Genomic DNA, 107,306 nt, shown 5'->3' with positions numbered 1-107,306 from the left:
GTAGAGAAGCTGCCATGAAGAGCAGAAAACAGGGCAGCTCCCAGAGACTGCCAGCGGGACACATGCCACAAGGAAAGCAGTGCAACACAGACCCTTAGCACAGAGCAATAGCATAAAAGCCCTACTGTAAGAAAAGCGTAAACAGTCGCTGAAAACTCCTTGGAAAGAGATATTTAGGAATCCTGGTGTGGAAAAAACAGTAGGGTTACATAGCTAATACAGAGCTAGCATAAGGCTATTTGGGGGCTAGGGGACACACAAAACCCAGAAGAAGGGGTGATCACCCAGCATACGGGGTGATGAGGGGGTCGGAGAAGAGAATGGCGAAGAGTCCCTGGTATGCGCTGTAACCTCGGCTTTATGGAAGCCAAGAAGTATGAGACCCCCTGGTTATGGAAAAATTTAGATAATCCTCAAATATGTAAATGCTTTAAGGCTTATCTGAATTCCAAATCAGTTGAAGTTCATCTCTGAAGAATTAGAATTAATGCCCATTTTTAATGAAAGCATGTTCCCTGCTTGAAAGCATTACAGTGTTCAGGTCAAGAACAAACATGTCCCCCTAATACTCTTGTTTATGTCAAGAATTTTTCCAACTGTGCTACAGTATTTTTCTCTCTCTTCCATGCAGTCTCACACACTTATGCTTGTTTTGTATAGATAAACTCCTTATTAGCTACTGCATTCCCTTCTATTTGATTTTACTTAGAAAGCCAACTGCTTCTACATGACAAAATGCTCAGACAGGCTGGAATATCTGACTTTGATCATAAAAACCTGTAAGCTTCTGCTATGACACTGGAGTGAAAGGGGCTGATAGACGATAAGCCATTCAGTTAATCTGGATAGATTTCCCTAGCACTTTCCAAAGAATTAATGCATTCCTGAGCTCTGAAAAAAATCCTTTCTATAGTAGAAAGACCTGAATGTGATACCTTCTTTCACTTTTCTAGAGTAACATTCCACAGTGATTTAGGGGAAGAGACCTGAGATTTACCTCTCAAAGAAGTTTTCCTGAATTTTCTGAACTAAAATCAAGAACTCTTTGAGTTTTACTCCAGGTGTCTGCCACTGAGCTGCTGTGGCAGAGCTCTGGCACGTCACCGAGTGCTCAATGCAATAACTGCTGAAGCCAGGGAGAGATTTTCCGTTGATTTCACTATTTGCTAATTATGTAACATTTTCCTTCTCTGAAAAGCCAGGGGTAATACTTTTCTAATTAAAAAATGTGCTCAGGGCAGTTCATGTTTGAGCTTGAATTTCAATTTGTAAAGAATTGCATTAAAACGAAGGGCATTTCAGGTGTGTGTGGTGTGTGTGTGTTTGTCAGCCTGCTGCCCACTTTGGTTTTCTATCAGGAGTATGTTTGTATTTAGAGTTTTAATGATCATTCTCAAATTTCTTTGTTCATAGGACTAACACTGGCTATGTTAATGGGAAGTCAGGATACACTACTGGTCTTGAACAGAAAAATAAGGAAATCATCCTTATCTTGCATCCTATATCAAATCCAGTTAATATGAAAACAAGTAAGTGCAAACGGTTAACAAACAATTTAGAAAACCGATGGGTTGGGTTGGGCTTCAGGTATAAAATCACAGTTTTTGATCACTTCAAGGTTATTTTATGTCCAAGGAGCATCCTGGGACATAGCCCAAAGTCCAAAAAAAGAAACATCTAAATAGATGATTGTTGCTTTGGGGCATTTGTAATGTATGAATTCACCTGGCACCTGCTCATCTCAGCAGGCTTTTGCTCTGAACTGTTTAAACTCCAAGGTCATTGGACACTGATCACTACGAGATACTACTTCATTAGCTACCCCTATAGTACCTGTGATCCCCCTAAAACAAACTTCTCCTCTTCAACTTTAATATGTATTCATGTCTACATGCTAATCCACCGGTCTAGACAAGTGATTGCAAAAAACCACAAACACCCAAATCAATTAATACTCAAAGCTAACTGAATAACCTTGTGCCAGCCCTGATGCCTTAACCTTTCCTATTGCTGAAAGATGCTTGGAACTTGCCGTGAGATCAATGTTTTTAAAGGTCAATTTCTTCGTTAGCAAAACGATTAGATGGTTTAGGTAATACATTTATTTTTTGTCCCCTTCTTACAGTAGGAGGTACACAGTAAGTCTACAACACGATGCAAATGTTTCTGATAGTAAAAAACATTAACAGAGGCCGTTACATTCATAGGGTCTTGGATAGGTTCTTTTGGGAGTGTATAACATTTTTTAAGGGAATCTCCACAAATTCTCAATTTATTCTCTGTGAACTGCGGAAGTCAAATGGATAGTTAGATCAGACATGACAATGAAAATCTTCCCCTAGCTATTATGACCATTAAAAAGATTCTGTAGGGTTAAATTACAATCTTTCCCTAGGTTATATATATATTTGCTAAAGCTATTGCAGCAATGTACTTTGCTCAGCATCTTGCTGTTGAAGATTGTAAAATGCTGAGTCTAAGGCACTTCATCCTGGTACCTGAATACAAATAGGTGTGTGGAAATGCCTGTTTTTCCAGCATGCAGGGCCACCTGGGTAGTCTCTTCAAAAGCTTCTTCATATTTGCACAGGGCCAAATTAGCCATTGGTTAATGGCTAATCATCCTATAATGTCAATTAAATTACTCGGTTCTTTAGTGGCGATCACCACATGGCTGGGGTGCCTGTGAGTGCCTTTATGCTCTGCCATGTGTCCTGGGCTTCCCAGCCCCTATATCCCTCCTTCCCATCCGCCCCACCTCGGAATAACAACCCCATCTGCCCTGGAATAAAATCCACTGGCCATACTGATGAGTGGGAAGCCACCAAGTTACAGTGGCAGTCACGCATCTATGCCTTTCTTTTTATGAATTGAACCATTGCCTGCTTCCTGCCAAAAGCTCAGAGGAAATGCTGTACTAATCATTTTATCTCTCTGTTTATGAGATACAGAAGGCCTGTACCACAGCCTTCACTGAACTTTTGCATCAGCTTCCAAGTACATTTACCAGTGTCACTGGTCTGGCAAAAACAAAGGCGTGCCACATGAAAATGGATCTGAAAGGAAACAACCTTGTACCTTTTGAGGGACAGAAAGAGAAAGGTATCTCAGAAGGGCAGGAACAGGGCAGATTATGACCCCTATGTACAATACAGTAAAAGCATCTGGATTTCCTTTTATTTTTCTTTTTGCTCTTCCTCAACTTTTAAGAAGGAGAATAAAGCATACTACATTTCAAGGGGAAAAACTGCTGAAGAAGGGCTAGACAATTCTATGCTGCGGAACCAGCAAACAGTGATGCATCAGCAGAAGGGAAGAGTTAATAGCTACTGTAGACCAGCCACTGCTCTTACCTGAGCCAAAAGCTGTTGTTGGTTATACCTGTAGCAGATGTGAAAGCTAACTCCGTGAGCAAGGTAGGAAATACATGGTGAAGGCATACTATAAAAAGTGTGAGTAGCTCTGAGATTCCTAGGGCTTCACACCACATTGCCAGTAAATTGAGCTAGTTTTGTACTACATGGATCAAAAATCATACGTACGCTCTGAAATGCTGGGGAGAGTAATTGGAAGTCATGACTTCTTATATGGTAAAAGAAAATCTAGCTTGTTTATGTTTTCATATATGTAAATGCACAAACTCTCCAGTATGCATTCTGTATGAAGTGCTGTCCGCTTTACATAATTGCAAACACATATTATGGCTTTAGATGGATGAATAGAGGCAATATGTATATATTTTTTTCTGATTAAGCCTCTGGGGTTATAACCTCCTTTACCTACTGCCAGCCAAGCTGGGAGACGGAATTCTAATCACGTAACAGGTACATGCTCAGGTTTATAGAGTGCAAACTTGTGAACAGTTCAGTGCAACACTTGCTGAGGATAAAAATAGCAGTGTCTTTGCTCGCTGTCTCTGAACTAGGTTCAGAACACCTCTTGTAGCACAAAAATAAAATACACAGTGGCTGAGGCTACAACTTCACTCTACGTATGGCCTTTGTGCCACTGTTCTAGATCTATAATCACAGTTGTTATAAAATCTGCTTTTTGCAGTTGGGGTATGCATTTTATCCCTGCTCTGTGTACATTCTTCCTGGGGAGTGTATATCTTTTTTTCTTGGGAAAAGGGGTGCTTTATTAATAACAATAATGAAGAAGAGGCCTGCTGTGTGTTTAGGTCAAACTCAAGCAGAACAACAGCCACCTTATCCAGCGCACCCTTCTATATGTCATACAGTATGTGTCCAAGGGTGAGACAGTAGCTGGCTTACAGCAGCCACTTAGATCTCTGCTATAGTTAGGAAAAGAGACGTACTCAAGACCTGTACTCAAGTCAGAGAGGCAGGAAGTTTGAGTTCCTGACTCCAACAACTTGTTTTGTAACCCTGGAGTCCACGTAGGGATTTTAAACGTTGTGTAAAAAAGCACTGTGCAGGTGGAGTGATCCACAGTGCTGGATGAGCATGGGGCTATCTCGGGGAATTGTTCCCACTGCCCATGGGATGCGGAGGTCTCAAGCAACCTTCTACAAAGACTGATTTTCCTTGCGTGCAGCAATTTGAGTTAGTAGCAGAGCTGCCCAAAGGATCACTTGATGCAGAATGTTTGCCCACTGAACGCTTTATATCAAGGATTTAACTTCGATATAAGCCCACAGGTCTTTCATATTCAGGCAATCAGTCTAAACCCGAGAAGGGTTTTGTTCTAAAATCTATAAATTCTATAATGCAGTTTATGCTGTAGAACCTATCAGTGAAACATGCCCAGGTTGTGTTTTACATTTTGGGACATATTTTCCTTCAGAAGTTGAGTTTGGTCTTTTTTTTTGAAATCTCTGAGGAGATTCAGTGCGACTTGGCTGAATTAATACAACCTGGAATCCTTACAGCATGAACTGTGGCCGTTGTTCTTGCCCTTCTAACAGCGGTTCCCAGACCACAGCTCGGGGACCACTCCTGCTCCTCATCGCCCCAGAATTCGTGCAGAGATGAACTGGAGGACGCATGAGGCCTCCTGCCCAAAGGTATGAAGCTGCGGCAAGGGAGGTTTAGATTAGCTATTAGGAAGAATTACTTTACTGAAAGAGTGGTCAGGCACTGGAACAGCCTGCCCAGGGAGGTGGTGGAGTCACCATCCCTGGAGGTATTCAAGAAACGTGTAGACATGGCTCTTCAGGGCATGCTCTAGTGCCCAAGATTATTGTTTGTGGTGGGGTGTTGTGTGTGGGGTTGTGGGTGTGCAGTTTAGTTGGTGGGTGGTTTTTTTTTTTGTGTGTTTTTTTGTTTTTTTTTGTTTTTTTGTTTTTATGTGGTTGGACTCGATGATCTCAAAGGTCCCTTCCAACCACTAAGATTCTGTGATTCTGTAATTCTGTGATCTTCCAGGTAGTGCCCTCCCTGTTTGTAGGGCAGCACTAGGGTCCCTCTGCTACTGCACAGCACCCCACATCTTCCTGAAACGGCATCTCAGCCCATAATATTGGAGCCACTGGAAAACAGCTTAGGGAAATATGTACTGGTAAACTAAATTTGTTTAATCCTCTTCATCTATGTGATTTTTCCCCTCTAAGCGTGTTTCAAAGGAATTTTAATCCCCTTTCATGCAGGCTGGAAAAGGCACTGAGGCTAGAATCTTGTCCACACCTAGCAGAATATTTACCAAACTTTATGTTTCCATACTGCCATAACTAACTGTCAAGTGTGGCCAAATGGACAAGTCCTTAGGATTGCTTGGATGCCTCAAAATGCTTTGAAATGTCAGATGGAAATCCTTATCCACCCTTCCTAATTAGCATTCTCCCTCAACAGAGGACAGAAGACTTACGCACTCTGAATGATTTTCTTTATTCTGCTTTCCCTCATGCAATCTAAAAGATTTCCCGTATCCTCAGTATTAGACTTATCTACAGTATCAAGTACTACTTTGTAGTGATGATTTCCCATGAGCTTGACATTGTTAGCTATTGGGCTCCTGGTGACAGAGAAAAAGTGAATTTTCACTTTTTCTTTAAAGATGATACTCAGCAAGTGTTTTAGTCTTTGAAAAATGATGAAAGAAGCATAGCCTGAGACGGACAAAACGAGCAAATAACTCCAGCCCACAACTGTTATCTGGGGAATATTTGACTACAGACAGAATTGTAGATCTTTTATTAGTATCAGCTTGATGAGTCTATTGAAGTTCCTCCACGAAGTACAAAGAGTCACATAAAAAGAGGAACACATTCTAATTTCGCTCCTTCTTTGTACCATTATGTGAGGAAGGCTGTAAATAGCAGGGAAAGCGTGTAATTGCTCGTCACACTCCTTTCTGTTGAGCAATTTGTCTTCTTTTTTAAACCCAGGGTTGGCATGCAGAAGTCGGGAAGAACTCGGTGCACGAAAGCACTAAGCTATACATGGCTTATAAGACTTTCCCCCCGGCTCTGCCTGAAGTGGCGTGCACAACTGCATGCTGCATACATGCAACTCGCTTGTGGGTGGTGGGTTTATTTCCTGCAGATGTCCATAAGTACTCTAGTAACACCTACCAACACAGGTGTAATTGCTTTGAGAATCCACCCCCCGGGGACTTTTGAAAGCCAGAACTCCTCTGGCTGTTCCTTTCACCCAACCACCCAAAAAAGTAGAGGTAGCAGAGTGCCTTGTTCTGCTCTTCCCATTCCTCTCTCAGCTCCTTCCCGAGGGGAGCCTGTCCTGTGGCTGTGGCAGGAGGGCACCCAGCAGTCATGGAGCTCTGCAGTCCCCTTGGCCAGACCCATGACACTGCCCCTAGTTTGGCTTGGGAATAAACGGCTCCAGCAACGTGGAGCAGTGTTGTGTCGTGGTACAAAGAGACTCTGTTAAACAGGGTTCATGGGTCTGGCATAGGCAGGTCTTGGCTGCTCGGGTTCACAGCAAAACACGACTGTAAAAATGAAAAAAAGCCGTGTCCTTGACTGAAGATAAACAAACCCAGCAAAACAAAGTTAATCCTTTTAAAATGTAAATATTAAATTAAACTTTCATTTTAACAGCACTCTTGTGTGTGTTGGCCTTTGGCTGGAATACCTCCCCTCTCTCCTCTGCTGCTGGGCAGCACCACTGGGATGGGAGCCCAACCCTTCCACAGTACGGGGAACAAATTGCTCAAGGTGGGAGGAAGCTGTTGTTGCTGGAGCCTGGTCCCTGAGGATCGCAACACATGCAAAGAAAAAGGCATCCGAGCTGGACTATGGGGGGAGAATCTGGTGACGGTTTGAATGACAAGCAGGGTGTGCACTCTTAGCGGCTGCTCTGAGATGCGGCTGAGCCTGGCTGTCAAGCAGCTTATAGCATGTCTTTTAACTGCCTCTCTGCCCCCAGATTCATAGCAAGACTTCAAAAGATGACGGCTTGTCTGGAGGAGACAGAAATCACAGAAGAAGAAAAAAAGGTAATAAAAAGAAGAACAGAAAAAAGGTAAGAACGAGACGGAAAAAAAGAGGCTGAGATGTAAAAATGGTGGTGGTAGGCACCTAAATCTAAGTCTTTTTGTGATGTTCATGAAAATAGCTAAACCTAGGAGAGGGCTGAGGTAGGCTGGTCCTCTGTCCAGTGCAGAGCATCTCCCTAGGATAGGACAATGGGGGCCAGTGGCCCTGGGTTGTCATGGTTGCAATAGGATAACACCCTCTTGCACCACTCTCTGAGCATCTCTGTGACATTGCGGATCCCCAAAAAGGTGTGATGACTGTCGTTTATACCCATCAGTTAGGAGTAATTTGCAGTGCAGCAGTTTTGGCCCACCGGTACCTTCTTCCACATTCCTCCTGCTTACACCATATGATCTTAATGCAGTGGATGCATTTGTTTGGATTAATCCTGTGTTTCTGTGAATAAAGTTTCCTAATTCTTATAAACAATTGTATTTGCCCAGCTAAGCTGGACTTTGGGCAACTTGAAATTCAGGTGTCTGCATAATAGTGCTGAAAGGCACAATATAGGCAGTACCTGGAAAACCTGTTGTGCCTGCCCAGAGAGGGACCTTTTCTCCTCTCTGTTCACACAAATAGAGGAATTTTAAGTCAACCTGGCTTTCCATCCTCAGTTTGTAATTCTGTTGCTAAGTGGCAACGAAAGAAGATTATTGGATCATAGATTAACAGAAACCTCTATTCAGTGCTCTTGTGTAATTATGCATTTCAGTTACTTATTTCAGAACTGATTTTTAGCTGCTGTACTTCTCTACCCCACCCTCACCCCTCCATAGATCTGCTATCCTCAGGGGCTCATCAGGATCCTCAGGGGCTGGTCAGCATCCTCAGGGAGACACTGGCCCTTCCTTTCCATGCTCAGCCTCTGCGCCTTGGGGTGGCTCTGCCTACTAGAGGACCCCAAGGGTCTCTGCTCTTAGAGTGGTCTCAGAAACTGAAGTCCTACTCTAGTCCTTCTGAATGGTTTATTTTGGGAGAAAGCGGGAATGACTGTATAGAACAGTTTAGAGAATTCAGATCTTTCAGAAGTCACCCATTTGCTTCCTTCATCAAGAATTTTCCCTTTTCTAGTTCTCTTTTCCCAGCCAACGTAGTTCCACTCTCTCAAGCAAAAGTGGTCAAGCAGCTTCAGAAAGCAGACAAAGAAACAAACCCGAGTGGCCAAGGTAATTACTAAATGTGTAATTCTTACCAATAAGGCCCAGGTAATTATTAAAACCTCTGGCAGAAATTGCTTAGAGTGTGCTTTGAGAGAGAACCAGTGAAAAGGGCACAGAAAAATAAGGAAAAAGCTCAGGTGGCCGGTGTCAGGGATGCAGACAGAAAAGGACTCTGGGAAGGAGATGTAATTTGTCAGCTGGGAGAAGGGGATGGTCATGCATAGCACATGCAGTCACAGAAGCACGAGGAGCAAGGGCTTCCTCATGTAGGAAAGCAGTTTACATTATTTTAAGTAGAAAAGCTGCACTGAGAACCATGTGAGGAAGAGGAGACAGAAAGAAGGGCAGAGCTCTGCGAGGACACATCCTCGGGTGGGTGGGACTGAGGGGGAGGAAGGAATGTGAGCCCACCATTAAGTAAGAGCTGGGAAGGGGAGGAGAAGAATTGCCTGGCTAAAATGGAAGTAAAAGGTAGCATTGGCATGAGGGGATGGTGAGAAACAAGAGCTGCAAAAACAACAGAACAGAAGGATGTGTGGAGCGAGAGAGGTAAACAAAAGGATACACTTTCAGGAGGTGATGGACACAGACTGTCATGCAAATAAAATACAAGAACAGAAAGTAGCAATGTATAGAAAAGCAATTTTGTGGGCAGTTCGATACATCTGCTTTCCAGGGGACTGGTATTTTCAATGTCTTTTATGCTTGAGTCTGCCAGGGAAGCAGTAACTCAAGAAAAAATAAGGCTGAAATAATATTTTCTGTGACAGTCTTTGTGCTTTGAGCTGTAGCAGACATTAAGCATATGTTGTCCGTGTGCAAGCTGCAGGAGGTGTTCGCTGCCCTTGAGGCTCTTTTGTTTTGGCACAGCACCCTGGATGAGGGCAGGAGGGTGCTCCTTTTCTACCCTTCTCTTCCGAGTCCATCCAGATCTTCAGCTCTGAGAGTTTTTTGGGATTTCAGTCTGAATGGGTAGCATCAGCTTCATCACGGTAGTGCCCAGGGACAACTACAGAAAGTAGGGGCCTGGGATAGCTTGCAATGTGGAAATGGTAGAAAGCAGACAAGTGAGCAGGCAGAGGGACCAGTGTGTACTTGTGAACAGCAATATGCACAGCCTTGGCTTTTGACTGCTGTTCCCATGAGCAGTCTGCTTTTCTGGAAAAAAAAAGGTTTTGCCTAAGACTAGGTAGGGACCTTCATCTGAAGTCATTCTGGAAGGAGGAAAAATACCCTTAAAAAATAGAGAGCATTCTCTTTCACTCCTACTGTCTTCGTGATTAGTTATTTGTGGTCTAAATTCCATCTTTGACCAGGGTTGTCAAAAACTAAATTCCTTGCACCCATGAAAACTAAACGACTAGGACCATGGAAGCCTCAATATTTGTCAGAATATCCAGTTATGACAGGGTGAGTAATTTGTCCCCAACCTTGCAATTACGTACATTTCCCTGGATGCCTACTGTGATTAACTTAGCAACTCCCATTAGAATTCCACTTGCCTCTTATCCCAGGCTGAGCTGTGCTCAGAAGGAAAAGGAATTGCTGGACTCTCTTGTGGTGCTCTTGCCTAGATGGTGAGGAAAATATCAAGTGAACCCTGAAGAAGCAGACATAGTAGTGCCCTCATGGCTCATAGGCTCTAGTCTTGACCCTAGGTCAAATCTAGTCTCTTCTTATGACTCTTCCAGCATAGTGGGATGGAACAGATGGACTACGTAAAGCAGCTTTCTGCAGAAAACCTACAAAGCAAGGAGAGAGAAAAGGGGTGAAAAACATACTGTGTTGCATAAGACATAAAAAGACCAACAGTTTTCTGAAGGAGGGAACCTCCTGTGCTGCTTTGTGTAATTTTTTGCTCTGATCCCTTCTTAATTTTTGCTATTAAAAAAAATTACATCCATAATAGGTTTTTCTTTTTCTAAAGGTGTCACTGATCGGTTGTTCCCTTTAAGTTAGTGTGACAGTCACGCAGAAACCATCACACAGTAAATTGGGATGCTGGGATGCCTTTTTTCTTTTTCCCCCTGTAGCTTGACTGATCCTGTATAAGCCCGCTGGTAGAGCTGCCTCAGGTTAAAACCATGCAAAGTTGAGAGGAAGAAGAGTGAAGGAAAGGCGGATGCAGAAGTGCTGCTAGGGACTTTGCTCTGGCATTGCTCGATGATAAGACCAATAAGGAAACTTACTGCTCTCCAAGGGCACCTTTTGTTTGCTGCAGTTCTATTAATCAGGTTGATTATCTTTTCATTACAAAAAGTATCAAAACTTCAAAAGAAAAATGCCATAAGTGCTTCCTAAGGGATTCATCCTTTGAGAACAGGAAAGTGTTGGTATGTTGCCAGAGTACAGCTTATTTAAGAGATCGATGACAAAGCTGGAAAATAATTATTCTTTGGAAGGGATTTGTTACCCACATGAAACACTAGAAAAGAGAGGCTGTATTGCATGCACTACAGGATCTTGTTCTTTATTCCCATGGGCTTTACTGAGCACATCTGGTTACATTTTAACGCCAAGAAAGATTTTTTTCTAACCAAACCAAAAATCTTTCAGACGCAGTGATGCTGGGAACAGCCTTGCTGGCGGTACCATCCCGCTGCTGGGTGTGAAGGCACTTTTGCCAGCTGCACTGCTGCCCACCCCTTGCAGGGGTGTCTGTAACACCGCTTTTCCGGGTACCACTGTGTGACCTGGCCCACACCCCGGCTTTAGCTGAGCCTCTCTCAGCATCCCTAATGTCTGTGGGGACTTCTGCTGGCCGGGAGGCAGGGGACAGGTTCAGTAGAGGGCCACGAAGATGATCAGAGGGCTGGAACAGCTATGCTATGAGGACAGGCTGAGAGAGTTGCAGTTGTTCAGTCTGTGGATGAGAAGGCTCCGGGGAGACCTTATAGCAGCCTCCCAGTACCTAAAGGGGGCCTACAGGAAAGATGGGGAGGGACTCCTTGTCAGGGAGTGTAATGGTAGGGTGAGGGGTAATGGTTTCAAACTGAAGGAGGGTAGATTTACATTGGATATCAGGAAGAAATTCTTTCCTGTGAGGGCGGTGAGGCACTGGAACAGGTTGCCCAGGGAAGCTGTGGATGCCCCATCCCTGGAAGTGTTCAAGGCCAGGCTGGATGGGGCTTTGAGCAGCCTGGTCTAGCGGGAGGTGTCCCTGCCCATGGCAGGGGGTTGGAACTGTATGATCTTTAAGGTCCCTTCCAACCCAAACCATTCTATGATTCTATATGACACGCGCGATCGCAGGCTGCCACCTGGTGGCCTCAGTCACTCTCATGCCTCCACCTCCCACCCCCGTGTTGTTGGTTTTTTTTTTTTTTTTTTCTTCCCACAAGCTTCGGGAAAGTCCCTTTGTTCCAAGGCGGGAGGCGCTGGGGCGGCTGCCTGCGGGCCGCCCCGTCGGGCGGGGAAGGGAGCGTCCTGCTGGCCTATACGGAAGGAAAGATCTAATGGTTCTGCTTCAAGAAACGCGCTACACCCTAGGGAAGTAGCTGGTGATCTATTGGTAATAAAGATGATAAACCAGTTCTCTTTTCAACGACACCAGGGAAAATGCCGGCCATTCCTCTGCCGCTGTGATTCAGAAGCTTATCTGTTGTGGCACACAGAGCCAGCCATAAAAAACTAAAAATCGTTCTGTCACCAAGGTAAACAAAGGAAAAAAAAATGCTGAAGGCAGATTTCCCTTCCCTTTGAAAGCCTGGATTTCTTTTCTAATGCTCTGCAAACAAACTTAGTGCACTCAGATAGGTCAGATGTTGTAAAACTCCAATTCCTCTCCACAAAACAGCACGGAGCCTGCTGGATGAGTAGGCAGCACAGCGGAGTATTTCGATTCCTGTTGATCCCTTCATCTGGCTACAGAGCACAGCAGGAAAAGGTAGATGTGGGAGAGAAACAAAGAGGGGTTATCTGAGGGGCAGGGCTTTTCAAAGGAGGCTCTCTCGGAAATAAACCCTGGTGGTACCAACTGCTAATTTATTTGTGGTACAAATTCCTTCCAGCGCAGCAAACATTCCTCATAGATTATTTCGTTCTAACACACAGCAGATAATTTTGTAAATTCAGACTGAGCAGTACATTCAGCACATTCTCTTCCAGAAACAATTTTTAAAATAACAGCTTCTCTCCTCCTTCCATGCCATCACATATTGTGCCACATTGTCCTTTTCTGCTAATCCCAAACTTCAGCTGATGCAATAAAGCAGCTTTCAGGAGCCTTAAATTGTGTTTACAGCAGAACCTCACTGCTCTGGAGGTTTCTGCCTCAAATTATTTTCTTGCTCCTCACATCAGATCACATAAAAAACGTTTCTGTTCCATTTGTATGCTTCAAAAGTATTCTTCTTTTTGTTTTATCATAGGGCAGGATACTCCTTCTCAGTGGAAAACCTGAAAAGGATAGATGAAAAATAACTGCAGACACTTTGGGACAGCACCACGTTCTGCCCTTCCTTCTGGATTTTGCGCTGTGGGTGTAGTGTCCCAGCTGCGTCCCCTCCCAACTTCTTGCCCAACCCCAGCCTACTTTCCGGCCGGGCAATGTGAGAAGCAGAAAAGGCCTTGATGCTGTGCAAGCGCTGCTCATCAAGACCTAACGCATCCCTGTGTTAGCAACACTGTTTTGGTCATAAATCCAAATTGTAGCACCATAGGAGCTACTATGAAGAAAACTAACTCTATTCCAAGCCAAAACCAGTACAGTGGGATGCAAGACTGCACTAGAAGTTACCAGTGGGATTTGTAGGAAGGGGATCACAATAAAATTAAATCTTTTGTAAATTACACGTTGAAATATCTTTACAAGTGGGTTAGTGGGGGCCTTGAATGCTCAGGATTTTTTAGCAGAATATTTGCTTAAATATCTCCTTTAAAAGACTTCCTTAATCCTCAAACAGCTAACTATATTTCTATACTGACCTGGTTAAATTTACAAGTCCAATTTTACTGTGGTTGCTTTCCCAGCTCCTAATACTGTGTTATGTTCAACAGCTGCAAGGTAGTTATGTCTTCTTTTAGTTCTAAACCTGCTTGCAGGAATTTTCTTGGATTTGAAAGGAGGAGAACGCAACAGGAAGGGATGAGGATTTAAAGGCAGCTAAGATTTTTTTTTCCTAACTGTATGTTTCAAAAAAATTTGGTTCTGAACATCTCACAAGTATTTTGAACTGATTTTATAAAGTAACATGAGCAGAGTGAGCCAGAAAATTTAGCAGAATTTATAATTGTGGTTGCCTCTATTCAAGCTGAAAGGGAAATTTTCATGTCAGAGAAGACCTGTGTTCTGTTCCATCCTATCTTCCCTTTTCTTGATAAGGGCATCCAAACTAACAGCTTCAAGGATGCTGTAAGGTCACTCTGCTTGGACTTGTTTCACAGGGTATCAAATATTTAAATGCTTATTAATTTGAAGAACAGGGGTGTGAGAGGGATCCTCCACCCCTTGTTCGGGACACGTCCTTGAGATCTGCTCCAGCTGTTTGCTCTAGTCTGGGCTTCATCTGCCCCAGCTGACAGCCATTTATCCAAAGTGCAGTAAACTCAACTACTAATTCCACTAGCACCACCCATTAGGGTGGTATTTAACACGGAAAAGGGTATTTGAGGCCTTTAGGGGGCAACCACAATTTTCTCCAGCTGACACCAAGTCTAATTTGCTTGTTCGTTTTAAGAGATGCCTGAAAAACCTCACGCAGAACTCTGAATGGATATGGTTTGGTTTGGTTCGTTTGTGTTAGGGAAAAATATTTTATGCCAGTGAGGCAGAGTGCAGGGAGGAGGAATAGCCCCTCTTCAAGTTACCGGGACTATGGAAAATTAAATATTTGTATGGATCTGTATTTCAGCTCTCCCACCTCCTGCTTACAGGAATAAAACAAAGGCAGGATGGATGACAAAGCAGCTTTTCTTTGACAGATCTTTTATTTTGGCAGTACCTCTCTGGGTTCCCGATTCAAAAGGGGTGTGAGAGGCTTTCTGTCTTTCCTGCTGCTGCAAACGTCAAGCTGGCTGGCTATGGGACAAAAGCGTTGGGTGTATCACAGGGTGATAAATGGCAAAACAGCGAGCATCCTTGCCCAGAGAGCAAGTCTCTCCCTGCCAGCACTAGCTGTGTGGTCAGACGTGAGTTACATCAGGTGCAATGCATCATCTGGGAGACCTGACCTGGGTCCATGTAAAAGCTGATGCCCTAAGTACATAATGCCTTCTACTTGGAAGCTCTGCTTTATTTTTATTTTCAAGAAAGGAGTAATGGGTAATGCTTGTAGATTAAAAAAAAGATATAAAAATCTGCCTTAATTTACAGTGGAGTTTTTCACAAGGTGAAGAAATCAAGGGCAGTGAGGAAGGCACCAACTTGACCAGAGTGGGTGGCAGGAGAAGGCAGCAAAGGCAACCAGCCAGGCTGGATGTTGCCCAGGGAGGGAACCAGCCAGGCTGCAGCCCATGCCCTCCTGCTGCCCAGTGCCGTGTCACTGCCACCGAGCTACTCCCAGCAGCTCGGTGTCTGCCACCACCCTGTGTCCCACAGCGGCTCCCAGATACCCCGTCCCCAGCAGGAGAAGGGTAGTTGGCTGCTTCAGGAGGCTGGATTCCAGGCCTGAGGGAGACCGGCACTGTCCCCTCAAACTCCTGCGCTCCCCCAGGGCTTAAACTTTAGCCACGCTCCAAAGACCTTGGATAATCATTAACCAGCGAATCAACGCAGTTTGTTGCTTAATCACTGGGAGGTGGTTTCTCATCTCTGAGTTTTATTTGTTAGAGATAACAGATCTAAGAGAAATACTCTGATGAAACATTTGAATTGTAGGTCAGAAACCAGCTTGGAGCTGCAGCAGGAGGGCTATAACCCCTCCCGTCCCCGGCGCCCTGCAGAACAAACTGTTTGCCATGAGGTTTTCCCCCAGTGCTTCCACAGCACCTTCTGGTTCGGCTGAAGACACTTTCTGTCACAGATTTCAAGGAAAAGGGTTTTCAGCGCAATTTTAAAACCAGTGTTATCACTTTGTACTCATATTTCAGTAACTAAAAGAAAATAATGCAGTAACTACAGGGAACACCTGCACAGCATGAATCCCTCTCTCCCTGGGCTTCCCTGGCTAATACAAGGTAATGATGGAAGTTTCCCTCACTATTTGGCACATAAAAAATTGCTTAGTATTGACTAAACCCACAGTTTTTCAGCTGTGACTCCTATCCTCACGCCCCCTTTCATTACAGCCTCAGTGGCTGCATGAATGGGGAGCTGTAAAAATGAGGATGACATCCCTGCCACCCCTGCCACCCCATGCAATAGGGAAAGAGGTACCCAGCCCTGCTCTGCCACAGAAGTACATCTGCAGCTTTGCCTGCTTTGGTGTTTTTTTCCAGCTGTGGAAATAAAGACGTGGTGCAGTGAGGAGGATGGCATGGGCCACGGGTACCGACTACTGGAAAAACTTCTTTGTCCGTATCCTCTCGGACTGCAAAACCCAAGACCCTCTGGCACTAGGTACTGCCCGGGGAGTTGTCTATCATGGCAGGCAGTCAGCAGAGAGTCGTGGACACGGCCACGCTCTGCGCGGCAGCACCGGCAGTTAAATAAGGTGCCCATTTTGGGAGCAGCTTTAAGTGTCTGTTCTGCATAGACTATATTGCCATCTACCTCCCTCTTGGGGTGGCGGTCCCAAGTTTGATTTTCAGCTGCCGGGGTGCTGAGCAATAGGGCGTGCTGGGGAGACTTGACCACCTGCAGTGCCGGCTCCTGAGGTGAGGCCACCCAGAGAAACTAGGAGCTGGAGACTGCAGCTCTGCTTTGTGTGGTTCAAGGGCCACAATGGCTATGTTCGCGCTGTGGTTTATCGGCGGAGACTCTCACCAGAGGGCTGGGGCACTGGGCATGGCTTATCTGGCAATCAGGGCCCTGCCCTGCATTAGTTTTTTATTCAGCAATTGCTGTCTCTGCAGGGAGAGCAAAACGCCCTGTTTCTCCTCATCCAGTCACCTCCCTCATCTGCTGTCCTTTTGCCTCTGGTGACTGCTGTCCTTTTCTCCCTTGACATCAAGCCACTCCTGGATCATGCCAAGAGCCCTTCCAGTCCGGTATTCCATCACCAGCAGTCACCATAAGGGGATGCCTAGGAAAGAGGGTCTTCCCACCAGGACTCTCGCCTATCGGCTTTTTCCAGCGCAGGAAGACATTTCTGTGTATTCAGTAACCCTCAATGGCTTCCTTTTCCATGCACTTGTGCCTTGAATGTGCACAAACTCTGTCATTCACGGCAGCTTTTGTAACGGAGCATGTGCTTCAGCTGCAGGTGCAGACTGTGGGGGCAGGAGATGGGACATCCCAGGCTGTGAGAGGAGTGGATTCATGTCCCTCAAGGAACCGCCAAAAATCCTCAGTCCTTGGATTGATCCTCAGCTCTGCCCCCCACCACCCCCAGCAACGACACACGGCCCAGTGCCGGCCCCACCACCGGGCTCCAGCCGAGGTTGGTGTGGGCAGGGTTGGATATGCGTGCTTGGAAGCTGCTGTCCTTCAGCCACCTCCGTGCACGGCCTCTGGGCCGAAGCCTAACCAGGCCCAGGTGGACAGGAGCCATTTTGCCTGCTGTGCCAACAGAACCAGATCCCATAGAGGGGCCTGCCCTCTGCAGCTCGGGGTGCGCGATGCACACTGGGCACCTTCAGGACCTCAGGCACCGAGGGGCTCACCTTCCAAGCTTGTGTGCTTCAAGATGGGCTCACAAATGGCACCTGACTGGCACCGAGTCCCCAGGGGCCCTGTTCAGCCCAGCCTCACGTCCTCACACGCAAAAGGAGTTTGACACCAATATTTCCCCCCTTCCCGATTTTCAGCTAAGTTGGTTCAGATGGAGGAACGCATCTGAAAGCCTGCAGGGTGCCAGGCAGAGGGCAGCTTTCCTACCCACAAGGCAGGAAGAACAGATGGTTGTCACTACCTTTGGAGCTTAAAGGCCACCAGGAGGGAGAAGGGGCCAGTAGAGGAGACAGCCAGAGCCACCAGCTCCACTACCACAGGGCAAGTAGAGGGAGTGATGCATTTTTGGGATGCCTCAAGGCCATAAACACTTACCATCACTCTCCTGGGGAGAGCAGCTGATTCACTTAACTTTTTAAAAACTGGTTTACTGCTGATAACCCCAACAAGCTTTAAGCCTTTGATGGTGGATGAGATGGTCAAATTCCCAGGAAAGAATGGAGCCTGGAAGAGATTGTCCTGTCTAGCAAAGTCTAGCTAGGCTCCAAGTATGTGCCAAGGCACGATGGAGGAAATAAATACTTTCTGGTGGGTGCCCAGGACAGGCGCTCCGCTCGCCCTTCTGCTGGGGATGGCTGCACCCGTGTTGTGGCATGCTAGTTCATACTTTTGGAGTCTTGACATACTCAGCGAGGATTCACAGGAAACATAAATCACACAAAAGCAGCACGGATACAGTCCCTGCCATGCTGGTATTTCAGGAAAATGCGCTTTGTTATTTTTAGATAAGAAAATGACAAACTTTTACTTTTGAAGTCAGAATGATAAGTGTCTAGGGCTAGTCCCTGTGTCAGGGTTATCTAGTGGTCAGATGCTAACCAGGCGTTTCCATTAGTTTGGGTCTGCACATTCCACCCACCAGCCCCCATTATTTACAAAACACAGCTCCATTAGAAGCTACATATTTAATCCGATGGCTGTTCTGCCAGCATTAGCACATGCTGATAGCATCTGAAGTCTTGATATAAGACTAGGCCAAATAATGGAGATATTCACTCTTAACGAATCTATTCAAATAGACTCTTCCGAGCACTAGCAAATCTGTGATAAAAGTTGTATATAAACAATGCACGGGGAAGTCAGGATGTCTTTGACACAGTCCTGACTCTTACATCCTCTTCTGGGTCTCAGTTTTAACAACTATAAAACTGAGACAGTATTTTATGCCCTGTGGTTTGTAATGAGCTCCAGAAGCGTGGAGAGGATGCTGTTGTCTTGCATCAAGTTTTTACAAAATTTAGTGTGCTTAACCAACACTCCGAATTCACATTTTTTTCAGAATCTTTAAGTCAGCAGGACACCAACTTTTATTACACCTGTATCTTTCAGATATTCCCTCAGGCTGTTTGGGAAATCCCAAACCTCATTCTACCTTTAAGTTTTTTATTTGCAGTAGGAAAATCAGTGTTTTCACCAGAGTAGCTGTGAAAAATGAAGAATAAAAAAACCCAAAAAAGAGTAGAGTTCTTTATTTTAAGATTGCATAAAACAACAGAAATACTCCATTAAAAGGTCAGAAATAAGTTCACTCCCTCTTACTGCATGCTTGCTTAAAAGTAAATACATGTACTTTAAAAATGAAGTTTAAGAGAGAAATAACCAACAGGTCCAAGCAAGTGAGTAGTTTGATTTGCTTGGTAGTACTCCTCCACTCAATGTAAGGACCCATCTGTCAAGATGCACCCTACTGAGCATAGCCATAGCACCTACTTTTTCTTTATGTTTTTGAATCAACTTTTACATCCTTATGACTCAAATCAAATACACTGAAAACATGTCTAGTCAAAGGCAAAACGTATCAGTGGAAAAATGTAACATTGCAGCTGCAGGAAAACTCCAAGAGAGATGGAGACAACCAGAAAGCTCTGCAGGTGCATTGGCTTTGCATTCACTTATAACCAGCTTGCTAAAAAATACAGTACCGATACCTCGTCTAAAATACGTCCTTCTACCCTGAAAAAAAAAGAGGAGTGCATGGCAGTTTTTACTCTATAAAATTAACTTTAAAATATTTCAAACTGCATACAAATAAATATTTACATATGCGTATCTACATGGTGCCAAACAGTGCAGTACTGTCTTCTGCTATTACCACATAAATTTCATGGAAAGAAAAGTAATTTTAAGTGTTGCTCAAGTACAGGTAGCTTTCTCTTGTCTTGTTAAGAGCTAAGGAAAGCTGCCATTATAGGGCAGCACACAGCCCACCCAGGCTCTGGTACTGCAGCCTGCAGAACCTCACACACACCCCAGGCTGCTTTTCTGTGCTTGTATCTGTGAGTTCACAGACACAACTGAAATCACTTAGTTAACTGCACTTGTAAATCAGATCCTACAAATGTCTAAGGGCCATAAACCTCGCTAGCAAAGCCACTGACTGAATCTCTGGCTCTACAGCTAAGGTGAGTTTCGCCTGTTTCTCATACATTATTAAAGGACCAATGAGGAGCCAGTGAAAAATCTATATGATGCAAATGCTTACTTGGTCATGTCAGCCTAGACCCACACCAAGTAATGGAATTGTTACATCAAGGTACCAAACAAAATTGCGGTCCTCAGCTTTTTTGCTGCTTGCTCTCTTTAACCCCTGTGCTAACGTGCAAGTATCGATTGCTTAAGGTACAAACACTGATAACCCGAAATTGTGACATCCCTCCAGGAGATCAACACACTGCTGCCCTGAGGATGTACTGGCTCTGGTGGCTTGGGCTTCTCAGACAGGAGATTTCTTATCAATTCACCAAGGTGCAGAGATCTGCAGCTCAGAGGAGTTGCCCTGGCCCACAAATAATAGACGGCAAACATGCCATGAGAAACTGATGCCCCTTATGGGGGACTTCAGCAGACACACTGAGCAGCTCTTCAGAAAACTGAACTTGTGCTTTGTATGCTACTATCCATCACTACATTTTAATATTTTTTTTTCTGCTTTCCCATAATTATGCAGCTGTGCTTATGTGGTATTATTACACTAACTGAATAATAAAAAGCAATTACAAAAACAGCAAACAAGGAACAAAAATGAATGTATTTCCCCCCAGCTTTCCACTTCAAAAGCATCGCTGCCAATGTTATGTAAGAACTGCAGCAGACTTCCTTACTCACTCCGTGGTCACAATACATATTTATAAAAACTACCACAAGCGAGTCCATGTCATTCTGAAAGCTCCAGCAAGTTCATGTCTCAAGAACAAGCCCGAGGCGAGACACATGCAGACGCAAGGGTGCCAGACACAGTCACCCCTGCAAGGAGCCAGGCTATGAGCAAGTGTACTGCACCGTGCTGTACTTGGTGACCCTGGAAGACTTGCTCAGTGTGGTGCTGGCAGGAGGCGGCCCCTCTAAGATGGAGCCTGCCTGGTTAAGCACGGAGTCTGCGATCAACACATGCTCTTGCCTTCTCGAGCCGGCACTCGCTGCCTGTTCGGCTCTGCTCTGCATCCCCGAGGCTGTCACCACCCTTTCGTTCACCACCATGTTGTGCCCCTCTGCCAAAGTGGGGGAGCTGAGAGAGCCCTGCTCTGCAGCAGGCACAAGCACTCTCTCCCGCTCCCTCACCACGACGTACTGGGAGTCGGGGAGATCCTGAACCATCAGGGCTCCTGCTCCAGTGCCCTCCGACTTCACCATCCTCTCCGTAACCACCACGTTACTTCTGTGTGGCAAATCGGGGACTTCCACCATCCCCTGCAAGCTTGACGCAGGTGCCAGCACTCTCTCTGTCACCACTATGTTCTCCTTAAACTGGGGGTCTAGAAAGACAGCTGTCGAGCAGGCAGGAGCCCCCGCTGAGTAAGATGTTTCTGTCATGGTGAAATTAGTCTCTGCACGGGCTGTGGGAAGGTGCTGGGTGTCACGCTGCCCAGAGTGGGATGCAAAGGTTGTTTCCGTGATCACCTCCTTGGACATAGTGGCTTCTCCTGCGCCACCACCCACGTGCACCGTTGAGGTGGGCTGGAAGCAGCTGCCCGAGGCAAAGGCTTGTTCCGAGCTGGAAACATTTTGCTCATCTAAGAACCGCGACTTTGCTTCATTAAGACCAAAACCCAATTCATTTCTGGAGCTACTGTCTTTCATGCTGATGTGTCTCCCTATGCATATTTCTGCTAGAGTCTTAAATTTGTCTCCTAAATCATCAAGAAAGTGGTCGTCAAGATCACCCTCAATAAAGCTGCAGCAGCCGATGGAGCCGTGGGGAGAGCCTGACTCTCCCTGGGAATAAACCAGGAGACAGTCGTTTGCAGCTTGGGCTTCATCTTCACCCGCAAAAGAGACAGCTTTCTACAGACAGAAAACAAAAAAAGCAAGCAACATTTCATTAATGTCAGCTCTAAACTTAATGAATCTGAAAATAAGGAACACTTGGTCAAAAAGGTCAAAATGAAAAAAAAAAAAAAACCTTAACTGAACCCACAGAAACCATCAACTAACCAAGGGCAGTACCTAAAAGTGCTTTTTGCTTTTTTGAATTTAGTCTGAACTCGACAGCACACTTGATGAGAAGAAAAACATGAAATTAAATTGAAAACGCTGACTACTATCACCCCCTGCTACTACTCCTACCAGGAACTGTGCCATTTGTGATACTGCTTCATCCTTACAATCAGATTGCTTTTATTTTGGGGTTCAACTGAATGGCCTTCAACTGTAACTAGGCATTTGTGGGAGAGTGCCAAAACCATGCCCGAGAGTACCCTAACATTTAAACATACGTTTAATGAGTACATGCTGACATGTCATCACCTGCCGCAGCCCTTTTCACTAGCATAACCTGCAGGATCACACCCAAGGAGCCCAACAGCAAACAAATCACCAAGTTAAACGGCTTGATAAGTATGGGAACATAGTCCAGTATATAAATTTTTAGGCTGTATGCAGGCCGCTTTGCAACAAGGAGGGCTCACGGCATCTGACTACTGTGCTTCCGGGACCAGCTCAGTTTGAAAGCAGCACCTGCAATGGAGTTGCTGCCAGTGCCAGCACAAGTATCTGTGTACATGCTTGTACCAGCTCCAGTTCCAGCAGTGAAGACAGACGAATCCTCTGGGCCTGCTGAACCAGCTTTACCCAATACGGTTGATGGCTTGTGCTCAGAACCACTTTTCTGCCACATTTGAAGTTCTGGAGCGCTTATTAGCTCAGGCAGCTGTGTAGTGTGGTATATATCCAGACCCAAATTGACTCTGTATGTTTATCTGCATTTGATCCTGGAAGTAGGCACATTACCTGAAATGCTTCTACAAAAATTAGCACACATCTGAAACTATGTTGTTTGGTTACTTGTCTGTGTTGGGTTTTTTTGTTTGTTTGTTTGTTTTCCCTTCCTATAATCTGAGATAGTCTGGCCTCTCAGAAGTTGCAAAGGTTACTCTAGTATGACTTTACAAAGCCCTCCTGCAGGACTTCAGCAGGCAGCTATGCTTAAAGTATGTCTTTAATATTAGGAAGCGCAAAGAGCAGAAGGACAGTAGAATTGCTACTGTTACATCTGTTCACACAGAAGAGCAGTAGTTAAAGTACTCAGGAGACATACAAGTGTCTTAAGCTCAAATCCTTCCCTGGCCTGCGGTGGTGATTCAAAGCTGTACAGCTACTCCCCTGCAGAACCCCATCATCTGCCAGCTGTAGGGCGTGAAGATGTTTTATTTGTACGGGTAATGGACAATCCGTAACTCTCTGCCATATGGAAGTGAAAATTCCGCTATAAGGAGCTCACCAGCATACAGACTAATGATGTGCATTATGCAAAGAGGAATAGCTGCAATGGGTAGGAATAGCTTATTAGTCAATGGTTAGGTCAGCAAAAAAAAAAAAAAAAAAATCAGAAAGGGGATTGCAACATGTGCCTCACACTTCTGATAAGCAGCTCTTTACCCAGGCTATTGGGCGAAGAGACAAGTCCAGCACCGCTTATTTCATCAGCTACTTTGAAAATGCAGACCCACCCTCTACCGTTTGACATCTATGGCTTATCTTTCACAAACCTGCTCCATCACAAAGTCTGTAGCTGTGACTCATGATGAGTCATAGGTACCTCCCTTCAGGCCAGTTTAATGTGCTTAAATCCCTGAGATTTATATCACGCAGTCTTTCTCATGGCTCCTTCCTGGGCAAGTGGCTCCCTGGTCATTGCTGAATATTCTGGATCCCATTCCCAAGTACCTCCTTCGAGAGAAGGGTCTCATTGTGGGAGACCTTGTAAGCACCCAGTGGTACAAGACTGAGCATTGTGATGCTCTAAGTCCTACACATGAGCCTAATCCAAAAATCCTTAATGCCCTCAACTCCACATGCACACAACACTGGCCATTGTATCAGGACTGCTCATATATACGCATCTGCCCATCTGTGTTTGTAGTAACATGAATAGCATTTCACAACGCTAAGTGTAAATATCAAAATACTGTTATTCGCGGGTCATATGCTTACATCATTGAAGTAGTCTCTTAAAAACTCTTCATTCATGGCTCCTGCTGCTCCCACCGCGACTCCTCCTCCAGCCACCACTGTCTTGCCTTCTACACCCGCCATGCCTCCAGCCACTCCAGCTGCCATGGCTCCATATTCAGCACCAGAAAGGAGATGTCTTTGCTCTTCCCACCTTTCCCTGCTAATCGTGTTGCGATGCTCTCCTACGTGAGAGGCCAAGCTGCCTCCTCCTGCCGCAGTTTCCTCTCCACTCATTCCTGCTGCTGCTGCTGCTGCTGTTGCCGCTCCTGCTGCTGCTGCTCCTGCTCCACTGGTTGCTCCTCTCAAGTTCCCCAATGCAGTGGATGGGATGAGGCTTAGCACCGGCTACATGAATAACACAAATTACGATGTGACATGAAAGCTGCGCTGTCTAGCACACTGAACTCACCAAACCAGCAGCGGGGCTGGGTGGGACCTGGGAGTGTGCTGTCTTATGACTTGTTTGAATTCGCACTTAATACATGTTGCTGCAAACAGCCTCCTGAAACAGGGTGCAGCTTCCACAACTGTGTTCCCAAGGAGGATCATGGAAATGTTTCTATAGATCATTGTTTTCTTGAAGCTGAACGGGTTGGGACAAAGCAGGGGGAAAAAAAAAAAAAACACCACCAAAAAAACCCCAAACCACTACCAAAAAAAAGGGCTTGCAAAACTCCAGGGAGCTCAGCTATTCCAAGACAGACTCTGTCCAGCTTTCCCCAGACACAAAGTTGGCGAGTGTGCACTGCCTGCTGCTTCTATGGTGCTGCCTGGCCCTTTCTTCTTTTCTAACAGTCTGGCTTCCCTGTTAATTGTCTTTTATCAAGAATTTGGTGTAAGCATTGGCCCTATATCAAAGTCTTTTACCTTACTTCCGTTTCCTTGTTATTATGCAAAAGCATGCCAGTGTGATGCCCTTTTTTTTTTAAAAAAAAAAAAAAAAAACCAAAACCCTGGGTTTTGTAGCATAACAAGAAAAGGCAAACTTGTCTTCACATTCACTGTTTCCCCTACAGATTTGCAATTTTTTCTGCTTTAAAAAAAAAAAAAAGAAAAAAAAAGAATTTACTTTCAGGCAGCAAACACACAGGGAAGTAATTTAAAATGCAACCTAAAACTTTAAACTAGAAGCTAAACTTTATAATCTATTATGTTGCTGCTTTACCATGCTCCCAAAGGGGCACAGAACATTCCAGGCTTGCAAATGCTTCACTCTTTACAGCATCAATGCTTTCCCCACACTCCTATCTCCTACTCAGATAGCATCAACATTTGCTTGATTTCTTCCCCTTACTTTGGGACTTAAAACATGATGGCTGGTGTTTCTAGAGCTGCAGGTGGAATTCACCTTCCATTAATCCTTCACTGAGCCTCACAGGGTTAATTTTAATTAATGTTTGTGTGTTGTTTCACAGCCCTGAAACACCAGCCGTAATGTGGAACAGATGCCAAGTGCCCAACTGAACACTTGGATAGAAAGGAAAAGTGAATGCTATTAGGGATACATGCCTTCTCCTCGGGAGCTGCCCCTTCGCTGTTCCACTGACGCAACATCGCTTCGCTGTAGTCTGGTATCGCAGCAAATCCCTTCGCTCCTGAGCCGCAGGGACACAGCAGCAGTAACAGCGGAAGAACTACAGGGAAGTATAAGTTTGCCATTAACTATATGATGATTAGTGTCAAAGCATGCTAACAGCCAGTATCCAAGTGTGGTCAGCTCTCATATCGAAATGTATCTTTAGTGACCTAGTGATCAGCATAAGAGTTGATAAAGACTGAATACACTCCCAAATATTCAAGGTATTTCCTAGAAACATAGGCCAGGATGGTTTCCTAGACAGTGAACTGACAATTAACCTGTCAGGGCCTCAATCCTGCAGATGACCATGCATATACCACATATATAGGTACACTTCTATCAAAGATCTCATATATCAAAACCAAGCCCTAAATATCACCATACCACCTCAGCATTTCCAACCCTTCCTGTTCTTTTACTACTAGGTAACGACATGGCATCATGTAAATTCCACCTCACCACTCCTGTGACATGTCTAGAGCGTTGCCTGGGGAACTCAAAACAATACAGTTTCAGGAACAGAGTGTATTCACGTGGCATGAACTTTGTAGCTAGACTGCTACTAGTACAAGCAATAAACTATTGCTATTTAAATGCAGCACTGGCACACATGGCCATGCCCTGACTACAACCATTCTTCTCTTATTTTCAAGTTTCTATTTTGTCTTACCAAAGAACAACGTCATGTGCTGCTCAGAGCAAGGCACCAAGACCTGGGTCTGCAGTGAGGGAGAAGAGCGTGGAGACCGTGCTGCGGTTTGAGTGGGAGGAGTTAGGGTTCACATGGGGAGGCGTGGGAAGGACCGAAAGGATTCCTTACCACTTCCCCACCTGTTATTTACAGCGCCATAAACAAATATTAAAGTTGTGCGTATTAATTTTAAAATGCACAGCTTGAAATCCTTTGAGGGTGAAATGCTAATGTTACCAAAACTAGTTGGGGATCTGCCATGACTTCACACAGACCACGAGTTTACACAGAATATATCAGGATGATAAAACCTGGGAACCGGACTGTTTCTTTCCTGATGCCTTGCAGACCATAGTTACTGTGCTTCTGAGATAATATGAAACAATTACTTACGCAGCAAAAGTAAAAATGCCAAGATGATCAGTGCAACTGCTCCTGGTCCCAGACCCACTGAGTTAGCGCCGGTAATTTTCTCTCTGCATACACCGTCATCCGCACACTTACAAACAGTCAGTTGCAGAGACTGTGGCTGAGCACAGCTGAACCCTTGGTAATCCTTTATTAGGATGGGAACTTCAGTTCTGCCCAGCTTCAGGTTTTGTGGTACCAGCTGTACACTGGTGCCTGAGGCAGAAGCGGGAGGTTAAAGAAAAAGAAGAGACAAACATGAAATGAGTGGAGATAAAGTTGACTCCTGTAAACTAAGGGAAATTAAAACTTCACAGGCTCCCAACAAGCCCCCTCCAGTTAAATCCAGCCAATGCAATGGAATTAAGTTTAATTACCTGCTGCTGCAGCATTACTTTTATCAATTAATTCATGCTGGTAACAAAGCAGCCATGCTCACTTGCAGCCTCAGATAACCATGAAGAGTTTCACACCAGCAGAGACTTATCATGGAAGACAGCCCAATCACCTATATAACATTAACCTTCATGTCATCCAGATAGCCAAAGGCCAAATTCACCATCTTCAGTCTTTAGGAGATTAATCTGTTGTAGACCACAGGCAGAGACTGAGGAGCCAACATACCACCTGCTCCTGTGGCCATGTCATGTCAAGGACAAAGCTAGGCAAGAGATGCTCAGATGACATTTCCAGCTGGGGAAGGCCACCCTATTTGGAAAAGCTGTGATCTCTACAATTACTGCTAGTCTAGCTGCAAGCAGGGCAAGGAAAACTAAGAAGATTCCTTCTTGGTCCTAATCCTGGCCATTAGGAAGACTCTGCTGAACGCTTTGCTGCAGGATGACGGAGGACAGAATATTTTGTCTGAGAAGAAAAAAAGTGTTTACTGGTGCCTTCAATCTACCAGATCTACCTTCAATCTAATGCCTCTACCAGAAGCATTTCCTTCAAGCACTTCCCCAGCTTATATGAACAGAAACATAAGAAGATAATGCTCATCTCATTTTTAAATACTCATTAAAATTATTTATGATTTCTGACCTATTTTTGTTCCTACTGTGCCGGACAATCTTAGACAGGCTACACTGAATTTCCCCTCTTCAAGGTCCGCTGTGCAGACAGATTTATTTATTTATTTATTTGTAAATTAGAGCAACTGAAGCCAATAACACAACCGCATCTCCAAGCTCAGTTTTAACAAAAAGCATCCTCCATTACTGCATGCTTGTTGTGGGAAGATGAGAATGGCTTGATCCCAGCATTACCCATGGAATCCTGGTCACCACATACAGGTCATCAAGCTAGGAAAAGATGGTACAACTGAGGGAAAGCGACAGGCTCCAGAAGACACGACTATGCTTTTACAGCCATTAGAGAGAAGGGAGCAGAATGTGAGTGATGTGTCTTCATGCCTGACTCCATATATATGAGTTTTTTGGTCTGGATCAGCCAAACTGTCAGTTTGACTGAAATCAACAAATTACAGCACTAGGACTCCAAAGAACTGAAAGTAATTAAAAACATATTTTCTTACCATTTCTGGATGCAATCATCCATTTTTTCGCTGTTCCTTCTGGCTCATCAATAACAGTAAAGCTGAAGGGATCACTGTTTGGGTAACCATCCAGATCATTGGCTGTAATATCAACTAATTTTGCATCTGAACACACAGTCTGCACAGGGTTCACAATAACTGGGCAGTTATCATTCTCATCTTTAACTTGAATAACGACTGTGCCAGTGACCGTTTTCTTAGGAAAATCTAAGATTTTAAAACATGACAAGTTAAATTAATTTGAAAAATGAAAAAATTTTGTCTTAAAATAAAAAAACTTAATGTTTTCCAAAACACAAACATTGCTGAAATAAGTTAAAAGAGCTCTCCTTGGAGCTTATGAAAGCAGTATTTCATTCCTAATGTTAATAAACGTATTAACAAAGTTCTTCTGAAGGCAAGCTGGTTTACTATTTTAACTTAAAAAAATAACATTTCCTGTGTATGGTTACACAGTAACACATACACAGATTATAAAAGGAGAATTCTAATTGGATAGACAAGAAGTTCAAGGAGTCTTTCTTGCTTAGCATTCAAGAAAACTCAGGATTCTGAAGTCTGTCAATTAGCATACTGAGATACTGGCAATTTCCACCTTGATAAGGGATGCTCACATCAGACTTGGTCTTTGCAAAACCTTTACAAAAACTTCACCTCCATCTAGTCAAAGAAGAGAAACGGGCACCTTGGGAACCCATTCCAAGGTTCATCCTATTTCAATGAGTTGCCTGCGTCTCTCCTCCAAATACAGAGCCTATGGGAAACGGCACTAACTTTTAGGCAGTTAAAGACAGGGAGGTTATACCAACTATAGCTGCAGGAAGGCAGACTAAACCCTAAACAAACCAATTAGCATGAAAACAAAACCCTCTCAACTTACCAGTAGTTACGCCCAACATGGTGATAGTGTAGGTACCGTTTACTACGTGAGCCGATTCGTAATCGAGGTTTTTGGCAAGTCGGATTTCACCTGTGACTGAGTCTATTGTGATCCAGTTTGCTGGGTCTCTTCCTTTCACATATCTGATTAAAATTACATATCAAGACGTACACACTTATAATGAGGAAAACAACCATTAGCAGAAAAAGCAGCTTGACAGTATGTTTACTCTTCATTTAAAGCAGAGGCCAAATCCCTAGGTCTGACGCTCCTGCCATTGGAAGTGGTTTCAGCTATAAACCTAGCATTATAAACCCAACCTGAATGTTCAAACTTGCTTTTCCCTCTAGAGCCAGGACTGAGGGGTGAAGCATTATTAAAAACAGACTTGGGGAGCTAGACTGGAGCAGGAGAGGGAGCTGTGATGCCAGTCATCGTCCTCTTCCCCTCCATCCCTGCTCCCAGCCAAAGCTGAGCAGCAGCCACACAGGAAAGACTGTATTACAGGTGTCGGGGAGAGGGGTCCACCACTGGGTATGGACCTCTGTTGGTATGCACCATTTGTAAAAGCCACGGTGGTGGATCAACAACATTTTAGCTGAAGAGCTAGGATTCAAAAGCTAAACACACATACGCACATGCAGACGTTATCTACTTTACACCCTTTCTGTCCAATTGATAGATGTTTCTGCAGATGATGAAGTCAGACGAGTAAGTCTACTCTCAAAAGTAGACAGGCATGACAGTGTGCAAGCAGAGACAATGTCAGCACAAACACTCACGTCTCGCCGCATATGACCAAACAAGTAGGATTTGCAAGTCTGCTATTTTCTGCATAATAGAATATTGGAGATGATGAGGTTGTTTTAGGTGTGAACTATGTGCCTCTGAGTATTTCAGTTCAGTATACACATTTTTACAGTAAGATGTGATTTCTGACTTATTCAGTTATGATGTTATAAAAAGATTCTTACATAATGCGCTCTGCTGTTTTTCCAGTGTCTTCATCATAGGCTTGATACTGTCCAATAACCTGTTTTATCTGCAGTTTCTCACTTGCTTCAATAATTTTTGTGCCTCCGGGGAATACAGGACCTTCCCGCACATTAATCACTTTAATTTTGATTGGAATTGTTTGTGCTTTATAACTGTATTTAATTGACTTGTGGAACTCTGCTTTGTTTGTAACAACAATGCCCAAGTTTAGGCTTTGCATTTGTTCATAATCCAGTTCCTAGAGTAATTAAAAAAAAAAAACCACTCAAAATTTGACAGAATCTGTATCTAGAGAATATTCATAGAGTTAATATTTAAATAATACTGTAGCATCCTTATTTAAATAATAAGGATGCTCCAGTGCAAAGAAGAACTGTTGGTTAACATGTTACTCTCAACACATAATGCTTCAATACTTTAAGAGTAAGGAAGATTACTCTTCTTATTTTTAATGGATGGCACCATATATATGTCTTCATAGTACTGAATTTAAACTAATTTAAGGTAGGTGGCAATCAGCCCTACCCATATATTCTGCCTTTACTTTTAGTGAATCAGTGCTCAGTATTACTTGGCCCAATTTTATTTTAAGACCAATTCATTTACTTAATAATGCTTATCAATTTTTTACAGTTATCAGTTTTCAGATAAGGAAACCAAAGCAAGAGAAAAAAAAAAAGATACTTAGGGCACTATGCATCATCAGTTCTTGTGGACTAAAGGAGAGTGACATTCATAAGATAGGAATCTCAATTTATGGAAATATTTTTACAGTTTTGAAATAGTCTGTAGCCCATGGCTCATGGAGTAGGTGTTGCCTGCAATGTTATCTGTGGCCATGGGAAATAAAGAAATTTAAACTGAGACCAGCAAGGAGAGCAAAAATATGGGAAAGTTTGCAGCAAATATGTTAACACTGTTGCCCAATGACAAGGAAAGTCTGGGGACTTCTGCCCCACTAGATATATTTGAGATCACACAGAATGTAAATGTCAAACCTGGACAAAGTTATTTTGCACAGAATTATTGAATACACCAAAGGAAAAGTGTCCACCATATAAATTTACAGTTTACATACTGATGAATATAAATAATTTGTATGTCAACTTAAAAGGCATAAATTATTCTAATATTTTAAAAAGGACTCTAAATAATATACTAACCTTCACAAGAGTCAAAATGCCTTCATTTGTTTGGTTATCTGTTACTATACGAAAAAACCCATCTTCATTACCAGAAACAAATGAAAAGTTTGCCAGCCAGTTATCAGAAAACTGTTCATCTTTGTCAAACACTTTTATTCGCAGAATTTCCACATTTGCTCTGTTTTCTTCAATGCTTCCTTCAAACTGCAATCAAAAAATACCCTTCTTTAAAAAGATATCATGATTTACCTCATTTCACCAGTGCAAGAAAGTTTGCACAACCTTGTATTAAGCAAAAGAATACTGGCAGGTGTAGGAATATGCCAAATATTGTGATAAATGTACTTACTGAACTGCTTTCAACCACCGGCAGATTGTCATTGACATCCAAAATCTTGATTTCTAAAGAACATGTTGCAGCATTCCCACCTAATTCACCATCACGGTCTTTTGCTTCCACCACCAATGAATAACTACTTTGTGTCTGTCATGGTAAGAAAAAATGTTTAAACTGGGCTAAATTTTCTTTCTTTGCTGTATTATCTCTATTACATTTTGGTAATCCCTCTTGTGGTCAATTATAACTTCTCTTCTCTTTAGCTAGTAGTAAATTTCACACACAGCTACCTTGACTGGCTCTGAGTAGAACCGAGGCTTTGAAAAGGATTTGGGACTTTTGCATCTCCCTGACAGAGTTAGACTGTACTTACATGGCAAATCAAAAACTTTCAGTGGCCATAAACAGGGAACAGGACCAGCAACACCTGCATGTCAGGACAGGGCTAGAGGCAGAGGTGTTGCCCTCAGCCACAGAGCTAACATCCAGATCACCATCTGCTGGCCAGGGAAAATTCATGCAAGCACAGGTAAAGTTGCTAGTAATCCGTGGCTTTCAAAGCTGTTTCACGGCAGCACCCACCCTAACTTTTTGCACTGTGATTTGCGCAGCAGGCTACAAAAATCTAGATGCAGTCAGCAGCTTCGCAGATGGTGATCTGGGCTGCCTTTGCCACATGCTCTCCAACACAGAGAAATGATCCCTCACTTCATGTAACTGCTGCCCTGGCTGCATGGGAGGGACTGAAAGCAACAGCTGGTGCTGTGCTAGAAAGGTGACAGGGGGAACACAGCCTTGATCCCACCACACCCCGCTCCCTCAGTTCCTGAAAAACACACATCAACCAGACAAGGCTTTAATCCTAAGGGAGGGGAAGGAAGAGGGCGAGCTCTCCAGCACCGCAGGTAGAGCTGAAAGTGACACAACCAGCATCAGAAGACCACTGTTAACAGATAAAAAACAGGAGGGTTTTTTTTTTACCTCTCTGTCAAGGTTTATTTTTGCTACTCGAACCTCGCCAGTACCCTTATCCATACTGAATGCAGCACTAGGGCTCTGGGAAACGATCCTGAAAGCAATTTTGGAATTTAGGTTATTTGGCTCATCTGCATCTGTTGCATTTATCCTCATTACAATTGTACCTGGAAAAAAGCAAACAAAATATAGTATGTTTACACTGCCACGCACTGCCAGGTATTTTTACTGCATGTAATGTCACAAACTAAGAGACTGTTGTCAGATGCACTGCACAATTTTTTGATGCTCTTGTGTTTTTTTTTTTTAATGAACAGAGCTGAATAAGAACTCCTAAGATCCAACTACTTGTTAACAGTATATCCTCTAGCAAACAAAAAGATTGTATCTGCACACCTGTAACTCATAGAATTCAATGCACCAGAATCACAGAGCAGGCTGAATTCGCTCAAAAATTCTGACAGAAAACTAAGTATCATACAGAGAAGAAAGAAAAAGTTTTTGAACAACAAGCTGCATTTCCCTTGCAACATTATTCCAAAGGGAGCACTACTAACTCCTCTACTTGAGCGTTATTAAAATAATTGCTCTGTATTGACGCCCTCCAACAGCTTCACTCAAAATCCATGGTGGTCCTCATGGTGCAACCCCCTTATAACTCACGGCACAGGATTTTGTCCTCTGGAAAGGGGTGTACCTGAGCACCCAGTGCCCAAGTTTGAACATTAGCTGGAATTCAGGCAAAGAAGCCATTAACCATATGGCTGCTACTGACTTGAAAGAGAGCTGAAGGAACTCAATACCTCAACTGAAGCAGATGGTCAGTAAGTTCCATAGAGGAAGTGTTGTCCTCTGTTGCCTTTATGTGGCTGCTTTCCCTTCATCACACCACACAACTTAGCCCTGAATAAAAATTTGCATTCACACATGGGTAACCTGGCCTATGCAAGCAAGAGAATGCTGCATATATGCTCCTGCAAAGAGTATATTCACTTGTGCCCTCGCACGTGTGGGGAAAAGCTAAATGAAAAAAAAAATTAAAAATAATGTTACCTGTTTCACTTAATTCTTCAATTGAACCAACAAAAACTTCATGTGAAAACACCGGAGAATTGTCATTTATATCCACAATTTTAATTGGGAGGTCTATTGGTTCTTCCACTTTTGCTCCAGACTTATCTAGTGCATGACCTCTGAGCTGAAATAATACAGAGAGAAACAACAAGCAAATACAATAAGTGACTGTAATATATATATAAATGCATATGCAAAATAGAAATATACAGAAATATAAATAATAAATTAACAAAATATAAGATATTTATAAGCACATATAATATACATAAAACATATATAATAGACTTATAAATATAAGCATACATACACACACCAATACCCAGAAACTGGATTAAAACTAATTGAGGCAAACACATTTGAACAAAATAAAAAATGGATAGGAGGGCACCTATAAGGAAAAAGTTATGATTCAACTTACAAGTAGCATTGGAGTCTTTTCTCTGTCAACCCTTCCTGTTATGTTCAGGTCTCCAGTCCTTCCATTGATAACAAATAATCCATAAGGGGGTTCTGTTACTCCTTGACCAGATATAGTATAAGTTACCACTACCCCTGCAGCTTCAAGATCAGAATGTATCTAGCAGGAATATAACAGATTGAATAGCGTTTGGTAAATAAAACCACATTTTAAAAATGCATAGAAAATATTTTTGCTATTTTTGTAATTAACAAACAAAAAGAAATATTAAAAGTATTTTCCCGCACTCCTTTGAGCATGGAGATGTTGACAGGAATGCAGGAAAACCTGCATGTTCTGTTTGAGGATCTGCTGCAGGGAGGTAAGTAACACAACGGGCAGTGCAACAGTTGGGATCTGTGGAGCGGAGAGGTCCGTGGGAGAAGAAAATTGGGAATGCTTGGAGGAAGACAGTGGGATAGGATACAAATGCAAGGAAAGGCTGGAGAACCACTGCGACAAGGTGAAAAGCTGGAGTGAGGGAAGAAGAAGGAAACTGGCTGATCAAACACACGGGGGTAAATAAAACGCGGAGAAAGACCAAGGGGTGGGGGGGTGGGGGGAGAGAGTCTGGAACGAGTTGAGTGGGAGAGGTTGAAGTTAATTGAGTAAAGCCTGGAAATAAAATATGACAACTTTTTAAGGGAGATTAGACCTAAGCAAGCGAGTGTGACCAGGACTGAGGAAGTGACAAGGTGCAGGAAAAAAGGTCAGACCTGGAGAGGAACAGGTAGAAGAGGCTGCATAGACTAGAAATCATACCCTTCCTCTGCTGTCAGCAAATATGTGAAACATCTGGAAAAACACATGTGTTACGCCAACATCACCAGACGGTAACAGCCTGCTATCATCTACAATTACTTTATAGGCTGAAGTGACAGGTGTGGTGAATTCAGGTTTCAACACCAGTGCTGAACCAAATGCATGTAATTCTTGCACAAAGGATAGCACCTTGGTTATTTTTAGCTCTGTTTCCTAAAAAAAGTAGGCATACATAATCATGCTTCATGTACACCCTTCTGCCCAATCACCACCAGCGGTTTTGGGACCCGCTTGCCAAGTTCAACCACAGCTGCCTAGGGGTGGTGGAGTGAAAAAACTCAAAGATACTGCATTCACAACAATTTTATGAAAACTGGTGGCTGGGTAAAGGTGAAAGACTGAGGCAAATCAGTCTGCAAGAGCAACCCATCTGCTGAAGGAAGGAAACAGAAGGATATCTGTTTCTTCAATCTTCAACCGACATTCAACAGCCCTTTAAAATTCAAGAAATGTTTGTGCATGCATTTAGGGCAGCCACATCCTTATTTTACATTTTCATCTCTATTTTAATGTGAATTCTGTATTTTTCTCTTGTCTGGGCTTACTCTAGCGATTGGATTCTTATAGGAATTATCCTCCTCTTCCCGTATGAAAGCTGGAGGGACCGTCCATTCTCGCTTCTGCCTGAACAGGCTGTTGGGGTGAGCCAGCACACCACTCCTGCCATTTCGATTATAAACCTGTGAAAAAAGAAGGCTGGATGTCAGCACTATATTTAGCCATTTCATATGTACGCTATATTGCTGTTGTAGACCAGACTTCTGCATCACTTCTGCTCTTTCAGTAGCTAGTAACTTTGGAATCATGGAGCAGTGTTAACTTTCCAAGCCACAATCTAAGAGCTATACATTCCTCAAGCTGTTTGAAGAGGAAAACTACACCAGTCTTTTCATCAAGACAGTAAGACAGCACCACTATTTTTGCCATGTTACCCTGTTAGCCATCCCACCAACACTGCCTCATACTCAACCTTCTCTCTGAAACTCAACACATGAAGCAGGAGGCCTCTAATCAACCCATCCACTGTCTCTACCATTCTTGCTCAACCACCCCTTGTTCTCGCTCTGCATGAGACCCTTCATCCTTCTGTCCGGCTTGGTCCCTACTGTGTCTCCTGGCTTCTAGCTTAACATCTGGAAATGTTTCCACAATTAACATCTCCCATAAAATAGCAGTTGATTTCATTCACAGAGAGTTAAAAAAAAAACCAACAAAACATATCTACAAGATTAATATTTTAGAAGAAGTTTCTCAAAGTTGAGCATCACTCAGTTTGATGGATGTAGGAATCTATTCACTTCATCTTTCATTTCATTATTCATTACTCAGCTTTCACGTTTCAGAAAACGGTAAAACAAGGTATTTATCCACTGATGTAAAGCACGCCTTTGACACTTGCTCTTTGCTCAGAGAACCCTTCTTCAGGCACTGATAAAGAAAAGTTGTTTTACATTATTTCCTACCTTCACGTAGAGTCCATTTCCATAATTCAAACAGATCTGCAATGGAATTTACGATAATCATTATTAATTTTCTGTCACTTCAGCAGTACTAAAATCTAACTGACATAACCTTCCCCATAAGAACAGCAAAGACATAAGGAAGAGGGCATCTGACCTCTATCAATTAATATTTACTGTTTACCCATAACAGCTTCTGAAAAATTTACCCATAACCATTCACATAAAAGATACACACTATAATTATATAGTTTTGCAATTTTCTCCCAGCAGGAAACAGATAATAAGCAATTAATCATTTTTTCCCCAATATATGATGACTTTATTGTCATTTTTAAACAACCATTTTTTAGTGCTGAATAATGCTTCAGTATTCCGAAACAATAGGATTTTTCCATTGATTGAAGGTAAGTCTCGGTTGCCAGCAGCATCCTGGAGAAGCTCCCCCTTCTGGCTAAATCATGCATTATACAGGCTGTGGTGGGTTACCAACCACAACACGAGAATAAAAAAGGTTAAATAACGTTTAAAAGCAAGGACTATTCAAAACATCTGCTGAAGTGTACAGGGCAGAAGCAGCTCTTTACTTAGCGCCTTGCTGGGAGGATAAATGGCATACATGCATACCTTACTTACAAAAGGCTGAGACACATGCATGCCAACAAGCAAACCATGCTTGCTCTGACAAAACCTTACATGCCAACATCCAGCATTGGGACTGCCCACCTCTTCATGCACCAGCATAGCCCGGGACAGCTACACATGCCCTTAAACACCTCAGTTAGGTGCCTCATCCCAGCTGGAAGCAACTGGAGCCTCAGCCAAATTACCAGAGACCCTGTGTTCACACCCACTCTCCAGGCACCAAAGACTCCGCAGGTAACAAAAACCCTCAAACAGTGCAACAACGTACGCATTGGGAAAAAAACAGTAACAAGAAGTAGGTTATTACAACATGTGAAACCAACAAATAGAGCTTTTGAGCTTTGTATAGGCAGAGAAGAGAATACTTTTATTGTTCTCAGAACTATTACATCTACCTACCTGTTGCATCTTAAGTGATTTTTTTTTTTTTTTTTTTTTTTAATACACCAATGCCTAAGGGAAAGCAGGCACAGAAAAGGTGATTTCCTACTGAAATAAATCAGGGAGTATTTCTTTATATGCTCTTTGACTCTCTTCTAGACTGCTGACTGGGCTCTCCCTATTCATACCTCTGACTCAGCCTTGATTGCTGTATCGATGACAGCTTTTTTTTTTTTTAAAAAAGAAAAAAAAGATGTTATCTCTTTCCCACACAATACAACAATGAGGTGGACGATGTTGAGCAATGCAGCAGACTGCTGTTTCGACTTGCACAACAAAACTGTCTTTCAAATGGCAATTTTTGAAATGTATATATTCTGAAGACAAAAATCAGCAAGCACTAAATTCCCTAATGGACATGCGTTGTGAGGGCTACAGGATCTTACACCTTAGACCAAGTTGTTTTCATGAAGATTCTTAATTTTATTTATTAGTTAGATGGATTTTTAAAATTTATTTTTATGATTAATGAGATTGTACCAGCAAGAGTGGCAGGGGAATTTTGGTTTTCCAACAACAGTCAAGGTTTTCCAACAGAAGCTGCAACCCTTTTGGAAGGTGAATAGCTGTCAAGATGCCATCGTGAACATCCTTGTTTGTTATTACTGGTAAACTGAAGGGAAAGTGTTTCTGTCTCAATACTGAATGGAACTAAGAGGCACAAGGTCAGAAGTTTCCTTGTATTGGAAACCTGACAACCGCAGTATAAACAAAAGCATCTGAAGTTCAAGAATAAGCAGGTCTGTCACTGAGATGCATATCAAGAAGGTGGAGAAAATTACATCAGTCATTAAGATAAAGAAAAGTAAAAATCTTTTTGTTTGCTTAGTAGCAAAGCAGCCTCAAAACACTGTTTTATTGCTAAAACAATAAAAAATATTTCTGCTTTTGTATTTTTCAATCTATAGTCTACAGGGAATCCCTTAAGGGACTTCTAAGATATCTACAAAAGGTGTTGAAGAATGCCATTTTATTTATGAGATGCATAAATAGGTATGGAACAAATATATAAAGGGATCCTGCACTTCACTGGAAATTTGTAAAGGATCCAAATATTTTAGAAAGGAGAAAAGCAGTTTTCTATGATTTTTTCTTCAAGAAAAAGTGAAAAATCACATATCCAAAAGGTGTTGAGTTCTTAATTCCACCCACCCCCCCCGCCTTTTTTTTTTAGTATCCTAGAGCTGCCTTCTATTAAACAGCTTAATAAGAGTAGGAAAGCCCTGCCTGTCATTTGATGTGGCTCATGGCCTTGGCACAAAACCCAGACATTTACTGATGACATCTGTTGATGACACAGAGCTGAGAAGGCATTTTCAGAAGATAACTGTATGGTTACAGAAAATGAGGTGGAAAATCTGAGGCCTGAAGTAATAGAAATGGAATGAAAGACTACAGAAAAGTAGCAGGAGTAGGCAAGAGGGCAGGGGAAAGAAGGGAGTGACTGCCATGTATAGGGAGCACAAGGCTGCTCTTGCCCAAGTCCATGTTCATGTGGATCAGGAAGCGACTAAAGGACCTTGCACCTCCTGTGAGTCAGTTTGCTGTCCAAGATGACAGACAAGTGAAGATCTTCCACAGTTAGAGAAGCAGGCTGAAGGGACCATCCAAGGTTATCCAACAGTTCATCTCCCAGCCCTGGGGCAGGATGAGCTGCTCCTACGTGCTTCCTGACAACTGTTTAACCTGTTCTTAAAAATGAGTGATGGAGGTCCCACAGCCTCGCTAGCTAACCTAAGGTGGTGCCTAGATAGGCTTACAGATGGGAAGTCTTTGATAATTTTTATCCTCATTTTATCATCCTAATTTTTAGCTCTTTGCAAGTTGATCATATTGCTGTTTGGATAAGATTCAGTTTCAGATTAAGGCGTGCAAATTTACGTGTCTAAATGAATGCTAAGTGCCTAAACTTCCGTTATAATCAACAGAAATATAGCCAATACAGACAAAGACATCAGAGAACAGTTCAACTTGCCGCAAAGCCAGCTCACATCTATTTCTCTCTGGGCTCCACTGACTGTAGCTACGTCTAGTTTGTAAACCCAATACGAGAGGATCTGCAGAGCAAAGCAGTCGTTGCTGAGAACCCAGCGCTACACAACCCACGCTTTGTGGTTTTTCAGAATAGAATTAGCCTGGTCCCGCAGACCAAACACCCATGAGCAGACGGATGCATCTCCCAATGCAGTTTCACCCAGGAGGGATCAGATTCACACACTCTGGAGATTTGCTTCGAAAGCACAATTTGATCCAACCAAATAGGTGCACTCTGCATCCACTGCATCTCCACTTACCGTAACAGAAACTCAAACACCTGTATTGAGATCTCTTAACCTCAAACCAAATCTCCCTCTTTGCCATGCTGATAATGCTCTCATCGTACAGTGGAATTCCCTTTTCTTCACAATTATCCTTCATACATCTGAAAACTTACCCTGCATCTTACCCACTTTCTTTTCTCAGTTCCCAGTTCTGAAAGCTCACTTCGAGAATCATAAAAAAGGATTTCCTGAATTTAGACAGCATTTTTTGCTTTCCTCTAGTATCTCCTGGGTGGATTCACTTTATTCTGAAGTATGGTGTCCCAAGTAATACACCCCTTTAATTCAATAGGATTAAATAGATTTAATTCAATACTAGATCTTATTTATTTCTCACCTGCCTGCTTTCATATCTCACCATAGTGCTGGTTTTTCCTGCCTTTTTTGAAACAATATTAAGTTACTGAATCAATGAACAGATGCTTATAAATATTTTTACCGTATTTCAGCATGTTACTGGCAATGGAAGCTAGGCTGCTTTGAATTACCTCACCTGTGTTCTTTCTAAAACTAAGCATCATGTTTGGTTTTTTTTTTTTTTTAATTTAACTTGTTTCTATGAATTTTGAAAAGCAATTGCTACCAGCTCTCACATTACAATAGTGATCTAATGTATTTTGGACTGAATTTCAGTATACCCAGTTTGAGTCTGACATCTCAAACATCAAGGAAGTACAATGTGAGAAGACATTCAGAGAAAAATAAGTTTTGTTACTCGCGTGGTAAGATTCATGCATCTCTGTCGACTCTTCTTTCACTCAAATGTAGGAAGTGTTTTAAGACTTCCTCTTTTGAAGATGTGATGTCCACCCCCTTCAGAAATGACCGAGAAACCTCCCAAGCTAATAATCCTCACCAGCCGTGCCCGCCTGGCAGGCCCACGGCTCTGGGTGTGTGTCCTGGACACACGCCCACGTCGAGCCCAACCCCACAGGTGCACTACCATCCGGCATGCCTGGACATCCCTGGAAAAGGGTTGGAGGCAGGGACATAGGGAAAGCTGCTGTGACCTCTGCCAGGTACCCAGGGATGACCATACAGGGATGCAGCCCGCAGGCAGGGAGCGAGTGCATACAATCAAGAGGTACTTCCAGGAAAAACAGGGAGAGGAAGAACTTATAGTTCTCGATGCTTCCAAGGTAGAAGACACCTTGGGAAAACACTACTTTTAGACTGGTTTTGTTTTTCAGTAGTTTCTTAAAGTTTTTAAGTTATTAGTGCCATTCTTACATGTCATAAGATATAAATGACCCTAATCTGATGCTCTCAAACAAGCAACTACACTTCCTGCCACATGAATGGCTTTGTCCAGATAGGGGAAAAAACCCAAACCAAAACCCTAAAGAGACAAAAAAAGGCAAAACCCAGCAGTGCCTCTCTCTCTTCTGACAGTAACCAACTATAAAGCAGCTTCACTTGCTCTAATATTCTATCTGACGAGGCATTTAGGAACTGAACTGAGTTAATAGACCATACCCTACCCCAGCTTTAGCTGAGACTAAGAAAAACAATTTTCCTCTTTTCTTCACACAAAACCAACAGCATGCTGAGCCAGTGCAAGCCCACCAAAACAGACAGCAGCGTGGCTTCAGCTATTACAGAAAGAATTGGTGAAAACTTTTGTACAAGTAGCACTCTGCGTGTTTTATATTGCTCTTTTGGGCAAAACAAGGATAAAACATTTTCCAACTAAACCATAACTCCCAGCTTGCTCCAAAGAACAGGGTTAACCGTTGCTGGCTGATTTATGGCCACCCACAAGTAAAAGTTCTCAGGCAACAGGTCACCAGTCAACAAACCTGATTTTGCAGGATCTAAAGCTTGGGGACCAAGGTGACAATTGACAGCACCTGCCAGCCTGACCCTGCAACAAGCCATTCCTGAACCCTGTCCGGCTCCTTGGCAGCTCCCCTGCGCAGCCCATGGCCTGGCCTCCACCCTTGCCTTTGTCTGGGCGGCGGCAGCGGCAGCCACCCGGCTTCCGCAGGCATTTTGCCAGCCTGGAAAGGTGAAAAGCTAAAGAGCAACACCGCAGATATGAAGGAGAGCTTCCTGTAAAACCTCTCGAAACGGCTAGAAAGCATCGGTCCAAATCAAACAAACCTGGCACTCTGGTCTCGGTTTGTCTTGGAATACTCCATGCTTTTAAGTCTGGAATGGTATTTCATAGGGTGGAAGGTCTTAAAGGTTGAATGTAAAAAAGGTTGAGTAAAAAAAGAGTGAGGGCAGGGAAAGAGAAAGCCTGGAGTGTTGTGGATTGTTGAGAATTTGGTATCACTTCTCTATGGCAATATGGATCTCCATTGAATCATACTTTACAATCCACGCTCCCTCCTGGCACTATTCCTTCGAAAAGGTAATACAATTCATTAATACAGATAATATGTTGAACACGAAGCCGGCAGCAATGTGAACCCCACCCATTCGAGATACCGTTCTTACCGGGTTTTTCTCCCTCCACCCGCTTTCAGGCGGCAGACGGCGATTGCTTTTACCTGTTTTCCAAGGAAAGGGAGAACCCCCGTCCCCAGCCAGGGGCAGCCGGCGGCGGGTGGGCAGCCCAGCCCCGACGGGGACCGCTCTCCTCCGCGGGGCTCATCCGCGGCTCCCTCAGCTCTCCTCGGCCGAGCAGCGCCTTCCCCCCGACACCCGGTACCGGGAGACCCTCCCCCCCTCAGTCGGGGCCCGGACTCACCAGCAGCACCAGCAGCCGCCCCGCCGCGGTGGGGCCCCTCGACATGGCCGCCGTCTCAACCGGGGTCACCTCCTCGGGCCTCCCGCCGGGAGAAATGGAGGCGGCCCGCCGAGAGGGGGAAAAGTAGCCGCGGGTGGGTGGAGTGTGGCGGGCGGGGAGCCGCGCCGGGAAGGGAAGGGGCAGGTGGCGGCTGGCCCGCCCTGGCCCTGGCCCGGCCCGGCCCGGCCCAGCCCAGCCCAGCCCAGCCCGCGGCTGGGAGTCCCGGCCACCGCCCCGCCGAGCCCCGCCCGCGGGAGCCCGCCGAGGGCCCGTCGGGCGCCCACCGCCGCCATTTCACCCAGAGCTTTCAAAGTTTGGTTTTTATTCCCCTCTTCCCCGCTCCGGAAAGCGAGCTGGAACGTGTAGGAGGCGTGCAAAGCTACTGCCACAACAAAACGATTAATTTACAGATTGATGGGGGGGGGGGGGGGGAATACAGTCTCGAAGGGAAAATAGAATTGTGAGTTATTTTACCCTAACTTTCCCCGTAATCTTTTTAAGGCGCTCCGAGCCATATCCTTCCTGCCGTTATCTGGCAGAGATGTCTCCTGGATACACCTGATTAATTGATGCTTACGAAGGCATAACTGATTCTTCACGATGGCGAAACAATTAAATACACTTCCCATACCTCCTCTCATCTTTGAGGCACTTACCTAATTAATCTTTCTAAGATTATGCTCAATTGTCGTAAATAATTTCTGAAGCGGCTGGTTAGGATACTGTGGGTGACACTATTGGGGCTCGGCGAGGGAACCTGCCGTATGGGAGTCTTTCCAATTAAATTATGTCCCCTTGTTTCTGTTGTAACAGTGCACGATAAATAATTTCACATTGCACCTGACATCAGTTGCGACAATTATAATATACATGGGGATCACAAGGGAAACAGTTTTACCTCACATTTTATTCTGAAGTTATGTATAGCTATTTGTGTTATTTACTTAGAATTTCACAATATACAGTTTGCCGATACCCTTTGCATTAATATAATTTTCCTCAGTTAAAGAAAACAAAAGGCAGAAACAAAGAAGCCAATATGCATGAAACGCATGGCAGTAAGGGCTTCCGTATTCTTTCTTGGTTCTGTCACTGAGTCACTGCGCTGGACTGATCGCTTTGTAACCAAACAGAAATGTGTACCTTTGCACGAGAATACACCCCAAGATCCTCTGAGGATCTTCTTCAGGGTCTCAAGAAGAAAAGACCCTTCTTGAGAAGTTTAATAACCGATGCAGCTAGTACAGCTAATGTCAGTAAAAGTAAAAATGTTAGTAAAAAATTCTCCTTTAGTAATTCCTGTAATTCTGAAAAAGTTTTTGGTTGCCCATCCAACACACTGTTAATGAAGTGTTGGTAAATATATATATTTATAACTATTTGCCAATTTTTTATTGCTGATAAGATAGAGTAAAAATCTAACTTAGTTTCCTTTGAAAAATCCTTAGCACTGATTTCCCTTTGAAATTACCTATCTGTTTATGGAAGGAATGAGTAGAATGATCTCTTCTTCACAGAGCTCAATAACCACAGAGAGACAGAAGCTGTTCTGCAAATTATATTGCCAGAATTTAGATGTCTGTTCTTATGTTGCTTGTAACTTTCATGCGGGTCGGCTACATGTCCTGCACATCCTACAAGACCCTCAGTTATCATAAAAAAGTTTGGGGCTTTTTTTTACTTAGTTCCCTTGCATGGGAAACGTCTATTGTTCATAATTTACAGAGAGAATTTGCCTGATGTTCTGAAATAAATCTCAAACAGTATCAATTTGTTTCTAACACAGCTAGTAGCCGTGTCACCGACCACTGAAGTACAATTTCTTTTTGCCTTTCCTCCACTTTAACCTGGCAGTTGCGAAACCCTCCTCCTCCCACAACCAAGCCGCAATTCCCATAATCAGTTTGCATGGGAAGACCCACGGAGCATTTGATCTTTGTTTTCCCACTGGAGATGGCAGCACTTCAGAGTCACAACACCGCGGAACGAAGAGGAAGGTCATATTTGTTTTTCAAACCATAAAAGCATCTGAGCCCTTCTTCGGTGCCTGGTGAGGGAAGGGGCACACTCCAAGGTATGAGGGCTGCAACAGGTTGCTCTTTTCTCAAAGCACAAACATCTGCCTGAATTCTCTTGATAAACTTTTACCAGCAAATAAATCATCGTCTAAGACAACCTGGCTTTTCTCGGGAGAGTGCTTGCTCTCAGGGATAATTTTTGTCAGCACAAGTATTCTAGCGAGTTGCGATCACGCCAAGTGGCCTCGGTATAAGGGACAGAGAAGCCAGTGTAAGCCCTGGGTGACTCCCCCGAAACCTTGCCTTGTCCCCAGCTCTGCTCACCACTCCCTTCTCATGACGAGTAACGCTTTATACACCAGCGCCAGGCAACTGCTGGCTTCCCTGGGGTGGAGGACAAGGACATGCTTTAGATCAGACCAGCAGAATCCACCTCTGCTTCGTACAAAAGCAAAGGTAACTTTACTGCATCTCTGTGGGTTTTTTTTTCTTTCTAGAAAAGTACAGTTTCTTCTTTTAGACAAGTGATTCAATCAAATGAGACAAGTAAAGTATCTGGCAAATGGTGTTAAGGTGGAAAATCCAGTGTATGTTCTCAGTAAGGAAATGTTGAAATTCATTTATGATTCATACGAAGCTATTATGAAAATATTTCACATTGTTTGAAATTAATGTCATTAATCTTTTCTGCATTGTTTAAAGATTCTTTGCTGCACTGTGGCCCTGGCTGCCACTCGGCTTTTGGGAGGAGATCCCAGTAGAAAGCAGTGTATTGAGGCTGCGCATGAATATATCAAAATTCCATTTAGTTATTCAAAATAAATAATGGATAATGCATATTCTGTGAAAAAATATGCACATCACAGAGAGGGTTCCTAACCCCCAGACAGCTCTTGGGACCGCAGCGGTTGTGTTGGGTACAGTTGCCAGCTTCGAAGGGCTTGCAGGGCCAGGGCCATTGGGGTGAAAAAATGAACGGACTGAGGAGAGAAGTACCTTAGTGACAGGGTGTGATACTGTAAGTAAACAGTTGGCACTCTCAGAACAGAGACATTGTTTTTCCCGTGTGTGTTAACTGTGTTTTTGATTCTCCATGCCTCCTGTCACGCTCCTTAAAGAAATTCAAGCTATTTAGTCCTTTATAACCACCAGGAAAAATCCCCTCCTTTCTTTTGTTTTACCTCCTCTCTCTCACTCAGCTGCTTTCTCCTCCTTATCTGTGCCTCTTCAGCTCTCTCCCCTGTATCCACTCTCCTGTTTGCTGCCTGCCTGTTTTTTCTTTTCTGGTGTGTCTGGGTTGTTTAACTTTCAAGGTGCCAGTTGCGGCCGTAAAAAAGAATCTGCCTGCCGAGCTGCAAGCTGTGGGATTGGCAGAGCTGTAAAAAAGCCAGACCAGATCCTTTCCCCTAACACAGGCATTTTGTTACTGTCCGACAGCATGAAATAGAGTCTTTCATGTGTACAAAACAAGGAGTGGCAGAGCAACTCTTTTGTTGTTTTCCTCTGCGTAGCAACCGAGGCCGCTCTGAAGTTGCCTGTAGGCTGTTTTTTCAGGGTAACGTGTCAGTCTTTCTGGGAAGACTTACATGACAGAGAGCGTTTAGGTAGGTACAGAAAAATGATTGCTCTGCTGTGCAGCTGGTAGAATAGAGCAGAATAGAATAGAATAGACCAGAATAGAATAGAATAGAATAGAATAGAATAGGACAGAACAGAACAGAACAGAACAGAACAAAATAGATGAGTTCAGTTAGAAGGGACCTACAAGGATCATCCAGTCCAGCTGCCTGACCACTCCAGGGCTGAGCAAAAGCTAAGGCATGCTGTTAAGGGCATTGTCCAAATGCCTCTTAAACACTGACAGGCTTGGGGCATTGACCACCTCCCTAGGAAGCCCGTTCCAGTGTTTGACCACGCTGTTGGTAAAGAAATGTCACTAATGTCCAGTCTAAACCTCCCTTGGCGCAGCTTTGAGTCATTCCTACATGTCCTATCGCTGGATACCAGGGAGAAGAGACGAGCACCTCCTTGTCCACTTCCCCTCCTCAGGAAGATGTAGAGAGCAATGAGCAATGTCTTAGTCTCCTTGTCTCCCGACTAGACAAGCCCGAAGTCCTTAGCTGCTCCTCTTGGGCCATGCCTTCCAGCTCTTTCACCAGCTTTGTTGCCCTCCTGTGGACTCACTCAAAGCCCTTCACATCCTTCTTAAATTGTAAGGCCCAGAACTGCACACACAGTACTCAAGGTGATGCTGCACCAACGCTGAATACAGCAGGATAATCACCTCTCTTGACCAGCTGGCCATGCTGTGTTTGGTGCACCCCAGGATGCGGATTGACCCTCTTGGCTGCCAGGGCACACTGCTGGCTCATATTGAGCCTGCTGTTGACCAGCACCCCCAGATCCCTTTCTGCAGGGCTGCTCTACAGCCACTTCTCTCCCAGTTTATACTTGTGTTTGGCATAAATAGAAATATTAGCCTTGGTTTGGTCCATGAATCTTCATCAATGCTGGACAACTGAACTATATTCAACAGGAAGATTATTTTGATAAGTTGCGGCTTGGGCTATGGAAGTAATCTCTGCTGTTCTTATTGTAATTTGTCAAGTCCAGCATCAGCTGCAATGGTGCAGTGCAGTATAAGTTTTCAGGGGCCGTAGATACAGGAATGTGGCATTCCCTGTCTCAGGAGAAAAAGAGTATTATTCTGTGGGTTTTTTTCCTGTCACAATTGAGGAACCTGAACTAATATACTCAAAATTATTGTGTATGCTTCTATACCAAGTCAACATGTAACCTTAGAAGGGATTGGCTTAGCGAAAAAAGAGGTCTCCATTTTAACGGTGAAGATCAACGCAGGCACAAAACCAGATATAAGCTGATTTGAAGTTTAGGCTGTAAATTAGAAGAGTGAACCCTCAGATTGGTGGGGTTTGGGGTGGTTTTCAGTTGGAAATGCAGGGACAAGAACTCAGCTGTTTTTTTCAGCAGATTTCAGTCAAGTCATAAAAGAGATCCTGTACTGCGTTGCCAGTTATCAATGGACCGGATGTGGTAACAGAAAGTTCCTTCAAATTTTGATAGAATCATAGAATGGTTCGGGTTGGAAGGGACATTTAAAGGTCATCTGGTCCAAGCTCCCTGCCATAAGCAGGGACATCTGCAACTAGATCAGGTTTCTCAGAGCTCCATCCAACCTGACCTCGAATGTTTCCAGGAATGGTACATCTACTGCCTCTCTGGGCAACCTGCACCAGTGTTTCACTGGTGACAAATTTCTTCCATATATCTAGACTGAATCTACCTTCTTTTAGTTTAAAACCATTACCCCTTGTCCTATCGCAACAGGCCCAGCTAAAAAGGCCTTTACTTCTTAAAAGGCTATTTGAAAGTTACATAGGTGTGCAACATATACATCTGAATGCTAACTCAAACCTCACCCTTGGTTGTTTCACCACAGATTACCTTATTGAAAAACACACTCTTTACAAGTGTTGGCTAGCTTGTTGGAGACTGCATGTCTGTCATATCAATAATCGTAGCAGCTGGCTGATTTGTTAGGATATGTTTTCACTACATTTAACTCATGTTCTTAGTTGAAAGTCCCCACAACACCATCCAAGTGCAAAAACCTCTCATTAAATTATGTTAATGATGGTATAGCAGAGAGGGTACTTCGACCTCTGGCTCTGCTTTTAGTTGCCCTGGTAATTTGTCTGCACTGCAGTGAGGTTACAGGCTGACCGGTTTGGAGCTGATGCTCTTCTAATGCCTGCCCTGAATTCGTTGCATGAGTCCACAAGTCAAGTCACAGTCCCCCAGGAAGAAAAATTCCTAACATAACTCAGTGCATGCCAGCTGCAATGAGCCATCTAAGACCACCTGAAAAGCCTTGGCAAAAACAACTGCTCTCACCTTGCACATGGACATTACCTCATATATATCTACAGTGGTGTTCATCGTATAAAAGCAAAATATTTAGGAGAGAGAAATCTATTAAAGTGATACAAAATACCCAAGGCTGAAAAAATGAATGGAGTTGAAATTTGTTCTATCATTGTTTGTAAGATTTCCTAGAGGACTGTTGTCGCAGAACTTTATGAATTGGCTTTTATATTACTTGTTCTTCTGAAGTTAGCTGGGTTGTTCTTTTCATTGAGTTACTTTGCATAGCTAAACTATCAAAAGAAATGTTTGATTTTGGAATACAGTGCAATTAGTTGTGTTTACACTAAAAAATTACTAGTGTTCTCTAAAAGTTTTATGCAGGATAAATGAGAATGCATATTGGGCTAAGCAATTATAGTAGTTAATAATAAAATAATAATAATAGATTAATAAAAATAATTCCAAGTTAACTGGAAAAGCAAAAAAGCCTCAGCACACAATCTATACATATATTCTTAAATTTTCTAAGTCTTTGATTTATAAAGTGAGAATGGTGCTCAGGAGGAATCACATGAAATCAAACTAATAAAGATGAACTGATCAATCTGAATATAAAAGGAAATCTTGTTTCCCATGTCCTCACAGATTCCAAGAAACTTCAGTAAGTCAGGGTGAATCACAAGCCCAGAGGGCTGGAGCCACACCATTCTATGATTCCATGATATTTAAAAGGTACATTAAAAAGGGCTTATGCCTCTCTGCATTTACAGAGGATGAGAAACTGCAAAAAGGGAGCTTTAAGTAAGCTATCAGTTGAAATTTCCAGTAGTAATTAAAGGACTCGTATCAGCTGGGAGGCTGTTGAATCCTCATTACTGGAAGATCTCAGGGTTAGGATGTCAGGAAAGATAGCAGTAGAGTTGATCCTGTGTTGAGTCCCGTCTCTTCCCATTTTCATTAACAAAAGACAAATTGACTGAATAAAACACAAAGAAATGAGATGGGACTACAAGGTCCGGTCCTTTAAACCACTGAGCTTTCCTGTTCAGCATCTCCTGGTGATCTGAGAGGGGCTGCTGATGTAGGCAGATGCTGTTCACTTGTGATTGGGGATGTAGAATCTGACCCTATAACTTTGTGCGCGCTTGGTTTTTCTTGTAATGACTTGAATGGATGGTACTGAGGTCTAAAGCCCTTCCCAGAATGAGGCTTTTCTTTTTTTTCCTCTCTTTTCCCTTCTCGTCCCCTCACACCACACCCACCAAGGAGAAGGTCTAGATGCTCTTTCACCTTCTCTTTCTCTTTCCACCTACAAATCAAATCAAGAATATATATTGCCAAGAATTTGCCATATTGCCTAATTTTGCATGAACTTCGCACCTCAGCCCCTGTTCTCTTGAAATATTGCTTGTGGGGTTTACTGTGAATCCTAGATTCACTCTTCTTTATGTTCATACTGTAGGGGTTTCACATGGCCAGCCCTCTTTAAAAGTACTTACTGATGACAAAAGAGGAAAGAAGTAATGCTGTGAAGACGACTCACACCTGTCATCAAATATTAGTGTCAGAGGCCTGTCACAAGTGAAAATGCTTTAATCTTAGCTAAATTTAATCAAGGAAATTATTTTAAGGATAACTGAGGAAGTAACAAGCTTTAGTTTCAGGAGCTTAAAGTATCAAGTGAGTCAATCCAGTCACAACTGATTTCAACAGAGAGCTCAATTGAATGTGAAGTTAAAAATCAGCAGCAGTTTCCTTTGTGGGGAAGAAAGGTCTGCTCTTGACATAGTTACATTTTATGGTACCTCAGTATGAGGGAAATAGGAACATATTGTATTCAGGTATTTCGTTATATATGCTAACTTTATTCTGCAAGCTCTTAATTCATAGTGTGTGTAATGAAGCCAGTGGAAATTTTGCAATGAAACCTATGCTGACAATTTTGTCTGTGACGTTTATGGTGTGTGACGTGGCACAGCTTGTGATATATTACACTGAAATGCACACATCTGAAGTACTGCAAGGCTGCCATATGTTGGACCTGTTGTTTTTATTCCCCAGTGGGCTTGTGCAACTATTAAAATGCAACCATTCTACATGGGATTTCCTTAGATAAATGAAATGTTAAGGATGATGACCAAGTAGTTTTCACACACTTACCCTAATAATATTTCCTTTTTTAAAGTATAAAATCATATTGATAAAAACGATTACAGAGTTACACTATGAATCACAAATGGTGACAGTGCAAAATAAGAGCTGGCTCTGATGAGACTTCTGTCAGAGCGGGCCATGGACACACGCGTTTCTGTGTGGGATGGTTACAGGATGTGTATCCCCACCGCCTTGAGACCACTCATATTCTGTGGAATCAAAATATTTTCTGATTTTGATTGCAAAAGGCAAAATATTCCAAATGCCCCAAAGGCTGCATTCATTTTTTTCCTAATGGTTACAGAGCTATGAACGGAAGAAAGTGCAAACCATGTTGGCTAACATCAGTGTTAAGATTGACAACTTTCCATTAAGACTTGCTTATTTCAGATGCTTTCAGATGATTCCTCTGTAAAAAGTGTAAATCCCAGACAACCTCCTAGAACTGAGACTAGGCAACTTTTCAAAGGTGAAAAAGAAAGCTATTTGCAGTCACTGGCAATACTCCTGCTGAATTTTTGGATTAGACTCTGAACTTGGGCGTAATGAAATTGAAAGCACCCCCCCGCATGGCGGTGGAGCTTAACTGATAAGACTTAAAAGAAAAATGGGTGTATTGCTTTTCATTCTGTCTCTGACAATGGCAATGGGAGACGCCGTTTAGAAAGCGTGTGCAAGCCTGGTTGTTGTTTGCAGTCCATCCCCTAGGAGTCACCCAGGCGAGGCTATTTAGTGTTTATTTATAGACTTGTTACACATGAATTTCTCTAGTCCCTTTCTAAGCCTCTTCATGGTGTGCCTACAGCCTAACGTGGTCATTTTTATTCAGTAATATATTAAGTAAGGAAATCAAGGAGATAAAAGTCAGAGTTACATACCCAGATACAACATTAAAGCATTACTTTCCTGCTATTATTAATATATTTTGCATGTCCAATAGCTGTTATTTTGCTATTTATATACAAATAATTGATCTAGAGTAGATTTTACAGTCAAATGGCATTCATTTTAATAGACATTCAGCATCAGAGGCTCAAGAAGTGTCCTGTGCATGCATGCTACAGGCACATTGCTGGCAATGTATTTATATATATTACCAAAACACCTTAACACCTGAGCATCTTACAAAAGTTGATGAATTTATAATCGTATTCCTGAGGGGAAGAGATGAAGTTGCCATTCCCCTTTTCAAAGGCAACTTGTCGAAAATTCAGAAAAATTAAACAACTTACCGAGGTCCTATAAGGAGTCCTGGGGAGAGCATTCTCTCTCGAGCCCCGGTCCGGTGTGGCAAGATGATTCGCCTCCCTGACAACCTGAGCCTGCATTGACTGGCACATGGACAGACCCTCGCCCGGAGCTTTGGTACCGCATCACTGTAAGATCAAAGCCCGCAGGTACAAGATTACTATTTATTTTACCTAGATTTTGACTGGCTTGAATCAAATCTTTCATGAATGAGTTGGAAAAAAGCCTGTAAGTAATATAAGTATTTTCGTGCGTTTTTTAGAGCTTTCCTAAAAAATAGTAAAAATAAAAAGGCTAAACAGCTAAACTAACTGAATCTGCAGGTAGGCCCAGTGGTGTATGATGAATATCAAAGGTCAGGGTACATGATGGATGTCAGTTAGGCACTTTTGTTTCCTAAACTGGCTTTTCATGACTGTTACATTTCATACCTTGTTGTGCTGTGTCCTGAAATACAAGATGCTGTTTAACGACTGGTTGCGACAGGAAAATATGACAGAAGTGCATCCAAAATTGTCACCAATTGTAATTTTGTCATAGTTCTCCTTTTTGTAAAATTTCAGTGCACTTGGAATAGGAAAGAATTTTATGTCTATTGATCCATTTTTGACTTGTACATGCACTCCTGTAGATTTCAACAAAAGTTACTTGGGCGTAACAGGTGGTTTTGTTTAACAGAATTTTGCTCTATTCCACTTAAGCAGGTTCTAAATATGCAGAAGAGAAATGATAAATTATCTTTGTTGCACTGGAGTTAGCAGTGTCATCAGACTGATAGCAATATCGTTGCTCTAAATTGGAAGAAGGACAATGATTTTTTTCTGACTTAACTTCCTGAAAAGATATTTAAATCATCCGAGATATGTGTGAGTGCCAAAGATTACGCTTAGGAAATACTGAGAAAAAAGATGTCAAAATGTTAAGGCATAATAAAATGATACATTAGACTTGGAAGTAAATATATTATTTTCTTTTTAAAAGCAATATTTTACTGCATTCAAATAAACCCTTTTGAAAAAAAACCTCTGTACAAAAAATCATTATTATCATGAATACTGGCCTGGAACATTAGAAAGAAATTTGATTCGGAAATGGCAAAATGTACTCTTTTTACTTTTAGAACCAAAGTGTTTTTGCTTGGCTCAACTCAGCTTGACTTGTATGCAATGGATGTACCTGTGATGCCTGTGCTGACCAAATACTGTGATTCAAGTCTTTTTTGCTCTTTTTGTTCTCTGTGCCTTGTACTCCAGTGTTAATCTATAGCTCCTCTGAAGCACTCAGAGTTGCAGGACAGAAGAGTATCACAGAAAAGGCCGTCTAAAGAGAGAGAACAACGCAGAGAATGATAGCTTGAGGAAATTGTACTGTACTTCTTGTGAGACCTGACACAAGTTTCTGCTTGAAAACATAAACCAAAGTATCTTAGTCAATTTAATATATGAAATAGTTTCATCCTGGGATGCCCTAACTTTCTAAATCAACACCTTTTGTTTCTTTTTCTTTTTTTTTTTTTTTTTCTGAAAGAAAATTAAAACTAGAGTTATCCTGCGCAAAGCAGCAGTTTTAAGGAAACTATATTTTCCATTGTAATAGGAAAAAAATATCCTGAGCCACTCTACTTAAAACATGATGTTTCAAATGATCATTTATTGTGTTTCTTCAGTGCCATTCAGAAATTATTACAAACAAATCTCCAAAGTTTTTATTTATGAAAACACAATAACACTGTAATATTAATTATATTTTAAATAGAATGAAAATGATCCATTTGGTTACTCAATAGTGAGGAGCATTTGAATTATGCAGTTATGTTAATTCAAGCAAAACAATAGACTTTTTTTAATTTTTGCTCAAATTGAATGGTCTTTTCATATTACAAGTAGTAGGTGCTGCTCACAACTTATTTATTACCACAAAATCAGGACTCCGTAAAGAGAATCGAAACCTGCAGTTTGAATTCAGACAGTGTTCCCAAGATAGAAATCTAATGAGACCCTCAACTTGCGGCTCTATTTTCTTCCATGGCGGTATAGTTTTCATGCTGCCAAGATCTCAGTGAGCCTGCGTAAAATTGTAGGATCCTTCCCTACAAAACCCAAGTAAAAAAAGAAAGCCATAGACTTGGTGTTGCACATTGCTGACACTTTAATAAGTGTTTTTTGCTTGAACGGTTTAGAGCAGGGTTAATATCACTACTCAAAGTTGCCTTTCTTTCCTGAAACCCATTCATTCTTCATTATTAAACAACACGATTAAAGGCAGACAGCAAGTGGGCTTCTAAATTACAACAGAAGTAAAAGAAACAAAACTAATGTCTGTTAGTCAGGATTAAACTATATGCTATTTTTTAAGAATAAAGCTAGAAAAAGAATTTGCACAGAATTTTTCATGAACCAAGTATTTGTTCACACCTTCAGATACATTTTGCTTCCACAATTGCAGGAACCTAAAAATGTCCACATCTCACTAAGAAAAAAATGCTAAGAAAGTTTGTAAAAATTAGACAGCAATAGAAATTAATATTCAGAAACGCACTAGAAAAGTGCTGAGGGATAACATTGTTATTGCTGTTTGATATGAGACACTGACATTAAAAAATGCTAGAAATCTTTCAAGAAATTGTATTAAATAATACGCTATTTATCTTTATTTATCTAAAGTTGGTAAAAGATAATACTAGAAGTAGACAACCACTACATAACCAAAAGCTGTACTTTCTCTATTAATTCTTCCCATTTCTATTTCTAAACATGCAAGAAACCGTAGTTAGTTTAGAGACTCATACATCACACAGCATTCCTGTTCAAGAGGGTCACAAAGTACTCCACATGTGCTTCTGAAAACTAGATATTACTTTGAAGCACAATTAGGAAAAAAAAATCTGATTTGCATAAGATGATTATGGAAATATTTACACAAGACTTCATTTTTTTTACATTAAAAAATATCTCTAATGGGCTTTGGCTATATTGCATAGGCTTTCTAAATGTCCAGAGTCATACATATTTCAAATATTTGCTTTTTTATGTAAATAGGTGGTTAGCAAAATGAAAGAGAGCTTGTCAGCGTTTTAGTGAATTTCAGCACAAATCCTCCAGATATAAAAGGATACAGCTTTATATATTAGTACCTATTTTCCTTCTTCATAGAATGGTTCCAGAAACCATACTTAGAGTTGGTACATAATGTATAGGAGAGACTTATCCCACTGAAGGCAATGCAATTTTAGTGATATTTAGGATAATCAAGGCTACAGGATGAAGTAAAAATATCAGTACTTCAGATATTATGAGGAGAGCATCTAGCACACTCAGATGCTTCAGAAAAAACCTTGAAGCCATGGAAGGGACCCGTTCTCGAGGTAGTCTTGGATTTGGTCATGACTCCTGGGGCTTACTGGTGTTAATGGCTGTGGCATTGACTCAGAGGGCACTGCAGGTTGTCTTTGGCAGTGGATCTAGTCACATTTCCAAAAGCATCTTTTAAAAAGCCTTTTCCTGATATCGGACTCAGAAATTTGTCATCCAGTTCTTCTGAGATGAGTTAATCTGGATATGCAACTGAAAGTTTCATCTCTGTTTTAGAGAGTGGGAGGTTCACAGACAACTCCTAAACTTTTCACTAACCAATCCATCAAAGCTGAAGAAGCAAAATTTGAGGGAAAACTGCTGAATTGGTGCTCTAGCAAAAAAAGCTAGTCCCTCTATATAACTCTATTGTATTTACACTGAAGCGATGTTGCGTACACTATGGTTATTATACATATGATACAGAAGTAAAATGAGATAGATACTATATTTCAGTATTTTGCTCCTTCAGATCATATTCTAAGCCATGTTAAGGTATTATTAGAATAACAGAGTCCAGTAGAGCTGTTTTTGTGGGAAAATAAAAGCCAGATTTAATTAAGTTTATAGAGTTATAAAGACTTTTTCAGTTAACACATTAAAATAAACTTTCAAAATATCAATGCAAAATACATTGACATATGAAATAACAATTCTCCGCACTGCTTATTAGTAAATTTGTATTGCTCCCAAGTGTTTTTTTCTTTTCATGAAGGACTTCAGCTACCAGTGTCAGTTATACAATACTTGCTATTGCCTCCCCCCATCACAAAGCTTCTAAAACTCTATTTTCTTGTCAGTACGAGAAAAAAGAACTGGCATAGTATGTTATAGCCCTCTTAATTTAACCTGACATTGGAGACTTAAATGGTAGCCATAGTTTGGCATAAAAATCTGCCTAAGAGCTCCTGGTTGTCACTGAAGTCCTTTCAGATTTAAGTAAAGCTGTAATGGTAATGGAGAAAAGATGAAGCCAACATCTTCCTGGGTGACAGTGTCAATGTGGCAGCACTGTCTGCGGCGAATTGCTGGTCACGTTCCTCACCGTGAGAGTAACAACATGGCAGGCCGTGGCAGAGGGTTTCTTTTACTGAGAACTTCAGAAGGCGATGAAAATGTATTCTGTTTATGTGATTATTATTTATAACTATTGCTGGTCATGGGAGAAATGATTGAAAGTGCCATTTTGTAGCGCTCCTTGAATTACATGCAAAGTAAAGTGATGCATTTGAAAGTGCTTATTTAGTCTTGAGTTGACTAATTATTAATTACATTCTTTTCCTGTCTTGTCAGTGAGGGGCTAGTAACCCAAATCTACTTATTGTGGGAGATCACTCAACAATACAGTATCTTAGCTCTTTTTTATATGACATTAATTGATGCTGATACTGTTTGCACACAAGGATCCCCTCTCACTGCTCCACTCGGTAACCAGATCTCCCTCCAAAAACATTTGTATCTGTTTGTACACTTGCAGTGCTACGTAGAGAAAAAGAAATAAATTTAAAGCTAACTTCAACTTTCCCTTCACTGACGAAGTCCTGCATTTGACCTTGAAACGGGGCACCCTTCAGAGGTCCTCACAAAAGTAGGAATCCCTGAAACTTTAGCGCTATTTCCTAGTTATAAATAATAACAATATTCTTGGTGGGTGGCAGCTGACGAGTGTTGGTGCAAATGGCAATTTCAGCAGGAAGGGGTGCTGGCGCAGGCCTTACTGACTGGAATACTGCACAGTGCTGTACTTTGTCACTCTTCTCCGCGAGGTGCCGGGGGACGCTGTGCCAATTGCCTGGCCAAGGTGACAGTCAGCGCCGAGCATCTGACCTGTGCTGCTCAGGGCCCCCAGATTTGTCCCCCCGAGGCTTGTCCCTCCCAGGCTGCTCATCCCAGACCCTGACACTACCCTCTCAGTGACCACCACGTTGTGGGTGTTTGATAACTCCGAGGGAATATTTATTAAGCTGCCTGGCATGCCGGAGGCAGGCCTGAACACCCTTTCTGTCACCACCACATTCGACCCATCTACCAAATCGGGAATACTCAGAGAGGTTGGGAGCCGGGAGTTAGGTGCAATTACTCTTTCCGTGACGATAACATTGGACCCATCTGTGAGATCGGGGATATCTAGCATGCCACGCAAATCAGAGGCAGATGCAGGACCGACAACCCTTTCTGTTACAACAACGTTGGATGCACGCAGAGGGTCAACGCAAAGAGAGGGGGAGCCGGAGGTGTAGGTCTCAGTCACCGTCATGTTACCATGGAGCAAAGGATCCGGCATCGGCCTTGGGGGCTGTATAGTTGATCCAGATGTGTAGGTGTTTTCAGTAACAACCGTTGTAGTACCAACTGGGGGAGGCATAGGTGCACATCCGTTGACAACGATGGTGGTTCCAGGTGGCGGGAGGTTTAGATCACTTTCAGGGTTGGGAAAGTTGATGTTAACACATGGCCAGGTTGGGTTGGCATCAGGGAAAGGTTCGATCTCTTTGCCCAGGCAGATCTCTGCCAGGGTCTTGAATTTTGGTCCTAATGTATCCAAATACGTTTCGTCTGTATCTTCTCCAATAAAGCTGCAGCAACCCACAGAGCCAACAGGAGTACCGACTCCTTCATGATCATATATTAATAGGCAGTCATTTGCCGGCCGACCTTCATCTTCATCTGCATACACAAATGCTTTCTGCAGTTTGCAAAAACACACAGAAAAAAAGAGAAAGGAAGAGCAGAGTGACTTTTCATCAGGTTTTTAACCATGAAGACTCAAACCACAGTAAGGTTTCCCTAACTACAGTAAGACCCATCTGACTTGAAAAACAGGACATCAACTGGACAAATTATACCATCAACATTTTTGTAACCTTGAAATAAGTTTTATTCAAACATTATTGATGTTTTATTCTTGTTTTTGCCAACACTTTGCATCTCAAATTTGGTCTGTTGTCAGTGGGTCTGACTGTGGGGTGAAGGGAGAGAACAAAAGGGACAGGGGAACAAATGTACTCTTGGAGCAGCAAATTCCAAATGAAGTAGTAGGAAGAGGAGCAAAGCAGGATGGCGCGGGGAGCAGTGGAGAGGCCAGGACAGAGGGTTGGCCACTGTGGGGAAGGCTTGGTGAGCCCAGAGGGGAATCCATTTTGAGCAGGATGGAGATCACTGATTTGGGTTGGAGTTGGGGGTGGTGGGGTGGTCAGTGCAGGGGGATTGGGCAGGAAAGAGGAGAATGTAAAGTGAGTGTGGGGTGAGGTAGGACAAAGCAGGGAAGGACAGAAGGGGAGATCTGGGAGGGAGAGGCAGAGGGTTTGGAGATTGAGGTGGTCAGTAGGAGGAGTAATCTGTGGAGGCCTATGGCTTGCAGACGACTGATACACAGTGCTCCCAGACCAGCCAGAACGATTGTGGTCTGGGAAAAGTCCATGCTCAGGACTTCAGGACTGCTCTATCCTCTCCTCCAATGAATCTTGTTTAGATTTTGAAATACAGCAATCCTTATATATTAATTGATATTTTAGTGCCATACACAGTTATAGTATTTATGCCTCACAGTTCATGCTAATTATGAAAATGTATCCCATTAATCCATTAATCGTGTAAACTCCATAGCTAATTAGTATGTTGCCAATTAAAAAACTACATATTTGTGTCACTTGCAGTTCACAAGTCTTTTAGGGAATAGAAATGGCAATAAAAATAAGGAAGAAAGCGAACTGGTGTTCACAGTTCATTAAGGGTCAAAGTTACTTCATTAAACAAGTTGTACAGGAAGTAGGTGTGAACAATTTCACAAAGTTACTGTCTATTTATACATTGGAAAAGGTAGCAAATATATACATTTTGTGGTCACTTACAAAGCTGAAATAATTTCATTGCTTGCTACCCATACCTTCAGTGTGCCCGCCACTTTTACAAAAAGGCTGTTGAGCAATCAATCAAATCCACTGTGGCAGCACCTCAAAAGCAGTACTACTAGTGTCGTAGTTTTTCCTACTAATATGATCAGTTTTGCTCTCACACCAGTCTTATATCATGGAAGTTTCAATTTGAGTGAAGTTATTTTGGATTCCCACCATGTAACTTGGGGAGGAGAATCAAACAGTAGGCTCGTAGCTATAACACAAAGAAGATCAGGTAATTACCTCAGAGAAGTAGTTGTCTAGGAAGGCCATATTCACCCCTCCTTCTCGATACTCTTTTATTGTTCCTCCGATTGACCCTTTTACTTCCCCTGTTCCAGAAATTCCTCCAGCTGTTCCATAACCAGTACCAGTGCCGTAGCCAACCCCTGTAGTTTCTTCAACACCAGAAGCTACTACTCCTCCACCTCCATATGTGTTTGTATATATGTCTGAAAACAGAAAAAGTTATTCTTCTGTGTTCTGTGAAAATTTACACAGAATTTTTCCAGTTGTTTTTACAAATAGCACAATGACACTATTGAGTTTCTAAAGGTATTTTAGACTAGTTTAAGTCACAGATCCGTGCACAGGTGCCAAACATTGAAACTGCAACAAAAATGAAGTGCATACTAGCAGACATCTAAGACTTTGATTTTATTCCTGAGGCCAGGCAGCATGTGCATATATGCTTTCGAAAATCAATGATTTACTTGTGTAATTGACTGGAGAGCTTCCTCTGTCTGGTGTACATAAATGCTGTCATGCATTTGCATTCAAAAATTAGATAATGCCTATGGATATTTATGCAAATACATAAATGTATAGTTATGATCACATCAGGGTTAGAATTGTTTTGCCTAAAACTCATTTCTAAAAGAAATAGCTTTCATAGCTGCTTTCAAATTTTCTAGTCGTTAGATTGTTAAGGGAGTGTTAATAATGCAGAATGAAAATGACCTTTACAATAAATTATAAAGTTATACTTACAGGATTTTATTTTCTCCAGATTTTTCATATATGATAACAAGGAATGGGTGGTCTTAAATATCAGCATGTCATATAATAAACCAGTTACATACAGTAGTCTTGACTATGATTACATTAAGAAACATATGCTATATTATATTGTTTTTTTTAATTTAATCTCATTAGTCTCAGTTTATAGAATTTGAACCAAGGGCTTTCACCATAATGGTACTGAACAGTGGAAATAAAGGAAATCACATATGTTAGTCTTAAACTTTTCAATTGTCATGGCAGCAGAACTTCTTAATTCACGTATGTGCCCCAAAATGTTCTCTTCTGATTTTACCTTAAGGATGAGAACATTTTGGAATAATCAATTGTCATCAGAGAAGCTGTCTTGAAGAGTGACAATTTCTTCCTGTCAGAACCTAGTGAAAATGGATCTGTGCCAGCATCCTTCCTTCCTGTTGTGAAGTGAGGAATGGAGAAAAAGAGAAAGTGGCACTGCACACCTTGACTTACTCTCTGTGGCCATTGTATTCCTGGGAGAACCTTATCTCAGAAGCATATATTTATTGTGCTATGTACCAGCTTTCTGTCTAGGCTAGTCCACTAGGTCAGCAATTAACTGCCTACTTGATAGGTCCTACTCTCCTTTGTGGGAAGCAGAGCCTGGAAACTGGGAAGAACTGAACCTCTCACCACTGAGTTATGAAGGAAAATTTCCTTATTCTGGCCTCAAGATCGATTTCTGCTAAAACTGGTGTCTTGAAAAGACCCTCCATTCACTATCTGGAATGATAAAGAAAAATTGCCTGAGATTTGAAAGCCTTGGCAGATATTTCAAAATAGATGTAATTTGTAGAAATGAATCTGCTCAAAGGCTCAAACCTCAGATCTTTTATTCATACTGGAAGTCCTAAAGCATCAGTTTGACTATCTGCAGGTGTAAGATTGTAAGGGTTAGGTTATAGTTGTGAAACCAAAGTTCTCCTTGAATCAGAAGACATGAGGATCTGAAAGACAGCTTTATGACAGCACACATAGAAAATTTTAGGATATGCTTACCAGAGGGTTCACCAAAATCACCTCCTGCAGCTGTTGTTGGGGCAAGAATGTGTGATACATCCTGGAAAACAATATTTTGACTCCTTGAATGGTGACTTTGAAATTCCCATATGAAGACCAAGACTTTGTGAATCATGTTAAGGAATTAGCAGTTTTAAACTGTTAATGTTTAAACATTAAAAAAAAAAGAGAAGAATCCATTCAAGTTTTTTTCATTGTCAACATAAAAGGTGATCAGTGAAAAAGGTTTGTGCTACCTTACTTTGCACTGAAAAAGCTTGCTAGTAATTGTGTTTCAGCTGAAAGGATAGTAACACCAAACCGTTGGGCCAAGCTAACTGAACACAACTGAAAACACACAAACTCCATCTGCAAATGTTAATTAAGAATCACCCCTCATATCTGCCTGGCAGTTGTTGTCAGTGCCAGGCTTCTTTTAGAAGATGACACAGTTCTACAGTCACTTTTAATGCAGCCTTTTCTGTAAATATGAGCTACTGCGGGTTTCAGAAACACGGGATGTACTGACCCTGTCTTCAGGCTGGGCACCTTCTATTCCCCACGGATGAATTGCCCCTTCTGTGCATTCAGGTACGGGTTCAAATCCAGTTCCAACTCCACCTGCAGCGCCAGGTCCGCAGCCACAACAGTCACTCATTGACATCAAAATTGGAATCACTTAACAGGAAAGAAACAGGAAACAGGGATTTAGGACATCTCTTCCTCCCAGGAATAGCTGCTTTTCCCAGAGGGCAGGTGCTCAAGAACTTTTGAAAATATGCCTTTTAAAATGTTTCAAACCAAGCAGCCGGAAAGTCTGGCTGTCGGAATCATTAGCTGCTTTTGGAAACGTATGTATTTGGAGATTCTGAATAATTTGTACTTTTAGTTATAACAGAGCAAAGTGGGTGTGGAGTAGGGCTGTTACTCCAAATTTATGCCCATACACCTGGGAACAGACTTTGATCTATCTCAGCTGAATGAATATAAGTTGCACGTATGAAAATTAAACAAACAGAACCAGTCTTGCTATGTATAGCGTTCAGTGATATTCATTCTTGATATATAAGCATACATTTGTCTCTTCAGATATTTTAATTGAAAAGAAATACACATTAGTAATAATAGACATATGAGAATCAGTGGAGAGATATCCATCTGGCTACAGTGATCTTTGGCTAAGTCTCCAGTTGCATTTTTCACATCGCATATACATAATGCTTGATTTGAAAAAACAGTAGAGGCAAACACCACCAAACAAATGATTACATCGAGTGAGTTGGGTTTCCCAGTGTGCTGTATTGCACTTAGCTGTTTCAAGAACTGTGTTGGAAATTGCTGAATGCTTTAAATGTCAACATTGAAAACACTGCTCATTTTAGAAAGGCACTGCGATATTAATTCTGGCTGTCTTTAGGTCCTTAACGCAGATGGCTAAGCTAGCAACCTCATTATCTAGGGAGTGGAGGGAGACAGTTGCCTACACCAGACTAAGCAGAGCATCTAAAAGTCTCAGCTTAACATCGAACTGAGGAGAAGAGGGGAAAGGGCTGCACAGTGTACAAAGTGCTACCTCACACAGCATGACTAAGGGCAGATTTACTCCGGACCGCCAACTAGGAGAGGAGATTTCCAAAGGCAGAAAAGCAGTCTGTCCTGTAACCATTAACCACCTGGGAACTAGAAACAAAACAGCTGTTTGCAGCTTCAAAATTTTGTGTTTGTTCATTCCTAGTAATCAAAGGTCCAAACCTAAACCAAATTCCCCCTCCACAAAAAATCAGGGGAAAATTCTATTTCCTCTGGTTTTGTGGTCAGTATTTCTGCATTGTGAAATTTTAGATGCTGATTGCTTCATGCCCAGGCCATGAAAGAAAGATGATCACATCTGATTGTGGTGGTCTGAGAAGTAATTTCTTGCATAAAGTCTAACTTGAGTCATTCTTAATCCTGAAACTCGTATTTCTTCAAAAATACTAGGACATATGAATGAGTGATCTGTTTTGATCCTGTTATCTCAAAAGCTACTTGTTTTTAATAGATGTAATGATTGGCAGCCATAGCCAAAGCGTTCAAAATTTAAGATGATTAAATTTGTTGTTCTACAACTGAAATCTGGCTTTGAGTTCAAAGTAGGCTTATTCTTTACATCTTTTCATACCCAACTTGGAGCTGATATTTGTCCATTTCTTTTAGTAACGTAACAGAAGTACGAATTGCAAGGTGTAAGTTGTAAGTGACAGGGACATCTCTTGCCCAAAATCTTCTGAATCTTCTGCTAAATATTTTTGCCCTGTCTGATGGTCTAGGAACTGGATAACACCTTAGGAAAAAAAACCCTAAGTCTTAGGAAGGAAATAGTTATTTCTAAATGAAATGTTTATTATAAATGTAGACATATTTATATTCTATATAAATATGTAGAATATTAAATATATTGAAATTATTATAATTTAAAAGACAATTTTTTCTCTGTCAAATGTCCCATGGGAGACAACAGTTTAACAACCAACAAGGAAAACCACCTTATTTTAGAAGAATTAAAAAAGTACATTTAGAAAACTAATAGAATTGTTTTCTTAATTTTATACTTACAAACAAATATTAATCCACCAAGAAACATCAGGCCAATGGCAGCACCACTCAGTGTGGTAGCAGGTTGGATATCTCTGCCGTAATTTCCATTTCCATAATAATCATCAGTGACTGCAGTATATACTCCACCACCTTCACTGTATCCACTCGTGTAAACTTGCCCGTCTGTGTAGTCCTCAGTTCCTTCTCCAGGCCCAGGCTCACCCTTATCACCGTCATCTGGTCCTGGTCCTCCACCGTCCTTGCCTCCAGTATCGCCACCGTCGCCACCAATGCCACCACCACTGCCACCACCACCGATGATAATTACTTTTGTGGCCCCACTGGTGCAGTAATTACGACTATCACACTGACAAGCTTGCACAGGAATTATATGTGGTCTAGAGCAGCGTCGGCCTTGGTTATCGCTTACACTGATATAGATCCTATAAAGGTAAAAGTCCATGTTCTGACTCACTAGTTCTGCAGAGGAAGCTTTGGGAAAAATAAAAAGGGAAAAATATTTATATTGAAGTATTGACCATAAATACTGTGCAAATCTATAGTTTGTGTGAGTAATGTTAATAGAACAGAATGAAAACTAAGTTTTCCCATTCTAAGATCTTCAGTTACTTATGTGTCTGCAGTACTTATTCAAAACTGAAATTTATGATATACATCTATGCTGCTTCTTTCTTTTGGAAAACCTGAGACAGAACAGTCTAGTCATCACTTTTTAACCTGAGAAATATAAAAAGAGCAAATGCACTTTTTAATATCTACTGCTGCTTTTCCTGATTTTTATTTGCGTAATGGTGAACATAAAAATTGCAAGTTTTGTCAGTATTTTTATTCCCTCACAAGGAATTTACATGTATTTTTCAAAAGTTTTTCAGTAGTTTTAAAATGTTTAAAGTTACACATTTGCATCTGTTTAGGAAAAATAGGGGAGACAAGAATAGCTGCAATTGTGATATTTACAATTTAATATAGTCTTCTATGTGTACAATAAGTTATGGAAATTCTGTCATTTAGTAATGTATGAGATTTGATTAATTCATTAGTTTGTTATGTCCTAGTGAAGGAAACTGGAAAAGCTCCACTGGGCACTGACTGAAATGTTTTTCTTAGAAATAGAAGTACAATTTGTACAATAAATTGCAAAAGCTGTAATCTTTATTTGCCATTTTCATATGAGTCTCATAAAAGACTGCCAAATAATATTTATACTCTAATAAATAAATTTGAGATTTTTGTCATATGCTTAGAATTTTTTAGATAATATAGAAATAAAAAAGCATCAAATTACTCCATTTGGTTTACGTCATTAGGTTTAGATCAATAGAAGTGATTATCATAGCTACACTCAAGTAAAGTACAGTTGTGTTGCTCTATTTTTTTGATAAAACACATGTAACGATTCTGATTCTAGTTCTCCTATGTTTAAATATATGTATATATTTATATATATATATTTATATATACATACACACACGTAAATCCAGATCAGCTTCTTGGATTCACATGAGCATAAAATCAAATTTAAGTGAGATTAGAATAGATTCTAATAACTGTTTTGTTTGTTATTAAAAGGTTATCCTAATCTGTTATCTTAGCTGAAAACTTATTACTATGGTTTATTCTGTTACAATATGTAGATGAATTTACCATTTATTGATCTGATAATCCATGTAGTTTGAGGTTCACCATGTATGCTGAACGTAAAGGGGAAACCGTACGAATCACCATCCAGACCCTTGGCTGTGATAATCACTGATGGAGAATGCATACATACTTTCCTTAATTCAGTATTAATAGTTGGGCAATTGTAGTTGGTGTCTTGTATTGAAAGCACAATGGTGCCAGTAGCGGTATATCGAGGAACCCCTGTAAAAAGAAGGTATTTGTGGTCAGGAGGGAATATTGGTACTATAAATAATGCAGTTCAGGTGGGAAAACTAGAAACAGGAAAAAAACATTGAGAGAAATCTGGAAAAAACAGAGTTTTGTTTCAGAAAACTTAATCTCTCTTCTTACCTCTGGTGATAGCCAGAACCTCTGCTTTGTACTGCCCATTGATTACATAGATTGATTCCCGGTTAATAACTTTGTTCAGTGTGATTTGACCAGTGTTTTGATTGATTCTGAACCAGGCAGCTGGATCACGTCCTATACTATATCTGTATTTGGTGAAGTAAAAATACTCAGCATTATGTTATGAATATATGTATTAAATATTAATTTTGCAAATAATATTTGTCAATTCAGAATGTATTTCTTTAGGCTGTGCTAGGTCCTATTGCGTTTCACCCTGTTCAAGGAAAATTCCTTTAGACTTCAAAAGATGTAGACCAGAAAAATAATTAGGAATAAAGTAAATCTGTAGACGTTCATTATATTTTGAAAGTGGTATCATAGTCTAAAAGTAAAGTCTTTCTGGACCCTCCAAACCTTAACTAGAACTCTTGTTGGTATCAGTAGTTAAATCCACAGCTCTTCCTCTAACATCCTACAGTTGTATTTGCTAACATATTTCTCTGTTTTACGAAAACTTTTCAGACATTTGTAAAATTGATGTATTTATTTTACATACATTAAAAAGCAAATTACTGTCCCATGAATCATCATTAATTTCAGCAGAAATAAATATAATTTTTTTTAATTATATTTTTTACTTCTGAATGAGCTGGTAGTGGCCTCTTCTGATTGTATAATATTGCCCATTATTGGGGGTTTCTGCTTTTTTTTTTTAGAGGTGCTAACAAATACGCTATTTGTAGCAAACATTTCAAGAAAAAATATTCTTAGGTTGGGTTAGAAAAAAAAGTCTGTTCTTATTTATTTAAGTTACAGCCTATTAAAAAAATGATATTTTCTTTGTCTTTGCACAAAGCTAAAGAAAGAAGGTCATATATGCATATATATGCGATTGTATCATAAAAATGGGCTGAAGAATATACTATTCTCTTGCTATTATTCTATTGCTAATCTCTTAATATTTTCAAAGTTGTTTTTTAAAGCACCCTTTAAAATACCTACTCCTTATCCCATTGAAATCTCAATTCAAAGAATTATTCAATCCAGGGAGTTAAGCAGAGGAGAGCTTACACAACATTTGATGCAATAGCTCCAGTGTCCTCATCGATGGCTGTGTATGTTCCCACAACATAATTCACTCTTGTGTTTTGTGATATAGAAAACACGACTGAAGATGGTTGAAATCTGGGTGGTTCAATCACATTTTTTACTTCTATTGTGAGGGGTGTTCCAGACATTCGGTACTCATGTGCAACGGAGTGGTGGAAGGCAGCTACGTTCCTGACACCAATAATCAGTGAGTGAGTTTGGAGATATTCGTAATTCAATTCCTAAAAGACAAAGCACAGAGAACCAGATAATAAATAAAAGTTCATTTAATTTTATTTACATATTTTCTATTTTAAATCGCTGAGTGACAGTGTTTTTACTGCTTGCTTAATTTTGTTAACAATTAATTAAAACTATTTTAAGATGGTTATTTCAACAGCTGAATCATGATATTTATCCATACCTTAATCACTCTAAGGATTCCTTGATTTGTAGCTCGATCTGTAACAATTTCAAACCAGTTATCTTCATTACCGGATATAAAGAAAAACTCTGCTAACCAATTGTCTGTAAACTCTTCATCAGCATCCAGAGCTTGTATTCGTAGCAGTTCTGAACTGAGTGAATTTTCTGAAATACTTGCTGAAAACTGGAATGACAGATAAATACCTATTAGCAAACACTAAAATATATAACGTGAGGAAAACACAGCTGACTGTAGGGATTCTTTTGAAGGATGTCCTGCCCAATCCATGCCAATTTAATAAAAATCATGTGTTCTGGGAAAATTGTGATTATCATAGAATCATAGCATGGCCAGAGCTGGAACAGACCTTAAAGATCATCTAGTTCCAATCGCCCTGCCATGGCCAGGGACACCTCCCGCTAGACCAGGCTGCTCAAAACCCCATCCAACCTGGCCTTGAACACTTCCAGGGATGGGGCATCCACAACTTCTCTGGACAACCTGTTCCAGAGTCTCACTGCCCTCAGATTCCAGTTCCAGATCTGAAGACCTGTGTCACCTCAAGTGTTTGCAGAGGCAGTTTAGAGGAAATGGATTTGTGCTTTCTGTAAGAAAAGATCGTACAACAACTGGGTTGTACGCAATCTGGCCATATAGGTAAGCTTAGGAAGTGTGGGTTAGTGAGGTAGATTGAGAACTGGCTGAATGGCAGAGCTCAGAGGGTTGTGATCAGCGGTGCAGAGTCCAGTTGGAGGCCTGTGACTAGCGATGCTCCCCAGGGGTCAGTACTGGGTCCAGTCTTGTTCAGTATATTCATCAATGACCTGGATGAGGGGACAGAATGTACCCTCAGCAAGTTTGCTGATGATACAAAACTGGGAGGAGTGACTGACACACCAGAAGGCTGTGCTGCCGTTCAGTGAGACCTAGACAGGCTTGAAAGTTGGGTGGTGAGGAACCTAAAGAAATTCAACAAAGGCGAGTGTAGGGTCCTGCACCTAGGAAGGAATAACCCCATGCACCAGTATAGGTTAGGGGCTGACCTGCTGGAAAGCAGCTCTGTAGAGAGAGACCTGGGAATCCTGGTAGCCAAGTTGACCATGAGGCAGCAGAGTGCCCTTATGGCCAAGAAGGCCAATGGTCTCCTGGGGTACATTAAAAAGAGTGTGGTCAGCAGGCCAAGGGAGGTCATCCTCCCCCTCTACTCTGCCCTGGTGAGGCTGCACCTGAAGTACTGTGTCCAGTTCTGGGCTCCCCAGTTCAAGAGAGACAGGGAACTATTGGATAGAGTCCAGCAGAGGGCTACAAAGGTGATCAAGGGACTGGAGCACCTCTCTTATGTGGAAAGGCTGAGAGACCTGGCTTTATTTAGCCTGGAGAAGAGAAGGCTGAGAGGAGATCTCATCAATGCTTATAAATATCTAAAGGGCGGGTGTCAAGAGGATGGGGTCAGGCTTTTCTTAGTGGTGACTGGGGACATGACAAGGGGCAACAGACACAAGCTGGAACACAGGCAGTTCCATCTCAACATGAGGAAAAACAACTTTACTTTGAGGGTGTCAGAGCACTGGAAAAGGCTGCCTGGAGAGGTTGTGGAGTCTCCTTCTCTGGAGAGATTCAAAACCCGCCTGGATGCATTCCTGTCCGGTCTGCTGTAGGTGAACCTGCTTTCGCAGGGGGCTGTGACTAGATGATCTCCAAAGGCCCCTTCCAACCCCTACAATTCTGTGATTTCGTATTGCATGGGTCTGGACACCTGAATGACTGGATTTATCTGAATACAGAGAATTCAGTGCTGGATTGGATTCTCTGAATACAAAAATAATCCAGGTGCCTTTTATCAGAAGCGTTACGCAAGCAGCGGATTGGATTTTGAGCACACTTCAAGGAAACAACCCCGTTAATCCAGTGGAGCATTCAAACCTGAAAACACTCTACAGGCTAGTAAGGGGTTTTGAACAGGGTTCTAAAACAGTGATGTTGCTTTTGGTATTAAAAACTTACAGAGCTTTGAGCAAGAGTTGGGAAGTTGTCATTGACATCAATAACTTTAACGTTACAGCTACAAAGGGATGATATTCCATCTGCAGCTCCATCCCGGTCTGAGGCCTTCACAACAAGAGTGTAGCTACTATGTTGCTATCACAGAAAGAGAAATAAGTGTGTTAGAAGGGCCACTTGTACATGTTAAACATTATAAATACTCACATCTCGCTACTATTTCCTAATGCAGGGATTTGCCTTAGACATTTGATTGTAACACAGAAAAAATGCATTTCTCCCTTAGTTTTTGTAAAAACCACAACTTCTCTCTTTTTTTTTTCACCCACTCTCATAACACATGTACACCACAACATTGCATTATTTAACTTTGTAAAGGAAAATGTTACCTCTCTGTCAAGATAATTTGCAAGATGGAGTTCTCCAGTATATTTATTCATAATAAACATGGGTGGACCTGAAGGTTCTTGACTCTCTATCTTGAAGGCAATTTTAGAATTCAAATGATTAGGTTCATCTGCATCTGTTGCAATTATTTTCATCACCAGTGTGTCTAAAAATAAAAAATAATAATGAAAAAAAAAAAGAATCAGAAAATCTGTTTTGTTCCTGCAAACAACTCATCAAGACAATGCTAAATTTTGGTGTATAAAAATGATAGAATGCTATCTATGCATTGACATTTATAAAAAATTTTGATTTCGTAGTACTGATTCTGACTGAAGGTTAATGATTTGAAAATACATTTAAAATTAACGTAAGATGGAGTAATGCAGATTTTCACTGAACTTCTTTAAGTCACCATAGGGGTTATGTAAAAGCAGTAAGTATTGGGCTTGTAGATATTCATGTAAGAAATCTCCACAGCTTTAAATGAGAATTTCTAGAAAGTAGAAAATGAGTGTTAGGCACCATTGCATCGGTGCTATTTGCATGTCTAACGTTGATTGCTGTACTTTTGGTAAAAAAAAACCACATTTTTGTGCTTTAAGTAAGGGTCTATTTGGTAATATTCTACCGCAACTGCAATACTCAGGCTACAAATGCAAATATTTGAAATAGAAAAAATGGGAAAAACTATATTTTATATACCCTTAAAGGAAATAAGTGTAGGTGTAATGTTAATTTTTTTAATAAGAAGGAATTAACTGATTTATTTTAAATTTTCAGATCTGAAAAAATTTGCATGATGGTATGGTTAGAAACTGGAACACTCAGTGTTCATGAGTGGGAGGAAAGGGGGAAGGAAGAATCGCTGCTTAATTTTAGGCAATGAGTTTGGGCCCCGGCTGGAATAGCAATTGGAGAAGCATCTGCTGCTCCTTCCTCTGCAGTAACCCTGGCCAATATGTGTCACTGCCAAAGAAAAAGTAGAATGAGCATCCCAGGTTTATTATTAACTGTATTCTGTGAGCTTCATTTGCTATACTGTTATAGGCATAACATAGTTACTTACTGTCCATACTGCTTTCTTCAATAGATCCTGTAAATACAGTTTGTGCAAATATAGGAGGGTTATCATTTATATCCAGAACTCTGACTCGAAGTTCAAGAGGTGGTTCCAAATCTACACCAGTCACTGAGTGTTTAGCAAAGCAACGTATCTGGATAAAGAGATTTACATGTTTTAAAACCAAAAGTGAAGTAAGCAAAGTAACAATCTGAAACAAATGGATTTGTCTCCTTCTGCTCTCCCTGCCCCACCCGGGATCCATCATTACAAAGGTCAGGAAAATAGGGGAGTACTTACAACAAATACTGGGGTTACTTCCCTATCCACTATTGATGTTATATTAATTTCTCCTGTTCTCGGGTTAACAACAAATATTCCAAAGGGGGCACGATCAATTCCAACTCCAGAGATGCTGTATGTGATCGGATGGTTTTCTTCACAATCTGATCGGATCTATAATAATAGATAACAATAATTTATGCCAGTTTACTGAGGACACCTGCATGTCTTTTCCTGTAAAAACATTCCATGTAATTTCAGTTTCTCAACCACATATCACAAGGTTCAACTGACAGAACCAATGGAAGGCTCTTCTACAAACCAGTCAGCCTAGAGATCCATCTCTCCTTAAGTGCTGGCCAGGTTTTCTATTTCTCTTAAATATTCTGGCAGGGAAGCAGAGAGAGAAACTTCCAAGACTATCACACTGTGGCTGGAGATCAGTAAGGGTAACAGTCATGGTGAGAGGATAGGAAGACATCTTCTTTGCTCTGTTGCCCACAGAAGTCATGCACTATCCTTGAACTTCTGCTCAGGGATTTCTCAGGGTGAGAGAGAAAAGAAAAATATGGCAATCTAGTACACAGATGCTGCACACAAAGAGGCTACGGTTGGAGTTGTCCAGGAAGTAGACTGATGGCAAAGTTCTAGGAAGCCTTTGGTCACTTCTCAGCTGCCACATGGGTTCACCTTATGAGACTGTCTCAGCAGAGCTGAAAATATTGCATTATCTTTCTTTTATTCTACATTCCTTGCTTTGACTACTCTAAACAAATATACTTTTAAATCTGTCTGTTTTTATCAGCCTGTCTTTAGAAAAACTTGTCAGTGAAACCCTTTTTTTTTTTCTTTCTACTTACTTTGGCAATTGGATTCCTCTTAGAATTATCTTCTCCTTCTCTACAGGCTGCAGCAAATTTGATCCATTCACGTTTTTGTCTTCTGAAGGTTTTCCATCTTGCCATTCCATTTTCATCCCATTCTTTTACCTTTGACATAGAGTTCCAGTATCATTTGACCATTAACCTCCAACCATTTTAAATTAACACATTTAGAATTTCCAACAATAAGGAGAAAAGGGATTTTTATAGATCATATTTTTTTTATATGTCTGTGCGTCCCAAACTCTAAGCCTGTACATGTTTACTTTTAAATTATTCCTGTGTATGAGACACTCATTTAGGTTCAAGAGAAGTTCTTTGGAGAGGGTGAGCAGGTTATTACCTGCAACTTTTTAATATTTAAATATGTTTTCAATCTTCAAGTTCAGAAATGTTTTAGTTCAGTATTTTCCATTTCATTTTTGCATTGGTTGCATTTCATTTGATCAGAAAATCAGCTCCTAAAGAAATGTATATTACCTCTACATGAAATCCTGTGCTGAAATCCAAGAGTACCTGCAAGAACAAGAAGAAGATTGGCATATAAAATGCAGGACAAAATGCAGTAAGCAAAATCCAACTGCCATGCATTGCTATACTGCAGGACTGGAGCAGCACTTTTTTTGAAGACTATTGCAATAGCCTGTCTAGGCAGTAGCTACAGGATTTTCATAAATGACTTTGTGCAATTCATTTTTTTTTCTATATCCATCACTTGAATTCCTTGACAGCTAACGCCTTAAAAATTAATTCTGTCTTTCAAGGTAGAACTTTGTGTTTGAATGGATGTGCCTTAACAAAGTTATACCTACATCAAAATAGAGCTTTCACAAAGATTTTTAGGTTGCAGCACCTTAGCTGAAGCGAGAAGTTGTTGCAAGAGTTGTTATTAAAAAGTGTGTCTAGGAAACTAGGAAAGGAGTATTTATTTATTCTAAAGAATTTTTTCTTTATTCTTTATTTTTTCTGATTTAGAAAATCCACAGTAGATCTGGCATACTTAACTATGTAGTTTAAACAAAAAGAACAAAAATGCTTTCTTGAAACTTCCCACTGAGGTTGAAGAGATTCAATGTAAGATGGGAAGCCAACTGCAGTCATGAGGCAGATTTCCCTGGAGTGCAGTGGGCTTTGATTTGAGGTGTAGCTGTGCAACCAAAGTCTTGAGTAAATAAAGGTGGCAGGATCAGATGCAATACGCAATTACTTTAAAATTAAAATTAAAATAAAAGAGAATCCTTAATTTCTTGATTAACACAACTTAAAAGCAGGCACAGTTTAATTAACCTTGTTCCTACGTAAGGTGTAAAAATGAAGCTCACTTGGTGAATGTACCTCTTCAGAGCATCTCTTTTGGATTTAGGAGCTGCCTTTGCTCTCTTCAGATGATTAAGGGTGAAGAATATGGGATTTACAGGAAGGGATGGTTGCTTCGTTCATCATTGGCAGAAATAAAATATCCAGGTGACTCAAAAAGTGTTGCAGAGTTTCTCTTTTCTCACCAAATGTGATTAACAGCTGTAGTTATTAATTTTCCACTTTCCTTATAATTTCCCACTTCAATGGCTTTTTTTTTTTGTCTGACGTGTTTTATCTGGTGGGTTTTATGTCAGTTATACTTGCATAAAATCTGTGATAAACTTTCTCTCTATGGTAGCTTTGCCTCATGGGACTTTCCTCACTTCAAATTTATTGCATTGTTCTGTCAAGGCTGGAAGAAGGGCACAGACTTCTTTCAGCTTTCTTCAAGTTCAAACAATCTCTTACATGCAACAGATTAATGAACGGCAGCTTCACCCTCCTTCCTCTCTCTTCCCCCTTTTCCCTATTTACCTGTATGCCATAAGAGGTCCACCATCTGTCGTTTACAAAGCAATGTCTGCAATGATCTGATTTTGCCCAGAATATTCCCTGAGACCTCAACACATAATGTCTGCCCTAATCTGCTTCTGAATGAGGGAAGTTAGACTGTGGATTTGCCCATTTGCTGTGCATATGCCTTGACATTTATCAGACTATTCATGGAGTAAACCTTTTTTTTTCTTGCTTCTTTGAGCAAGTTATTGACATAAATGATTAAGAAAGGTACTCTTGCAGGAAATTCTTTACAGTATTTTCTTGTTGTGCTAGAAGCATCAATGCATCTTTAATCTATTTTATGTCTTGGTGACTATTTATATCTTCAGCTGCAGAATGGTGTTCAAATTCACGAGCAGCCCTTATTCATCTCAGAGAAGGGACAATATCAGACTCCATTTAAACTGCGGGTTTTTTTCAATCCAGTGGGAGCTGAGGCCTGTCCTTTTGTAATCCCTCTTGGAGCTTGGAGAAACACGGGAGAGTACAAGGGGCAGATTCCACCCTCACCACAGACTCTGAGTGACGAAGTCCACCAGAAATAGCACTGATTCGATGTTTCTTATCAGTTGATCCCACCAGCAGAGCAGAGACTCCTTTGGGGAGTACAGTGAAATCCTCTCCACCCTTAGGCTGAAATCCCTTCTGGCATGCAAGCAATTGCCTTGACCCAGAACAGTATGGGTGTACACCTCCCAGTGCAACGTTAGAGAATCTTGTCTGCTGTCCGCATCCTGTGGCCTGTGCTGTTATTTGACAGTGAAACCAATATCTCATATCCAGCCACATCACTCTCCTGCTCAGCACGCCTAACTGAAAAAATGTGTTGAGTGTCTCTGAAATAGGAATCGTGCCTGTAAAGAATGCTGTTCTTTAAGGACATGAATATTCCTAAACCACTTGATTTCAGCCTATAGGGAGTTCTATTTTCAAGTAGTGAAAAGCATACATTTTACACTGGAGTTTCACCCTTTGTTCTTGAGAAGCAATAATGGGAATGTCAGGAATTTGTTCAGTAATGCTGGGGATAGTAAATTTAGGCCCTGTATTTCCACACTTGTCCCATGCTAACTAAGGAAAAACGCATTCTGCCACATGTTGCTAATGGAAAATCTTGAAAGAAGTCTTGATGGTTCTGAATCCAGAGTCCTTAGTACAGCTTGTGGTATTATTTGAAAAGATCTATCTGATTAACTTGATGTCTGCATTTGGTATGTCTCTCTCAGTTGCTGCTGTGTTATAGGAATGGAGGGCAGGCAAACACCAAAGTTGTCTACTTCACCAGCTAAACCTCAACAATTCTGCAATGACATCTATCCAACTTGATCCAGGGGTGGAGGCTCCTCTGCCTCCCTAGCTAATGTTTGTTTTCCAGTTCTCCACTCTCACCAGCAGTTAGAAGACTCCCCCCACCCCAGCTGGCTATCCCTAATATCTCTCCGATGCAAACCTTTTCTCTAGTGCTATTTCAAGCAGAGAGGTACTGTCTCCTAGTAGCTAACTCCAGCACACTTCCAGGTAACAAACAAATTTCCCTTCTAAACTAGTATCCCAGTGCAGTACTTTCCATAGATTCAGTGATAAACAATAATTAAAGCAATTGGAGCCACTGGAATGTGTGGGATGCATCCTGAGGACCTTGGGTCTCTAAGAGGCTGTGAAAAAATGGAAACTCTGCAGAGAAGCTAGAGGCTCATTGCACAAGCTCTTTCTGGTTTGGGATGGGAGAGGTGCAGGCAGGAAACATGTTTATGGTGACTGTCATTTGCACAGTGGAATGTCTGAAAGCTTGTCTTTTATTGTAATGATATAGAGACTGAACCTTGTGTCCAAAATGACGCCTTAGAGATACACTGGAGTAATTCTGGATTTATTCTGATGTAACTGGCAACAGAATTAGGCCCATAGGATGTGTACGGTTCTTTGCACCTTCAAAGCAATTTACAAACAAGAATTAACTAATCATTAATTGACTGCCAAGCAATATTATACGCAATTATGGAATCCTCCCTCCTCCACCTACTCAAATCTAAATGACTGAACACGCCTTTAACATCTTCCCAGCATTATTCATACTGGATCTGCTTCTCTTTCTTTGAAGTCAACAGCGGTATTGTTATTGGCCTGGATGGGAGGAGTGCTGAGAACTCACACGTATTATATTAGTCATCAGGGTGCCATGGTAGCTCTGGTTGTGTCAGCGTTTTGGGACTTTTACGTCTTTCTTACTCAGCCAAAGCTCTTACTAGTAAAGGGTGGAAATAACGAACCCTTCTCTTTATTCATTCTGCATCTCTTTAAAAAAATATAAATCAGTGCGTATGGAATAAGCAGAGTTGAAACATAAGACAAACCCTCATATTTTAAAAAGAAGCCATTTAATCACTTTTAAATCAAAACATTAATGTGTTTTTGTCTATACTTTTCATTTTCTTAGGTCACTAATGAATGCACTTCTTCCAGTTTAAACGGGAAGTTTTTCAGGATGATTTTTCTGGCACTTTGTTTTCTAATTCTGGGGAAGTCAGGTGTTTCTATCGCTTCCTGAGTTAGCAACTGACGTCAATATTTTGTGTTGCACCAAGGATGGAAGAATCCATTGCTATTTCAGCAGAAGTGTGACAATGCTCATGTCAGTCAGAAGAATGTATTCCAAAGTTTTATTTATTTAAAAATATGTTTATTCAAAGAACTGACCACTTTGGGAAAGTTTCCACTGAGATTGTTTCTATTCTGCTGAGTCATACAGATATAATGAATTTCCATACAGTAACTGAGCTTAACCATTAGAAAAATGAACAGAAAAGCAATTTCAAAGAAGGTGTTTGTCATTATCATTCAAATTAGGGTTTTTCAAATTAGTCATGCTAAGTCTCCTCAACAAATCTCCTCAATAAAACCTCAATTCTAATATGGCTTAGAGTACTCTAGCTGCAAATGCACGTTTGCTTAGGGGCCATTTTTACTTAAAAATGTAAAACTGCAAATTTAAGAACCTAATTTTAGGTGATAATTCCTGGATGCGGAATTGCTTTAATTTCTATTTCAACAACAAAATCCTTTGGCAGAAGAGCCTGCAGGTTCCTGGCTATATGCTGGCAGATGTTTTGGATGCGTATGCAAGGAGAGGATTTGGCCCCTTAATATTTTTATGTGCAACCAAGTTATGGGTAGGAGGTCTAGCCATAGCCCAACAACTGGAAAAAAAAAAGAAGCGTAGATAACACATGGGAAAATGTAGCCAGACAAAAGTGCATATATGAGATGTGGTGAATTTAAAATTATTAGCTGTCACATGATAGCTGGCAGGAGAAGAGTCATACCTGATCAAACAGGTTATTTCCATAAAACGTGTCTGTGCAAGTATCACAAACAGAACTCCCTTACTCATGAGAATAACGCCTTTGAAGTCACGTGAGCAAGGGTTGCAGAATCAGTCACACCAATGGTGAAATGCATATAGAAAATTATTAGTTTCAGGGTTGGTAAGTTTTCTTTTTTTGAAAGCGTAGTAGTGTACTAAAATATGTACAACTCCACGGCAATTTTATTTGATACAACTTATTAACAATATACTAAGCAGACAGAAGATTTTCATGAAAAGTTACTCAAGCTGAAAACCAAGGCTGTTTCTCAGAATACGCTAAAATTGGCCACACAATTTATAATTTATTTAATCTGTACAGTTTGTCTGTCAGCTTTCTATAAAGCGCTGAAAGATGCTATTAAACCGTACAGGCCACCATGAACACTGCTGTGCAGAAGAACGCACAGCAAGAACAACAATTGTTTCCTCTGGGTAGGAAAAGTTCAAATATTCGATAGCCATCAAAACATAATGCAAGTTTTCACAATTGCTCCATTTTCCTGACCCAGTGCATTTCCTTCCATCAGTCACAGCTGTAATGATAATATACCGAAAGAATGAAAACGGCTCCAGAGTTGCCGAGAGAAGTAAAGCAATAAAATCTCTTTTGAATGGACAGATATTAGATACAGTACAGTTGACTTTTTTTTTTTGAACTTCGACACATCAGGAGTACACATCACCAGGTAACTGAGTAAAATGAATAGTCGCTAATGCTACACGAACATCCAGAAGGGTGAGTGTGATGTGCAACGTGCCAATCTCGGAGACCTCTGCGCTGCGTTAAACAAGCAGAAACTCATCCGAACCGTAACTTGCTTTTGCCAAGTTTTGTCGTTGTTTGCTTGGCAGCTGCCCTGCGTTGGTTAGTTCTACTTTACTGACTGCAGACCTGTCACCTCAAATTAATGGATCATCTTTTCAAATTAAGTTTTAGGATTTCATATCCTATAACAACAAGCACTTTTTCCCTGACTGTAACATTTCTAGGGGGATTAGTAACAAGAAGTTCACAAACATTTACACTTACTAATACATTGTGGAAAACGAAAGTCACAGCAGCCCATAACTGTAATAGAAATCCTATTCTTTCCAATATTCAGGGCTTTAAACCTCTACCTAATTTTAGAAAAGCAGCACAGATGAGTAAAAATAATCCGCACAAAAATCAGATTGCAGGAGTAGAAGGGCCTCCATAACTTTTTTAAGTCCTTTCTGGATAATTTCCGTGCCTTGATGAACACATGGTACAACTATGCCACTTGACCATAGCAACAACTTTCCTTTTACAGTGAGAAAAACAAACCCAAAGCGCAACACTTTCATCATGCATTCACTTGCTCGGCACATGGCGGCTCAGACGTTAATGCACTGCAAGACAGGAATTCTTTGTAATGTAAAATAATAGGCCAAGTCTTGATTTTTACTCAGCTAAGGTCTGCAATAAATTTCACGTTTTTCTCTTAAATATAGCCATAGGAATTGACCAGCTCTGAAGAGCACTTGCTCTCCTATTCAGAAAAAGAGATTTGCTCTTCATATTTCCTCAATTCATAAAAAAAATAGACATAGAACCAAATAATATCCAATCAAGTTATTAGGATTTTTATAATGATAACTTTTTTATTAATGGCAGTGACTACTTAAATAGTAGCCACAGACAACATTCACCTGAAAAGTCATGCATTAAACATAGGAAGTCACATATTGAACATCAACAGACTGCAGAAAGTCATAATTAAAAGAAACATTTGTCAGCATTTAATGAAAAACTAAATTATTTGTATAGAACCTTCATAAGTGCAGTTTAAAATAAGCACAGATTTATTCTTTAAACTAAATTTCACAAGATCTTTTTTTTTGGGGGGGGGCTACTTGACACTGTAAAATGTAATGGTCTTCTGAGGAAGATTCAACTGGCCTAATCACAGAGTTTACAAATATAATTTCAAAATCTGACTTACCAATAAAAGGAACAGAAAAGCAGCAGTTCGGTGAGGGAGCCAATCCATGGCATCTGACTTCTCGGATACAAGTCCAACTGAGTTATGGTTACAAGCCTGTTCCTTTTCCCCTCCCCCCCCAACTCTGGTGTCTATTTAAAAAGACACTCGGTAGATGTCCTTATACTCAGCCCTTCACGGTGTCTCTGCCTCCCTCTGAGGGAAGCACTGAAGATGCTGTATAACAGAGTGTCTTTCCCCACCCCAAAATCCTGGGCTGGTCTCACCTGAAACGCTTGACAACATCATTATTGCTTGCAGGTAAAAGCTGAGAGACACACCTTAATTCTTATTGCACTGAAACCCTTTGTTGGATACGAAAGGGTACGTTTTGAAAAACAGAAGGCAAGCTTTGCTGAGAAGATACCGAGTGATTTATAAATTACTCACAACATAAGGAATCATTAAAATGGTAACTTATCGTTGCTTTGAATGCAATTAACCAGTTTTCTCCTTGCACTAAGTATAATAGAAGAGCTTAATGAATATTACTGTAAAGAATATGGACTTTGGGAAATGATTAGCTTGAACTAAAATATAAGTCCATTTGTTTACTTCCAGGCGCGAAGAAGTCAGTTCCTTCCACATCGTTCACAGAAGTGCAGCACTCAGAGCAGAATGGCTTGTCATTAAAGAGGTAACATATTAATTTGAGGAAAAAAGTAGTGCTTTATTCATTAGACCACAAGGATATCTGAAGCAGAGGAATGAGTCTCTGCTTTCACCAGCTGCAAAGCCTCCTTGTGCCATACCTTTCCCTTCCTATGGGTTGTGCTCTCGCTGACACGGTGGAGAGGGAGATGCGCCCATGCTCCGTGCCAGCGAAACTGGAGACCTGCTCAAAAGGACAGGAGAGGGAGGATGTGCTGCACAGCTCACTTCTGGCCTCATTTTGGATGGCAAAGGAACAAATATGCAAGGGACGGAGAAATGAAAGAGGATTCCCCACTTTGCTCAGCAATAGGTCCCTCTGTTCTGCAGCAGAGGAGTTGTAAGTCCCTCCTTGCATCCTTGGGACACCTGAATCACCCCGTGATGGGAAAGAAAAAGATAGAGTGAACTTCTGCTCTGCCACTGAACCTGGGAGGCGGGTGCACGCTTCATCCCTGAAAGTGCAATATGACTGGTGTGCTCCTGAGCCTGCCGAGCCCACCACAGTGATGGGCATCTCCCAGGACTGAACTCAATCTGGGAAAAGAAGGCTCAGCACCTCTGAGGTTACTCAGCACCTCCCGGGACGAGACCCCATGCTGCTGCTGGGTAAGCAGCTTCGCAGCATGCCATGCCCGCACGCCGCTTAGCATGGGTGCTTTGCTGCCTTGCAGCAGGCTGGGGCTGCCAAAGCCAGTGGTGCATGTCCCTGCTGTCACTCAGCTTTTGGTATGAGCTCAACATGCCCAGCAGTGAGTCACAGAGGCAAACCGGGACACGCAACGTTAAGTGGATCACATGTAGATTTTCCCTTTTCTGGGAAATTTTCAACAATCTGAAATTTGCTTTTTGGATCAAGTGAAAATAAAAAGTTATTTGTTGCGCATATAAAAGATGCATATTCTTTTATGACACCAAAGTATCTTATTTCAGAACTTTTGCTTAGTCAAATATTCCAAAAGATGCCAATTTTAAAACGTTTTTCCTTCTACATTTTTCAAATGTTTGGTTTGGAGGGTTTATTTTTTTTTTATTTTTCAGAATTTGTAATGCTATTTTTGTATGTTTTTTAACGTTCCATACCATACTGATGTCATCACCACTGCAGTAACACATAAAGTATCCATATTACTAATGCAATAGTCAGTGGTTGAAGTGAGCCAGTATTTTGGCGTTTCAGAGTTAGATCTATACCTTCTATGTAGCGGAAATAGATAGAATAAGGGCAAACACAGCCTCAGAATGAGTACTTCTCAAACTTCTCTAGAGACATTCAGAGACTTGGGTCAGTAGACTATTTTTGGAGTATCCTTGAAAGAAGATTGATAAATTATATTTAGATTATCAAGAAATCATTGCATGTGAAAGCTATATAGGAGCGTTGATAAGAAACCAAGAAAGGTTGAAAGTGTGTATCACTCAAAAGTGCTCCTAGCAGTTCTGAATTTCCATTTGGACCACTGGATAGAAAGAAGTTATTTCTTGCAAATGTAAACATGCGTGTTCTTTTACAGACCAAAATATCTCCATTTTGTTGTGTCAAATTTTTTATTATAACAGAAGATAATTTGATCTACAAAAGACGATAAAATACCTCAAACAACAATAATAGTCCTGGCAAAAATGAAGACAAAAGCCTCAGCTGTTACACTGTATCTCTCTGTCCTCTACCCCATTATGAAGAAGGGTGCATATGGACTCATCAGAAAAGGTAAATACGAACAATCGTTCATTGCAAAAACTTGTCACATAATTTCAAATGGGTTTTCAAAACAAATGTTTAGACTTTCAAAAATTTAATTTGCACATTAATAATTTAAAAAGAAGAAAAAGTTTAGTCTAAACAAAAACGATGGAAAAAGTTTGATCTACCTTGAAGGAGAAATCTTAAACCACTGATCATTACCCTTTGGGAATACCGGAGGTAATAAGACAGAATTGGCGGCATCCACCTAACAGTCATTTTGTGCTTTTGGAGCTTTTCTTGCATTTACATTTTGTATGAAGACTTTTGTTTTTTTTCTCTTACCCCTGTAAGTGCTTCATGGAACAGCAGCAGAAAGGGCCTTGGATCATTGTGTAAACAGAGCTGTATAATTCAAAACATAATTGGCATATAATGCAGTTAATTAAAATTTCACTTTTCTGTTCATGGAAAGATTTTTCAAACATATTTTGGTGTCTAAAAATTCAGTCAGTCACCTGCTGATATTGCAGAGCCAGCTACCAGTACAATTCCCAATGAATTCCATTTGCGTGAGGTAACTAACACGTTTGAGTGCTTCAGAAAGCACCCTTTTCCTATTGCAGTGGTCTCATTAGTTTTAAAACATTGTTCTTGCGTTGTTTTTTCGAATGGGGCATAGGCTTTTAAGCCTCCAAGACTGCATCATCAGCCCAACCCCTCCTGGCACAGTCCTCAGAAAGATTTATGCCTGTTCCTGTCGTGGGGGCTTGGAGAGAGGGCTTTTGCCCCAGGTCAGCAACAAGCAAGTCCCTCAGCAGAGGGTCAGTTGCTGTCCTCACTGGGCGAATGCCCACTCTGTGCCTTTCTGAATTTAAAAATAAAGTGCTCCACACTCAGAAAGGCCTCTTTGCTTCCTGCCTATATTGTTTTCATACTCAAGGACACTGGAGAGACATTCTTTTTTAATATTTCCCCTGGTGCGCAATATCCAGGAGCAAAAAAAAAAGCTTCACAGGACTTAGAAAAAAAAGACTAGGAAATAACAAAGAATGACACAATGAAGTAATAATAAATACCTTAATTACAGAGAAGCTAGGGATATTTGTGTATTCTAATAAAAAATTGGTACTGTCCATATTTTGATATTCTGAGAACAATTTAGGTAATGTGCTAGGGTAGCTCGTCTATAAAGTGGCCAGATCTCATAGACACAAAAGTTGATTTTTTCTCAGAATCTGTAAGATGTCCAGTGAGAGGGAGACATGCAGAAAAGTTAGTGGTGTAAGATACATGTAAAAGCGGTAATAACGATAATACAGTGCTGTGCTGTACATTTAATTTCAATAGGAACTATCTTAATGTTTAGATGGCTAAATACAACTTTTGTATCTCATCTAGATGGCAAAACATGATAAAATTTTTCACTTGATAAAATTTCGGCACTGCTCTGTGATCGTTAATTACATGTCTATATTAGTGTTCATTGAACAGAACTGACCAACACATTATCTGTCATTTGCAAAATGCATGAAAATGAAACTAACACATTCTGGAGTTACCCATAAGCTTGTTCTTGCTACAGATGGGTTGAAGAATCAGTATCATCCTGCGGTGTGATATGACTACAAAAGGAAAAGCTACGTGATTTCTTTGGTTTTGTTTGTGTCGCAGGTGAAGGAGGAAGCAGTCACTGATGATGGAGAGATAACTGAGTTGTGGGTAAGAAATTCCTACTGACATAAATCCATCTCCAGCACTCGCTTTGTGTTGAAAAGCTTTGCTCAAGGAGAGATAATCCTTGAGAGCTAAGCCAGCTCCCAAGGCCCCTTCCCTTTGGGATGAATGATGAGGTTACCAATTGGGAATGCTAAAGGACTCAGGGAAATGGGGAGTCAGACTGGGTATCTCAATCAGATGCATGTTGTGGGTATTTTCATACGCGGCTAACATTAATGTTTCTGTAGGCTAAAGCTCACAACCTTAACTCAAGAGTTGTATTGTACAGGGAAAACACATGAAAGAAACTAAATGTGCCTTTAAAAGTAAGCATGTTACGGTCTGGGATGATAAACCCAGAACTGACTTATTCATAAAGTCATCATGATTGTATTAGACTGTTACAGAACAGGCTAATGTGGATGTCTCAACAGAATTTTTAAATTAAAAGATTTATCACTTTTAATGTATTCCCTTTAGTTCTTCAGTTTCATAAAGTTGATCACATCTTGTGAAGTTTTCTTTTTTAGTAACTTTTATCTTTCAGTTTAATTTTTTTTTTTGCTTTGCTTTGCTGCTTTGCTTCAGTCTGGTATTTTTAGGGGGAGTTTCATTCTGATATTTTGTGGATTTTTTGTTTGTTTGTTTGTTTGTTTCCTATAAGTTTATGTTAAATATTTTCACAGTTTTTCCTTCCTAAGTAAGTATACATATTTATACAATTTTATATTACCCACAACAGAAAAGAACACTCAATTGTGTGAGAGGCTGAATATAATTTTCAGATTTCCTAAATGGCTTAAACCCTGCATTATTTTAAAACATCCAGAGCAGATGATGGCAGGGAAGAAGAGCTGAGGGTGCCAGGCCAGGGGCAGAGGATGGGTAGGACACCCAAGTTGGGCTTGGATCTACATGAGGTAACCATGAACATACCTCCTAATACCGCACTCTCAGACTTAGCCTTGAGTGAAAGTCTCCTGTGTGGGAAGCGAAAAACCCCAACAACGTAAATAATTAAACTTTTCTCCTCTAGCCTTACCTTCTTGATTAAAGGAAGCATGTTTCCCCAGCAATTACCTGGAGGATCTGTCATTCCTAAGTTAATACAGACCTCTGTTCTGAAAGAGGAAGCCAGCCTAAGACTTTATGAAACTATCTGTTTTCTGGCAAGCACCCAGGAATGTAGATTTAAATGCTGTGTTCAGACCTACGTGGAAGGCTGAAAAAGAGAATTTCTGTATAAGTGAAAGAAGGCAAATGGGAAATGCCATTAAGTCTATCAGAGCAGTGACGAAGTCGGCACCGTTTGCCTGATTTTAATATGAGGAGCCCAAGGCACAGCAAGATGAAGTGACTTGTCTGAAACACCTCAGCAAAGCAGGGACAGGACTCTGTCTCACCTGCTGCGCTTTAAGATATCTTACAAGTGGCATATGGCAACGCACTTGCCTCTGATATATCTTATTTCACATTTCTGGAGCTGGAGCTCCTGGGAATTACTTGACAGGTGAGGCACCCAGACACACTTTGCGATGCTTATGACATACAGGTCTATGTTTTGTCATATACTTTATGTTTTGATATTTTGGGAATCTCGCTTAGATACCAGCAGGATCACTGTTGTTGCTGATAAAACTGTTACGGAGTACACGCTTCTCCTGTCAAGATTATTTCAGACTGCTAAGCATCCATTGCAGTCCAAAAGAGTAACAAAAGGAATTGCTAGGATGGGTAGTATCTCTTGTTATCAGCCTGATTAACCACACTATGCAGCGTATTATGAACGCGTCTCTCTGGATATGAAATTGAATGTTAAAGGCAATCTTTCAGTTTCCTCAGAACAGTTGATTTTTGCAGCCTATTAATTTCACTTTACTGTTATTGTGAGTAACGACAATAATAATCGTGATGATAACATTTTCTGAGTTGCTGAAGATGTGCGGGGCATGCCTAGGAACATAATCAGAAAGACAGCCTTGCAGCAAAACTAGAAAAATTGAACATGATGCAAGGAGTAGAGGGTCAGGAAGAAAAAAAAAAGTGTGTGGAAATGAGAATGATTAGAGCAATGCAATCATGAGATTGTTCACTCTGAGATTGATGCCTGACTTCTCTGTCAAACCTTTAGAATTAACAGCAAGAGATTGATAAGTGCCCTGGGTAACAGTCACCTGCTACTTTTTCAAGCAGTTAGCATCTCTTGGCTGCCTTCTTATTCTCCCAATCTGAGGTACAATTTTCCTTTCATTTATAATGAAGAGCCTAGTGAGTTTTATCTCCTGGTGAAGCCAAATTCATTGAGACTAGGGTTTGCAGTAGGGTCTAGGCTTATGTGCAAGTTAGTGTTGCCTGCATGAGTTACTGTCATGACTCCCTCTGGACAACAAGGGAGTTGTCCAGTCAAAAGTCAGTATTATTGCTCTTGCCACCACTCTTCTATGACAAGCATAGGAGAACTTCCTAGCTCTGCATGGCCCAGGAACTCTCCAAGACCCATGCGCAAACCATGCCGCTCCTTTGAGTTTTCTGTGTAAGGCAGGTCTGCAGCCACAAACACAGACTTCTGGTATAAAATAGAAAAATCACTGGCACAGCCCCATGGTGGCAGCAGCTGGGAGGTGATATCAGAAAACACATCAGGTGCTGAACAGTGACGTTCTTCAGAGGTCTTCAAGTATTGTGGTGGGAAGTCAAGAGAGTCTTAGAGCATAGCCCTCCCCGTCTCTCTCAAACCCCAAAGTTATCCTCTCTTATCCGTTATTATCTCCTGAAGGAAGAGTTAATTCAGAAGGCTCAATTAATCTTTCCCTCAGAGCCTCAAGAGAAAATGGTCAGTCAATACGGGCACAGGTGGAAGACCTGTGAAGAGCTAACGTGTCTGTGGGTATGTGTTTAGGTTCACTTATGACTGAACCATCCCAAGCTTCCTTACTTTCTGCCACGGTACCTCTTAGAGGTAAAGAGGACAAGCAGATTATTTTTTCTCTCATTGAGTTTACTGAGACTATCTTCAGTGTCTAGAAAGAACTGCAGGCAGGATAATAGACTCAAATAGGCTCAAAAAAGCAGGAGCAAGCCAGGAGCAGTAAAGATCAAAGAGATCTTTGCTCAGGTGGCAAGGTTCGTATGCAGTGGCCAGTCTCAAAAGTTATTCCTTTAAAGGTGGGGATGATGACCACTTTAATTTCCTCTTCTGCCTTTTACTGTTGAGTGATGCCTTTCTGGTTTTCAAAAACACGCCAGATGCAGTGTGTCTCCCACTCCTTCCCGCAAGATCCAAGGGTGCTTGGCCTTGGCCTTGTAGCATATGGGCTTCCAAAGCAGTAGCTGCAGTTGTGTATAAAAGACTTCTGGTATTTGTTCAGACTAGAATTTGCTTTTGTTGCTGGTGAAAGAGTATCTATTTATAGGGAAGGGACTGTGCCTTGCTCCTATCTCACTTTCACCACAGAGGGTAACAGAGGCCCAGGATCATACCTCTGAGCAGGAGGCAGGAGTGCTGGAGGAAGGTGAAAGCAATGGCCTCCTGGCACAGAGAGAAATTCTAAATGCATCCATCATGGACAAAGCTTAGCCTAACTTGCATTTCAAAGTCAAAGGCAAACAAAAGGAAGGTGACACTGAGTAACTTTTGCACAGTTTTTACTCATGCATGACAGAAAATAATAATACTAGAGTCTTATGGTTCACATTAATGAAAGATGAACATCTAGTATTCCTGGTGGGATTAACAAAATCATTATGAATCCATATCTTCACTAGCTTCAGCCTGTGACGGTGATTTTGGAGCTGCTGTTTTGGACATGTTTAGGTATGAAGACAAGCAGCCTTGGAGCAGGGAACTGAAACCAGAGGAGAGATGTACCTGTTGTGGGGCCGAGGGAGGAAATGGTCTTAGTACGAGAAGGTTAGACAGGTCATCGGCAGGATCTGTGTGCTGCTTCACTGCAGGTTACTAGTACCTGGGATGCTGCATGGAAAGAACAAAGCTGCCTGTAAGGTGGCCTGGTTTCCCTTAGTTTACTAAATAAAGAAAATATAAAACATTCTTATAGAATAGGAAAAAGAAAACTTGTTTCATTTGGACAGTAAACAAAGATTATATGAGTGCAAAATAAATGGTTTATATTACTGGGTTTTTTTTTTAATATTCATGATGGTGAAACATAATTTGCAATGTATAATTAACTTCCTTCTTGTTAATCTAATACCTTGGCTTAACCATTTTATTTGAAGACCGGTTAATTTATAAATCTATCTCAGCTGCTAACTTGCTTGACTAGCTTTGGGCATGGATGAAGATGGTGTACTTCCCTGTGCTGTGCCAATGTCGTGTCAGCATTTTGGAGATTCTGGGCATAATCCACTGCGAGTTTATATTCTGATGTAGGGTTGGAGACAAAGAACCAAATTCACAATACGGATTCAGGAGTAAAGAGGACACTGTTATTTGTTTGACTTCAGAAGCACTGGAGACCAATCAATCTCTCGCCTTATAATGTATGAAAAAGTAAAAATCAGATTTGTTAAAAGAAAATATGTGAAGAAAAACCAGTATTCCTCTGGAGTGATTTCAGAAAACATCTTACCTCATGAAAAGATATTGGAAAGTTGGTCTTTGCAGTAGCTATGACATACATATAGGCAGCTAGATAAACGATGAAAGATTATCAGAATAAAGGAGACTGTAATGTTGGTCAAAACATCCATCAGAAGCCATGAAATGTATGTTTTATAAAAGGACAATGCTGTTTTTGGTATTAGATTGAGGATCAAAATCAAACTGAAGTCACATCATAGCTCATATGATTGAACCTATGTGTCGCAGTAGCTCATGGAGACTGCCCAGAGGCTGCCCTCGGCATCTGGCCCTGTTGTGTTTGTTGCTAAATAGCTCTTACTGACATGGTCTCCCTTCTGAAGAGCTCGGAGTGCAGAAAAGGGATACACATTTTTAAAAAAGAGTTTTCAATCTCAAGTTGATATTTTAAACCAGTCAGAACTGCGCTTCTCCACTTGTAATCCTGCTTTCCTTTTTGTACTCTGAATTGAGGATGCAATTTAAATTATTTTTATACATCAGTATAATACCACAGTTTCTGAACAAATGATATATCCACTACACAGATGCTGTAAACCAAGCCTATAATTATTCAGGGGATATTATGTCCCCTGTATCTATGTACGTATATGGGTATGTACGTGGTGTGTACAAAGAAGCACAGAAGAGAAAGAACGGCATCTCAGGAACATCATCCCCCTACTTCCCTCAGAAAGTGCGTAGTGCTTTCCAAAGGCTTTTGTCTTATCTCTAAGTTAAATTATCTATATACGCTTGGTTCTAAACATCTTGCAGCCATTATGGCTTATTAAACAACACAAAAATCTACTATTTATTTTAAAATTGCAAATATTTTAACATTATTATCTCTTCAATTATTTATTTCAGTTTTTTGAATCAGCAGTGTTATGTGAAGGCTAATTAGTGGTATCTGGTTACATTTCTGGAATTTAAATAATGCCAAAAGCTTATATCCACAGAGGCCAAAAAAAGAGGGAAGTGCATGCAAGGGAAGTTAAATCTAGGTTTTGGGAATAGCAGGGAGACTAAACCAATGTGGATAAATAAAACCCAGTCCTAATGTTTGATTTGTGTTCTATATTTTACTGTTTAGATCAGGCTTTTCAGTGGCTAAAGAGTAAAACCTTAATATTCATTTGGAAAAATTGTTTTTACCATATATTTTGTTTAACTGAAAATACGTTAGAAATCTCATGAGCTATCCTACTTACAGGTAAAGAAGAGAACCTCTGCGTTGGGACAAAGAACAATTATTATCCTAGATTTAACAGAGAAAAAAGCCAAAGCAGCAAGACAAGAAAGAAGCTATAGGAGCCATAGGAGCAATCTGAAGCTACCCAGGACCAATTCTGTGACAAGTGGAGGCTCAACTTCAAGTGACATTTTTAGAAGCTCTTACGAAGTAACAGGCTTGTAAAGTCACATCCAAGCATCTAAGTGGCATGACTTTCAAACATGTGAAGCATCACCACATTAATGCTGCTAAAATCAGGCCTGCTAATTAGAAAACCAAGTTGGGTAACTGCATCACAGCATCACTTCAAAAGAAGATGATGTTAAGAATCTAACTTCAGCAGCCACTAAAAGAAAAAGTAAAAGCTAACCAGAAAATCTTGGCTTGGCGATCTAAAGCATGAATCCCTACCCTTACATGATTTAAAGGTGAATTTGCTTTAGACGGTGCAAAGTTAGGTATCACTTTCAACAGGTTTGACTTTAGATAAGCAAGTTGGGGAGCAGAAGCATGTCTGGGCATAAAGGACAAAGTTATAAAACTGTGTCTGGAGCCCTTCTTCACCCTTCCAGTGTGCCTCTCTCAGCTGACTTGCTAGCCGTTTGCACACGGTAAGGAGATTTTTTTCTGGGCTTTAGGAACAATTTCACTGACTTTCAGTGTTGTTAAAATGTGGGGTATTTAGTTCAATTGTGCAGTTTGTTCTCTCAACTAAAGAGAAAAATCTATACTGACATTTCACATTTCTATAATGTTAGTAAGACACAAAGGTATGTGTATTTGGCCTTTGGATATCAGTTGCAGCTAAAATTTCCCATCTTGCCTCAAAATAATCTGTTTTCTCAATGGTGGTGCTACTTCATGCATGCTACAGAAGTTCTGTCTTCACAGGTGGATGGCATGCAAGGACACATACCACTTAAGAACTGGAGAAGTAAACAGCAAGGATAAGATACGTGTATAAGCTTGAAAAGCTCAACATTCATGATAGGATAATTTGGATTTTTTAGATAAATATTCTCATATATGTATATATTTTTATATATATATTTCAAGTCCATGACCAGCCCCAAATGAGCCAGGAATATATGTCAAGCAACCTCACCATCTCTATTTAAATATATTGTACTAAAACATCCATAGAGTCAAAACCCTGAGCAACGTTGTATTGTTATCCAGTCTTACTGCTTTCAGTACCCAAAGGCAAGTAAACCCCCGAAGCATAGTGCTCTCATCCTAGTTTTACTTTCCGTTTTTTTCCACTCTTGCCAAGAGAATGCCATTGAAAGTCACATTCCCATCTTGGCTCAAGCAATGTCCTGGTTGTCTGGATAACTGTGTTATCTCAGACAGCCTGCACAAGTTCTGCACCTGGATCCTTCCCCCTGAAAGCAGCTGAGCAGGATGGGCAGACGAGACGGTGCTGAAGGCAAGAACCGGTGAAGGTGATGGGCCTGAGGACGGCTGTGTGTTGAGAGTGGCATTGGAGCCGGGCACCTGCAATGGCACTGGCATGCTTTGCCTAACTCTGGATAGCAGCTTAGAGGAGGCATCTTAAGGTTTTTCACACGTGGGTTTGAAAACGCTGGGCATTTTAATGAGCTTTTCCCATCCAAATCTCCGTTGGCTAGCATCAGACGTATCTCAGAACACACTGCTTGTCAATGCTAGCATTTACACACATAGTCACTCACTTATTTCTGGTTTTAATTAGCAACGAACTAGCAGATTTGGCTATCTGGTATGGTGCCCTGTCCCACCTCTATTTCTAGCATCATTTGAGAATACCTCTTCCTCTGGCTGTCTGTTTCCACCTGAAAGTCATGTGAGAGGCAGACAGACCTGCTCTCCTTCCAGCTCTCACTGCAGTGGAGCTAGAGGAGAGGTAGCAGGAGTTTTGCTGGGTGGATGCCGCTGGCAATGCCTTCACAGGTGGTGGGAGGAGAGCTAATTCCTTAACTGCCCCTTCTTCCAGGGAAGAAAGGAAGGATGGATGAGAGAAAGGAAACCAGTACTGTTCCTTCTAGCCCTTAGAGCCTGTACTCTAATTAATGGAGCATGCTTGAAGGTGATTACAGAAATCCTAACACAGGCTTTAGGTAACAATGACCAGATGTTTGTATACACTGCTGCAGGGCATGGTCAGCAGTCAAAGTCTTCATCTGCTGCCTTTGCTGAGGCTGAGGGTGCATTTACACGTCCACAGCACGAGCAAACCAGCTGTTGTGACACTACTGGGAGTGTGATCGCTTCTTTTCAACTGACTGTATAGAGCAGGTATGTGAGCCACAAGCAAAGCATGCAGTTTCTTGTCTAATCTGACTGCTCAGGCAATGACTGCTGTGTGAATAGCATGACTAATAGCACAAGGACATTCTGAATCCAGCTGCCTTCAAGTATGAACGGGGCCCCTGAAGAAGTAGTCGTTTGCTTGTATGTTTTTGTTGTCTTAGTCATCACTACATTGATAACGACTTCACGTGCTGCCCTGCCCCTCCAAATTATTTTGGTGCGTGGATACCCATGTCTTTTTTTCGGAGCAGATCTTTGTAGTGTAGCCTGCATCTGAATGTTGAGGCAATGAGAAAGTGGAAGTCATATGGTTCAGCAATCGTCATTAAAATACCGCCATTGGCAACAGTAACAAGTAAAGTCAAAACCATCTCTCTAATACAGTGCTTTATTAAAAATTAGTAATTAAACATGGAAATCACTGAGTAAAATTAAGGTTATTTTGTTTTTCCTTTGAAGATGGAGAACCATGGTATTTCAATACTCTCACCGATAGAAAATACTGAGTTCCTAAGTAGTGACCCCTGTTCTTTCCATTTCAACAACTAGCTTTTGTGAAATGATCACAAATTTCCACACGACGCACAAAAAATATTTTAAGATGTCAGATTTTTTATTTATTTTCTTGGGGGAAAAACCAATGCCCAGGCTTGAGCCTGAAGTATGTATTTCAGTGTTTTCCATAATGTAATACTTCTGGTTTACATTTTATTTACATAAAATATTACACATCATCTTCTTTAATGCAATAGCATTGTTATTTTCTGGTTTTATACGAGCACTGTAACATTGGCATCTGAACTGATTTATGTTTCAGATAAAGCCTATAAAGCGTTATATCTGGGCAAGGATCTTTACATATTGTGTGCTTGTATACTGAATTTGTGAGACGGTGTCTTAATAAAAATCTCAAATGGAGATAATGACATAAGAATGTATCATATCAGCAGCCATAGACATCAGACCAACGTTCTCTCTAGCCTAACAGCTTGCCTTTGAGAGTGGCCAACAGCACTTGCTTAGTCTAACAGCCAAGTTCAGAAAGGAACTCCCAGAAAAGGGTCATTGGTGGTTAGGAACTTCATGAGCTGGAAATTGCATCCATACAGCTATGCCTAATAGCATTTGATGCACCTTTCTTCCATTAATTTGTTTTGACACTTTTATACCACCAAAACATCCTCTGGCAAGGAGTTCCTCAGATTTAGTTATGTGCAATGTGAAAAAGCTCTTCCTTCTGTTGCTTTAAACATGAGGACTTATTATTTCACTGAATGCACTCTGTTATGAGAAGCAGCAAATAGTCCTTCATTAGTCACCTTTGCCAGGTCATTTGGTGGCATCGTACTGAGCAATGAGAACTTACACAACAAAATAAAGTGCATACCTTCTAAGAATGACTACTAAACTTCTCTTTTAATCAAGAGTTAGCCTTCCCTGTAAATAACAGTCATTATGCACCATTAAAGATGAACGTGGTGTGCTGCTGGAAGTAAAGATCAGCTTGTTTTATCTCTCCAGTTGTTCTGGATTCTGTCTTTCATCTCTGGGAAGTGACTGACCCAGAGACTATTGAATTCATGGAGATGGATGTCTTTGAGTTCACTGAACATTGGAACAGGTTCCATGAGGGGAAATCTGCTTCTGTAGATGAAATGGGTTTCCCTAATTTATGTAATCAAGGAGAGCAAGAAATGCCTCTACAGGATGCTTGAACACAAATCCATGAAGCCAGAGTCCTAAATTATGTGAATCATGCTTTTAATGTATTCTTCTGACACAGGTGCATTTCAACACTCTACCAGAAGACCTGAAACAGCCACCCTTGCCAAGCTTTGCAAACGCTTTGCTGAAGAACAGATGGTGGCAATTTCTCACATCCCTAAATCCAAGAAATAAGTCCCCACAGGGCCTAAAGTGGTTCACCAGAGGCTGAGTAGCATTTAGTAAGTTGTGTGTCTGCCATTGGTATGATACAGCCTGTTTCCCAGAGCTTATCATGCCTGCTTTGTGGACCTGCTTTCCTTTATATCCCTCCAAAGCCTGGATTCATATCACCTGCCTAAAGTAAGCATCACAAATACATATATAGTCAATAGAATGTCACCTGCTCAGGACAACTCAAAGGTGAGCCTCCAGAGATGGCTGTTTCTGACTATTTAGAAAGTCAAAGTGACTGTGCTTTTAACATTATGCCTTTGATGGGTGAGCGCTTAGTCAGGCAGGTGGGATTTATCTGTTCCCGAGCTCTGAATTGTGTGTGAACTGGAGATGTGGCCGACCCTTGCACTGGTCACTTAATGGCGGGCAGGCTTACTGTGTGTTGCTCCATCGTTCCTGTGTCAGCTTCTGTTGCAATCTGGCCCATGGACATCTCAGACAGGTTGCTGAAGAACATCCAGACTGGGTTGGGTACCTGTTACAAGTCTAATTAGAAGGAAGCAATTACTGGGATTACATGTACAACTGAGATTCTGTGCGAGCAAATATTCACTTTGGCATTTATTGAAGCTTCTCTTTTAAAATACTTGTTACAAAAACATTTGTCTTAATTTCCATTAATTGTGTATACAATCAATGCAGAGGTTTAGGCGTGTTGTAAAGTTCTGCATTTTATCCAGGTCCTTCTCACAAGATCAGCCTCGTTTTGTTTCTTCTGGAATCTCAAGAGAGTAATTTTCTAGTTTGGTCACCACGACATGAAGGAAAGGCATTGCCCCTCTGCAAAGTTTCTGTTCCTATTGCTCTCCAGTTTAATTAACGCATCTTATGCTATGCCTCTTAAAACTCCTTTCTCTCTGTTGTCTCCTCTCAGTTTTCCCAGGTACAGGCCGCCACACCAGCCGCAGCTCCCAAGGTGCGCAGTGACGCCAGGGCTGCCCCTGTGCATGGCGGGAGCCAACGGGACTGCAAAAACTGGTGCCAGGTGCTCACTCGCCCTGTATGTGTTATCTAAAAGACACATTGCATTCTTTAAGTCGTGCTTACTGGAAATCACTTGAACAGTCATTCTAAGTATACTAGAAAATCTAGAGAAATATGTATTCTCCCTATTGACTATTTTCTTTTTTTTTTTTTTTTTGTTTTTTCACAATTCTGGTGGTTGATGTGGGAAAATTGCCTCTAGAAAACCCTTTTGAAACAGCAGATATATATTCTAATATTGTTTGCATCACATTTTTGGCTAAAATGATTCAGACCTGAGCCATCCAAATCTAAAAGTGACCATTTTTCATCAGCGCCTGCTACACGCCCCCAGTGGCAGTACGTACTTGCAGGGACTGGTGTTGAGCCCCGCGGCATCTTGGGAGGTGTCTCAGGGGTCTCCCTCAGGAGGGCAGGCCTTGTGATCATAGTAGATCCTTCCCTGGCACATGCAGTGGGGGATCTTCACCCTCTAGACCTTTACAGCCCCCACCAGCTTCCTCTTGTGGTATCCCCTCTGAGGAGAGCTCCCTCACCACTACGGAAGATGCACAAGTTATTTGTGATCTATTGTGGTGCTATTGTGGTGCTATTTCTCATCATTTTATATACCTAATGCATGCATGAAATATGACAGTGTACTTGAACACATATTCACAAATTAATGAATATAATGACAATGTATAAACACCTTGCATCTGTCAAAAGATGGTGAGATACCTGTGTAACTTCAGACAGTATTAAATTGTCTGCCATTTACCTGAAGTCACAATCATCCCCTCCTCACCTTCCCCCTGCATACTTTCCTCAGCTAGGGATGTACCAAACTTTGATTTTGAGAGAAAGCTGCCTCTTGTAGCAAATTAAAAAAAACAAAACAAAACAAAGCAAAACATGCCACTGACCCTCAGATTGCCATCTTTGAGCTTCTAAGATACTTTTAAACCATTTGGGTTTCTTCATACACAAAGGCAAGTGGTGAGAAAGCAAAGCCAACAAGAGAAAAGCAAGTACTAAGAACAAGGATAAGTCTTCAAATACTGGATTTCACACTAGCATTTTGTTCTGAAAAAAGTAAATCATTACTGGCAGTTTATGCCTTTATGGCTATGATGAATAAAGGATGTTGTCAGAAGAAGCAAAGATTAAACACTAAAAATGTCTTAGTCATTGTTAGATATAAAACTAACGCCTCAACAAAAAAAAAAAAAAAAAGAGGGTTGTCATGATATTAGCAAGTTATCCACTTGGTTTCTCAAGACTATGACAGCGCACATGTAATTAGACAGGGAATGAGAGTGGTGAAAATGGAGGGGTGTGGCTTTACAGTGCACTCAGTACAGGCACACACCTAAGAAAACAGCCAGTCACTCAGGAAACTGATAAACAGTTTCTGTACCCCACATCCAAAGTGATAAGCCGAACTCCAGGGAAGCAGAACACTTCATCCGCCGTTCCAGTTGTGCTCCTGAGAAGCGCGGATCTGCCAAACCAGAAAGTTGTGTGACCCCTAGGTCTACTTCAGCAAAGCACCAGCTTTGGGTCAACTGGAAGCACACAGCTCCAGGACACAATGCACAGGATGCTGCATGTTGTGCAAGGATATGCCACTCTGCTAACTACTTATATAAATATAAATATAAATATAAATATAAATATAAATATAAATATAAATATAAATATAAATATAAATATAAATATAAATATATATTCTTTTTGCCCTCCTACCTTTGGGCTGTGATCTGACTGTAACTGTGCCTTTTTTGTTAATTAATGGCAAGCCTCTTTGGGAAAGAGAATTTTGTTTTACTCATTTTTATAAAAATGTTTTATATTAGTAGTAGTGGTATTAATAATGGTAATAACAATAGGGAAACAAGAAAACTTTTGTGTGGTGCACAACAGAATCTTTCTTGAAAAGAAATGCTTGGGTTTTTCCCCTCTAAGAGATAGCTCAGATATTTCAGACTTGAAAGGAACAGCAGACAAAACCAGAAAAGTAAAGAATCTATAAGAAATAAATAATAACACACCCCCCCATTAAAATAAAGGAATGCTGAATATTTTGGGTAATGGGACTAGTTGCCTATAATACGCTTATAGGAGAACTTCGTATATTATGAATGATATTGGTTCTCTCTCTGTAAAACACATGATCTTCAAAAATAACCTAATAGTCTTTTTCTTAACTGTTGTCAAAAAAGCTAAAAGAAGGGTAATAAATCAACCTCACTCTACTGGTACAACTGGATTTAGGAAACTGATGAGAAAGACAATGACACAGCAGGTAGTTTGGTATGGAAATTGCTAAGAAAGCGAAAAGCAGGGTGTCATTCCCGTCGGTGAATGTAGCTCTTTCAGTTTACACCAAACCCATGGATTAGGGGCGTAACCAGTTTTTCTAAGAATCCTGTTAAAATTCAATCATGATTTATCATGAATAAAAAGCCAATCCTTAAAAAAAAAAACCTACCAAACCTAGTTCCCTCTATGGACACTATTTCTGCTTTTATTTGCTGTTGATCACTAGAAATGGCTGGAAAATATTATCTGGTGTATTTATACCTGTTGCCACAATCTTGGAATTTCTCATTTTCTGGAAAAAAAATTAACATTTGGAAGTCTGGTTTTACCAGAAAGTTGAAATGATTTGAGGAAAGGTCATCAAAACCTTCACATTTTTCTTAATCATTTCAGATTTGATTCTTTACCTTGGAAGGTTATACAGTGCAGGCTCAACCAGTTTTTGAATAGGAGGAGGCCATCTGGAAAAGTTTGGGCAATATGCAAATCAGTAATTTGTGGTGGCTGCAGAGAGCTGAGTTTGCACTTGATATTTTTTCCTGGAAAAGAAAGGTACCAACTTTGAGAAAGGTGGGACAGACATAGCAAGCAAAAGGGTTGGACTACCATCACCAATAGAACGTTCCTAAATCCTAGTTTTCACCCTCAGTTGCTATTTCCCAGATGCTTCTCCTGGTCCTCCTGCCCCTGCTGGTACAAAAGGTACTCATGCAGAGAGTAGTATAGATGAATCCTCTTCGTGTTGGTCACTGTTGCCTTTCATTAACCTACTGCACCAATTTCCTCTCAAGCACCTTTCCTTTGGGGTGTGGTTTTAAGAACAGCAGCAGCGGTCTGTGTAATAAACTCCTTCTCCCCTCGGCCCGCTGCGTTAGGTTGCTACACCAGAGGAAGCAGTTCATACGTTTTAAGGCCAGAGGGGACCATTACAATAATTTTACTTGCCATGCATTAGAAACACAGTACATAATTCAGAAATACACCTGGTCTTGACTTAAAGCCTTTGCGTGCTGGAGATTCCATAGCTTCCCCTGGTTATTTGCTTAATATTTATTATACTTCCACCTGAAAAAGTGGCGTTGCATTTACAGCTTGTGCTTCTCTAGCATACAGATTCCAGATTCTCAGTCTTGCTATGGCTTATTTTACTGAAGTCAAGGAGCCCTCTAATGTCAAAATCTTCTACTCATGTAAGTAATTATGGCACATGAAAAAATCTATTGACCTTTCTGCTCCCTGTCACAAGTGGTAACACCAGCAACAGTCACAACTCCCTTTTCTTCCTACGAGAAGACATCGTGAGCTGCAAGCCCTTTTCCTCAGTCTCTGTTTAAAAAGGCAGTCTCCATCTTTTAATCAAGAGCTCCTTGTTTTCCTTCTCTTTGTACCTGAACTATGCAATCAGATTTAAATACATAGATGGCCATTTACACACTACCAACAGCAGACACAGAGAGAAGCGAGAGAGGTGGGCAACAGCCATTCAAAAACTCCTAGCGACTGGTTATCATTGTAGGAGTAATTGATGAGGGGATGTTAGACTCTGTATTCAAATGCTCCTGCGCCATTTCCTTTCTACCCGCCATAATTCCCCTGTACAACAGGCCACAGTCTGCTTTGCTCTGCTTTCTCCTTTCCTCCTCATGCAATCATTCACTGGAAAAGTGATCCACCAGAGAGCTTCCTTGTCCCACAAGGGAACACCCAGAAAAGCAAGAAACATATCTGAGGAGGAGAAGTTTTTTGTCTCTTTCCACCCCCTAAACTGTGTCCATCAGTAGGACTGGAAATTCCAGTTATAGGAGCATAGGATTTATGGCTAAAGAGGAAAGGAGCTGAGTGGTCCCAAACCGTTCCCAAATTCTTTGTGGTAAAATCTTATTGCAGTTGAGGATAATAATAAAAAAAATCCCTAATTATTTCTGTGAGAAAAGGGTATCATGCCCAGTCTATATATGTCTTTCTCATATGCAGAAGGGAATGTGTATATTTTAAATACAAATTCTGTGTAACTTGGTTTCCAGCACAAAAAAGGAAACAAAGAGGGAAGAATACACAGGAATTCGCCTGGCTATTCTGCTGGAACCTTTTGTTCATTTAATTATGCACCTAACTTGGGTAAATCAAATAGGAGCACAGTCTCCCCGTGCAGTCTCTGGAGAGGAAGACACCTGTAGAAGATGAATCAGAGCGTCCAAGATCTCAATTATTTGCTGGAGACGCTTATCTCCTCCCAGTGACTACAGAGGGAGCACAGGATGACAACATTTAGCATGTTGAAGCATCAGCAAGAGGCCTACAGTGAGTTGGCTTTCCATCCCTTTGAAGAAATTTCCCCACTTCAGATATTTCTCCACTTATAGAAGTTATTCTGCATGGTGTGACTACAGAAACAATGTTGTATGACTTAGGTGAGCTGCATGGCAGGTCCAACTCTAAACTTTGTCCTTTGGTTGTTTAAATGAATTCTTCAGCAGCTTTTGCAGTGGCCTTGAAGCATCTCATTGCCATTTGGCTAAATTCAAAGCGAATATATAAATGAATAAACTGCTCTTAATTCCTAAGTAGTTTGCAGTACAGGCTGTTTACATACAGTACTAGCTGCAAATTGATCACATGGACACTTAGCACAAAGCTAAAGCTGACCCCTGAAAAGAGAGAAGGTTGATTTTGTGGTTAGGGTGTACCTGTGGCTCTTCCTCTCTCCTGTTGACGTTTGTCTGTGACACAGGGTCAGGCATCGACTCATGTTTCAGCTTCAGTGCTCAAATTATTCATTAAATGGAAAATACTGTCCTTTTCTAGAATGGTTGTCAAGCAACATCAGGGTGCAATCCGTCCAGGTACAAGATCAACTGTTCGTTACTGAAAGTACTTTCAATGAAAGACCGAAGTTTTGCTTGATGAACTCAAGCTTTCAAGCACCTTTTTTAACTGCAGAGCCTTTTACTTCTTTGCAGCTTCTTTCATCTATTACTTCGTCACTTTGTAGCCCTAATTCATCAAGCAGGACATGTAAACTTCCAGAGATAAATAAATACCGCACATTCCATCAGGCTCGTGTTCCACAGTCCTTTCAGTGCCTTAAACATATGATAGTTTCAAAGCTTTGGCAGTTGGCTGGAAAAGAAGCCCCAAGGCTTACGCTCTGGTTAGATATGTTACCAGCCCACTTCTGCATAGCTTGCAAAACAAGCTCTAGTGTCTATGCTGCAGCTGTATTTACAAGAAATTGCACAGAGGTATGAGAAGGCAAAAGAAAATCTATCCTATCATTTGCAGATTACAAGTTCAGCCAACAAGGAGGCTTTCACGCCTCCTAAACTTGGAAATTAACCATACAATCCACAGCAATGGCAGCTGAACCTTTTTTTGGTCTATAAACAATATGTAAGCTGAAATATGCTGATTTTGAGCATGCTTGGAGACGTGGGCACGAGAAGGATGAGTCACCCCTGAGAGCTGGCATAATTCAAACCACCCTAGCCGGTGTCAGCAGTAGTCACTGAGCCTGAGGGACAGCTGAGCTCCTCGCTGAGGGGACAGGAGTCTGCACAGCAATTTCACAGTGGTATGCAAGGCAAAGGAAGTTTGGGAGAGTTGTGCCTGCAATTCCTGCATCTCCGGTTGCCACAGCTACATCTCTCGTACGGTTATGCCTGTAGTCTGCAGACACCCTAAAGATACACGGGTGATTGAGGGCACTGCATTGCACTGGAGTCCTCTGCTTGGAAGGTTATCTTCACTAGGGACTGTAGACACCTGCATAACAGACTTCCTCTGGGTTGCGTTGTGGTTTAATACGGTAAGAGTTAAAGCAATGTTTCCCTCTGCAAAACACAATCCTGCTTTTCCTCCTCCTATGAGTAGTCCCACTGAGCCAGAGGAACTAGCTGGGCTTGTAGGTTACTTGTGTTTCAGCCTTTGAACTAAACTCTACCTTCAGTTACACGTCTGTGGATTGGAGTAAGTCTTGCACTTCACTGAAACTAGCTGGGGTGTTCCATCACTGTTGTGGAGGAAAGACAACAGCTCTAGACCTTTTTACTCATTTCAAAGTTCCAAGAGCAATTTCCTAGTACAACAGCAAAGGACCAAGTAAAACATACAATTATTACTGTAATCATTTGGTCATCCTTGCTTTCTGAAGACAAATCTGCTCAGAAAAATAAATGTTTCTGACCAGGCTTCTATAATAAGGCATTCATTGATCAGAATTGAGCTACAGCTTTAAGTAATCCTGAAATCCAGAAGTCTAAGGAAGCTTACAAAGCATTTAGCTGATTTACTGAACTGTGCAAGCATGTTTTATTTTAAATTTAAAAAAAAGGTAGCAGAAATATTCTGCAAGAGAGAAGTACAGTTTTTCTTCCAATTAGGAGAAACAGAAAATAACAAGGATAAGAAGACAGGCCCAAGAGGCAAAGGAGTCTGCTGTGAGCATTGTGATTTTGCTTGTTTTCCCTGAAGCAAAGGATTTGAGAGTCATTTCTAAAATAAATATCTCTAAAAAAATATTTCACAGAGAAGGGCACATTAGCAACAATTTTGGCTGAGAAGAGCAGAAGAAACCTGTGAAGCGAGAAACAACAGTTCATGTAGAAACTTAGTTTTAATAAGATCAAGTTTTGCCCTGCCGTGTTTTGAAACTATCTGGAAGAGCCTGTTGCCTTCCACAAAGAACAAACACAGCTAAAATTACTAACGCAATGACTCTACTTAACAAACAACTTAATACCTGCAGACTTTCTAACTGGGTGTGGAGGTGTAATTTGCTCTTTTGGATCTTTCTGCTTGGCCAGAAGCCAATGTAAACTCCCAAGCCAAGTCACCCTGATTTAAAAAACATTTTCTGAAGCTCTCGGTTCCCATGAAGGCCTGATATCTATTTAATATCTGGAGATTCAGATACAATTGAAAGACTTCATTTGCAGGCTTTCTCCGGGTAAAGTCTGTAAAAGCAGAAGCACAAACGTGCTTTAGAACACACAGATCCCTATGTGGCGCACGTTGCTCCTTCTTCATTAATAAAAGGAAATATTTACAAATTGAAAGTATCTGTTTATATGTATTAGATGATCAAGTACAGGCATGTGTATTAAAAAGATTTTTTTTTAATATGAATTCATTGTACTTCCGATATCTTTGCACATCAGCCATTGTTGTTTATAATTTTAACTGGAGAAAATTTCTGTGATGAATTTCAGCCACTTTTACATTGTCATAAAAATATAGTGAATATTTTTTTGAGGCATAGCAACCAGATGTAATGGTAAAACTATCTACTTTATGACTAAGAGATCATGTACCTTTCTGTTTACCTTCTTATAAAACACCCTTGGACAACTTAAGCTGTGGATGCTTGAAAAGCTCCAAGGCTCTCATTGTGCAATTGCACTGACTTTTTTTGCCCAAATACTGATTCATTTCCACTCATCAAAATATGTGATATACTTTCGTCTGGCATGTAAAACAGGCAAAACTTTAAATGAATTTAAAAATTCAAGGATTTAAATCAATCATTAGAAAAGCTTTTAAGCAGCAGCTAATTAGATGACCTTTCTTATCATTCAGCTAGATCTGAATGGTCTTTAAAGTATTTATGGCTTATCTAGTCATAGCCTGGATGAAAGCTCAGGGTAGAAGTTGGGAAAATAGATTTCGGAAAGTATCGCTCTTCAGAGAAAAAGGAGTGGAAGGAGGAACAGAGATCTGTGGTTCTTGCCTTCTTTGTGTGACAGTCACCAGAGACGAGTGGCTACAGAGGTAGGAGACAGACAAACTGCCATTGCAAGAAGGGTGCGCAGGAAGGACGGCGTTCGAGGGATGGACCCTGCCGTGTCTGGGCACAATCCAGTTTCTACACCCTGTTACGCTCAGGGCTCTTCTAAAAGTCTCCATTTATTTCAGAAACAGAAGGAAGCCACAGGCCTCATTTCCACTCAGTTTAACTTTTGCCTTTTGTTGGAGGTATAGTTTTTAAAACCTCACAGTAATTATTACTTTTTATTCTTATTATTCAGGACAGGTCAGTAACACTTGCCATTAGCTGAGGTAATACCACACAGCCATTCCAGTTCTCTTTGTGATACACTCCGACATGTTGTCTTCACGTCTCCGTCTACAAGCGCATCTGGAGTGCAAAGCAGCCCAGGTGAAAACAAACCCACAGCTCCAATACTGACGATAGTGGAACCACACCAGAGAGGAGCTAATTCTGCCTTGGCAGGGCAGGGGCCAGAGGCAACGCAGGGGATTTCTGACAGCTGCACTTCTGCCAGAGAGAACTGATAAAAAAAAATATTTTTGGAGTGAAATTCTAAAGAAGCTGCATCAGGAATTCCCCAACACAAATAACAGGCTGTCAGCACCGGTGTCATTTCATCCGTGCTAATATTGCAGATGTCAAAGGAGCACAGAATATTCAGTAGCAACTCTCCTGACTTTACGGAGGTTATGTACACATTTTTGCAGAGCTGTTACTTAAAGTCTTCCTGGTTTATCTGTTAACGCAGGGAATGCTTGCTGTAGGAACTAAAAATAATGAGGGTAAATTGCAATACTAAAATTAAGCAGAAAAAAAGCCTTTTGAAGTATTGCCCTGTGGGACTAGCTTAGACTAGTTTGGTCAGGTTTGGGAAGCATTAGAAGACAGAGGATCTGAAAATGCGGAGAATCTTGGTTCTGACATGAGAGAAAAGGCATTTTACCCATCTCATCACTGACAGATGTAAGACTGAGCGAGACAGAGGCAAACCCTCGAAAGGATTTCGATGTGGAAAAAAATCTGTGACAAGCAGGTAAGATAAGTATTATTCATGCTATTTCAACATTTTAAAGGTATGTTTTTTCCTAAATGCTTTTTCTAATTTACCGAGAATTCTACAGAGACCCAGACGCAAACTTTGGTCTGGAGGTTTCTGCTCCAGGAACCTAACAACCAGAGGCCTGTGCTACAGAGGGGAGAGAGTCCTGCTGGATTGGAAAATGTGCTCTGCATACCAGAAAATGGCTAAGGAAGAACTAAGGGCTGGTTTGCAACATTTAGGTGTAGCCATTATTAAGGAATGATGCAAATTCTTTCTTCCAGGAGGAAGCACGGGGGAACATGCCCACATATTGCTTTACCTTCCCGAAGCTGTGTCACCCAGCATGGGGTGGTTCGCCCTGCTTTCCCAAGTGGGAAAGGCTGGACTCACCCTCTCTGAAAAGCCTGTTGTTTTTTTTCCAGGGAGTTGTGGATGGAGTAAAGCTTGCGTTCCTCTGGGGGCAGAATGAGATTCCCTCTGGCTGTCCCAGGGACTTTGCAAGAATGACTTGTGCCTCTTCTTTGCTTTTTTTGTATTTAAGTCTAGTTAAATGAAAGGTTTATCCCATAATCTTTAAGCTTAATGGATCTTTTTTTCCCCCTGATTTCAGTATGATCTCAGGTGCTTGCTACAAAAAGTAGTTTAAAAAGAATTTGCTTATGTAAAAATGGGTGATTCATGCCTCTGTATACATAGGGACAATGGTGGGCGAAACCCTTATTCCCTCCTTTTTCTGTAACCAGCCAGCCTACACAAACACTAACTTAAAAAAAAAAAAGTAAAAAAAAATAAATAAAATACTTGTAGGTTCCTACAGTGTTCACATTATGAAGTGGACAGAGAAGACAGTCCATCTATGCTGTGAGTCCTTTTATAGTGCCTGTGTTGTGTAAAATGACCTTTGTGAAACAAAGCATTAGGCTGAAAATGTTCAAAATTCACCATTTCTGGTATGTAACGCTTATAATAATTCATGAAGACCAGTAGCATGAAATGCTAAAAGGCATCTAAGGGAAAGGATGTTCTTTTAAAGCTCAAGAGAAAAACATGGGAAACGCTCAGTGCAAACCTCCAACCAACTGCTAGCACAGAACTTTCAGTTATACATGTTAAAAGGTCACATGTGGCTCTGCTGTTAAATTAACACGTATAATTGCATGGTCAAGTTCTGGGTTTTTGCATGCATTGAAGGCTGTGTATCGATTTGCTCATGATGCTGCCACCTTCAGGAATGAAGTTTTATGTAAATTTAAAGTAACTGTAGTTGTGAGATGAAATAACTCTAGCGGTAATCTACAGTTTATTTAATTTGCTAGGTATGTTAACCACCTTAGATCCACACTGGATTCCCTGTTCATCTGATAGATCATCTCTGAATTTATCCTTCATATTCTAAGGCTAAGAAATTTGAAGGCAATCTAAGGCTGGTTCAATTAGTGTGCCAAGGGACCAGGTAAGGGTGTGCCATGTTAAGCAGATAGCAAAAAAGCTATATGAATGTGTAAATTAAAGTAAATCAACTCCCTTTTTAAATTACTCCCGCTCTGTGTATATATTCCACCAGATTGATCAAAAGGGTTAGATGTTCAGATGTGCCTTGGAGGCACAGTCTAGCAAAAAAAAGGTGTGGAACTGAAATGAGCAAAAGATATTTTTTCCATCCCTTTGAACTATTAGAGATTTTCAAGTGAATCCTGTAGTGCACTGGAATGAAAAGGGCATCTGCCAAAGGTTTAAATGCCATTCACATCAGAATAGTAACTATGGTAGCCCCATAGTTAGTAGACTTTGATAAGATGTACAATATAGTGATTTCAGTCCTTCCTTTGAATAATTAGGAACAAAGATTTGTCCCAAGGTCTTTCCTATTCCAAGACAGTAACCTAATCAGTTAGCTGTTTTAAACTATGCCTTGCTCAGGCTCCTCTATTAGATCTGCTTAACATACAAGTGAATCTTGCAAAAACTATGTTCACAGTATCACAAGGGCCAATATTAATTTATCTAATGTTTTGCTTTTTGCAGTGTAGATGTCTACATCTGAGCTAGTCACACGGGTAACCTAGAGTTACATCATCACCATCTGTAGTCAAGTGGAAGTAGAGTAAATATGATCAGTGCCACTTAGGGCAAAATTAATCTGACCAAATGTAGGCATCTAGTTTAGGATGAGACATATCCATTAACTGTTGGCCAGATCTCTGCTGACTATAAAAAAGCCTAAGCTCAGATGTTTGTGTTGGTGTAGTAAACATTCATTGAGTCAGATGAGTCTCACACAATTCCCCACATTAACTAAATTTCAGGGACGGGTTATGATATTTAACTTGGATGTTTGGGAACAAAGGTTAAATGTTTCCTTTACTAATTTTCTCACATCCTCCTAACCTATCAGACCTAGTCCACACAGTAAAAACAATTAAATACTTTTTGGTCTGCAAGCCTGGTTCTATGATTGATTTGATATTTGTAGGATACAGCTTCAGCTTGGGTTTGTAAGTGAGTATTGTCCCAATTTTTTTTCTGTCCTTTAAACCATTTTTCAGGTGAAAGAAAAAATTGCATATATACATTTTATTACTTAATTTACCTATACATTTGCTCAGAAATTGAAACTTTCTTGCCTAAAACTGAGTGTATGCCATAAGAAAAGTCTTTCAGCCTATGAAAGGTATTTTTTCTTGTATCGGAAGTACAATTCATCCTTCCTTACTTTCACTTTTAAAAAATTTCATGTAATGCAGTGTTATGGCATCCGTGTATCACAACGTTAAAGTTATCATAAGGTAAAAAATGTAAATATCATGAAAACTATTATTATTCTTTGTTAGCCAGTCCCTATCTTATGCTGTCCCTTTTCCAGATAATATAGTAAACAGAAAGTTAATTATCTTATAGGAAGAAAAAAACCCCAACAACTCTGTAATATCCTTGTGTACCCTACAGATTTTATCAGCTTCTAACATCTGATGATCTCAGTTTTATAATTACATATAGGTACCTAAAATAAGACTTTGCTTTGAACTGTTTGAAATGCAACATAAAAGAACTACACACTCCAAATGCAGCATTAACTTGGCTTGCTATAATATTGGAAGGTAGCATGCAGATTAATTATGGGACAGAGGGTTTGTGTCTTGCCCGAGGCTATACCACAAACCCAAGAAAGCCCAATTTAACTTCTTGCTCAAGCCAGAGGGATTCTTTCTGGTGACTTCAATACAGATTGGCCTGGACCCAGAAAAGAAAGGGAGGATGCTATCAGGCATCAACCGCTTTGTCTTGATAGGAACCTGAGACAGATATGTTTTTGGAGAGTTACTTTCAACAGCAAGAGAAAAGCCTTGATGGTGTAAATACACGTTTTCAGCCTCACCCTCAAATGCTTCCCCTTCTGAATCTGAAACAAATGGGTTGCAGTATAAGTTTTCAAATATTGCCCTTTCCTTTATCATTTGACTGCAACTTCTGTTGTGGCAGTATTATATATACCTCAGGTGTAACAGCATTGTCTTTTTTTTTTTTGATGTGTGAATTTAAGGAAAAGAGTAAGAATGAAGGTGGAAATGGCGGAGGAATCCAATCAGTTTTAAATCCCATGGAATAATAACGTTTTTCATTTTAGTATCTTCTAATAGGAAGAAACATTTTGTAGTTATAGGGCAATGCTTTTGTCTTCTCCAAAACCAAAAGATAATTTGTTGCTAGCACTTTTCTAAGTCACTATATTTTATACAAGAATTCATGCAAAGAGAAATAAATAAAAATAAAGACAAACGTCAAGGAATCCAGAAAAACTTAAAATGCAAAAGTTATCTGCATTTTTATAAATACCTTTTTTTTTTCTGTTAAGAATCTGAAAGTTGTGCTAAAAAGCTTGGCTGTGAGTTAGCTCATGGAATATGGCCCTTTGGTTTCACAATTGCATGCAATAATAATGATTTTACTGTGGGAAGCGCTAATTTCTATGTCCAATAGAAAATAAAAGATCCCTGCAAGGTACTTTCCAGTATAGTGGATTACCTCAACAACATAATTTTGTCATTCCAATATCATGACCGTATGCAAAAACTAATGCATCAAAGGTTTGGTGAAATGCCATCTCCAGTCCACCATGTTCAGGATATAAATATTTCTTTTGTTTTGGTTCTTTATTTCTCCCTTTGCAAGAAAAGAAGTAATCAC

General features: G+C 41.0%; 2 protein-coding genes across 2 annotated transcripts; both read right to left on the bottom strand.

Annotated features, from left to right (window-relative positions):
* Window positions 1-18,421: 18,421 nt before the first annotated feature.
* On the bottom strand, window positions 18,422-42,513 carry DSG2 (desmoglein 2). Its single transcript, XM_074576901.1, has 15 exons — window positions 42,321-42,513; window positions 36,222-36,257; window positions 35,304-35,438; window positions 33,898-34,056; window positions 33,456-33,600; window positions 32,409-32,569; window positions 31,440-31,574; window positions 31,109-31,294; window positions 29,924-30,183; window positions 28,950-29,092; window positions 28,049-28,276; window positions 26,500-26,730; window positions 25,346-25,470; window positions 23,816-24,181; window positions 18,422-21,667 (listed from the first exon to the last, which is right to left on the bottom strand). Exons 1-15 carry the CDS (start codon window positions 42,363-42,365, stop codon window positions 20,645-20,647), a joined length of 3,378 nt encoding a protein of 1,125 aa, XP_074433002.1. The 5' UTR covers window positions 42,366-42,513; the 3' UTR covers window positions 18,422-20,644.
* A 13,037-nt stretch (window positions 42,514-55,550) lies between these two features.
* Window positions 55,551-78,927, bottom strand: LOC141738410 (desmoglein-4-like). The gene is made up of 16 exons (XM_074573607.1): window positions 78,880-78,927; window positions 72,172-72,207; window positions 71,671-71,799; window positions 70,829-70,984; window positions 70,535-70,682; window positions 69,468-69,631; window positions 69,082-69,216; window positions 67,075-67,260; window positions 66,633-66,892; window positions 65,562-65,704; window positions 65,193-65,411; window positions 63,546-64,019; window positions 61,480-61,628; window positions 60,951-61,011; window positions 59,157-59,365; window positions 55,551-57,703 (listed from the first exon to the last, which is right to left on the bottom strand). The coding sequence occupies exons 1-16, from the start codon at window positions 78,925-78,927 to the stop codon at window positions 56,732-56,734; spliced, it is 3,489 nt and encodes a 1,162-aa protein (XP_074429708.1). The 3' UTR covers window positions 55,551-56,731.
* Window positions 78,928-107,306: the final 28,379 nt, after the last annotated feature.

This window comes from Larus michahellis, chromosome 2, assembly GCF_964199755.1.
Source record: "Larus michahellis chromosome 2, bLarMic1.1, whole genome shotgun sequence".
Taxonomy (NCBI): Eukaryota; Metazoa; Chordata; class Aves; order Charadriiformes; family Laridae; genus Larus; species Larus michahellis.
Note: the sequence above shows the minus strand (reverse complement) of the source record. Positions and strands in the feature narration are given on the sequence as shown.

What these genes read in the sequence shown, in the direction of transcription:
- DSG2 (XM_074576901.1), bottom strand. Translation starts at nt 42,365, where the DNA reads ATGTCGAGGGGCCCCACCGCGGCGGGGCGGCTGCTGGTGCTGCTG. An exon ending in TGAAGAATTAAGTGAAACAG is followed by an intron (nt 32,570 to 33,455) that starts GTAACATTATTT and finishes GCTTTTTTCCAG; the next exon opens with GTACAATTGTAATGAGGATA. An exon ending in CATGTTGGGCGTAACTACTG is followed by an intron (nt 28,277 to 28,949) that starts GTAAGTTGAGAG and finishes TTAAAATCTTAG; the next exon opens with ATTTTCCTAAGAAAACGGTC.
- LOC141738410 (XM_074573607.1), bottom strand. Translation starts at nt 78,927, where the DNA reads ATGGATTGGCTCCCTCACCGAACTGCTGCTTTTCTGTTCCTTTTATTG. An exon ending in AGAGGAATCCAATTGCCAAA is followed by an intron (nt 70,985 to 71,670) that starts GTAAGTAGAAAG and finishes CTATTATTATAG; the next exon opens with ATCCGATCAGATTGTGAAGA. An exon ending in TAGACAACTACTTCTCTGAG is followed by an intron (nt 57,704 to 59,156) that starts GTAATTACCTGA and finishes TGCAAACTGCAG; the next exon opens with AAAGCATTTGTGTATGCAGA.